This window comes from Symphalangus syndactylus, chromosome 14 (genome assembly GCF_028878055.3).
Source record: "Symphalangus syndactylus isolate Jambi chromosome 14, NHGRI_mSymSyn1-v2.1_pri, whole genome shotgun sequence".
Taxonomy (NCBI): Eukaryota; Metazoa; Chordata; class Mammalia; order Primates; family Hylobatidae; genus Symphalangus; species Symphalangus syndactylus.
This window is the reverse complement of record NC_072436.2, coordinates 37,916,185-38,026,834: the sequence shown is the minus strand read 5'-3', so window position 1 is coordinate 38,026,834 and position 110,650 is coordinate 37,916,185. Positions and strand designations below refer to the sequence as shown.

Genomic DNA, 110,650 nt, shown 5'->3' with positions numbered 1-110,650 from the left:
CCAGTCAGGCACATGGGCAAGGAGCTGGAGCCAGAGGATGTGCAGAGGGGTGGCCTTGAGGATGCTCTCTGTGGGGACAGGGAGCAAGAAGACTGGGCAGAAAAGGAGAGCTATACCCACAAGCACAGCCGCAGTACGAGCCCACCAGCAGACAGGTGCAGAAAGGTCGACACTGACCCACCAAATAAACTTTTCCTCCTGTGGGAGGCTGAGCAAAGGGCTTAGTGCGAGGCACTAGAAGTGGACGGAGGAGGCTCAGTGGAAGTTCCCTCCATGCTATGGGCACGGGCAGAAGGTAGGGGAAGGAGAGGAGTCCCTTCAACACTACTTTATGCCAAACTGTCAGGGGTTGAATTGCACTCCCCCAAAATTTATAGGTTGAAAGTCCTAGCCCCCAGTATCTTGGAATGTGACCTCATTTGGAAATAAGGTCATTGCAAATGTAATTAATTACGATGTCATACCGAAGTAGGATGGGCCCCTAATCTACTATGTCTGGCGTCCTTATAAAAGGGGGAAATTTGGACACAGAGACATGCATATGGGGAGTGTCCATGTGAAGACCAGAGCTATGCTGTTGCAAATCAAGGAACTGTTCGAAGCTGAGAAAGAGTCCTGGACCAGATCCTTCCCTAACTCCTTCAGAGGGGGCATGGCCCTGCCGTCACCTTGATCTTAGGTTAACGGCCTCCAGAAGTGTGAGATAATACATTTCTGTTGTTTACGCCTCCCAGTTTGTGGTACAATGGCAGTCCTAGCAAACTAATAACAGTACTCATACCCCTCAGAGCTGCCATTTCCACCTTCATTAGACCTTTCAGCACCCAGAACTGTATGCAGACTGCAGTAAGCCTTGATGAATGACTGAATCGTTCACATTCCCCCTCTTCTCTTCCCACTTCCAGAGTTGAAACTATTACTTGTTACTTGGATTGTTTCCCAGGCCACCTGTAGCACCTCCCTGCCCCACTCTCACCTGCAAATCTCCAGCCCACAACAGCGTCCTCCTCCTTAAACAAGCCACCAACCATTATACATCCTACCTCACTGTCCAGCACATAACAGTTACACTCCTAAACCTGGCATCCAAGCCCCTATATCATGGGTCAGCAAACTTTTTCTGTAAAGATCCAGAGAATACATTTTCTCAGCTCTGCGGGCCATTTGGTCTCTGTCACAAATACTTAATTCTGTCATTGCAGTGCAAAAGCAGCCACAGCCAAATGGTGTGGCTGGGTTCCAACAGAACTCTATCAGCACTGAAATTTGAATTTCATATAACTTGTACACCATAAACTATTACTCTTCTTTTAATTTTTTGCACCATTTAAACATGTGGAAACCATTATTAGTTTGTACCTTGTGTAGAAACAGGTGGCAGCCAGATTTGGCCTGTGAATTGAAAGGATGCTGACTCCTGCAATCATAGCCTGTCCAACCGCTTTTAGTCTGTAATATACATTCTAATCAAACTAAACAACCTCCCATTCCCCTCACAATTCAAGCACCACCTGCTGTGAGATGTCTTCCCAAACTGCTCAGCTGAAAATACTCTCTCCCTCTCTCTGCCATTTTATCTGGACCAGTCTTTGCAAGGCAGCTCCTCCTGCCCCGCACTATTATTTTCTCCATATATTTGTTCTCCTTCTCTCACCTAAGTCTTCTTCTCAGCCTTGGGGAAAAAACAGATCCATTATTTGGAGAACTAAGGCAGACTGAAGGAAAGAGTTTCAGTCTTCCTTTGGAGAATGATATTACTTCAGTAAGAAGTCAGAGTCGGGAGTTACAGGGAGCAAGAAAACAACAGCACACTATGACATGCCATTCAAAAAAGTAAACTCCAGATGAACTAAAAAGGTAAATAAGCCAGGCGCAGTGGCTCACGCCTGTAATCCTAGCACTTTGGGGGGCCAAGGCAGGCGGATCACTTGAGGTCAGGAGTTTGAAACCAGCCTGACCAACATGGTGAAACCCTGTCTCTACTAAAAATACAAAAAATTAGCCAGGCATGATGGCGGGTGCCTGTAATCCCAGCTACTCGGGAGGCTGCGGCAGGAGAATTGTTTGAACCCAGGAGGTGGAGGTTGCAGTGAGCCAAGATGGCACCACTGCACTCCAGCCTAGAAGACAGAGCGAGATTCCATCTCAAAGAAAATAATAAAAATAAATAAATAAGCTAAATAAATATGAAATGTTAGAGATAGATATGACTGTAGATAGCTTCCAATTACAGAAGACTTTTTATACCAGATTTTTTATGCAAAAACCATCTAGGAAAAGATTAATAAATTTGACTACCTCAAAAATAAAAAGTTTTATATAAAAAAGGCACCATGAACACAGTTTCAAAAAAAGGTATGGCTTACATAACAAAGGTTAATAGGCAGAATATAAAAATATCCCCCAAATCAATAAGAAAATCCACAAGTCAATGGAAAGGTGGGTTGAGGACATTAATAGACATCTCACAATATAAAATATGTTTAGTCTTGTAGTAACGAGGGAGGAGGGATACAAGATGAGGTACCATTTAAAAAATCAAACTAGTAAAAAATTAAAAGGTTGCTAACACCTGGGGTTTATAAGGATGTGATGAGCTCTGCCTTTGGTGGTAAAGATATAAAGTGGTGGGCTGGGAGTGGTTGCTCACGCCTGTGATCCCAACACTTTGGGAGACTGAGGCAGGCGGATCACCTGAGGTCAGGAGTTCGAGACCAGCCTGGCCAAGAGACCAGCCTGGCCAATATGGTGAAACCCCATCTCTACTGAAAATACAAAAATTAGCCGGGCATGGTGGCGGGCACCTGTAATCCCAGCTACTCAGGAGGCTGAGGTAGGAGAATTGCTTGAACCTGGGAGGGTGAAGGTTGCAGGGAGCCAAGATCCCGCCATTGCACTCCAGCCTCAGCAACAGAGTGAGACTCTGTCTCAAAAAAATAAATAAAATAAAATAAAATAAAATAAAATAAAATAAAATAAATATATATATATATGTGGTGAACTCCATATGGAGCACCTTTGACAGCATCCATTAATATTTTCAATGTGAAGTCCCTAAAACCTAGCGAAGCCACTGTTGTGTCTCCTTTAAGGAGAGTTTACACACATGCGCAAGAAGCGTATAAAGGATGTAGTCGCCAAAAACTGGAAACAAATGCTCCTCAGTAAAAACAGGGTTCGATCAACTGTGGTACAGCCATACTCTGACATAACCTACAATAGAGTAAATGAATGAAGTAGATCTGTATGTACTGACATAGAAATATCTCTAAGACAAAGCACTTCTTTTAAAAAGTAAGTTTTAGAAATAATATTGACAGTATACTATCATTCAAATAAATGTTGTTAAAACATGAAACAAAATTATGTTTATACATCTATGTATGTGAACCTATAGAAAAAAAATCTAATGGTTGAATATCATTATCCAGAACACCAGATAATAGCCATTACCTCTGGGAACAGAACTGGTAGGAGGTCGAGAGCTTTTTGCATTATTTATATTGTTTGAATCTTCTGCAAAGAACTCATTTTGTGAAACTATTATTTTTAACGAGCAATACATTTTTTTAAAGGCAGATGACAAAGTAAAAATATTGGGCATGAAGACATGGTTCTAGTTAACTAATCTGTAATTGTGGACCTCAGCTTTCTCTCCTGTAAAATGGGTAAGACAATCCCTTCCCTCGTGGCTTTCATGAGGAGCCCATGAAATGATGCAAGCCAAATGCCATCCAAATAAAACATGTCATTATTTCCATTCTCAGATTCCTCAGGGGATGTCAGTTGGGTTTGATATTGAGATCGTTAGCAGAAACTGTGGTGCCCAGAGAAGTGAACCTCTGAGAGCAGATGCAGAGGCTCAAGGAGGAAAAGAGGTTTGCTCTGGCCCACCAAGCCGACAGAGAGTGGCACTGGGGTGCTTTGACTCTGGAGCCATGGGAGAAGAAAGTAGTGCAGACAAGGTCTTCTCAGCAAAGTTTCCAGGGATCTGACAAAATTGCCAGTCTCCCCGCTAAAGGGGTTCTTCCCCTGAGAACATCTATGAGTTTTTGAGGGGATTGTTTGTGCTTTTTCCTGAAAAGGAGAATTAATTTTACATGTTGAATTTAGATTTTGTACAGGTGCCCAGAGAACTTTGGGCCGGAAGCCTGCTTAAATAAATGGAATAAACAGCTGTTGATGGTATGGGCTATTTTTACCTTAACCCCTCCCGCACTTCGGGCCCCTCCATGCCTCCTCTCTGCCTGTCCTGTGGGCATCCCACTAGCAGAAAGTGCTGTTTCCCGGTGACAGACCATCGATTTCCAAAGAGCCGGTTTGGGTGTCTATCTTCACACAAAAGTAGCCTTTTTTTTTTTTTTTTTTTTTTTTAACTCACTGCCATTAGAGTAAGTACAGTGATTGGTGGGCAGGGGAAGAGGCGGGGTCCTGCCTAACTTAGTCCATGCTTTATCTTCAGAGCACTTTTTCTGTATACACTAGAGGCATGTTGACCATCCCATGATTTTGTAGCATGTCTTACTAGAAAAACATGGAGACGTGGGATTAAATGCATCTTCTCCACATAGCTTAGCCTCTTTCAGCCAAAGCAGGGCTGGGCAGTGTTAAGCCCTGAGGATACAGTGATCCCCAGGAGACTCACTGTCAGTGGGACCATAAACGCAACAGTGTCATCCACTGTGATGCAGGTAGGTACTAGCTCCAGCCCCTGCTGCAGACCAGGTAGGGGTGGTGCCTAGAAAAAACATCTCAGAGGCGGTAAGAAAGCATCCAAGGGTATTTGCTTCACAGGGAGATGTGTATAAATGGGGCTTGCCAGAAGAGGAGGCAGAGAAGGAACAGAATCTCTACCATGAGTATCCTTTGACTCTAGCAATGAGTTTGAATTTGATCCTGAAGACAGTAGAGAATCATTGAGGAGTTTTAAGCTCTAAGAGTAACATGATACTAAATGGTTTGTAAAAAAATTATTCTGGGCCGGGCGCGGTGGCTCATGCCTGTAATCCCAGCACTTTGGGAGGCCGAGGCGGGCGGATCATAAGGTCAGGAGATCGAGACCATCCTGGCTAACACGGTGAAACCCCGTCTCTACTAAAAATACAAGAAATTAGCCAGGTGCGGTGGCAAGTGCCTGTAGTCCCAGCTACTCGGGAGGCTGAGGCAGGAGAATGGCGTGAACCCAGGAGGCGGAGCTTGCAGTGAGCTGAGATAGCACCACTGCAGTCCGGCTTGGGTGAAAGAGCGAGACTCCATCTCAAAAAAAAAAAAAAAAAAAAATTATTCTGGCCACAGTGTCAAGGGCCAGTGAAAAGAACCAAAGCTGAACAGAGAGAGACAATTCAGAGGCTGTGGCAGTGGTCCAGGCAAGAGATGCTGGGGGCCTCAATCAAAGTGGTGCCCGTGAGGACGGAAAATAGCAAAAGGTTTAAGCATATTTAGGAATTAGAATTGATGGGCTCTAGTTATTAGAAGTGGGATATGCGTTAGCAAGATGTATCAGTCAAGATGTATCAGCAGGAACTAAGGCACGCTGTGAGAATTTAATGAAAGTGTTAGAGTAGGTAGCTAGGTAGGCACGAGCAGGGCAGGAGAGGGTCCCCCTACCAAGGAATGTCAGGCAATCATCAGGTGATGGTCAGGTAGTTGTTAAACTCTCTCTCTAAAATAATAGTTGGTCACAGCCAGTGCCAGGGAAAGGCAGTCTCCCAATAGATAGAAAATCCCTTAAGATGGTGGTCAGCAGCTTCCCAATAAGAGCTCAGGATGTGGGCAAGTGGGTTCAAACATGTGCATTAAGAGGCAAAATGGCGGAGCTTAACTGATACATGATCATCCTCTAGGAACCTTCAACTAGTGAGGAAAAAAATACCTCAGATGAGCATGTGCGCAACTCCAGTAAACACACTGCACATGCAGCCCCGCCCAAGCGCTGGCAGGCCACTGCGCATGCGGACAGCCTGCCCCAAAGAAAAATCAAGGGAGGAGAGACACAAAACCCCAGGAGCATGTTAACATATAAAACCCCAGATCAAAGGTCAAACAGGGCACTTGGATCTCTCAAGTCCCCCGCTTGGCCCTCTTCCAAGTGTACTTTACCTTTCGTTCCTGCTCTAAAACTTGCCTCAGTCTTTCACTCTGACTTATGCCCCTCAGACGAATGTTATCCTCTCGGGAGGCAAGAATCACACTGCTGTGGACCCATTCGGGTTTGCCGCTGGTAACAAAAGGACTACTTCCAAAGATGTGGTTAGAGTAAAGAGAACCCATTAGGTAGCTGAGGCACCCAGCCAGTAACTGCAGGAAGCCACCACCACCTGTAGACCTGAAGAGACAACGCAGGGGACAGCGTTACTGGAGCTCAGGGAGACCTAGAGCCGTAGGACGACCACCCAATGGGAGCTGAACCCTGCCTGGGCAGTTGTGGGGGGTGTCCTTCTGCATTCCAGTCTCCTGCTGGTGCTTCTTATTGGTTAAATGAGAAAGAAGTCAGCCTTTCTGACACAAAGCAGGGCAGAGAAGAGTGGAGAAGGCCTGTGGGAGAAATGGAGAAAAACCAGCACAATGGGAACTCCTTCAGTTGCAAGGGAAAGAAACCCACCCAAATGGGTTAGGCCAAAAATAAAAATGGGGCAGGGGGAACATGGTTCACTAGCTCATAGAACTAGAAAGGACAGAGGGATCCAAAGCTGAATAACAATTCAATATTTCTCCCTCAATACAAGCTGTGGTCTCCTGGGCCTCTCCACACAGCAGAGTGTATGATTGTCAGCACCTCCATGGTCACAAACTGAGAGCTTGCATTCTTAGAGAACAGCAAGGACTCCTCCTCCTCCAATTCAGAAGGGAAAGGGTTGCCCAACAAAGGTCCAATTGCCTGGCTTCAGTCACAAGCAGTATGGTTGGAGCCACCTAGTCCCAGATCCCGATTCAGCATACAGCTTGGCATTTGACATCGGCCTTCGCAGGAGTGTTTACACCAGGGAAATCAGCAAATGCTACAGATCAGGGCTCTTCTTCACATTGTTTTTAAATCCCTACTGGCACTCCATTGACTCATGGGCCATGACTGTGTGTCAGGAAATGCTGTGCTGTGACAAGTTCAGGCTCCATCCTGCACCATCCTGTCCTGAACTACCTCCTCAGAGCCTCCTGGTGCAGAGCAGTGTCCCTAGAGAAAGGGCTGGAAAGTGTCCACCAAGGCCAAATGTAAGTGTCACTGACGGACACAAACCACATATCTAGAATTCTATCTGCTGCTTCAAATTGTAGTCCCCTGCACTGTCCCAGCTCTTGGCCATTCCCCAGAAAGGTGCTGGGTCTGTAAAGGGATTCCACACCTGCCCAGCATAGGTGAGCAGAAGGGAAGCAGTGAGAAAGGGCTGTGATCTACAAAAGGAGAATTTTAAAACCCTGCCTTGGTGAACAGGGAAGAGAAAGAAGGCAAACTGGACATGGCCATCAAAGAGCTGTATGGAAAGGACTATTCATTCTCCAGGGGCCTGGACTGCAGGATTCAAGTCCCAGGTCTTCTGCCCAGAGGCTTGCAACTATAGATGCGTGGCTGGTCTGAGGACTCGATAGCAAGACTGCTGTGGTAAGCAGAGTGAAGTCCCCCAAAGAGTCCATGTCCTAATTCCCAGTCCTGTTTATGTGTTACGTTACATGGCAAAGGGGATTTTGCAGATGTGATTAAGGTAAGGACCTTGAGATAGGGAGATTATTCTGGAAGATCCTAGTGGATCCAATGGAATCACAAGGGTCCTTATCAGCAAAAGAGGAAGGCAGGAGGGGCAGAGGAGACGTGATGACAGAGGGGGAGTCAGAGTGATGTGATTGCTGGCTGGGGGCCATGCTAAGGAATGTGGGCATTTTAGAGGAAGACGCTTCCTCTCCTGGAGCCTTCAGAAGGAACACAGCCCTGCTGGCACCTTGGTGTTAGCCCCATGACACCCATTTTGGACTTCTGACCTCTAGAACTGAAAGATAATAAATCTGTGTTGTTTTAAGCTACAAAATGTGTGTGGTAATTTGTTCCAGCAGCCATGGGAAATAAACACAACTCCTAAAGACATCTGGGGAACTGTAGCATTGTGCTTGGACCAGGTTGTTCTCACACCGAACTTCGTGAGCTGGGGAGGCCAGGACTGGGAAATGAGGACTGAGTTTCTGCCAGAGTGAGCAAAACGGTACCGTGGCTTACAGCCGTGCTGCCTATTGTACTTCTCTAAAACAGAGGAGTCCTCCTGGCCCAGTTGAGACTGGGTTGTGAATGTAATTAATGCTGGGCCAGGAGGGGCAGGGAGCTTCTAGAAGGACTGTTTACTTTCATGTGCTGTATGTTATCCACAACTGTGCACGCCTTGGTCCAGAAGCCTGGACCTCCAACTGCCCTCAGAAATGTTATTCTTGGCCAGGTGCAGTGGCTCACACCTGTAATCCTAGCACTTTGGGAGGCTCAGGCAGGTGAATTGGTTGAGCTCAGGAGATTGAGACCAGCCTGGGAAACATGGTGAAACCTCGACTTTACAAAATAAATAAATAAATAAATAAATAAATAAATAAATAAATAAATTAGCCAGGGGTGGTAGTGCACACCTTGTGGTCCCAGCTGCTTGGGAGGCTGAGGTGGGAGAATCATTTGAACCTAGGAGGTTGAGGCTGCAATGAGCCATGATCGCTCCACTGCACTCCAGCCTAGGTGACAAAGGAAGACCCTCTCTCAAAAAAAAATAAGACGAAATGTTGCTATTCTCTCTGGTATGTGCCCCCAACTATATTTTTCCCTTTGGTATCCTTTAGAGAAGTACACTCTGTGACTCACCCAAGCAATGGCTATGTCTGCCCTTTAATACATGTATTTGTCAATACATTGATGGTGCAGTGGGCAGATGGCTTCATCTAAAGGGTAATCAGAGGTCTTAGACTTGCTTGGCATGGCCCTAGAGAATAGAGGTTTCATGACGCAGATTTCACCCCAGTTTAAGTGAAGGCTTCTTTAATGGTCTTTCCACTATCTATTTTGCTACTCCCATGTAGTGAAGCTCCTTTATAGATTGACAACACTGCAAATTAATGTGTTCTGAAGTTAGGCCATTACCATGGTTTAAATATTCCCACCATGGCCAATTTTAAGTTATCAGTGTGATGTTGATGAATGTAGAGTTGGGAAGAGATGTGCCCTGCCGGCTCTCGAGCTGATAAGAGCTAGTTCCATCACACCCCTGCTTGCCTCTACCCTTCACCTTCATCTTCTAACTGGGAGAAGGGACTCCCCAGGAGAAGCAAGGTTGGAATGCTCAAAGTATAATAATAGCTAATAATAGTCACTAAGCACATATGATGGGTTGGGTTCTCAGGGCTTTACTCTTTAAAAAGTCAGTCCTCACAGTAAACTTACGCTAGGTAGAAGTCAGGAAACTGAGGCATGGGTGAAATAACTAGTCCAAGGTCACACAAATAAGATTAGGAAAGCTGGGATAAAGATAAGCTTAGACGGTTTTTCTTAGTGTCCATGTTCTTAGAAATGACACTGAAGTATTTCTCTAAAATTGCACACTCTAATATGGTAGCCACTAGCCACAGTGGCTATGTATAAATTAGTTGAAATTAAATAACATTTAAAATTCTGTTTTTCAATCATACTGCAGTGCTCAATAGTCACAAGCTGCTAGTGGCTACTGTACTGTCTTGGACAACACAGATATAATACATTTCCATCGTCACAGAAAATTCCATTAGACAGTGCTGCTCTAAAAAGATTGTCAGAAAGAAAGAAGCCACACTTATTTGCTTGGAAACACAAAGTATTTAATAGGATTTGCTGACTGCTATAACATAAAAACTCAAAATACAGTTTCATGGTTCTTTTGCCCTGAAGTAAGCAAATTCATTCATTTGTTCATTCATTCATTCATTTATTCAACACACATTTACTGAGCACCTACCACGTTGCGGGACCTGTGCAAGGTTCTGGGGATAGGAAGATGAATAGAAGGACACAGCTCCTGCCCTCCAGGAGCTCACAGTCTGATGGAGGAGGTGACATTCTTGGGTGGTGTTCCAAGGAAGAACAGATCAGAGGAGAGGAGACAGGAAAGAGAAAAAGTTTCACTTTGGACATGATGAGTTTGCTGGGCCTGCAGAACATCCGAGAGGATGAGTGGGGCTGGAGATCAAATGCAAGATCGGGGAATACAGATTTGAGAATCATCAGCCTTAAGGTGGTCATTAAATGAAGGGCCTGCCTGAGTTCATGCAGACACTGTGTGCAGAATGAGATGAGAATGAATCAAGGACAAAACCAACTCCAGGAAATGTCAATATGTCAGGGGCAGGGAAAGAAAAAGGACCAGCGAAGGAACCTGAGAAACCAGACCAGAAGATCATCACAGGGAAGTAGGTCACCAAAATCAAGGGCTGGGAGTGATGATTGACATCGAAAGGCCAAATCACATAGGAACTAAAATGTACCCATTAGATTTGATCTTGGTAAGAGCCCTTTTAGTGAAGGAGTGGGAGTGGAAGTCAATCTGCAATGGATTCAAGAAGAAATGCAAAGTGAAGAAAGGCAGATGATAACTATACAACTAAAAAAAACTCAGTCATGAAGATTACGATCCAAGAGTTCTCAGCATTTTTACTGACTGCACTTGAGAAGGCCAGTGGGGTAAGAAATGTCAAGGATCCAGGATGGAGAAGCAATAATAGATGGAGCAAAGTCTGGGGGTCAAAGGAGGGGAAGGGATCCAGAGTACATTCCAAGGGGGAGAAGGACTCGCATTCCAATGGTCTGAGAGGGAAGGAGGAGCACAGACACAGAGCACAGTTTGTTAAAGATAACAAATATTAGAAAGATAGGATGGAAAAAAAGACTATGAATATGGGGAAATGACCAGTAGCTTAGCAGATGACAATGACAAAGAAGGGAAAAAGGTTTGGGGGAGACATTTTATATGAAGGTAAAAGAGTGATAATTTGAACTTGCCAGTTAGATCCCTGCGAGAAGGTAAGTGCCGTCCCTAAGCCTGTGGTGTGGGGGCTTGAAAGACTATCAGTCTTCTTGTAAAACCTTCCAGAAAGGAAAATCTTCAAACAAGACCTAAGTGTCAGATACAAGTATTTTGCAAAAATGTGGCCCATTTGCAGAGTTTTCAGCCACTGGGTAGTGCTCAGAGGGACACAGTGGGTTATCATGTTGTGAGGATGGAGAAGCTAACATTTAGGCAGAGATAACAAACATGGGACCTGGTGGGATCGATTTACTTCAAGATGTGGGGTACAGCTCTGAGATCAATGGTAGTCCTGGGTTGTGTAGAAGTCTTGGTGACACCCCAAACTGAAGGAATCTTTTCCAGGATCTCCCAAAACACTGGTGAGAAATTTGGGGTCTCAGAAGATAACAGGATAACAGGCTAATCTTGGGATTGGTTGATTCTCAAGACCCTCATTTCTTAGACGGAAATCACAACAGCCTTCCAGGAGATCGGGATAAATTGGCCACACCTCTGAAGAGGGTCTAACCCAGGTGTACAAGAATCCAGATTCAAATGTTCTTTCTGGTGAGAAAAGCAGAAGCCCCCAGGGCATGACAGAAAAGAAACTCAGCAAGGGAAGTAATAATTATTCAGTATCGAGAATGGAGCTTCATGGGGGCCCATGATAGAGTCTAAGCTAGTAAAGACCACCCAGGTACATATAACCAAATAAAGCCCCCTAGGGCCAATTCTGCGGGGCCCATGATCAACAGGTATGTGTGTTTCCAAGATTCTCTCTCAGCTTCACATTGAAAATATTTTTTAAATCCTACTAGGCAAATAGCCAGAAAAATATCAGACATTATCTAAAATCACAGGGAACCACAAGGCTTGATGATAAGGGTGACGGAGGAAGTTATTCCCTCTCTGTGTGTTCTAGAAATATTTCTAGAATTCTAGTTGGAACCCAGATTTTTTTTCCCCAGACTTTAAATTAAGACCTCGGGTAGTTTGGGCAAGGCCCCCAGCCAGCTCTTTCCACATATGCACCATTCTGAAGTGGTTTCAGGTCTCTGAGTAGAGCCTAAATGGCCCAAACACAGCCCCTTCTTCATAACTCCACACCAACCACACAGCATCACATATCCTGCTCAGCCAATCGTGTCTATTGCAGACCACAGGTGAGACCAGCAGCCCCGGAGACACCTGCACAGATGGGTGAGCAGCCACCTGAGACTCCAGGCACCTGCCACCCTCAACTCAGATGTCATACTCTCTGTGATACCCCCACTGCACACACACACATCACACACCAGACACATTCCCTCCTCTGCACCCTCCTCCATATAGTTTACAATTGCATTTATTATTAGCGTGCTTTAAATGTTTCTCTACATTTTGCTTCCCCACCCAACGACATTTGGAGCTCCTTTATTGGGTTCTAGGGCCTATCATCCAATAATATTTGTAGAAGGAGTTGGTCTGGGCTGGGATAGAGTTAACTTGAATTGAATAGACTTGAATTGAGCCAAAATGGCACTGGGAAACACAGGGCAGTGAATTCTCACAGCAACAAGGTTAAGCATTACCTCAACTTCCTCATTAGGGGTCTCCCCAGAGACCCACCACCTCCAGAGTCTCTCCCTATTTCCCCAGCCACATTGCCCCTCCTCCACTGGGCAGTCCTCACTGCTTCTTGTGGAACAGAGCTGGGGCTGGCTCATTGCTGGGCTCGGCCATGACCTGCATGGGCTGGTTGTTCAGGGCAGCCTCGCGCATCTTGTAATACATGAATTCGTTCTGGCGGAACATGCGTAACTCCATCTCCGTCTGCACCCGCATGGCCTGTAGGACACAGATACACCATAAACAGTGATAGCAAGCCCCTAGGACATGCTGGTCTCTGATATACCTTGGGGTAAATTACTTCCAGCCACGGAGATTCAACTCTACCCCCTCAGAACACACACACACACACACACACACACACACTCATTCATGGAGGACCTAATGTCCTGGCCGTGGGCCCACTTTGCCAGGGAGAGGGAGTCAGAACCCTGGGAGAGTAGCTGAATGAACTTTCTCAGAAAAGAATGTTTGTTCTCAGGAACTGCCCAGTGGGGACCTGGATTTGAACTCTGGCCCCTGCAGATACTAGTGTGGGACCTCAGGCAAGTGACATAATCGCTTCAGCCATCAGTTTTCTCACCCATTTTGTGGCTTCGTACCTTACAGTGGGTTGGGAAGATTACAGTGTGTGACACACAGAAGAGCCCTCATCCTCCCACATGTCCATTCAAGAAATATTTCTCAAGGGCCAGGCATTCAGAGACTGAGGAAACAGCCGTGAGTAAAATCAACAAAGGCTCTGCCTTGGACAGGCTCAGTACCCTAGACACAAAGCTAGTTACCCAGCTTTTCTGCCCCTTGCTTGGTCCTCCTGCCAATTTTGAGGGGGTGGTATATTATTTCCATTTTATAAATGAGGAAACCTGGGATCTGAATAGTAAAAGGACATCCATATCTGAGACCACATCAGTCCTAAATGTCATAGTCATCCTACATTTTTTAACACCAAAGTCTGTCCACTTTCCCTAGACTGTACTGTCTGAGGACAGCCCTATCACTCTCAAATAAACCAGCCTTTCAAAGCACCAAGGACACCAGCAGCACCATTTGCCAGGCACTAAGTGCATTTCACACATTAACTCATGAACACTCATCACAACCCTATCCTTTCCCCCTATTTTACTGATGAGGAGACTGAGTGCCATACATTCAAAATTTGCAAAATCACACAACCAGAAAGTGGTGAAGCTGGAACTCAACCTGGAGGTCTGATTCCAGAGCCTGTGATCCCTAACTCCACTCCATGTTACACAGAATACTTTCTAATATAAATGGCTGTGCGTGTGCACACACACAGACACACACACACACCATTGTTCACGCTTCCTCAGTCTAGGCTTGGGGTGTTATGATTCAACAGACGCAGGCTTCAAGTCTCAGCTTTGCCATTAACTTGCTATGTGACTATGGACAGATTACCCTCCTTCCCTGGGCCTCAGTTTCCTCATGTGCGAAGCAAGGTGATATGGTTTGGATATTTGTCCCTTCCAAATCTCACATCGAAATGTGATTCCCCAGTGTTGGAGGTGGGGCCTGGCGGACGTGCTTGAGTCATGGGAGCAGATCCCTCGTGAATTGCTTAGTCCCATCCACTTGGTAGGAGTGAGTTCTCACTCTGAGTTCACACCAGATCTGCTTGTTGAAAAAAGCCTGGCACCTCTGCCTCTCTCTCTTGCTCCCTCTCTCATCATGTGACACACTGGCTCCCTTTCCCTCCTGGCATGATTAGAAGCTTCCTGAGGCCCTCACTAGAAGCAGATGCCAGCACCACACTTCCTATACAGTCTGCAGAACCATGAACCAACATAAGCCTCTTTTCTTTATAAATTACCCAGTCTCAGGTATTCATTTATGATAACACAAACAGTCTAACACGCAAGGGTAGTGGGCTAAAGCGTTTCTGAGTTCCCTTCTGTCTAGCTGGGAGTATGTGGACTTTTCTAAAGCAGAGTCCACCTGAACTCACACTCTCATCCTCAGAAAGCTCAGGCCAGGAAGGGAACACCAGCCTCAAGATGCTACTTACCTCTAAGTCCTTAGTGATGGGGTGGGAGGGTCCGTGTGTTACCAGGAGAATGGCATAGGCTTTGCAGATCATCCCATGCCCCACCTCAATGTTACCAGCGTGCCAGTTGGTCAGCCCTGCCCGCATCACGGCCATGCCCAGTTGGGCATTGTTGGGGTGGTAGAGCTTCCTGCGGGAACATAGCAGATAATCATACATCATACCAATCACCCTTATATCTGCACTTAATTTAATAATGTATAAAATGCCCTCGTTGATTAAGCCCGTCTGTCCTCCCCTCAGCACTGCAAGGCTTCTGTAGCCACCAAGGGGGAACTGAGGCACAGAGATATGGAACAAGTTGCCAAAGATTCTACACAGTGAGGCTGTGACAGCTGAAACTCTGGCCTGGGCTGCCCAGCCAACTCCTTGTGAGAAAAAGGGGCAAGGATCATACTATCTGAGCTTGGGGACTCTAGCCAAGATGGCCAAATAGGAACAACTCCAGTCTACAGCTCCCAGCATCAGCGATGCGGAAGATGAATGATTTCTGCATTTTCAACTGAGGTACCAGGTTAATCTCACTGGGGATTGTCGGACAGTGGGTGCAGGACAGTGGGTGCAGCGCACCGAGCGTAAGCCGAAGCAGGGCAAGGCATCACCTCACCCGGGGAAGTGCAAGGGGTCAAGGAATTCCCTTTCCTAGCCAAGTAAAGGGGTGACAGACAGCACCTGGAAAATCGAGTCACTCCCACCCTAATACTGCACTTTTCCAACAGTCTTAGCAAACGGTACCCCAGGAGATTATATCCCGTGCCTGGCTCAGAGGATCCTACACCCACGGAGCCTCACTCATTGCTAGCCCAGCAGTCTGAGATCAAACTGCAAGGCGGCAGCGAGGCTGGGGGTGGGGCGCCCGCCATTGCTGAGGCTTGAGTAGGTAAACAAAGCCACCCGGAAGCTCGAACTGGGTGGAGCCCACCGCAGCTCAAGGAGGCCTGCCTGCCTCTGTAGATTCCATACTATCTGAGCTTGAGTACAGGAAGCTCACAGCACTCAGGAGTACCTCAGACGTCTCCCCGGAAAGTGGTAGGAAGGTCAAGGGAGAAAAAAATAATTTCAATGTCCTTTTTGAGACAGCATTGTATTTTCACCGGGTTGGCAGCCTTTTGCAGGGCTTCCTTAGCATGTTCTACAGTTTATCTACGTTTTGTTTATGACTAACATCCTCTCAAAGAAATGAACTTGTGTCAACTTATTTGGCCAGAAACACAAATTTGCATGACAACATAAACACAGAAAGCAAGAGAGGGTGTTGGCCGATGGAAGGCAAGAGAATTGAATTTTACAATTTTTAAGCAAAGATGATTGATGGCTCTTTTAAAAATAAATAAATAAATAAATAAAAGCTCCCAGAATTGCCTGTGTTGATTACAGGTTGGAGGGTGGGGTCCAATCACTTAAAATCAAGCTGGGGTTAGCCTGAAGGAAGTCAAAAGCAGAAGATGCCACCCAAGTGATAGATGTGCTGGAGAATTTGGGAAAGACCAGGGATGACAAATAGGTTTCATCTCAAGCACAAACTCTGATTGGTCATTACCATTGGAGCACCATGATAAAAAGACTCAGTCAAAAAGAGAACCATGATGGATTACTGACGCCTGCTGTGGGTATAGGAGGGAGAGGCACCAGTAAATGTGCCATCTATTTGCCATCCCTGGAATAGACACACTTCCAGGAGACTATCTGAGACCTACAATTGTCACCTACATATAGCCGTCCACCATCCTCCTGGCATAGAACGAGGCCTCCTCAAAGGCCTGGAGGTAGGAAAGGACCTCCGAAACAATGCTCAGCATCCGCAGCATGTAGATGTTGGTGTCAGCAAACACTGGCTCCTGCTTCTGCAGGCACTCCCGGCATAATTTCACAACCTAGAGTGAGACAGAGGCCCTGCCCATTACCATTGCACAAGAGCACATGCTTAATTCACATAAGCGACCATCATGATGATACCAGACAATCATTCTTTTTAAGATTGGGGCAATTGCTGACAGAGGTGGGAAAGCACAGGTTTGGGGTATTAATTGCAAAGTGGTCCTATTGGCTAAGGTGTAAGAATGGGAAGGGTAATGGTGTGAGACGTGGCAGATAGAGCACAGAGAGGAGTTTCCAAAATCAATAGGTAGCAGGAAGCTATGAAAGCTATACATACACACACACACAAACACACACATATATATGTACAGTCAGATCTGTATATGCACAAGTTCCACATCCATGGATTCAACCCACTGCAGGTCAAATATATATATATATATATATATTTTGAGACAAGAGTCTCACTCCATTGCCCAGGATGAAGTGCAGTGGCTCAATCTCAGCTCACTGCAACCTCCCCCTCTTAGCTTCAAGCTATTCTCCTGCCTCAGCCTCCTGAGTAGCTGGGATTACAGGTGCACACCACCAAGCCTGACTAATTTTTGTATTTTTAGTAGAGACGGGGTTTCACCATGTTGCCCAGGCTGGTCTCCAACTCCTGACCTCAGGCATTCCGCCCACCTCAGCCTCCCAAAGTGCTAGGATTACAGGCATGAGCCACCATACCTGGCCAAAAATATTTTGAAAGAAAGAATCATACAACAACAAAAAACAATACAAACAAATCAATACAGCATAACAACTATTTACATGGCATTTACATAGTATTAGGTGTTATAAGTAATCCAGAGATGCTTTAAAGTATATGGAAGGATGTGCATAGGTTGTATGCAAAAATACACTATTTTATACAAGCTACTTGAGCATCTGAAGATTTTGGTATCCGTGGCAGTCCTAGAACCAATTCTCTACAGATACTGATACGTGTGTGTGTGTGTGTGTGTGTGTGTGTGTGTGTGTATGCATACACACACATATACATATACAAATATATTTATATCTCTTATAACAATACACTGAGATGAGTACTACTAATAATCCCATTTTACCAGATGAGAAAACTGAAGCACAGAGAGGGTGAGTACTTTGCCAAAGTCACACAGATGGTGAGCAATGGATCAAGCACTGAAACCAAGCAGTTGAGCTGCAGCTTCACCACCATTCCTGTGATTCTCCACTCACTGTGCTTTGGAAACATCTGAAAGCTTTTTTAAAACACTGATGTTCCGGACGGGCGCGGTGGCTCACGCCTGTAATCTCAGCACTTTGGGAGGCCGAGGCGGGCGGATCACGAGGTCAGGAAATTGAGACCGTGGTGAAACCCCATCTCAACCCCATCTCTACTAAAAATACAAAAAAAAAAAAAAAAAATTAGCCGGGCACAGTGGCAGGTGCCTGTAGTCCCAGCTACTTGGGAGGCTGAGGCGGGAGAATGGCGTGAACCCGGGAGGCGGAGCTTGCAGTGAGCCGAGATCGCGCCACTGCACTCCAGCCTGGGCTACAGAGCGAGACTCCGTCTGAAAAAAAAAAAAAACACTGATGTTCAAGTCCTACCCCAGACCAATTGAAACCAAATATCTGGGAGAGAAACCCTGGATGTGTAGTTTGTATAAGCCCCTGGGTGGTCCTTAGGCTCAGTGAGTTTGAATAATTATGTCCTACTGAAGTGTACAAGATGGATGAGCAGAGAAGGAGGCTCCCAGGAAGCTGGGAAACATCCCCAGAAGGATGCAACCTTGGCCCTGGTGAGGAAAAAGATGGGCCTGACCGCAGTCATCCCGGAGTCAGGCTTTTCTGACTGACTGTTGTGTAGACATAGGCTTAGGCCCTACCCTACAAAGTCCAGTGGTCTCTAGATTTTAGGTGTTCGTTGTTCTCTCCTTCCTTTGCTGCTCTCATGGGAGAAATGCCATACAATTCCTTCCATTTGAAATCAGTGAGAACTAATTTTGCTCTGAGACTTTCCCAGAGTTCATGAGGCAACCTGAGGTGGTGGGGGCATAGCAGGGAGTGGAAAAATGATGGCTGGCAATCAATTCATCCAGAAAACAATCCTCTTAAACCCATGGGGGCAGCGTCCAGAGCCACACCTAGCCCTGCCAAGTCTGAATGGAGAAGGAGAAGAAACGAAGAGGAGAGAAGCCAGGGTAATGGAGCCAGTGGGGCCCTCCTGCTCACTCCAGCTCCCACCTCATGCCTCTGACATAGATTTTCCATGTTGTACAATAACATTTTCTTCGTGTGACTGTCTCCCCACCTGACAGAACTCCTTCCAGGCAAGGAGAGTGTCTTGTGTTGGCCACCCCAGTAAGGGCTTAGAAATGTGCAATAAATGAGTTAGTAAAGAAGGAGGAAGAGGAGAAGGGAAATAGAAATAGAAATGAATAGAAATTAATCTCCCAAATCAACATGCCCTAGTGGCATTAACATTCAAGTTGCTTAGCGAGCTTGGGGAACAAAAATACTAATTCATGGTCCCCGTTTTTCTGTTGCAGATTGAATGAGTCACGTCTTAGAGTGTGAGAATGGAAATCAGTATTTCCAACAAGCCGCCCAGGTTAATTCAATGCAAATACGCCACAGGCCAGTGTTTGGCAGTGGGTCTCACCTTTGGTTACACATTGAAATCACCTGAGAGCTTTAAAAATCTTAATATCAGGGTCCCATGCCCAGAGATTCTGGTGAAATTGTCCTGAGTGGGGGCCTGAGCATCAAAATTTTTCAAAGGTGATTCTAGTGTAGAGCCAGCTGAGAATCCCTGGTGCTTCAAGAGCCAAGGATGAATGCTCAGTTGGGAGAGAGTGAAAACTGTAGCTGGCACATGCATTCAATTATGGGAAAGCATGCAACTTACTCCCAGTATGTCCACTGCCATCTGCATTCCCCCACCTCTGATACCAGGTTTAGATATCACAGATCCCCCAGGGACAAGTGTCTGGCTGCATTTGCTCCCCTCAGACCCAGTCTCAGTGGGTTAATAAATAGTCACTGAGAGCACACCCCTAAGAGATGCTAAAGGTTTAGGGGTAAGAAGAGTCATGGTCTCAACCAAGGGACATCTTCTAGAAAAACAACCCGCTTGGTAGCCCCCACGCCCATTCTCACCCCATTTCCCTCCCTTACTAGAGAACATTTCCAGCCTCCTCTCTACCCCCATCCTCTATAACAAGTGAATTCTTACCTCATGATACAAACCCTCAGAACGAGCCTTGTCTATCTTTTCCAATGTATCCTTGGAGAATTGTATCATCTCCTTCACCACTTCCTGAGAGGGCTGGGAAAGAGAGACACATTGAGCTAGAGATGCCTTCATGAGGCAACCCATTCCACCTTTGAATAGTTGCCATCTTTGACATTCAATGTAGTGCAAGGTTAATGCCTTCCTCATTCTGAATGCCTCATTCCTGTAAATGCTACCTAAGATCCTGTAGCTATTCCAGTTCCCTCATCACATTTCTGACTTGTGTTTTCTATTAAGCCAAGTCCCAGACCCTTGCTGTCAGCCAGTCATCCCAGCCTGTGCAAATTCCTGGCCCTTTGAACCCCAGGGCAGAAACTGACATTGATCCCTATTGCGTTTTCTCTGGCATTTTGGATTCTATCACCCAAAATATTTGCTGCTCTCCCTCTTTGTTTCAAGTCAACCACATATTCCACAGATACACCCTTGCATTTTTGTTTTCATCCAAGTCATTGATTTAAATACCAGCCAGCACAGGGCTAAAGACAGAGCCCAGGGAATTGACCCAAAAATCATACTCCAATTTGTCTTCGAGTTCATTAAGGAGGGTCCTTGTGATTATAATTATTCAAACTCTTCCAAATGCCTTAGCATCCAGCCTGTATTTCCTTGTCTTGACCAAAAGGATATCAGGAGAATATCTGTCAGCTGTTCCTGTGAAATCTAGACTCATTAGGATTACTACATTTGCCTAAGCAAACTAGTGATCTTACCAAAACAAAACAAGGTTTTGATATTTGAGGCAACGAAGTGCCATAATTAAGAAGCCAGTTCCCACAGGGACATAATAATTTTGAAGAAAAAGAGCCAAATTTCTCAAAGTCCAAACAAGAAGTTTACATGCTATGCTTATTCCTATCAGAAGTCCTTTTCTGAAACATTTTTTTTGCTTAAGCAAATCTTTTATAACTTTTTTCCAAAATGAAAATAACTTGATTATTTATTCTGACTGTAAAATTGGCATATGCAAGTTGTGAAAATTAAAACAACATTAAAAAGTATGGTAAAAAAAAAAAAAGTAGAAATCCCTAGAACCCACCTAATGACTACAGTCAGTATCTGGGGGAACATTTTCCTATGTATGCATACAGAAATAATATTTAAAATACTTAATGACTGATACAGAAAAAGCACTGACCAATCAAAGCACAGACAGTGACCATCAACAATGGGTATGTCAGCCCAGCACGATGGTTCACGCCTGTAATCCCAGCACTTTGGGAGGCCCAGGCGGGCAGATCACCTGAGGTCAGGGGTTTGATACCAACCTGGACAACAGGGTGAAACCCCATCTCTACTAAAAATACAAAAATTAGCCCGGTATAGTGGCGCACATCTGTAGTCCTAGCTACTAGGGAGGCTGAGGCACAAGAATCACTTGAACCCGGGAGGCGGAGCTTGCAGTGAGCCGAGATCACACCACCGCACTACAGCCTGAGTGACAGAGTGAGACCCTGTGTCAAAAGAAAATTAAATTAAATTATTAGACTAAATTAAATTAAACAATGGGTATGTCTAAATGACTTTACCAGTAAGCACTGGCTGAATTTCAGTCCTATGTGTGCACACACATGCATATATGTGTGTATATGCCAATAGGATTGACTATTTTTTCTAACTGGAATTATACCACGTATCTGTCTATAGCATTTTTTCCCTCAGTATGTTGTAGACATTTTCCCATATCAATATAAAACTATCTGTATCATCATTTTAATAAATGTAAAGTTTTCCACTGTATGAAGCTAGGATAATTTACTTAACCAGTTCTCTGGTTGTCCAATTTTTTTCACTCTAAAGAGTTAGACTCAATAGCTTCCTTTTGATTTGGTTCACATTGTTTTGTGAAGTCACCCTCAGTGAACTACCAAAAAGTAACAACAGAATGGGCTTTTGTTCCAATGAAAATGTATCCCCCTCTGTAGATCATCTTCCCTCCTTCCCCCAGCTGTCCTGGACCAGTTCTGCCATGGGTTTTCATCTTGCAGTATGAGAGTCCTCTGGCCAGGACACCTTGCTTCAGGGTCAGGCTCTCCTAAGGAAAGAGGTACTATATTTGTTCTTCTGCCCACCTCACCCACTTTGGCTTTTGTATAACTCTTGGCTATTGCTATAATTTTGGCTATCCTTGTTTCCATATCCTTCTGTATCTGGGCCTCCCTGGAGTTAGTTATTCTATGTGTCTACCTGTATTTGTTCCATGGCCTGACTCTGACAATGGATGCACCCATCAGTGCGCTAGCTTCCGCTTGCAGATCTCACTCCTAGCTTAACCTTTGCCTTGACCTTTGATTTGGCTGAGATTTCTGGCTTTGGCTGCCCTCCTGCCTGCTACCAGCTGCTGCCTTATGCCCCGGAATGCTGTTCAGCCCTCTGTGAACTCAAATCATGTCTTTGTTCCAAAGAAGTTATTTCAGTGTGTGACTGCTTTCCTAACCCTATTGGAATTAAGCCCGTGTCTTGCCTGGTTGTGCAGAGTTCTGTGACTGGTGGACCAGAGGTGTATCATCGATCTGTCAAACCTACATTTCTAGTTACAGCCATAGCTTATTGCCCAAGTAATGACTCACAAAATCATGTATAGTTTATGACCCCTAGTATCTAATCTACTGTAAATTCTATTATCTTTAAATCTCAAAATTCTTAGTGAATCTTCTGGAGTAATCAGCAGCTTGTAGAATAGATTAAGAGAATACCAACTGGCTAAGTGTTCATCAAAGTCTTGCTCAATTTGATGATGTAAGGAGGAGTGTCACTTGAAGCTCTGGAAGTGAGTCAATTTTTTTTAAAGAGGCAACTTACAAGATTCCCCAAAACAACCTGGCAGAAAGGTTGTTAATTAATAAGTGCAACATGTGATAAATCTACTCTGAGAAAGGAAACGGGGCTGTTCCACTTGGCTCCACTCTTCAGAGAAAAGGCAGGAACATTCTGATTTGCAGACGGGATTTAAGGAACCCCCGCGGTGAAAGGCCGCTGTCACCAGGAGCATCAAATTCTACAGAAAACAAGGAGGAAGAGGGAGGGAGGAGCCAGAGGCGGAGGAGAAGGAGCAGGAGTTGGGGGATCTGAGGGGCTGGGGAAGGAGCCAGAGGAGAAGGGAGGAGCCATAGGAAAGGGGGAGGAGCCAGAGGATAAGGGAAGGGGCCAGAGGATAAGGGGAGGGGCCAGAGGACAAGGGGAGGAGCCAGATGAAAGGGGGAAGGGCCAGATGAACGGGGGAGGAGCCAGAGGAAAGGGGAGGAGCCAGAGGAAAAGGAGCCAAAGAGGAAGAAGAAGGGGTAAGAAGGATGTTGGTTCCCAAGCCTGGAAAAATTGGCACATTTCTATTTGATTTTTTTCTTTTCTTCTTTTTTTTTTTTTTTTTGAGAGGGAATCTCGCTCTGTCGCCCAGGCTGGAATGCAGTAGCACAATCTTAGCTCACTGCAACCTCCGCCTTCTGGGTTCAAGCGATTCTTCTGCCTCAGCCTCCCGAGTAGCTGGGATTACAGGCATGGGCCACCATGCCCAGCTAATTTCTTTATTTTTAGTAGAGATGGGGTTTCACCATATTGTCCAGGCTGGTATCGAACTCCTGACCTCATGATCTGCCTGCCTTGGCCTCCCAAAATTCTGGGATTACAGGCGTGAGCCACCACGCCCGGCCTGGCACATTCCTATTTGAAAACCATGGGTAAAGGCTGGAGAGAGAAAGGGAAAAACCTGCCAGGCACTGTAGCTCATGCCTGTAATCCCAGCACTTCAAGAGGCTGAGACGGGCGGATCACTTGAGGCCAGGAATTTGAGACCAGCCTGGGCAGCATGGTGAAACCCCATCTCTACAAATAATACAAAAATTAGCCAGCAGTGGTGGCATGCACCGTGGTCCCAGCTACTCAGGAGCCTAAGGCAGGAGAATCACTGGAGCCCAGAAAGTCGAGGCTGCAGTGAGCTGAGATCACACCACTGCACTCCAGCCTGGGTGACAGAGTGAAACCTCGTCTCAAAAATACAAAAAATAAAATAAATTTTAAAAAAGAATGATTCTAAAAGAAAACCTAAGCAGCCTAAACAAAGACAGTCCAGAGGCACAACTGAGGAAAAATGTCATAAATTTTGCTATTATTTTCCCATTTTAAAAATATTTGGTTTTTATTTCTACATAGGTTTACATACGCATATATTAAGGAGCTAGGAAAGATTTTGATGGCAATTGATGGTTTGAGGCTGGTGTACTGATGGAGGCTTATCAGGCTGGGGTACAGCATTATAGGGAAAAGAAAGGAAATGATTGTGATGACATTGTAGATAGTCCAGCTTGAGGAAATGGTTAATAAGTTAGTCCAACTCCCCATTTTACAGATGAGGAAACTGAGGCCCAGAAGGAAGAGACTTGGCCAAGCTCAGATGTTTAGAGTCATAGCCAGTACTAGTAAACAGGCCTCATAATTCATCTTCCAGTATTCTTCCTACTACATTATGATGGCCTTTTTTTAATACCTGAGGAAGCATTTGCTTTTAAAAAGATATACTCAATTTTTTTCTGCTCAGTTAGTATAGGTGAGTTATTTTTATTTTGAGTTGTTTTAATAGAGAAACTCAATTTGATATAAAATATAATAGAAAGCTTTTGCCTTGAATTCAGGTAGGTTCAAGCAGAAATCATCAATCTTTTATATCAAGAGAAATGCCAACTCTGCAATTCATACTGGAGATGTGTGTGTATTGTCACCAGCTGGTAACAGCATATCTAAAGTGAAGGGATGGGAACTGAAGGCCACACATAGCCTACTGAACTATTGAAACTGCCAGGTAAACATCAAAAAATCTAAGGAAATGATCACATGGTTGTTTTATTTTAGAATAGAGAAAAGAGGGTCTGGCCTCTTAATAAAAAAAAATAAATTAAGTAGTGCGGAAGCAAGTTATGAAACAAATACTCAGGGCCAGTCTCCAGGAGGGAAGGCTGACTGGCTCACAGATAAGACATGTTATCCGCAGGTTCTGAAAGGTCAGGGTGAGGGTGAGTGCAATAACAAATTCTTCTCTGTAGCGCCCATGATGCAGTGCTCAGTGCCTCTCACATACATCCAATATACACGTCCTAGAATACAGACCTTTGATTCTCTGAAAAGAGGTCGTTCCTACAGAAGACATTAATCCTTGGGCCCCAGCTGCTTTGTCTCTGCCTAGGAGGGGTGACTCTCAATCTCTTCACCCCAGGCATCGCTGGTCCTCCTACTTCTGCCTGTATGGAAACCGAGTATGCTTGCATGCACATGGGTGTGCATGTGTGTGTGTGTGTGCCTTTTAATGTTCATAAATGGTAGCACAGGACAGTGTTAGGGGTTAAATTGTATCCTCCCAAAATTCATATGTTGAAGTCTAGCCCCAGAAGTTACCTCAAAATGAGACCTTACTTGGCAATAGGGTCATTGCAGATGTAATTAGTTAAGGTGAGATCATACTGGAGTAGAGTGGGCTCCTAACCCAATATGACTGGTGTCCTTATAAAAGAGAATGTCATGTGAGACGCCTCCATGCCTGTGCTGATCCCCCTCAACCTCCCTCTGAGCACAGCTTCACTGGAGGAAATGGACAAGAGGAGTCAGTGCTTTCCTCGGTTTTAGCTTCTTGCTTACACTATTGCAGTAAGTGATTAAATACTTCACTCTCATTTCTGCTCTGTTGCTTTAACTGGCTACTCTGACACCTGGCGGCTCAGCTTTCTCTCCCAGCTCAGCTGGGTTCCTGACCTCCCCTCAGCAAGCCTTCCTCTGCTGCTCAACAGACTCACCATCAACTGGCAACAGCTACCCAGGAGTTCAGGATGTTGACCAATCTAAACCTAGCCCTGTCTCCACACTGCCCATCCCCATGGGACTAGGAATATCTTTTTGATAACTAGATGATAAATCTCTTTGCCCATCTGATCTGACCACCTTAAATTCTCAACATCACTCAACTCATAAAGGAGCAAGAGGAGGAACCAAAATCTCCAGTGTCTACTCCGTATGCCACTCCTTTTACACACATTATCTTCTTTAATCTTTATAACAACCTCTTGCAGTGGGGCCATCATTCCTATTTTACTGTTGAGAAAACTGGGTGACTTCCCCAAACTCAAACACCTGGCAAGTGGCAGTGCCAGGACCTAGCTGGGACCTACCCGCGGTGCTCTGCTCTCATGCCCTGCCTCCTTCCCAGGGTGACAGTTGCTCCCTAGGAAGCTCATGGGCAGGGCACACGGATTAGCTGTGAAACCACCTGTGACTGGCTCCTGGAGAAGACGGACACAAACACCCCAGCAGCAGGACTGTGTGTACCTTGGGATTGTCTTTCACCCCCAGGAAGAGGTCATCCTTCAGTTTTTTCTGGCAGTGTTCACATGTGCAGTCAAAGTAGTACTGCTTCTTCAGCTGCCTCTTGCGTTCTTCACTGACATTGAGGAAGTCGATGTAGGACACAGTCAGCTCCTCTCCTTCTGAGATCTTGCCCAAGGCCCGGAGCTCAATTCTGAAGCAGGGTGAAAGGAAAAGGTGAATCGAATCCAGGCCTACTGGAATGGGATCCGTGCTCTCCAAGGCTTCATGGAGCTGGGTCTCAAAGACAATGACTTTCACTGACACTCAGAAACTCCCATTGACCCCATAAAAGGAGAAATGTGACCTAAAGGATGATTTTCTGGATAATTCTACTCTATTCCTTCGAACAGTCTGATCCATTCCATTCAGTTGACTACTCTGGAATCAGCTCAAATAGACTCCTAGTAGAGAGCTGGGCTTGGTCATAAAACCAGACAGAATGTCCATGCCCGTAAGTCTCCCTTTACTTTTAGCTACTGATTGTCTGTAACAAAGGAAGGGAGAAATAATAAGGCAAAAACTCCAAACAAGAAGAAAACCTAAAAATACTTTCTGGTTAGTTTGGGGACTACTCCTCAGAAACATACACATTCGGTTACCCACAGCCTTGGCCCATTCTGTGTCTAACTTGAAGTCATCTCTTAACCTTCAGTCCAGTGGTTCAGGCCAAATTACCTAAGGAGACTTAGCCCACTGGAGATCACTGAAGGCAAATAAACAAAGGCTGGCACTGTTCGCTTACTGCGTTTTTCACTTTTGTGTTTATTGGGAGATGTGGCTTATTGGTTGAAGGTGGTTAGCAAGGGCAGATGGCATTTCAGTTCCCTTCCAGCCTAGACCTGACCCTCAATTACCTACAGCATTACCCACCTTACCTAATGTGATAGGGACTGAAGATGTTGAAGGTAAAAACCCACTGCAGAACTGACATCCAGCTGAGCCAAACAGGTGGAGGTCAGTCCGTGGACCTCTCAGCCATGCATCCTCCACCACAAGGCCAGACAGCTACAGAAAACAAATGGTGGGCCCTGCAAGCTGGGTCCTAAACCGTGCTCTTGTATCTCCCCAGAATCCTGGGACCTCCCTGCCTAGTAGGAAGCCATCATCCAGAGAGGAAGTGGCAGGATGCAGAGGGCTGGGAAGAGTGTCTGCACAGAGATCCGTGGTCATTTCTTTTACCTCCCAGAAAGGCTCAGCTGGACACCATGCAAAAGCAAGGGCAAGACTCCAGCACTTGAGGAGAGTCCCAGTCAAAGGCAGCCCCTTCCCTGTGGTCTGAGATGACAATCAAGGGAGCAACTGCTGAATGGTAGTGATGTTCATGTCCAGGCATCTGAGGTGAACATTTATGGATAAAAACTCTTCTCCCAAAATGAGATACACTGACATGCCTATTAATGTGATAATATGTATAAAAACAACTCCTGTGGAGCCTGCAAAACTGAAGTGCTGCTCACCATTTGTCCCTCCTTTCCTTTGTTCCTTATCCCAATTTTCGGCAGCAGTGGTTACTACAGTGATGAAAGGCCAGTAGGAGAGGGAGGCCGGGTGATTCTGCTCTCAGTTCTGCTTAGAATCCTAATATGTCTGAGCTGCAGGGATGCTCATTTCACAAATGAGGATAGTGACACAAGAGGGATAGGTCCCACAACACTTTGGGGACAGAGCCAGGATTAGAACTTCATACCATCATGAATGGTACTTCATACCATTCACGATTCTCCTCATCATAGTAGCCTTGCCTGGTTGCTTTCAGGCTGCTTCCCAGGTCTTCGATGCACGGGAATTAAGATGCATCAAAGCCCTTGATTTTGAGGACTCTACTAATGTCCTTAATAATTCTATGCGAGCAACTCCTGGGCCAGGATAGAGTGTGGATCTCCGGTGTTTAACTCTGTTGGGTAAGTAACCAATTCTGCCCCCATGAGTCCCTTTTACAGAGGCAGATCACTATAGTGACATATTCTAATTCAACAGTGAATCAGTGGCCAATTGGGCTGGAATTTCCAGTAGTTTTACTTCCCATCATGATTGTGCCAATTCTTGCACGCTCTCAGGGTGTCTCTGATTATTTCAATGGTATTAGAAATTTTTCAAAACCAAATTAACTTAATGTCACTTAAATATGAAAAGATGCATATATGTTTGCCTCATTTTACCTTACTTGAAACTAGAGATTGGCGGAGGGGAATGGAGACCAGCCTGAAATAAGCATTGCAAGGAAGCAGGAGATGAGGGTTTTAGCCCTGGCTCTCCCTCCAACCAGCTTCCTTGGACAAGCTTCATCCCCACCCTGGACCCCAGACCCCCCACTTCTACCTCCAACAATCTGCAATTCTATAGTTCAGCTAATCGAGCCACAGATAGGCAGCCTATTTAAGTATTTCTCACAGAGGTTAGGGACAGAGCCCAGAGCTACAGAGACTTAGAACTAGGAAGGTCCCTAGAGCACTCTCCTCTTGACCTTTCTCTACAGATGTGGAACCCAAGCCCAAGAGATGACGTGAATCATCCAAATTCATGTGCAGTGCACACCAACACAGACTCAAGTGCACCAACCACTTCTACCCCAGCATTCCCAAAGCCCAAACTCCCACACAGCATTTTGTTCTTAATCCAAAGACTATTTCAAGGGCTGTCAACCCCACCCTAAGGAAAAGACCCATCTGGGGCCATTTGGTTGTCATTAAGAAAAGTCCGAAGTAAAATTTAACCTGAACTACTAATTCATAGTTGGTCAGAAGCAGTAAGCAGAATACTAGGAATAAACACTTATTAAAAATATCAGTTATAGATGCTATTTTTTGGAGCCCAGTCTGGGTGAGAAGTTGGGGCTTATAAACAGACGGTCCTTTAGTAGGTCAGTCACAGTCCCCATTTCATGGTAAGCAGGGTTTAGGGAGACAAGATAGGCGTTTGCTAAGACGATGTGGACTACAAGGGTTCATGCTTCAAGGTTGGAAGAGCAGTGGAAGTGAGGCATGAAAGGGAGGAAGAAAGGAGGCAAAATAAAGCAAAGGCAAGGCAGGTGGTATGTGGGTAAGGAAAAAGTGGTTAATTTAAATGCATTAAAAAGATGAGACACTGGGATGCAGAAGGACATTATGGACAGATGGCAGCCAAGAAGTCTCGGGAATGGGTGGCCCCAGCAAACCAGGCAAGTGAGGGAGATGGGTCAGAGGAGCAGGGATGCTTGAAAGGACTGACCCACCTCATCTGGGTATGAAACATGGATTTCACTGCCTCATGACTGAAAGACAAAACAGACACCCATATGGAAATCATTATCATTGGCTGATCAGGTGTGATCTGGTGCAAGGGTGTACAGCATTCTGGGTCACGGTATCAAAGCTTTGGCCATCACAATAACCTTTATCCTAGCCCCTTCTGGCTGGACTCACTGGACAAGACATAGCCTGGTATAGTGGAAAGTGCACTGAATTTGGAACAAGACATTCTGGATTCAAAGGTACTCAGCCCTGACCTGAACAAGTTCCTTCCCTTCCCTGTGTTTCCGTGTTCCCTCCTGTAATGAGACTGTCATGAGACAATGCACTTAAAAGCAGAGTGCTGAAAAAACATGCACAATGTTGTTATTTTCATTCTATTAAGCATCCTGGATGAATAAACATTGCCTCTTTGGATGTCTGTCTTGGAAAGAGTTTGAAGTGCACATGGAGGCTGGTTAGGTCACATAGTATGTAAAAATTTTTGGGGTTCAAATTGGGCCCCTAACCCCATGTCTAGGGTTCTTTCCACTATGGCAGGTGGCTAGACAGGAAATGCAAAGTCACCTTCTCTTGCACAAAAGCCAAGAAGCCTGAATAAAATGTGGCTGCCAGAAATTAGTAGATGCAAGGAAGCCAGAGCAGACACGGAAGAAAGAGTTCCTAGGTTCCTGTGGCTGTTACACCCAATGACAAGAGGAGCCTTGGGTCACCACCACTTAGCAGAGGGCCATCTAGAAGGCCCAGGCCCATACATGGCTGAATTTGATCCTCTCTGCCAACCAGGTCAAGCTCAGTCAACAGCCCCTCTAGGGAGGATTCCATGAGATCCAGGCCAGTGACCCCAAAAGGCTTCAGAAAGGAAACACAAATGCTGAGAAAAGATTATCATCTGAGTCCAAAATAAACTTTCCAATCTTAAGTGACTTTCTCAATTGCTTAAGAGCCTGGTTTCAGAAATAGGAAGGAAAAGAGAAATCAGGGTACTTGGCATATTGAAGCTTAGACCCGATTCTCAGCTGAGAACCAGACACCATTGTCTGGCTTCTAGGAAGTTTTTGGGGGAAACTTGCTCATTGTTGATGGCTCAAAGTCAGCTTGTATCTGTCATAAAAGCTCATCTCTAAGAGCAAAAGCAATTAATATTGCTCAGGCCTCATTCCCCTATATCTCCCCATCCTGAGCCATGGACAACCAGGGGCTCATTCCAACTGCTGATTCTTCTCCATTTGTGCCCCACACCCAAATCCATCATGTGCCCTTATTTCCCCCCTCATCTGTGCTGTCTCAGAAAAGGGGGCTGATCTCTGAGGGTTGCGTCACCCAGGTGTCTTTGTGGTCTGGCTTCTGGTTGGGGTTTGGCGAATGGTAGGAGAGCAGAAGGTTGGGGGAATGAGGGGTTAGACTATCTAGTCCATTGACTTCCTCTTTTCTGAGCCATGGTGCCAGCTGGCTGGTTTCTCTAGACACAGTTGTAAGCCACAGCTGAGCTGTTGGGGGCCCTCTATCCCGGGTCCAGCTCTCACTAGCTGCAGAAACAGTGCTTCCTTCACCTGCCCTTCCAGGCCTAGAGGTGGTGATGGTTTCATGTGTTGCTAGTCCCTGGGCACCTCACCATTCTTCGTTAGTTTCTTTTTGTTGTTATATTGGTTTGTTTGGTTTGGTTTGGTTTTAGAGACAAGGTCTCACTTTATCACCCAAACTGGAGTGTAGTGGCATGATTATAGTTCACTGCAGCCTCAACCTCCTGAGGTCAAGTGATCCTCCTGCCTCATCCTCATGAGTAGCTGGGACTACAGGCACACATCACCATGCCCGGCTAATGTATTTATTTATTTTTTATAGATTCGGGGGTATCACTATGTTGTCCACGCTAATCTCGAACTCCTGACCTCAAGTGATCCGCCCCTCCTCGGCCTCCCAAAGAGCTGGGATTACAGGCACGAGCCACCAGGCCCTGCCCCTTGTTAGTATCTTAAACCCTGCCCACACTTCTGTAAATTGTCCCTTCATTCAATTCTATTTGGGTAAACCCCTTTGAGTGTGCCTCTTGATTCCTGCTGAGACCTTGACTAAATGACCTCTAGACAGATAATCCTAGGCTTCAAGTTTTAAAACAGTAGTTAAAGGTTTATCTAACACATCCAGGCAGCACCAAGAAACATACACACTCAGAAATGACCCAGGTTGAATTCTTTGATATCCTCCATGATGCCTTTCTCTCATTCACAATTATTCTGGAATGAGATTTCTATGTGCTATACGTTTAAAATCTATGCTAGTTCAGGTTTAGCAGGTTGACTTTGGCTTAAGTCAAGTGGAGAAAACACCATAGGTCTCCCCATCCCTTTCACACACACCCCCCAATAAAGACATACTCACTTGCCATTGTTAAATATGACAGTGCAGTTGGGCCAGCAGTCATGGTTCACCAGGCCCAGGTTGGGGAAGATGCCTACGCCCACGGCCTGCAGGCCTCTCTGATCACTGAGAGTAAAACCGTTGCAGTTAATCTACCCAGGGGAAAAGATGAAAGAGTCAGTCGACACAAACATGGACAGAACACCATCCTGGTTGTTGAAAGGAGTTTTTAAAAACAGAAGACCCAGTCTCACCCTGGAGATGCTTAGGAAGTCTGGACACAAAACAATTAGTCTCCTGTCCTCTGCGTGACTCCAAATGACGCACAAGATTAGGGCCATGGGACAGTCCCATATCTGCAAAAATGCAACCCTACCTTGCAAGTTTTTTGTGGCTGTATTCTAAAAGAGTCAAAGATGGAAATGTTTTCCTTTTTCTGTATCTGGGTCTTACATGAATATTCCTCAGTCTCTGTCTTGGTTTTTCTCTCTGTACCCTGCTTTGTGTGCACGCGGGCGTGTGTGTGTGTGCGTGTGTGTGAGCTCTTCCTTCCCCTCTTTCCTTTGCCTACTCAGTTTAAACTCCTGTAGCTGTTCATAAAAAAAAAATTGACATATCTTTTGATGATTTTATATCTGGTGAATAGTTTTATATTCCCTGCTCACAATTTTTAAATCTGATGACTGCCATATTTAACACTTATCTCTGAGATTCAAGGCAAGTCAAGTTGGTTACTACGGATGTGGCATCCAAGTGATTTTCTTTTCCTTAAAAATAAATTGTTCTTTACAGAAACAGACACCAAATATCTGCTCTCACAGTATGAAAAATGCATAAGAATAAATATAACCTAAAATACATTAGTAACTGCATGCAAATTTCTACTTCATCTATAAATACATCTATGAATACATGCTATACATAACAGAAACCCAGTAGACATTTATGTCCTCACATGGATATTTGTCATAGATATGGAGGAGTGTCACTTTCTCCACTTATTCTCATCAGACATTTAGTAAGTTCATGATGTTAAGCCTCTGAGTACCACTAACAAGCTGTACTACTTGGAGCAAACTTCTTTCTTCTCTGAGCCCTGGTTTTCCCATCTATAGGTTGAATAAATTGGACTCGATAAGCTCCAAGGATCTTTTCAGCTCTAACTTTTGGTAATTATATGACCTCTAGCCCTAGTACCCAGACCTATTAGGGATGCCCAAGATTGCACGACACACCAATTCACCCCAAGGCTATAGAACATAAGAGTTAAAAGTAAAAGCTTAGGCCAGGCGTGGTGGCTTGCGCCTGTAATCCCAGCACTTTGGAAGGCAGAGATGGGCAGATCACTTGAGCTCAGGAGTTCGAGATCAGCCTGGACAACATGGTGAAACCCTGCTTCTACAAAAAAATACAAAAATTAACCAGGCATAGTGGTGCGTGTCTGTGGTCCCAGCTACTTGGGAGGCGGGAGGATCACTTGAGCCTGGGAGATGGAGGTTGTAATGAGCCATGATTGCACCACTGCACTCCAGCCTGGGTGACAGAGTAAGACCCTCATCTCAAAAAAAAAAAAAAAAAAGGTAGAAGCTCTGGCTCCTGAAAATACAGACTGCTGGCCAGGCGCGGTGGCTCACGCCTGTAATCCCAGCACTTTGGGAGGCCGAGACGGGCGGATCACGAGGTCAGGAGATCGAGACCATCCTGGCTAACACAGTGAAACCCCGTCTCTATTAAAAAGTACAAAAAATTAGCCAGGCGTGGTGGCGGACACCTGTAGTCCCAGCTACACGGGAGGCTGAGGCAGGAGAATGGCGTGAACCCGGGAGGCGGAGCTTGCAGTGAGCCGAGATCGTGCCACTGCACTCCAGCCTAGGCGACAGAGCGAGACTCCGTCGCAAAAGAAAAAAAAAAAAAAAAAGAAAATATAGACTGCTTCTAGACTTCCCCTGGGCACAAGCTAACCATGTGGCTTTTGGAGGTCATGTAACCCCTCTGGGCCTAGGTTTTCTGTTCTGTAAAATAGAAATGCTGAAAGCATGGACCTTACCTTGTGTTGTAAAGATTGTGTGAAATAATACATGGGAAGCTGTGGTGGTCAATTTTGTGTGCCCACATGGCTGGTCAATGGTGCCCAGATATTTGATCAAATACTATAATGTATGCTTCTGTGAAGGTGTTTTTGGATGAGATTCACATTTAAATTGGTGGAGTTTGAGTAAAGCAGAGTGCCTGCTAGAATGTGGGTGGGCTTCATCTAATCAGTTGAAGACCTCAGTAGCATAAAGACTGATCTCCCCTGAGCAAGGAGTTCTGCCAGCAGAATGCCTCTGGACTTGAACTGCAACTCTCCCCTGATCTCCAGCCTGCTGGACTACCTTGCAGATTTTGGACTTACCAAGCCTCCACCATTGTGTGAGCCAAGTCCTTAGACTCAATCAAACTTTCTCCCTTCGCCCCCCAAGATGGTGAAGACTCGAGAGATGTCAGTGTGATATTTGTCCTCCTCCCTCCTCAGCCTGCTCACCTTCGCCACATTAAGGGCCTGGCCTACTAGATGGAACACATCCATCCCCACAGCCGGGACCTGAGCCTCCTCATCCACCGGCTCTCGCCCCCGCTTCCGGGACTCTTATGGCCTCACCTGGCTTTGTTGCTCCCACCCCAAAACCCTGACTCCCCTCTCTCTGGTTCACACCCCCCACTGCTCCAGGCTCCACATCAGTCCTGCCTGGCAGACCTGGAAAAAGGTTTCCAAAGTGACTGGTGGGCAGGAAGGGATAGTGATTGGGGGGGGTCTTTATTTTCAATGTGGAGAGGAAAAAATGTAAAAAGTGCAGATAAGTAAGAGGATAAATTACCATCCAAATCTACCATCCAGAGATGGATAAATAAGTAAAATTTGTATGTGGGATGCCAATTCAGAAAGAGCAGGAATGGCCTCATAGTAAACAAGGCCAGAAGACAGAGTCTAGGATGAGGGGTCTTCATTTCAAGCTCCTGTCCTCCTTCAGTCCTCTTGGCCTCTCCTCCCAATTCTGGCCTGGCAGTTTCTGGAAACTTCTTAGTTGTACCATCTCAGCTGTCACCATGGCCCCTCCTTTATAAGGAATTGTACTCTAGAATCTCTGGATTTTATTAGTTGAGTCATTTGGAGGCCTGTCCTTGGGCTCAGAAAAGGAAGGGGCAGTAGGTGTTTCTGCTACGTGTGGTAAATAGAAGGCGGTTTCTCCAGCGCCTCTGGCTGCCTGGGCTAGATGAGACCTTTATGGAAATAGAAATCAGGGTCCAGGGCGGACAGGGCTTCCGCCTCGTAGTTCACTTCTGAGAAGCCCCACCCTCCCCAAGGGGGAGGAGGGAAGGAAAGAGGAGACAGACAGGGAGGGTGGAGAAGGGACACAGGGGACCTACCACTCCGAAGATGTGCGAGATGTACTGCATGCTGAACTGCTGGCTCTGGGGCGGCCAGTACTGCAAGAATGTGTCCACGTCCACCCGCAACTCCTTCTGCTCCTCCTCCCCAAAGTGCTCCACGTGGTTCTGCAAGTCGTCCACGGACACCAGGCAGCCCTCCGTGAGCCCGGTGCCTTCTCTCTCCACCCGCCACATGATGCGCGCCGCCAGCCTGTGGGAAGGGCAGCATCAGGGGGCCACTACAGCTGCATTCATTCATTCAACACACATTTACTGGGTGTCTCGTGCATGCCAGGCACAATGTTGGGCCCAAGATACCGTTTTAAACTAGATGGATGGAATTTATTCTATCATGATGCTTCATATAGTGGGGGAGAGGTAAGTAAACAAGCACATTTTACAAGAAAGTGCTATACAGAAAAAATAACACAGGGTGACATGATAGAGAGTGACTGGGGTGGGGAAGCTAAGGTCTTCCAGGGAAGTGTCACAGAGGAGGCACATTTGAGCTGGAATTGGAAGGGGTGGAGGAGCTGGCTCTGTGACACTGGAGAAAGAGCACTTCAGGAGAGGGCAGTGAGTACAAAGGCCTTGAAGAAGGAATGAGCTTGGCATGATGGAGAAACAGCAGGAAGGCAGAGGTGGCTGGAGCACAGGGAGCAAGAAATGGAGACCAAATAAAGGTGAAGGTGTGGGCAGGAGCCAGGTCCCGTGGGATCTGGGGAAACAGAGAGGTGCGGCAGCCTGGGTCTCTCTTAACAGTGTGGCCTACTGGGATGAGCCCTGCATCAGGAGTCTAATGACCTGTTTCCAATTCTTACTGTGTGAGCCTGGGCAAGTCACTTGACCTCTCTGAATCTATCTGGTAGCTTGTAAAATAGGGAAAATATTCCCTGCTATGCTAACCTCCAGAGGTATTCAGAAGACAAAGTGAGGTAATAGGTGTCTGCATTATGTGTGAAGGTGTTGGTATTCTTAATGATTGGGGAGTGAGAAAGTGGAGAAGGCAATCTAGGCGGGGAAACAGTGTGAGTGGAGGCCCGAGGCAGCCACGGGCATGCCACGTGCAGGAAGCAGGGAGGGGCCTGGCCTGGCTGGAGCCGGGCTCTGGGGGAAGAGGAGGAGGCCAGGTGGGACAGGAGGAGACCTATAGAGACACAGGGACTTGAGTATGAAACAAAGGGGTGTACTTTACCCCGAAGGCCTCTTTGTTAACTATTAGGTGGACTGTGATGAAGCTTATGACCCAGGGACACTTTAGTGTTGCTGCCACCCACTGACTGCACACTTTTCAGGCACCTGGGGAGGGGATGGTGGTCCAGGAGAGATCCTGTCCCTGAGGAGAGACCTGCTGGGCAAAGCACAGGCCCTCTCCTCATTTTTTTTCAATTGAAATTTTAATCAAGATAATTGCAGATTCACAGGCAGTTGGAAAACAATACAAAGAGATCCCTTGTACATTTTGCCCAGTTTTCTCCAGTGGTAACATTTTGGAAAACTAGTACCACAGCCAGAATATTAACCCACCTCTATTATTCAGATTTCTTCCATTTTACTTACACTCATGAATGTGTATGTGTGTTTAATTATATACAATGCTATCACCTATGTGGCTTCATGTATCCACCTGCGCAGTGAAGATACTAAACGGTGCCATCACCTCAGGGTCCCTTCTTTCCCCTCACCTCTTTTTGAACCATTTTAACCATTTTTAAGTATACAGTTTGGTGGCATTAAGCACATTCACACTGCTGTGCAACCATCACCAACCATCTGTTTCCAGAACTTTTTTCATCTTCCCGATTTCTCCTGTTTGAGTCACTGAGTTATTTCTGGAGAAATGCGCTGCGTGGGACTCCAGGTGCCTGGAAACTGAGGTGTCTTCACAGGGAGCCCACGGCAGCACGGGGGAAAATACGACTCAGCACAGGGAAGATCTGCTGCCTCCAAATAATGAGGAAAGGGTCATGAAGCTCAGAGAATAGAGGTCAATGGGTGATAGATTTCAACTCAGTAACTATCATAGGAGGTGCCATTTACTTTAGGTCTTGAAGGATATGTAGGGTTTCAACAGATGGAGCTAAGGGGCATGGAGAGGTTGACTGAGCCATTTCATCCTGCAGGTTCTTAAAAATCATCAGGATATGACAATTCCATTCTGTACCTTAACTTCACACCCTATGCACACAGTGCAAATGCTCCCAGTCACCATCTCCATCTCCTTTGCTCTGCAGTGCTGGCTTCCTGAGCATCTCCCTGCAGCCCAGCACCAAGCCCCACCCCAGCGGAGCCTCCGGGATTGGGAATCTCTTGGGCTGGAGCTATAGGCCTTGAGATTTCTGATGATGGCCACCAGGAAAGGCCATTAGTTGCAAACTCAAATGCACTCTCTGGTGTAATGTGTATGACCACAGGGAGTAGTGGTGCTGCTGTGACTTAGAAAGCTCTGTATTTTTTCAGAGATGGCAGATACTACTCAGCTTTAGCCTATTTTGCCAGATCTTCAGTTTTTTGTTTTTGTTTTTGTTTTTTCAAGAGAAGTCAGAAATCCTGATTTTAAAATGTGAAATTTCCCAATTTTTAAACATTGGTGGACCAATTTAAAAATACTTGCCCCTTGGCCAGGAATGGTGGCTCATGGCTATAATCCCAGCACTTTGGGAAGCTGAGACAGGTGGATCGCTTGAGCTTAGGAGTTCAAGGCTACCCTGGGCAACATGATAAAACCCCGTCTCTAAAAATATACAAAAATTAACCAAATGTGGAGGTGTGTGCCTGTGGTCCCAGCTAGTTGAGAGGCTGAAGTGGGAGGATCACTTGAGCCTGGGAGGCCAAGGCTGCAATGAGCTATGATTAGGGCCCCTGCACTCCAACCTGGGCAACAGAGCAAGACCCTGTATCCAAAATACCTAAATAAACTAAACATTGGGGAGCCCTACAGAGGGAATCTGCAAGCCAGTTTTAGCCTGTGGCTGCAATTTGGAATCACTGCTGTCAACAGCCAGTTCTCCCTCTTAGACCTTAAGGAAGTGAAGAGAAGTGACCATATCCAGTCTTTGAGGCTCTTTCCTGACTTGCACTCAGCTTGGCTTCCTTAGATTTGGGAATGCTGTTACTGCCGCCATTCCAGCCTGACATTTGGAAATCCGAAGCACCACCATGCCCAGCTCTCACCTGATGTTCTCATTGGGCACCTTCCCGTATCTCTTGATGGCCGAACATTCATTCTTGTGGTTCAGCCAAGCATCCTTCTGGCAGGTGCGGTCGCAGTAATGGGCAAACTTGCACTGCCCACAGCGATGGAGCTTCTCCTGCCTCTTGAAGCAGGTATGGCACACAAAATTAACAAGGCTGGAAATGGAGAGAGAAGACACATGATTGAGAGCACAGTGGAAAGGGCACCATGCAGCCAGTGGGACACCTGTGTTCCAGTACTGGTTCAGCTGGCTGGTCCTTGTTTATCTAAACTTCAGATTTCCACCTTCCAAAACGAGGAGTTTGAGCTTCTAAGGCCCTTCCCAGCTATAACAATTTCTTTAGCAAATTTTTTTTTTTGAGGTGGAGTTTCACTCTTGTTGCCCATGCTGGAGTGCAATGGCATGATCTCAGCTCACTGCAACCTCGGCTCACTGCAACCTCTGCCTCCCAGGTTCAAGCGATTCTTCTGCCTCAGCCTCCTGAGTAGTTGGGATTACAGGCACGTGCCACCACACCCAGCTAATTTTTGTATTTTTAGTACAGACGGGGTTTCACCACGTTGGTCAGGCTGGTCCGAAACTCCTGACAAGTGATCCACCCGCCTCAGCCTCCCAAATTGCTGGGATTACAGGCGTGAGCCACCGCACCTGGCCTACCAAATATTTTTAAGTGACCCCCATGTGAAGAACACTCTTACCCTCTGCATATAAGCCCTTCAATTCAATTCAGGAAGGGTAAACTCATGACCTAAGTGTATTAGGCACTGGGAATACCACAAATTACTAGAGAAACAACTGAACATGCAGTGTGGTGAACACTATGACAGGGGAGCACAGGGGGGTCCTAGACACTTTGGAGAAGACACTTGAATTCCTTATGGACCCCTCACCCAAAGTCACAGGTCATTGGCACTGTGTTGGAGGGGGCATTTTGGTGACATGTCCTTCTCGTTGTTGAAACGTAGTGTCCCTTTCCCCAGTAGTGTCCCTTTCCCCAAAGAACAACAAATCATAATGATCTACGGTACGATGGGACAAGAGCATCACAGTATTGTATGCAAAAGAATATCTACACACTATGATATATGTCACAGTTTGTGCATTTTGCAACAGTAAGAATGACAAGGTTACTGATTTCACTGTCATTGACATATTCTCCCAGCTCAGAGTGAGGGTGGAAGTGATGAGGAGGAAAATGCGTGCCCATTCGATGGGTGAGGGAGAGAGGTGTGGGAAGATGAGGATCCCCACCCGGTACTTCCAGCCTTAGTGTTCCCATTAGAGAGCCCCCTGTACCCCATGTTAAACCCATCGTTCAAACAGAAAAGTGCATGGGCTCCATAGGAAATGTATTTCAGGACACAGCCTGACATCCAGAGTGACGGAAATCTGGTATGACGTACAGAATCTCTGGACCTCAACCTCATGCTCCCGCAACGTGGGGAAGAGAAATCCCCACCTCTGAAGCAAAGAAATAATGAAAACCAGTTCCGTGATGTGCAGGGGAGCGCTGAGCTTCCGGGAAGGAAGTGGATGGGTAAACTCAAGTAGGAGTCCACAGTCTAAACAGGGATCTCAAAAGTATAAGAACACAGGAGCTTTTAGAATCACAGAATTCCAGAGCCTGGAGGGAGAAGCTTCCACAGAACATTCAAGCACAGAAATCCTTTGTGTTTATCCCTGGCCATGAATATTCTAATTCCCACAGTGAAAAGGAGTTCACTGTTTCTGAGAACAGTCAGTTCATTGTTGGCCAGTCCTAATTGTTGCAAACTTCCTCCTTGTGTTAAGCTTGAATTTGCCTCCCCAGAAAACCTACTCCTGTACCCCAATTTGGCCTTCTGTGTCCTTGCCCAGTGGAACAAGCCTGGTCAGGTCAGTTCTTCAAGAATTTGAAGACCGCTGCCTTGCTTCCCATTCATTTCTCTCCTCCAAGTTAAATACTCCCAGATCTTTAAACAATTCTTTGTACATGTTTTCTAGAATTCTCACACCTTTCTGGTGGCCTCTGATACACCTACAGAAATCCCTGTAGCCAAAGGAGGGTGGGTTTAGCTGAGAAATCAAGCAACATGTGCTGGCCAGTGCCAGGGGGTCAGGCTCAAGGACCAGCCCAAAGGCCAGGCCTGACCCTTGAGCCTGATCCCTGGCACTGATCCCAGCATGGCATCTAGAAGGGGATAGACAGGTGCAGAGCCAGCTAAGGGCACCGCAGGGGCTACTGCTCTATGCTACATCCTGGGCTTCCTAAAGTCCAGGCAGTTTTCAGCCTCTGGCTGGCCAGCTCAACACACTGCTATGTCCCCATCCACTAGGAGGTGTACTGCTACTAATTTGTTAACAATCATAAAATACTCGAGGGCATGAAAGGTTAGTGCTTATTTCTAATATGCAGATTCAAGGTTATCCTCATAGTAACAGCTTCCTTACTCTTACACTTGCCTTCCCTTAAACTCTCCTAGTGAGCGAGGAGGAGTAGAATTACACTAGCATACTTAGAACTGCGCAGGATCTGCAGCCCGTCATAACTAGGCCACAGAGGGTGCACCCTCCCTGAGAAGGTCATATGTCATAAGTGCCCCAGCAGAATAGAGCACATGGGGCCCACATGGAACTCTGGCCACTTAGTGAACTCTCTAAACCCCTGGAGATGGAGAGCTATGAATTTCTTACATCTGCCTCAAGTCAGGATTGCATTTCCTGGCAGGAATTTGCAGTTCATTAGCAGGAACTGGACTGCTGAAAAATCCAAGTAAATTGGATTCCAAGAAGGCTCCAAATCTTGTCTCCTGGCCAAACACAGGTGAGAGCTTGGGTGTCAACACTTCACAATTATGGTGCCCAGAAAAGAGTATACTATTCAGATGTGGTGCCATGTACACTTGCCGGATCTCCACATTGTGCTTCCATTAGTTTCTTTAGTGAAAACCTCACATTAATTTAGGGTCAAATGGCCAGGTGCAGTGGCTCACACCTGTAATCCCAGAACTGTGGGAAGCCGAGGTGGGCAGATCACCTGAGGTCAGGAGTTTGAGAACAGCCTGGCCAACATGGTAAAACCCTGTCTCTACTAAAAATTCAGAAATTAGTTGGGCATGGTGGGACATGCCTGTAATCCCAGTTACTCAGGAGTCTGAAGCAGGAGAATTGCTTGAACCCAGGGACAGAGGTTGCAGTGAGCCAAGATCGTGCCACAGCAATCTAGCCTGGGTGACAGAGCGAGACTCTGTCTCAAAAAACAAAAAAAAGAAAAAGAAAAAAAAAAAAAGAAAAAATTAGGGTCAAATTACAAACATAGTCAGTAGAACATCCCAAGCTTTCTCAAAGGTGCTGCAGTCAAGACAGAGTTTCCACTCTGTTTGTCTACACAGCATTGCCTTTTCTAGACATCTTTATGGAGGTATGATTGACATACAACAAGTGTTAAAAAGGAACACTTTGATAAGTTCTCACATATGCACCTACCCACGGAACCATCATCACAATCAAGATAATGAACATATCCGTGCAGGGCGCGGTGGCTCACGCCTGTAATCCCAGCACTTTGGGAGGCCAAGGCAGGTGGATCATCTGAGGTCAGGAGTTTGAGACTAGCCTGGCCAACATGGCAAAACCCCGTCCCTACTAAAAATACAAAAATTATTTGGGTGTGGTGGCGGGCACCTGTAGTCCCAGCTACTCGGTAGGCTGAGGCAGGAGAATCGCTTGAACCAGGGAGGCAGAGTTTGCAATGAGCCAAGATTTTGCCACTGCACTCCAGCCTAGGCAACACAGCGAGACTCTATCTCAAAAAAAAAAAAAATTAAATAATGAATATATCCATCGGCCCAAAAGCTCCTTTGTGACACTGAATTTTTTAACTTGAAGTGGAGTCTTCACCTTCATCCCTAACTGATGGTTTTCAGTGTAGCATTCCAAAACGTCAAGGTCATTTTGAATTTTCTTCTGTCATCTTTTATATTGGTATGCTGACCTCTGAGTCATCCGCAAATTTCAGAGTATGTCTTAGGTTAGGAATGAGGAAGGAGGAGCAGATGTCCACCTCTGGGGCATCAGGGCTCAGACCAGGAATACAAACCCAAGGCAGGAAAGAAAGGGAGGAGAGCCAGGAGGTGGTCTGGAGAGGGAACAGTTAGACGCAAGCACAATCATGCTGTCTGTCCCTTGTAACCTGCCACTTGTAACTCCATGCCTGTCTGTTCCAAAGTCGTCCATCAGAGAGCAACCCCACAACAGAACTGCTCTCATATTTTACACCCAAATTGACATTTTAGAATAGCATAGTACAATATCCTCCATCTTTTTATTCATATACATATATTCACACATTCATATTTCATGTATACACTAATATGTTGCCTACCAAACAAAAACATTACACTTCACAATTCTCTGTTTTATTGTTTTAAGTTTCAAACACAAATGAAAATTCCAGGTGATCACCTAGGTAATCACCTAGGTGAACACTTAGAATGACAAATTTTGAGTCTTCATCTTTACAATCACTGCTTATTTCTAATCTACTTAAAAATGTGGGAATATGTGGTATCACAAGGATTGGAGACAGACTGTGGCCAACACAATCTGGAATAACTCTGAAGCTTAAGAATTTACTCTCACAACGAACACATGTAGTTGAGTCCACGTGGCTGACTGTATAAGCGAAGGTCCTCAGAATTAACTTCCAGGCAGAATACAATGTTTATTAAAAGATATGTAATTTTAAAATGTGCTAAAATGAGGTTTACCCAACAGCAGTTTTTCAGAACTTAGACCCTTACGGATTTTGGGGTGAAGAGAAGTGTTTTATCTTTGACGTTCTTTAGAATTGCTGGTACATGGTGATAACAAAAAACAGATTGACTTTTATCGTTTTTTGTTTTTTCTTTTGAGATGGAGCCTCACTCTGTAGCCCAGGCTGGAGTGCAATGACATGATCTCGGCTCACTGCAACCTCTGCCTCCTGGGTTCAAGAGATTCTCCTGCCTCAGCCTCCCTAGTAGCTGGGATTACAGGCACCCGCCACCACGCCTGGCTAATTTTTGTATTTTTTAGTAGAGAAGGGTTTTCACCATGTTGGTCAGGCTAGTCTGGAACTCCTGACTTCGTGATCTGCCCACCTCGGCCTCCCAAAGTGCTGGGATTATTGTTTTTAAATTCTGTGCAAAGACCCCTTACTCAATGACCTTATTGCAGACATCAGGGATGGACCCCTTGCACAACCCTGTCCTTACTTAGTCCACGCTGCTTGTGGGGCTTATTATGGCAAGTTTTCCTAGCCTGGTTCCAACAGAAAGAATATGTCTGGCCTGGCATTTGCCTCCAAGCTCCCATTAACTAACTTAATACACTTCTAATAGGGCATGATTATAGAATAATCTATCTGCTATTAACTGCAGCTATATTATGTTCCTAAGAATAAATTCCAGTGGCATGACCCTCATGTTCTCAAAGTCAGTAATAACCACTGTGACCAGGAGAAGGCTGGAGACAGAGCCTTAAGCTGCTGCAAAGCAGCCGTCACCCAAGATTGGGTGACAGGGAGAACATTACACTTATATAATCATTTTATCAGGCCTTGGATCAATTCATGTTATCTCATGAGATTCTTTGCTATCAAAGAATTCCTGTTATCTCATGAGATTCTTTGCTGTAATAAACTTTGAATACTTTTCATAAAAAGAAAATGTGATCAATGATTTCTTTTCCCATGGTGAACTTGGATGGGTTCCAAATGTGAACCACTAAATAGTTCCTCCAGCATCACAGATCTGTTTTATATCCCGTTCTGTAATTTTGCTAGGGCCTACAGCCAAGTTTTAGAAGCCGGTGAAACCCAGGAAGCATTGAGTTATTGTTCTTAAATTTAAGTTTCCTTTGGGATGAAGCTGACCTTCTCTCTGTGCCCTCGGCTGCTGGTAGGGCTTAGCTGCAAGGCTGGAGCTGGGGAGAAGGAGGATGCAGAGTCGGGCTTTTGGAACTTCAGTGTGCACACACATCACCAGCAATCTTGTTAAAACTCGGGTTCTGATTTAGTATGGGGGTGGGGGCTGGGAGTCTGCATTTCTAACAAGCTCCCAGGCAATACTGATGCTTCAACTTTGAGTAGCAAGAATGTCGAGAAGAGAGAAAATCCAAATCCTGCTCCTTCTGGTGGGATAAACTGAGATGTGTCAAGTAGACAGGAAAGGGAAATGTTTTGTTTTCTTTCAAATGTAGTCTGAAATTTTTTTTAAGCCTATCCCTCTGGTTCCCATCTCCCCTCATCGGCATGGGGTTGGGTATTATGGAAGGTCAAACCTAGAGTTGGTCAGAGCTGGGTTCTACTCCTGACTCCAATATCTACTGGCTGTGTGACCTTGAGCAAGTCCCCTAACTTCTCCAAGCTTTTGTTTCCTTATGTGAAAATGGGAATAGCAACACCTGGATCTTGCTATCTTTTAGACTACTGACCAATACTTTTGAATGAAATATACTTACTATTTTAAAAAATTCAAGCAAGATGAAAATTACAAAGAAGTTCTGAAATCTCACCACTCTCATAGTGATTTTAGAGTTAAAAGAAATCACATGTGTAAGGTGGTCAGCACAGAGCCTGGCACTGGATAAGTATTCAGTGGACATCAGCCTGGGCCACTCATCCTGCCTGTCACTCAGAGAGGGCTGGGCCAGGTTGATCGCCGAGCTCCTCTCACCCGCAGCACCAGCTCATTCCAGGCAGCTGCCAGAGAGGAAGACAGCCCAGCTACAGGAGAACATCGTATGGGGACAAGGGCACTCCCCTGACAGAAATGCCCATCCTGGCCGAGCATGGTGGCTCATGCCTGTAATCCCAGCACTTTGGGAGGCCAAGGCAGGTGGATCACAAGGTCAGGCGTTCGAGACCAGCCTGGCCAACATAGTGAAACCCCATCTCTACTAAAAATACAAAAAATTAGCCAGGTGTGGTGGCGGGCACCTGTAATCCCAGCTACTAGGGAGGCTGAGGCAGGAGAATCGCTTGAACCTGGGAGGCAGAGCTTGCAGTGAGCCGAGATCACGCCACTGCACTGTAGCCTGGGTGACAATGTGAGACTCTGTCTCAAAAAAATAAAAAAGAAATGCCCACCCCTCCCCTCCTCTGCCTTACTGCCCCCACTGCAGGAAAGTGTCCAAATAACATGAAGTCCTAAGGCCACTTTTTGGATTCCGAGAAAGAGCATTTGTCCCAGGCAGGCTTAGCTGGATGACCTTCATCAAGTCTCATTTCTCCCCAGTCTTATATTCCTATTCACACAAGAAGGTATCAACTCCCACTCACACAGCACTTTGCCATTTCAAAGAGATGCTTTTAGTGATTCGTTTTTTAAAAAATCTTCACAGCAACCCTTTAGACTGGCCGAGATCATTATCCTCACAGGGATATTATTCTCTTAAGGGTCCCTGATGCTGGACGCTGCTCCCAGCACAGAGGGTGGGCGGATGCAGCTACAAGGCCCACCTGCTTGGCCTGCAGCCTTGAATGTGCCCTACTCCAGCAGCTGGTCCCCTCTCACTCTGCTCTGCAGCCCTGCTGGACTCTGTGATCTGTCAGAGTGAAGAGGGCTGGAAGGGCAGCTGCTGCTCAGCTCCTTGTATGGAAATAGTTGCTCACGGACAGATAAATGCAAAGACAAGGTGCCTGCATGGTGGGCAAGCCCTCCAAAAACTCAAGAGAGGACTGGACCAACAGTTCAACAGTTCTGTCTTTCAGGGCTGCTTACAAACTCCTAGCCTGCCAGAAGGTCTCTCCTCAAAAATTAGAGGGAAGTGTCTTTTTTTTTTTTTTTTTTTTTTTTTTTGAGACAGGGTCTTTCTCTGTCCTCCAGTTTGGAATGCAATGGCGTAATCACGGCTCATTGTAGCCTCAAACTCGTGGGCTCAAGCGACCCTCCCACCTTAGCCTTCCAAGTAGCTGGGACTACAGGTGCATGCCACCACGTTCAGCTTGTTTTTATTTTTTTTGTAGAGATGGAGTCTCATTATGTTGCCCAGGCTGGTCTCAAACTCTTGAGCTCAAGCGATCTGCCTGCCTCAGCTTCCCAAAATGCTGGGATTACAGGTGTGAGCCTACTGTGCCCAGCCTGGGGGTAGGTGTCTTAAAGAACATCCCATCCCTCAAGTACCCAGATAACTTCACAATATTTTAAATTCTTTTTCTCATTCCTTCTTCTTTTCTTCTTTCCCTCTCTCTTTCCTTCCCTCCCTGCTTCTTTCTGCAAGTATGTATTGAGTATCTGTTATGTGCATTGAGCTAGGTAACAGAGGGCCTTAAAAGATAAAGGAAGGCAGAGCGCGGTGGCTCACGCCTGTAATCCCAGCACTTCTGGAGGCCAAGGCGGGCGGATCACGAGGTCAGAAGATCGAGAACATCCTGGACAACACGGTGAAACCTCATCTCTACTAAAAATACAAAAAAAAAAAAATTAGCCGGGCGTGGTGGCGGGTGCCTGTAGTCCCAGCTACTCGGGAGGCTGAGGCAGGAGAATGGCGTGAACCCAGCAGGCGGAGCTTGCAGTGAGCAGAAATCGCACCACTGCACTCCAGCCTGGGCGACAGTGTGAGACTCTGTCTCAAAAAAAAAAAGATAAAAGAAATACCGACTTTGCCTTCAAGCAGTCCCCAGGCTGGGATGGGACATAAACACATATAAACAAGGCAGGACCCACATTCCAAAAGCATGGTAACTTGCTGTAAGTTTCAAGGAAGAGAGACTACTTCAACTGAGGTAGGGGAGGCAATCTAGAAAGGCATCACCTGCGAGATGAGGAGGCATTGTTCTGACCTCAGAGGTGGGCTGAGTTTGTACTCAGAGAAGGTCAAGGTCTTCCAGAAAGAGGCACTGATATGAGGCAAATGTGTCGATGTGGGGGTGTACATATAGGAGACAGAGGTAGCTGTTGGATGAGATCATGAGATTCATGTTTGCACTGACTATTAAATACCTTGACATAAGAAGTCAGTGGGGGCCAGGGGTAGTGGCTGACACCTGTAATCCCAGAACCTTGGGAGGCTGGGGCAGGAGGATCACTTGAGCCCAGGAGTTTGAGACCAGCTTGGGCAAAATAGCGAGACCACTGTCTCTACAAAAAACAAAAATAAAAAGTAGCCAGCCATGGTGGCGGGCACCTGTAGTCCCAGCTACTCCAGAGGCTGAGGTGGGAGGATGACTTGGGCCCAGCAGGTAGAGGCTGCAGTGAGCCATGATTGTGCCATGACACTCCAGCCTGACCAACAGAGGGAGACCCTATCTCAAAAATAAATAAATAAATAAAAGAATTAAAAGGTACTGTTTTCTTGGATCAAGCCTGGAGATTGCCAATTTATTTTTAACATCCCTTTTTTTATTAAAACACCAACTCTCAAGATTTTCTCTTCCACAGCTCACACACCCTACGAAGACCTGTATACATTTACATGGCCTAGCTGAAGCACACCCCTCAATTCATGTTCAGAACACATCCTGGGATGCGAGTGGGTAAAGATAGCATCATTATGGGGACAACCTGCCATTTGATCTAATCCACCTTTAAAAGGCAATCATTCTCAGACTTCTGGATTTAAGAATTATTGAGCAATATTTAGCAATACAGCTCACAACAGGTTGTGTAACATGTCGACATGTCTTGCCTCTGCAGCTAAAAGTGCCAAATGAAAAGCAGAATTCTAAATCGACTATGGTTATTCTCAACATCCAATGCAAACATTTAAGGCTGTCACTTGAATACTTTAACACTTACTCATTTTCTGAACTAATTGTTCCGGAATTTCTCTAATCCTTTTATTAAATTATTTCCATTTATAGCATCATTTATCCCCCACTAACCAACCACCAGCTGTTATCAGATTAAAGGCCACATGTGTGTTTGCGTGTCTGCCAGGGCTAATCCTGCCATTCCCACAGGCTCACACAGAACTACACTGGCTAAACCCCACCAGCTCTGCTGCACCTAAGAAAGCTCATAACTGGTTCCATTTTCAAAAAAAGCCTGGTTGACAGTAATTTATTTACAAATACTCAACTGTATCTCATGTTCCCCACTATCTTTTTCCCTATACACACACTGTATATACATAATCTCCAGATCACTTTCAACTTTGTAACCAGAATAATTTAGAGACTGCTCAAGTTTTTATTTAAAGAGCTTAAAAAAAATCCACTAACTGTCCATGCTCCTTCTTAACATATTTTGTGATGAATTGGATCAATCTAGAAAATTCTTACTGGTTGGGATAGATTGAATAATAGCCCCCCAAAAATTGTCAATGTCCTAATCCCCAGAACTTGTAAATAGGTTACATTACATGGCAGAGGAACTTTGCATGTGTGATTAAGTTAAAGACCTTGAGACAAGGACAGTATCCCGAATTACCTAGGTGGGCCTAATGTAATTGCAAGTCTTTATAAGAGGAGGCAGGAGGTCAGAGGGGAACAAGATGTTACACTGCTGGCTTTAAAGATTCAGGAAGGGGGCCATGAGCCAAGGAATGTGGGCAGCCTCAAGAAGATGGAGATAGCAAAGAAACAGAAGTGTCAGCCTGTTTTAGACTTCTAACCTCCAGAACTATAAGATAATAAACTTGTGTTGTTTTCAGCCATTGAAGTTACAGTAGTTTGTGACAGCAGCAAAGGGAACTAAAGGCTGGGTGCCTAGGGGCTCACGCCTGTAATCCCAGCACTTTTGGAGGCTGAGGCAAGCAAATCTCTTGAGGTCAGTAGTTTGAGACCAGCCTGGGCAACATAGTGAAACCCCATCTTCTTTCCCTCTCTCTTTCTGTCTCTTTCCTTCCCTCCCTGATTCTTTCCACGAGTATTTATTGAGCATCTGTTATGTGCATTGAGCTAGGTAATAGAGGGGAGAACTAGACATAAAGGAGTAATAAACAAATGAGTTATGCATATACTTAAAAATTGAGGGCATCAAAAGAAAACAACAATTCAGAAAAGAACAAACGTTAAAAAACTTTCACTTCTCTAATAGTAAAAAATTCAAGTTAAAAAAATACTAAAATAAGTTTTAACAGATTAAGTTGACAAACATGAAAAAGTGAAATAGTTTTCTGTGTTGGCCAGTGTTGGGATGAGGAGACAACCCCTGTGCTGCTAGTAGAAAAATGTATGATCTCCTTTGGTGAGGTAATTTGGAAATCTATCTCAAAAGCCTTAAAAATGTCTTTTGAATTCAAAATTTGTACCTGTAGGAATTTGTCTTTAATACATAATCAGAGATATATGGGAAGATCTACTAGGAAAAAGAAGAGCATTACCTTGATATCCAAAACATAGCATCTACAAATTAGTTCAGACCTTGTAGAAAGCAGCCTGGAGAGTTCTCAAAAAACTAAAACTAGAATTACCATTCGACCCAGCAATCCCATTACTAAATATCTACCTGAAGGAAAATAAATTATTCTACCAAAAACATACCTGCACTCATTTGTTTATCACAGCACTATCCGCAGTAGCAAGGACATGGAAACAACCCAGGTGCCCATCAATGGTGGATTGTATAAAGAAAACCTGGTGCATATATACCCTGTAATACTACACAGCCATTAAAAAAGAACAAAATCATGTCCTTTGCAGCAATATGGGTGCAACTGGAGGCCATTCTCCTAAGCAAATTAATACAGAAACAGAAAACCAAATAACATGTTTTTATTTTGAAGTGGGAGATTAACATTGGGTACATATGGACACAAAAATGTGAACAATAAACACTGGAGATTCCAAAAGCGGAGAGGGAGGGAGAGGGGGAAGAACTGAAAAGCTACCTATAGGGTACCATGTTCACTACCTGGGCAAGCAGATAATTAGAAGCCCAAACCTCAGCATCACACAATATGCCCATGTAGCAAACCTGCACATGTACCCCCAAAATCTAAAACAAAAATAAAAACAAATATATGGCATCCAATTAAATTAATATACAAGTCAACAAAAAGAATACTATACAGCCATTAAAATGGTGTAGAAGGATATTAATGGTTTGAAAGTTGTTCACAACATATTATGAAGTAAATAAACAGGTTACAAAATAATCCAACTTTTTTGAGAGAAAAAGTATATACAACTTAATTACATTGAACCTGAAATTATTAAACGCACCATTTTTATTCACTACTAAGAAATCAAAAAAAAATCTGCCAATTAAACCATAATGAGCCATAGATTTTAGGACACACTATGATTTCAGAGAAGTTAAAATATGTATTCTGGAATTGATAAATACAGCATATTATGTATGTCCCATTTTCCCTCCATTCTGAAATAAACTTCTTTTCCCATATTTTAATATCCAGAATTTAGGGATATTTTGTGTCTTACAATCAAAGCATATATTTAATGCAGTGTTTCTGCCGGGCACAGTGGCTCACGCCTATAATCCTAGCACTTTGGGAGGCCAAGGCCGGCAGATCACTTGAGGCCGGGAGTTTGAGACCAGCCTGGGCAACAGGGTGAAACCCTGTCTCTACTAAAAATACAAAAATTAGCTGGGTGTGGTGGCGTACACCTGTAGTCCCAGCTACTCGGGAGGCTGAGGCAGGAGAATCACTTGAGCCCAGGTGGCAGAGGTTGCAGTGAGCCGAGATCTCACCACTACACTCCAGCCTGGGTGACAGAGCAAGATTTCATCTCAAAAAATAAAAATAATAACAATAATAACGTAGTATTTCTTCCAAGACCCCCACCCCACCTATAACTCATCAGAATCAAGAAAATATTTTATATGCATTGTATTTGCATCAGAAAACAAGGAGGATATACACCAGAATGTTAATAGCTGGGTTTTTTTTTTTCCAAATGATAAGATTGCAGAGAATTATTATTTTCTTCCTTAACAACAACAACAAAAACCAGCGTTGCGAATTCCCAGTTTGGCCCCATGCTATGTAGAAGCTAGGAGGATCACTTGGGCTAAGGTGCCACAGAGTTCCCACTCACTGTCCTCCTGAGAACTGGAAACTCTCAGAGTGGAGAGTCAAAGGGGCAGAGAGCAACTTTTACCCACTCATGCATCACCCCCGGTATCTCAACTACCATAAAATACTGTGTCCAAAAAAGGCAACTCCTTGGTAACAGTACTTCACTCCCTTCCAGCACCCAACCACAACACCTAAGGGGATGGCAAATAGACTTCATTTTTAAGTGCTAGTTCTCATTGATTGGTAGTAGCCCCCTGGAGGACCTGCTGGAAGGGATTCTGAGGCCAAGTTGGAGTTCAGGAGGAAGGTATGCCTGATTGATTAGTCATGCCTAGCACTTAATCCAAGTGCTACATAATAGCTAGGCCTGAAAGAATTTTCCCAGCTTTATTCTTGCTCTCTTACCTTCAAGAAGACTACCTGTTTTTCCAACCATCAAAGGTGAAGAGATCCTAACCAGACTAAGGACCATAATTTAAGGGCCTGGATTGTTACTGTTAATGCTAAACAAAGCCCATTCTAGCAAAGACAAAATTCAGGTTTACAAACCAGCATTTCACAGTATGGCATTATATTTTAAAGCCAAATAACACATATATTACTGGCCTAGTAATTACACTCCTGTGATACACACCTCATGTATTTGCTTTCCAAGAGATAGGATCAAAAATGTTCATAGCAACCATTCACAGGAGAATGGAAAAATAAATTTGGTACACAGACACACACAAAGTTTATTCACTTTATTAGTTTCACAAAACCACACAGATGAATAATAAACATTTCAGTGAAAGAAGCAAGTGGCATAAAACCACATATATTGTACCTTTGTTTAAAAGATCAAAAACAAAACATAACTAAATTATATATTGTTTAGAAATATGTGACTGTGATAAAACTATTACTTTTTTTTTTTTTTTTGAGAAATAATCTTGCTCTGTCACCCAGGCTAGAGTGCAGTGGCATGATCTTGGCTCATTGCAACCTCTGCCTCCTGGGTTTAAGCGATTCTCTCACCTCAGCCTTCCGAGTAGCTGGGATTACAAGCACCTGCCATCATGCCTGGCTAATTTTCGTATTTTTGTAGAGACAGAGTTTCACCACGTTGGCCAGGCTACTCTTGAACTCCTGACTTCAGGTGATCCGCCTGCCTAGGTCTCCCAAAGTGCTGGGATTACAGACATGAGCCACCACACCCGGCCAAAACTATTATTTAAAAGGCAGTAGAATATACAACACAAAACTTAGGATAATTACCTTTGGAGCAGGCATGCGACAGGATAGAGAAGATGTAACATATTGGAATATTCTAGTTAAGTTGGTTTGGTGTTGATTTATTGCTATGCTTTATATAATATATGTTAGAATATATACAATACAATATATAATATATATGTTAGAATATATAATACACACTGTTTGAAAGAATTAATTTTCATTTAATGCAGTGCTCAACTAAAAATAAAATCTTTCTCCACATTTGTGTGGAAGAGTAGGAAAGCCTGTCTTGCAGTAACATGGACTAGAACAAGCCAGTTTTGTACAGTGACTTTTGTGGGTGACTCAGTCCCACCTCTGCAAACAATTTTCTCATCTATGGTGGCTGAGCCTCACCAGGAGCCTAAAATGCGTAAAACTTTCCTTTAATGCCTCTTTTGGCTGTCTCTGGTATAACCAAAGAAAGCACAGCTCCCTCATCTGTGCAGTGACAAGTTTGGGTAAAGCATTTTTTGAAAAAAAACTATCTCTTTTAGATTTTTTTTCAATCATTTTAAAGGTCATTTATACCATTTATCCCACTTTTATTACTATTGTAAAAATAATATATGATTTTATGTAGCATGTATCTGCAATGTACATGAAGGTGTTTTTATAGTTGTTACTTCAAATGAATGACAAATTATTTATAATAACAAAAATGTGGAAACAATCCAAATGGCCAGTCATCAGCAGGTAATAGAAGAACATGTAGCCCTTAAGTACTATGTCTCTGAAGAGTGTATAATAGCACAGAAGATGTCAAAATTATTAAATGAAAAAGCATAATAGCTTGTATAATGAGTATATTACAGCCAAATGAAACCTATGTTTTAAAACAAACCGAAAATAGATACCCAACATGTTAAGAGTGGTTATCGTTGTGTGATATCTTATCTTTCTAAATTTTCTAAAATGACAATGCCTTGCTTTTATAATGGAGTGCAAGCCCATTCAACTTTCACCTTCTTGAAGTGGAACTGATTGGCTAGATTGACTTTGGGGAATTGGAAGCAGCAAATGGAGATGTTCTTCACAAGGCCAGGCAGTAACTCACGGGCAGCGCCAGGATTAGTGTTGACAGTCCCTGTGTTTCTGGGTTGTGTTTTCACTCTGAATCCAGCTGGCTCCCTAACTGTACTCACCCCTCCCCTGACACATACACACACACACACACACACACACACACATTAATGAAATAAAACAAGCTCCCCCTGAAAAAGTCACCTCAGCCCCTTATATTCCTCGAGTGGTGGTGAGCCATATGCCCCAGTTCACACCCTTTTCCCTGAAGGTCTTATTGGGCAGGAAGACAAGAGAATGTGAATACTAATCAAGTTATCTCTGAGAAGCAGTGCCCTTTCCCAGGGTGGTCAGTGCAGCCAGCCAACCGCAAAGCCTAGGTTATCAGACTCAAACCACATAGATGTCAAGCAGGTCATCCCAACCTTGATCTCAGAAAATATTGACAATTTAATGTAATCACCATGTAGGTTTGTTTAAAATGAAGATTTATTACAAATTTAAAAGCTTGGTAGTCTAGTGTGGCCAAGGTTGTGAAGAAGCGGGAATGTAAATTTAATACAGCCTGTTTGGAGAGCCTATAAAACTGAAAACATCACATCCTATGGCCCAGCAATTCCTCTTCTAGTCCTGTGCCCTAGAGAACAATCGAACATATGTACAGGTAGACACGATCAAGGATTTTCATTTTTTTCATGAAAAATTAAAAACTACCAATTGTCTCTCAATAGGGGAATGGATAAATAAAACGTCATATATTTATAGGATGAAATATTTAAAATTAAGATTGGTGAGTCATATGGCATATCAATCTATATGGATAGCTCTATAAAGGAAATAGATCTTTGGAATTTAAAAGAAGTATCTATAGATTTATAGTTCCTGCAAGGATAGACATCAAAAATGTGTTGTTTAGGGAAAAGAGTGAGTTCTAAAATGACATCTGAAGTATGACACCATTTCTGTAAAAAAAAACAAAACACACAAACTACAGCCATCCATTTTGATAAGGGCAGATATATGTATGTAATAGCACAGGAACATTCTAGAAGGAAATACATTGAAATAATAGCAGCGGTAATATCTGAGGAAAGACAGAGGGGACTGGAATTGGGTGATACTCTGATTTTTCAAGGGTAAGTGGATTCCTGGGTTATTCATAATTATAAATATACAAATAGTTTATAATTTTTTAGGTCTCAGCAATTACTTTACCTGGTAATATATTTATAATAAAAAGAAAGCTAAAAATACAGAGCTTTCTGTCAGAAAATATTTCCCACAGCACCACACCCACCTTTCCACTCCCAGCACACCCTCTCAGCCAAGTTGGCCAGTGTTGGGAGAAAGTGCCCCCAAAGCCTTTGCTCACATTCGCCACCCTTCTAGGAGCCACAGCAAATCACACTGGTAACGACCCCTTGCAGAAAAATTAGCGCTCAGAAGTGCCATTTTGTTCAAAAAAGAGCACATGAATTTTATCCCTTCCTCTGATGATTTTTGAGAGCAAAGTATTGTAGAGTTCAGCACCAGCCAAACCAACATGAGAGAAGGCAACTCCCCACATTTCATACCTGTCAAAAACCACTGCGGAATAAGCCCGCTCAGCAAAGATGATATCTGCAGCCCAGAACTCCTTGGTGGCCTTCAGACCCCTTCCTTTGCCCTCAGCAGTGAAGACCTCCACGTTCTCCATTCTCCCTATTGTCATCTCAGAGTCTGTCAGGCCAGCGCGGCAGATATTTAACACTGAGCCAAATCTCTTGTCATTGCTATTTCATCACCTTCAGCATCCCAAAGAGCAAGACTATAAATGGACAAGCCACCTCCCCTTCCCTACTCGCTCTCAGCCACTGGGCCCTCACCTCCCCCTCTGCTACTTTTCCTGGAGGTGGGGATGGGACAGGCAAGAGAACAAGTGAACTGGAAAGGGTTTCATTCATCACCCAGCAAAGCCGACAGAACAGAAAATGACCATGGGTTAATATGGTTCTGGAATAGGGCCTGAAAAGTTTTGAGAGGTTCCATTGCAAGCAGAAGCTATCTGTATGTGCTAAGTTCTGAACTGCAACAATCCTGTTCAGCTTTAGTTGGAGTAGGGAACATTTGGTCAGGAGGGTATTTTTAGCAGCCAGATGCCTCTGTCAATCAAAAGCAGACAGCTGGAATGGTCCAAGAGAAACAAGGTGATATTTGCTGCTCTGGGACCCTTCAGCTGTCAGGCTTGCACTTTCTCAAGTGAGATGGGCCCCTCACCCCACCCCTTTCAGTCTCTCTCCCAAGGGTGGACTGTTGGCAGGAAGCAGCAGAAGCTAAACTGAGGGCTGGGCCTGGTGGCTCACGCCTGTAATCCCCACCTTGGGAGGCCAAGGCACATGGATCACCTGAGGTCAGGAGTTCAAGACCAGCCTGACCAACATGGTGAAACCCCATCTCTACCAAAAATACAAAAATTAGCTGGCCGTGGTGGCGGGCACCTGTAATCCCAGCTACTGAGGAGGCTGAGGCAGGAGAATTGCTTGAACCTGGGAGGCAGAGGTTGCAGTGAGCTGAGATTGCGCCATTGCACTCCAGCCTGGGCTACAGAGTGGGACTTCGTCTCAATAAAAAATAAATAAATAAATAAATAAATAAGAAGAAGCAGCTAAACTGAGCCCTTGCCATATACATAACAGTACTATTTAGGCTCCAAGGGGGCATTTTTCCTCTCCAGTATCACCTGGGGCTCCTACAGCACCCCTACTCCACAGCATGGAATTCCCTGTTATTACCACTGCTGGTGATGCTGGTATGCTGGAGGCAGGCTGGATACAGACAAGGCAGGCTTTAAAAATAGCAACCCCCATCTCTATCTTTCTATCAAATTTCCTTTAACATGTGTCCGCTGCCAGGAAAATACCAACGTGCTCTGTCCTTCTTCTTACTCAGGAATGAGGACACTGGAAAGACAAATCTAAAATCCCCATTGAACTAAATGCCACTGTTCTTGGCTATCAGACAGCTTTTACTGAGGTTTAAAAGAAAGACTTACAGATCTGGAGCTCTGGCTTGACTTCCACGTAAGATTTTTAGTTCCTGGGATGCATCTATTTCCCGGGGCGGGGGGCGGGGGGGGCAGTGGGTGGGGGCATTTCCTGGATTTTTCTGAGTGTACGGTTTCTGAGTCAGATGAATCTGAGTTTGAATTCTAAGCCTGCTACTACCACTTGAGATGGAATCTGTGAAACAAGGGTGATAATTTCTACCTTACTGGATTGTGAGAGTTAGATAATATGTGTAAAGGACATAACACAGCACTTAGCACTTCATAAAGTACTCATTACGTGATAGCTATTTTATTTTATTTACTCTGTCACATTATCCTCCCTAAACTATCACGATGTACCAGAAATTTTAACATGTCTTCAACCAATTGAATCTCCCAAAACACCTTCGACTCTTGGAAGCATGTTGAAAGTTCATTGTCTGATCATATATCCTGATTTTTAGGTAAGAATACATAGCCATGACAGCAAGAGAATATCTCTGCAGCTTCTGATGTACCCTGAAGAGCAAAAGAACTTAAGACATGTAAAGTTCGGTGCCTCAAAAAATAAACACTGCATGCTCCCAAGGGGAAAAACAATTCTACAAAACAGAGAGTTATAAAAAGAGAAAGAGGCTGGGCACGGTGGCTCACGCCTGTAATCCCAGCACTTTGGGAGGCTGAGGCAGGTGGATCACAAGGTCATGAGATCGAGACCATCCTGGCTAACACGGTGAAACCCCGTCTCTACTAAAAATAAAAAAATTAGCTGGGTGTGGTGGCAGGTGCCTGTGGTCCCAGCTACTCGGGAGGCTGAGGCAGGAGAATTGCGTGAACCAGGGAGGCAGAGCTTGCAGTGAGCCAAGATCGTGCCACTGCACTCCAGCTTGGGCGACAGAGCAAGACTCCGTCTCAAAAAGAAAAAAAAAGAGAAAGAAGGCCGGGCACAGTGGTTCATGCCTGTAATCCCAGCACTTTGGGAGGCCGAGGTGGGTGAATCACTTGAGCCCAGGGGTTTGAGACTAGCCTGGGCAACATGGTGAAACCCTGTCTCTACCAAAAATACAAAAAATAAACCAGGCGTGGTGGCACGTGCCTGTAGTCTCATCTACTCAGGAGGCTGAGGTGGGAGGACCACTTGAGCTCATGAGGCAGAGGTTGCAGGGAGCCATGATCATGCCAGTGTACTCCAGCCTGGGTGACAGAGCAAGATCTTGTCTCACAAAAAAAAGAGGGAAGGGAAGGGAAGGGGAGGGGAGGGGAGGGGAGGGGAGGGGTGACACAGCAAGCTCTCGTCTCAGAAAAAAAGAGGGAAGGGGAGGGGAAGGGAAGGGAGGGGAAGGGAGGGGAGGGGAGGGGAGGGGGAGGGGAGGGGGAGGGGAAGGGGAAGGGATTTTCAGGAAAGGAGAGGAGAGGAGAAGAAATATTAAAAAGGTTTTTTTACTGTAATCCCAGCACTCTGAGAGGCCAAGGCGGGCAGATCACGAGAGCAGGAGATTGAAACCATCTTGCCTAACATGGTGAAACCACGTCTCTACTAAAAATACAAAAATTAGCTGGGCATAGTGGCACACCCCTGTAGTCCCAGCTACTTGGGAGGCTGAGGCAGGAGAATCACTTGAACCCAGGAGGCGGAGGTTGCAGTGAGCCGAGATCATGCCACTGCACTCCAGCCTGGGTGACAGAGTGAGACTCCATCTCAAAAAAAAAAAAAAAAAAAAAAGGTTTTTTCAATCCAGGGTGACTCCCAATGAATACCCTGTATCCACACTGCCTGGCAACTCAGGGTCTTGCAACAATTTGTCTGCCCTCAGGGGCCAGGGGCTCAGCCTGGCTCAGATGAGCTTGTTCCCCAGACTCAGCACTCTTGGAGCAGGTTCAGCCCAAGCCATGGTCAAGGAAGAAATTTACCAGCCCCAAGACCATACAGAGAGAGGAAGCCCAGGGCTTTAATTATACCTGTGGGCCTCAATCTTGTCAGAACAATGGTTATTATATTATTAAAGGGTGGTAGACAGAATAACAGGCCCCAGAGATGTGCAGATTCTAATGCTTAGACCTGTAAATATGTTACCTTATATGGCAAAAGGGACTTTGTGAATGTGATCAAGTTAAGGATCTTGAGATGAGAAGATTATCCTAGATTATCCTGGTAGGACCAATGTAATCATGAGGATCCTTACAGGAGGAAGGCAGGAGGGGCAGGGTCAGAGGAGATGCGACAATGCAACCAAGAGGGTCAGAGTCAGAGAGATGTTTGAAGGGGCTATGTTGCTGACTTTAAAGATGGAAGAAGCAGCCATGAGCCAAGAAACTGGAAAAGGCAAGGGAACAGATTCTCACCCTAGAACCTCCAGAGGGAACACAGCCCTGCGGACCTTGATTTCAGCCATGTAAAGTCCATTTCTGGCTTCTGACCACCAGAACTGTAAGATAATAAATTTATGTTCTTTAAAGTCACTAAATTTTATTTTGTCACAGGAGCGATAGTAAATATAGTAAATATTTACTATATTAGTCTCATTATAGTAAATATTATGTAACATGCCTTTTGTTAAAGTGAAATTAATACATAATATAATTTATTCGTTCTCATACCTAAAAAAAAAAAAAGACTAGTTTAACCTAACAAAGGTGAAAGAAAATCAAAGTTAATTTGTAGTAATATCTATTTATTGTAAATTAAATGTGTAAATGTGCTCACTATGCATATGCTTGGGTACAACTATATTAGAAGATGAGATAAAATGGCTAGATGTTTGTACCTCTAAGTGGAATCACTATGATAGTGAGAACAAAAATGCAGATTGATTTTGAGGACACAAATACCATATTGTTGCCTGTGACCATAATTTTCTGAAATGGTGAACGACTCTTAGGGGAGTTCTAAACAAAATAAAGTATGATCTTTCTTTGGTTAATGAGAAGTTGCATTGCTGGAAAATTCAGCGTATATTAAAACTTTACAAAAACTACTTTATGATTACTTACAAAATGGATTTCCAGACTCAGACAATCATAAACCGGCTTTTTGCCTACCTGAAAAGCACATACAGATATTTGAGGTTGTGCAGGGCGGGCAGAGAGTCTTCATTGTACCAGGCTGTCCCCTGCTTCTCAGAGGATCTAGCATCTCTGGCCAGGATTAAGGACACAGAGGATGTTGACAGTAGTTCCCAGACTGTTGGTGGGGAAGGGGGCATAAGGCCCTCGTATGTCACATATCAACATAAATCCTGTGTAAAAGTTTTTTGCCCATCTGCCTTTGCTACAGCCCTTCCCAGTTTGTTTTTTTCCCCCCACTGAGATCCAACCCTTTTTTGATGACTTTGGTGCTGCCAAGAATATGCCTGTAGCATCCCACAATCACTGTGACAAACAAAAGTTCTTCCCACATTTCTAAAATGCTTCCTATGTAGTAGATTTGCCTCCATTGAGAACTACTGGTCTTTGTCTTGAGAGAAAGCATATCTATAGTTTTGAAAAGACTTCTTATTGATACAGGAGATAGAAAAATTATTTAGGCCGGGCACAGTGGCTCACACCTGTAAACCCAGCACTTTGGGAGGCCGAGGTGGGTGGATCACTTGAAGTCAGGAGTTCAAGACCAGCCTGGCCAACATGGTAAAACTCCGTCTTTACTAAAAATACAAAGATTAGCCAGGCGTGGTGGTGCATGCTTGTAATCCCAGCTACTTGGGAAGCTGAGGCATGAGAATCACTTGAACCCGGGAGGCGGAGGTTGCAGTGAGCCGAGATCATGCCACTGCACTCCAGCCTGGGCAACACAGCAAGACCGTCTCAAAAAAAAAAAAAAATTATTTAGGCAGAGAGTGAGGGCAAAAGAGTGCTCAGCAGAACTTCCCTTCTAACAAAAAGCAGCCCTAGAAATCATTTCCTTCTAACAAAGAACAGCCTGGAAGACCGAACTGCAAACATAGACAAGGGAGCTGGAAGCTTGCACAGGGGATGCCGGCAGCTGCGCCAATAGAAAAGGGCTACCTGGGGGCCAGCCATGTCCAACAAGGGGCTCTACCTTCCCTTTTTTTTAGCATGTGTACAGTAAAAAAGAAATGGGCCACAAAGAGAAGCTCAGGCAGAGCTCACCTGCATAATAAAAGGTTGGGGTGGGGGCTGTCAGAGATTCGAGCCCTGTGCAGATAACACACCTGGTCCTAACCCATTTTTCACATCCTATGTAGATCAGACATCACCTCCCCACTAGCTTGTCTATAAAACCCTCTTCATTTCAGCGTGGATGAGCAACCCATTTTTCTGGGACCCCTCTCTGTAGCAGAGAGCTATTCTCTTTATTTTGCCTGTAGAATTTCTGCTCTTAACCTCACTCTTTGTGTGTCCGCATTCTTAATCTCCATGGCTGTGAGACAACAAACCTCAGATGTCACCCCAGACAATGAGGCTGCTTTGTTATTGCGCTACTGGAGATGATTGGGCAGAGAAGAAAAGATTCAGGAAGCAGGCCGGGCACGGTGGCTCTCATGCCTGTAATCCTAGCACTTTGGGAGGCCAAAGCAGGTGGATCACCGGAGGTCAGAAGTTCCAGACCAGCCTGGCCAACATGGCGAAACCCTGTCTCTACTAAAAACACAAAAATTAGCTAGGCATGGTGGTGGGCACCTATAATGCCAGCTACTATGGAGACTGAGGCAGGAGAATAGCTTGAACCCGGGGTAGGGGACAGAGGTTGCCGTGAGCCGAGATCACACCACTTCGCTCCAGCCTGGACAAAAGAGCGAAACTCCATCTTGGAGAAAAAAAAAAAAGATTCAGGAAACACATGACAGCTGTTGTTGATGTCTTACATCTTGAAACACAGAAAAAGTAGATTCATTCTACATCTCCTAAGAGATCAATCTAGGGGCCAGGATGGACATAACTGTGTGACCATGTGATATAGTGGTTAGGATTGTAGACTTGAGCTTCACAGACCTTCACAGTCATGTTTCTGTAGATGAGCCCTTTTCCACTCCAGGAAGATGGCAATTTATCCATTGTTAGTGATTTTAGTAAGCATCAGGCTCCTTCTTTTTTTGTATCTGAATAAAGAAGAGTAGTGAGAAAGGGAGAAGAATGAAATAGCTCAAGCCAAAGAGCTCCTGGTCCAGGAAAGAGGCTGAGCTGGGAAATTTCAGACAAGCGGATGACAAAAATTACCACTATGGAACAGGATGTCCAGGCCATCGCTCTGTCTCTATTTCAGCTGAACTCCCCCCTCCCCAACACACACATACACACACAAGCCAAGAACATTCCTATGGATACCCAGCACTCCCTCACCCTAAAGAATGTGAGAGGCAATTGATGCAAGATTTATGAAGCAAGGGTCATGCTGGGTCCCTAATCGCACAGCTCAAAGGTAGAAGAAAGGGACATGATGAGGCCAGGAGTGGAGGCTGTTTTGGGAGAGTTATCAGTGTATCATCAAAAGGCTAAGCATGGCTTCAAGTATCCTCTTAATGTAAGAAGGAGCTCTACTTGTTAAATTGCATCGTGGGTAGGATCTTTTCCCAGATGCCACTTTGCAGCCCCCAAATCTTTAACTGTAGTCTGTGTTTGTATTATTGCTCTGAGCCTTTGAGCTAATAACCTCAGAGGCCTTGAGAGAGTGAGTACATTTCCCCTGTATGTTGCAATTCAGGGAATATGTACAAATAAGTGTGAAAGAGTGTAGATAGCAGTCAAATCCATGTGGTTTGTGATATGTCTTTAATCATTGGGACAGCTTGTGTATCTGTATTAATACTGTAGCTGTTAATCTATCATACCTGGAAGAGCTCCAGTCATATCCTTAAAGACCCACTGGCTGAGCCACACGCCTGCAATGATCACCATCTAGTGACAGATCAAAGGAGCTGCAAGATTTTACATCTGAAGACTACTTTAGTTAAAGGACAGCCCTTATCCCTGGATTTGACCTCCTTTGTACCCAGAGCTAAGGTTCGATTAGACCAAGGTAAAGGTTCCTTTACCTCCAAACTAAGAATGGTTTGTACCTTCTTTATTGGTTGGAAAAAAAATCAAAGGACTATTTTGGCCAGGTGCCGTGGCTCATGCCTATAATAGCAACACTTCGGGAGGACAAAGCAAAAGGATAGCTTGAGCCCAGGAGTTTGAGACCAGCCTGGGCAGCATAGTGAGACCTCATCTCTATAAAAAATAAACAAAATTATCCAGGCATGTTGATGCACGACTGTGGTCTCAGCTACTCGGGAGGCTGATGTAGAAAGATCACTTGAGCCCCAGAGGTCAACGCTGCAGTGAGCCGAAATTGTGCCACTGCCCTCAGCCTGGGTGACAGAGTGAGATCCTACCTCAAAAAAAAAAAAAAAAAAAAAAGAAAGAAAACTATTTTGTGACACATGAAAATTACATGAAATTCAGATTTCAATGACCGTAAATAAAAATGTATTAGAAAACAGCTGCACTCATTTTTTTTGCATATTTTCTATGGCTCCTTTCACACTGCAACAGCAGAGTTGGATATTTGCAACAGAGAACATATGGCCCACAAAGCTGAAAATATTTACTATCTGACCTTTTATACCAAATGTGTGCCAACCCATGCTTAGATTAATAATAGCTTAATACCTGGCAATGTTAAATAGGCTCGGAGTTGGGGAGAAGCTCACTGCTTTCAAGTACATTCACTGACTGATTGATTCATTCATTTCATACACTGTGTGAGGGACCTGATCAAGGAAGAAGTTCTTGTGCACACCTACCACTCACATTCCAGGGTGACAGGAACAGGTGCCCTCCTTGATTATCCACGATATCCTGCATAATTACATCCTTGACAAAACTTCACACTCTCTAGTCCATGTGTTCTTACTAAAACTGCATGCTTGCTTCCCTCTTTCTCCCTCTGGCTCCAAGAAATCCTTAGTTGTGCAATCCTTTCCTCCCAAGAATTCCTAAATTCATTCATCCTGCATGCATTTAACAGCCCGTGTATCAGGCACTGTGCCCACTGCCCCAGATATAAAGATGCGTAAGGCTGGGCACGGTGGCTCACACCTGTAATCCTACCATTTTGAGATGCCAAGGCAGGAGGATCACTTTAGTCCAGGAGTTCGAGACCAGCCTTGTCCACTAGGTGAGAGCCCCGTCTCTACAAAAAATACAAAAATTAGCTGCATGTGGTGGAGCACACCTGTAGTCCCAGCTACTCAGGAGGCTGAGGTGGGGGGATGACTTGAGCCCAGGAGGAGGCTGCAGTTAGCCATGATCATACCCCTGCACTCCAGCCTGGGTGACAGAGCAAGACCCTCTCTCAAAAAATAAAGTAAAATAGGCGCGGTGCCTCACGTCTGTAATCCCAGGACTTTGGGAGGCCGAGGCGGGCGGATCACAAGGTCAGGAGATCGAGACGATCCTGGCCAACATGGTGAAACCCTGTCTCTACTAAAAATACAAAAATTAACTGGGCATGGTGGCACGTGCCTGTAATCCCAGCTACTCAGGAGGCTGAGGCAGGATAATCACTTGAACCAGGAAGTCAGAGGTTGCAGTGAGCCGAGATCACGCCACTGAACTCCAGCGTGGCAACAGAGAGACACTCTGTCTCAAAAAATAATAAAATAAAATGAAATAAAATAAAATAAAGATGTATAAAATGTAGGCCCTGTCTTTAAGACATTGACCTTTAAAGGGGATTATGGAAGAGCATAATCCCTCTCTTGGTGGTGAGAGATAGGAGGCTAAGGGGAAGGGTATCCAGGGCTCTGAGGAACCAGGGAAAGCTTCGGAGAAGAGACAGACAAGAGAAGTAGGGAGGGTGACCAGAACCTCAGAACCAGAGGAGATCACTTCAGACCCAAGGACATGGCAGCATGTGCAGAGACATGAAGGCCAAGAAACAGCGTGACAGGTGCAACAACTACAACTGGGACGCTATTGCGGGAGCTACAGACGCATAAGTAGTATACTTCTCTTTACCATTCTGGCACCAGACTACTGCGTTTTATGTCCCAGTGTTTCATATACATTTGAAAGCTATTCTAACAGCAACATCTCTTCGAATGTGTGACATCGTTCTTTGCTTACGTTACCACAAGTTTCACGGCACCCTTTGAGGTGGATATTGTGGCCATTTTGAAGATGAAAAAAATGGAGGTTCAGAGAAGTAAGAAATATGTCTGAGGCCTCCTTGTGAAAAACATCTCCAAAGTATAACACCTGGAGAAACTCTGATCCACGTGCACAAGGAGACTGCACAAGAACATTAAAGCAGCCCCAACTGGAGGAGCAAAAATAGGAAACAAACTCAGTGTCTATCGAAAACGTGTAGGAGAAAGGGTAAGTAGTGGTGCATTCATACAATGGAATATTATTGAACTGTGAAAGTGAATGAGGCCCTCACATATCGGCATGAGTTAATATAAAAAAGGGCATGTAAAAAACATTGCAGATGAATAAACAGTATGTATAATAACACGTAAAGTTTTAAACCATGCAATGCAATATTTCATGTTACTTAGGGGTACATACATATGTAGTAAAATTATAAAGAAATACATGGAAATGAAAAATGCTGAATTTAGAATAGTATTTATTTCTGAGGGAAAGAGGAATTCATGAGGAAGTGGAGAAGAGGGCATTCCAGAAAGAGGGAGAAGCGTATACAGTACTGTGAGCTGAGTTTTGCAATAGTGTGGTATTTATAGGAATCAGTATAGGTTTAATGTTGCTGAATCACAAGTAATAGCAGGGTGGGGAGGTAAGGGCAGTGGAAAGATAATGAGATCAGGGAGGTGCACAGAAACCTCACAGTACTCAGTTTGACCTTTTCCAACAGACACTGGGGAGCCAGTAATGACTTTTAGATAGAACCCTTTGGCAGCAATACGGAGAGTAGACTGGAGCAGTTGAAGTCAGAGGGAGATCTTAGCACGTTTCTAGCAAGAGATGATGAGAATCTGAAATAAGGCAACGGCAATGTGACAGGAAAGTAGAGAATACCCAGAATAAACTCTTCCACAGTATACCAGGAGACGTGCCCATCAACAGGAAAATCAGTGGAGTCATGTCCAGCAGTGAAATGAACAAATTACAGCTGTCTTCAACAGCTTAGAAGAAATTCAAAATATTAAGTGAAACAAACAAGTCCCAGCATACTGCATAAAGGTGTAAATCTTATCAAGTTTAAAAACAATCTAAATGTGTTTTAGCCATGCCTATGTGTGACAATAGAGAAAGGAAATGATGAATACAAACCAGGTTAGTGATTTCTTTGGGAAACAGAGGATGAGATAATAAGATATATACATACATATATATTTGTGTGTATAATGTATATTATAGATGTACATACTGAAAGAGCAACAGGGAGAGAGAGAAAAAGGTCATTTATGGACCAGTGATGACAACGTATGATGACGAAGGATGGTGCTTAATCTACTCTGTGTATTTAGGGTATAATAAAGGAAAAAAAGATTATAACTGAGGCTTTATTGTAAAGATCATAAAATGTTTTGTTTTACTTATTTTCCTTTCCTTTGTCCTTTTCTTCCTCCATGCATGCTTGCTTGCACGTAGTCATTTCAGTAGAGGGTAGTCACTAGTAATTGATTAACTTCATATCCTAACCCCAGAGTGCAGGCAAGATTGATGAACTTGTTTTTCTTTTAAAGAACAATGGACCTGGCACGGTGGCTTACGTCTGTAATCCCAGCACTTTGGGAGGCCGAAGATAGTGGATCACTTGAGCCCAGAAGTTCAACATAGTGGTACATCCCCACCCCCTGCCCAATCTCTATAAAAAGTGAACAAAAATCACCTGGGCATGTGTGCATGCCTGCGGTCCCAGCTACTTGGGAGGCTGAGGTGAGAGGATCGCTTGAGCCTGGGAGGTCGAGGCTGCAGTGAGTGGTGATCGCACCACTGCACTCCAGCCTGGGCGACAACGCGAGACCCTATCACAAATAAAACAACCATGACCCTTAGGTCCCGCAGACCTCCTTGATGGTCCAGACGGGGCATCATCTAATGGGGCATATGAGACCTAGAGTCCCAGGGAGGAAACAGCTTTGATCATGGGGGATCACACCCTCTGTATTCTTACCTTACTCATAAAAGCCCCCCAGTTACGTTCAAAGGCATGTCAGTATTTGAGAGACTTCTTCTCCCCCGCTCTCTCGCTTTGGCCAAATGGAATAAACCTTCCCCGGCTCCTAAGCACTGAATGTGTCGGTGTTTGGCTTACTGCGCATTTGTTACACGAACCTATATTTGGGGATAGATAAGGCAACAGATCATGTATTTTTGAGATACTTTGAGGGTGGAACTGTAAATTTCCAGTTTTTTTTTTTTAACTCAGTTGGCTTTATATTCATTCTCCCAAGGCGAGCGACCCCACGAACTTTTCCTTGCCCCCAAAAGGAGGGCAGACGGACAGGATCAAAACCAGTCGCGCCAGCAAGACGTTAGAGCCTCGCCGGGAACTGCCAGGCCAAGTGGGCGAAGCAAGCAGCAAGGCGGGGCTCAAGGGGCTTCCTGGGCGCTGGACTCGCCGCGCAAGCGCAGTAGCGCGCCTCGCCGCCATGGCGTCTGCGCTGTCCAGTCATAAGCCGGTAGTGGCGGCGACTTCCCCTCAGGAAGCCGGGTCTCCGCCTCCTCCTCCCATCCCGCCTGCTCGGCGGCGGAGGCGGCGGCGGCGGCAGCGGTTGTTCCTGCCTCTCCGCCACCTCCACCGCGGCTTATCCCCTGGCTGGTGGCGTTGGCGGGGCGGGGGACAGTAGTTGTAGACGCCCGCCCCTGCCTCAGAGAAGGTGAGTTCCCGCCCCGGCGGCGGGGGCGGCCCGGTCTTCAGCCCCTCAACTCCCGCACTCCAGGACAGGCCTCGCGCGCCCAGCCCGCTGGGCGCGCCCCGAGTGTGCGAAATGGCCGACCAGGGCGTGGCCCGAGTCCCGCGCACCCCTCACCGGCCGCCGCCCCCGGAAAGAGGCGCCAGGGCTTCCGAGTGGAGTGCGGAGGGAAGGGGCGCTCGGCTTGCGGAGGAAGCCGAGGTCGGAGTGGGAAACTAGGGGCGACCAAGAAGAAATCTAGACCCGGAGCGTCAGGGAAAGGGAAGTGGGGTTGATGAGGAAACTCGAAAATTGAGGGGACAGGGATAAATAGAAAAAAGCCCAAACGTGGAAGAGAGTAAGCTTCCGTTTGGTGAAGTTCAGCATCCTGGAAAGTAGAGACTTTGACGTAGGACGCTTAGGGAGAGGTGGATTTAGGAATCGGGGAAAGCAGGAAGTAGCGGGGCTCTTGGGGGAAGAGAAGAGGGGATGAGGTTTGGGGGGGATCACTTTGGAGTTCACTAGGCTTTTAAGGATATGGCCCTGTAAGACAAGCTTCTAAGATTTGTAGGCCTGTCTTGATAGTGATCTGGGGGTTTATGTGTATGTGCTTTTAATCCTCTAGTTTAGAGACAGAGGTCTCGCTGTGCCTAGGCTGGAGTGCAGTGGCGCGATCATAGCTCGCTGCAGCCTCCAACTCCTGGGCTCGAGCGATCTTTCTGCCCCAGCCTCCGGAGTAGCTGGGACTACGGGGCGCGAGCTACCGCGCCCACCTGAGTTTTAATATGTACCTACCAATGTCAGAGATACACGAAGCTGGACATTAAAGCGTTGAAAAAGGATTTTATTCCGCAACTACTGACAGAGGGGAAAGGCTGAGCTCCATTCCTATTTTCACCGAGATGACTGCGAGTTTTAAAAGGAGATAAGGAAGGAGGGAGTGGGAAGAGAGGGCTCAAGTAGAGTCAGGGAGGTGAAAAATTACAAAGGGCTGGTCATTGTGTAAACGCAAGTAGGCCAGCTGTGTCTCCTATCTGGGAATTATCTAAGATAAAATACTATCCTCCCACAGAGACTGGGAGTCAGGCCCAGTCCTTCCTGGTTACATTTCAGAGCGATGGCTTCCACGTCCTTGAGAAAGACACTCCTGAGTTGTAAGAGGTACAAACATCTCAAAGGAACAGAGGAGGATTCGTAGTTGTGAGCCCTTTTTAGTAAATGCCTTTTAAAAGGGAAGTCAGGGAGCTGTTATTAGGTGTTGGCTAGAACAAACAGTAAAATTTTTTTGACAGCCTGGCTTTTCCAACAGGAACTCAAAAGAGGGCTGGATTGCCCTCATGGACGTGGGCTTAGGCTTCTAGAGGCCATGTTAAATTTTGGTCAACTCTCCAAGGATGGGGAGAGTTTTTGCAGTTCTCCAACGCATTGCCCCTAACACAAAAGGCTATTTCTTATCCCTCTTAATCTAAGAGACGTTTGAGTTCTTACTATAATAGTTCTATATGTCTGCAAACAGCCTGCTGGTTGCAAACCATGAGATAAAGCTTAAAGCAGTTTTGGGAATGATTTTAGTTGATAGTGCTTGATCCCACTGCAGAAGACCTAAGTAAAACATTCAGCCATGTTCAGTATCAAATTTTTTAGTATTTGCTGTGTTGCCTTATGTTGCTTTTTGTCTTCAGAGTGAAAGATGATGGGAGCCAGAATATTGTAGAATAATTTAGATTCCTTTTTCCAGGAAAGACACCTGTAAATATAACCCTATAAAAATACTGATTTCTTCTTTATCCTTTTTCATGATGAGATATTGTATTTTGTGTGTTATCCCATAATATTTTACACAATTGACTTTGTCTATTGACTTTGGAGAACTGGCAGAGGAGTAAAATACTGCAAATTTCTTAAAACATTTTTGTAAGCACTTTTTCTGTTCACTAAAAATGGGGATTAGTCATTGCAAACAAATGATGAGACTATTAAGTTCTCTTAGCGAAGGCAGTTTTGGAAGTCTAGATTTAGTGTCTTCAGTCAGCCTGGATTATTTTGCTTTTATAACACATTTCCTGCCTCTCACTAATAAATAAGCCTGAGCAGTTTAAAGACTACAATTCAGTTTGGCTCACATGGCCACACCACAGGAAGGTTTAGAAACAGCTTCTTGTGGAAAAAGCTTTTTGCCAGACTCAGCATGTGTTTTTGTTTTTGATTTTGCAATGACTTTAAATATGTGCAAAAGACTTTAAAAGATGTCAGTTCACACAGTACTAGCAGTAACCTTTCTATTCCACTTCAGGGTGGTAAAATGAGAATTCTGGAATAGGAGTCTGACTAGTTATAGGTTCTAGAGCTAGTTTCTCCTACAGCTAAATGACCCTGAGTAAGTCCCACACTTTCTGGATTTGAGTTTGGTCATCTGTCGGTGGGGGAATTGGACTAGCCCAGTGACTCTCATCTAGGGATGATCGTACCCCGGAGAAGACCTCTGATAATGCGGAGACAGTTAGGTTGTCATCATTGAGCAGAGAGGGAGAAGAGCCAATCATAATTCCAAGAGACACAATCCTGAATTTTGAAATCCTGAAAGATGAAAATCCCTAAAGTCTAAAATCCCCAAAATCACAGTCACGAAAGACCAAAATATTGAAAATAATAAATCTGAGAAAAGTACTTTTTTTAGTTCTTTAAAATATGTTTGTTTACATTTTTAAAGGGGGATTTATTTAAGAAAAACATGACAGAACACTTCATAGGTCATTTCACGCAATGAAAGGCAATAGTAACATTTTGCAGACACAAGTATACTGACAGTCACAAGATGCATATAACAGTTATGAGCAGATGAACTGTATTCATAAAGAAGTAGGTCAAAAAGGGAAATGTATAAAAGCATGTCACAATGGTTGGTAGTCGTGTGCACCTAGCTTTATAACTGGTCATCTGAAATACTGTGACAAGTCTTTTGATGAGATAGATCAAAAACTGTAATGGGTCACTCAAACTCTTCGCTTATGCAGTTGCCCAAAGGGCTGAAACCTCAAGAAATTTTTATCTTTCACAAATATGCAAAAGACATTTCTTATCTCTTCATTTATTGAGGAAGTTTCAACGTTTTTAGGTACATGCACAGTGCTTACACACAAAGTCAGTGTTTTAATGTACTTTCATGAAGTCAAATTTGCAAAAAATGCATAAGATAAATTAGAACTCTCAAAGTCTCTGCAGTTTACACTTCCAGTATTGGACATGATGCAAAGATGAAATACATTGCAAAGATGAAATACATTGCAAAGATGAAATACGTAGCATGGTGAATTTTTTTTTTTAAAAAAGTCTGACAGTTTAAGATAGTGAAAAGAAAATAATTTGGCAAATGAGAAAATGTATTACAGGAATAGATTATGGGCAGTTGCACAGAGATAGTCCATGAAAGCTGCCCTAACATGCAATTATCCTGCAATTGGGATTTTGGCCTTTTGGGATTTCAACATTTGGGATTATCTTCTAAACCCACGAGGAACATGGTGAGCAAGTGCACGTGCTACCAGCATCTACTTGGCATAGGCCAGAGATGCCACAGATAAGCTAAAATACACAAGGCAGTTCCCACATTCACACAACAATGGGTTGTCCTACTCATAATGCCAGAAGTGTCAAGGTTGAAGAACCCTGCACCAACCAAACTCAGTTCTTTTACAGCTTTAAAATTGTGAACTGATTTAACACATCTGTGTTGGTATTCTTTCCATGGCTTGACATGGCTGGGTACTAAAATTGTAATTCATAAAGCATATGAAACTTTGACCTATAATGGCTAACATTCAAAAAGTAATCTCAGATGACATTCAGAGTAATCTCTGTTAAGGTTGAGACTATTCACTAGAATTTCAAAAACAGAATGTAATTGTTACCTAAAAAATTACCTATTGTCACTTTACTTCCGGTAAATATCCTTCGTTAAAATTTCAGTTACTGCCACTTGACAATTGGCAAATATTTGATATGTCACACTATCTAAAACATAGCTAGGACTCAATATATTTTTACTTTAGATATTTATAAGAGTTAAATAATTGCCAAGATGGGAAAAAGTTTGCTTGCACTTAGCTAGCAAGACTTTGTTAGCAGATTCCTCCAAAGGTATCAAAGAATTGTCATGTTTCCAGTTATTAAAATTCTACTCTCACTTTCAAAATTATGATAGGACCATTAAAACTGATTTGAAGAGCATCTGCTAATCCATTTTCACTTGTACCTATAGCACCGTTATGAGGAACTCCTCTGTGTTGGTCTTGGTAAAGAGCAAATATCAGTAAGGATTAAAAATTGGCAAAGGTTGGGGCATGGTGGTTTATGCCTGTGATCCCAACACTTTGAGAGGTCAAGGCCAGAGGATTGCTTGAGCCCAGGAGTTTGAAATCAGCTTGGGCAAAATAGTGAGACCCTGTCTACAAAAAAAAAAAAAAAAGTAAAAATTAGCCAGGCATGGCCCCACATGCTTGTAGTCCCAGCTACTTGGGAGGCTGAGGTAGGAGGACTGCTTGAGCCCAGGAGGTCGAGGCTGCAGTGAGCTGTGATCACACCTCTACACTTCTGCCTGGGTGACAGAGCAAGACCCTGTCTCAAAAAAAAAAAAAGCAAGGAAGATATAAAAGGCATAAAGTTACAAATAGGAAATGGAAAAATTAATCACAAAAACCCAAAGAAACACTATGTTTCCATAGTTAAAAGAAATATACATACTTAGAATTTATTATTGTGGTGTCCAGATTTTCCAGGACTTTGTAATTTGTTTGGTGAAGTTTCTCAGATACTTCTGACAGTTAAAAAAAGTTTCACTAAATAATGATATTCTTGAGTAATCATAGTAAAAACAAAACTACAACAAAAATTCTTGGTTATCTACCTGTTTTTATTTTTTGTTTATTTATTTTTTGAGACGGAGTCTCTGTCATCCAGGCTAGAGTGCAGTGGTGGTACAATCTCAGCTCACTGCAACCTCTCCCTCTCTGGTTCAAGTGATTCTCTTGCCTCAGCCTCCCAAGTAGCTGGGATTACAGGCATGCATCACCATGCCCAGCTAATTTTTGTGTTTATTAGTAGAGACAGGGTTTCACTGTGTTGGCTGGGCTGGTTTTGGACTCCTGACCTCAAGTGATCCGCCTACCTCAGCCTCCCAAAGTGCTGGGATTACAGGTGTGAACCACCACACCAAGCTCTACCTGTTTTTAAGGAAAAAAAAAAAAAAAAATTGGTTTTGGAGTGAAGGACATTTCTGGCTACTTATTGAGTAATTAACTCATTTACATAGTAATTGCCTAAAAATATTTTCCTTTGTTTCCGTGATATTAAGCGGAGGCTCAAGTTAAACGACATAAAGAAAATCTAGCTAATAACCCTTCTTAAGTTAATTCAGAAAACATTTTTGAGTTCCTGTTACATGCCAGATACTATACCTGGTACTAACGGTATACAGATGAATTAGGCCAGCCCTTTTAAAGGGCTCAATAGTAATATTTATTAATGAAATTAGGGAGAAAAATAAAGAGCAGGTGGAGAAAATGCAGTTTTAAATATGAGTTCGACTCCTGAGATATCAGGAGTAGTTCATTGTTTTGCATAAATATGTGCTCTGCACATGACATGTTTGTTACAGGCACACCAGAGCACATTATGTTAATATAAATCTGAAGTTGGCAGCCTGGAAGAATGATTAGAGAGTGTGTCTGGAGAAACATTAATGATTATTTGTTAGTTTCAGACTTGCTGCCTTTATTAGGTGTCAGTAAGTGAAAATATTAACTAAGCATGTTAAAATGACTAAGAATTGCCCCTACTATATTCACCACATATGTTAGGACATAAGTGTTCATCTCACTTTTTGTTTGTTTTTGTTTTTCTTTTGAGACAGGGTCTCACTCCGATTGCCCAGGCTGGAGTGCAGAGGCACAATTTCAGCTCACTGCAGCCTCAACTTCCCCAGGCTCAGGTGATTCTCCCACCTCAGCCTCCTAAGTAGGTGGGACTACTGGCACATGCCACCATGCCCAGCTAGTTTTTTTTTGTATTTTTAGTAGAGACGGGGTTTCACCACGTTGCCTAGGCTGGTCTGGAACTCTGGACTCAAACGATCCACCTACTTCAGCTTCCCAAGGACATGATCATTGATACGCTTCCCCCTTCTTACAAACCCATTCACATTAACTAACCCATTAGAAGGAATGGTGCATGTTTGATGTTCTTTGATGTAGGATATCTGCCTTGGATCCAAGTAAAACTAACTTCACAAGCATGATCCCTGAGCTAGCTAGCCATAGAGTACTTACGATTATTGGCATTTAAAGACTTACTTTAAATAAGATAAATTTGATACTAAACATGTACTCCCAATTAATGATTTTGTTACTTCATTTGTATTTTGCCATTGGGAATATGCCATAATAAACCCTTAGTTATTTTTGTAATTGTTGTATTAATGTAAAGTAGCTAGAACATGGCAAACTGTAGATCAGACACTAGTCTTATTTCCTGAAAAAGCAAGATTAACAACTAGCATTATATTATAGCAAAGAGTATTCATGCTGTTGACAGGTATTGGGCTGCATTGTTACCCCAATTACGTTCTCTGAAAACACTTTAAATAGGATTTGACCTCTGGGGAAAAAAGGAATCAAACAACATGTTTTGGCAAAGATAACAGAATCAGTTGCCTAGTCTCCCAAAATTTAGTGCTGTGCTCTGCCTAGTCTTTACTAAGATTAAAATAGTATTGGATTACAGAACTCCCTAAGAGCAGGCATAAAACAAGGATGTCCATTCTCACCACTTCTATTCATTATTGTACTAGAGCGCCTAGCCAGTACATTCAGGCAAGAAAAATAAAAGGTTTACAGATTGGCAAGAAATAATACTGTCTTTATTTGCAGAGTATATGATCATCTATGTAAAAAGCCCCATAGAATCTAGGAAAAGGCAACTAGAATAGTGAGTTCAGCAGGGGAGTAAAATACAGGTTCCATATATATAATCAATAGTATTTCTAAATGCTAACAAAAAGCTATTAGAAACATTTAAAAAAATACTATTTACTGTTATATCAAAAAACAAAACTGCATTCATAGGCCTTCTCATAAAACATAAGATACTTTTAGATAACTTTAATAAAATACATTGAGGCCAGGCCCAATACACCTGTAATCCCAGCACTTTGGGAGGCCAAGGCAGGTGGATCACTTGAGGTCAGGAGTTAGAGACCAGCTTGACCAACATGGTGAAACCCTGTCTCTACTAAAAATACAAAATTAGCCAGCCATGGTAGCGCACGCCTGTAATCCCAGCTACTCGGGAGGCTGAGGCAGGAGAACTGCTTGAACCCAGGAGGTGGAGGTTGCAGTAAGCCGAGATCCCACCACTGCACCCCCAGCCTGCGCAACAAGAGTGAAACTCCATCTCAAAAAAAAAGTAAAATACACTGAAAATGACATAACATTGCTGACAGAAAAAAAGGTGCAAATAATGGAGAGATACAAAATGTCTCCTAATATATGTTAGTGAGTTAGATTGAAAAGTATAGGACCATGTCAGTAATTTGGTGTATTTATTAGAGAGGAAGAAGAAGTAAGCTACTGACACCTAAAATATAACCAAATTAGCATCCTAATTTTGCTCATAAAATTTTTTCCTCAAAGATTAAAGATATTTAGTAACCATTTAAAAACCTATTATGCTGGCCAGACATGGTGGCTCATGCCTGTAATCCCAGCACTTTGGGAGGCCGAGGCAGCAGATCACTTGAGCTCATGAGTTTGATACCAGCCTGGGCAACATGGTGAAACCCTGGTTCTACTAAAAATACAAACAATTAACCAGGCGTGGTGGTGTGTGCCTGTAGTCCCAGCTACTCGGGAGGCTGAGGTGGGAGAATCACTTGAGCCTGGGAGGCGGAGGCTGCAGTGAGCTGAGATCACGCCACCGCACTCTAGCCTGGGAGACAGTGAGACCCTGTCTCAAAAAAATACAAACCTATTATGCTGTTATGATTAAATGCCATATCACAACAGGTCATGCTGTGAGGCATGAACATTTTTATTACATTTTTTATTCAAATTCAGTTGATTTATTCATCAAACATGAGATATCTGAAAAACATTTCATATGGTGCAAGAGTTAAATTAGGCAGCGCACAGTGGCTCATGCCTATAATCCCAGCACTTGGGAGGCCGAGGCAGGAGGATCGCTTGAGCCCAGGAGTTTGAGACCAGCCTAGGCAACATAGCAAGGCCCTGTTCTTTAAATAAATAAATAAATAATTCAGCATCAAGTTGCGTTTTGTGAGAAAGATGTTTAAAAATTAAATTCAAGTTTTGCTGTTTCTAAAAGGTAGATTGCTAATAGATAAATCCTAGATGCAAGAAGAGAGTAGATTCTTTGTAGCATGCCATAGGTATTTTCTTGCCCTTATCCTGCTTAAAGTTTTCACCAGTAATATGAATGAAGTCGTAGACTGAATGCATATAGAAAGTATGTATGGGAGCCATAGCAAATACCAAGATTAAGATCGTTTGAATTTTAAAAAATTCTCAGGTGGCTGCGGTGGCTCACAACTGTAATCTCAGCACTTGGGGAGACCAAGGGAGGAGGATCGCTTGAGGCCAGGAGATCAAGACCAGCCTGGGCAACATAATGAGATTCCCATTTCTACAAAATATTATTTAAAATTAGCTGGGCATGCTAGCACATGCGTATAGTCCTAGCTATTCTGGTGGCTGAGGCAAGAGGATCACTTGAGCCCGGGAGTTAAGGCTGTAGCGAGCTATGATCATGCCTCTGCACTCCAGCCTCAGGGACTCTGCTTTTTTAAAGAAAGAGAGAGGTGGGGTGGGGGTGGGGAGTGAAAGAAAAGAAACAAAGAGAAACCTCATTTAGGAATAGTGGTCTAGGCCGGGTGCAGTGGCTCACGCCTGTAATCCCAGGACTTTGGGATTCCAAGGGGGGTGGATCACGAGGTCAGGAGATCGAGACCATCCTGGCTAACACAGTGAAACACCGTCTCTACTAAAAATACAAAAAATTAGCCGGGCGGGCTAATAGCGGGCGCCTGTAGTCCCAGCTACTCAGGAGGCTGAGTCAGGAGAATGGCGTGAACCTGGGAGGCGGAGCTTGCAGTGAGCCGAGATTGTGCCACTGCACTCCAGCCTGGGGGACAGAGTGAGATGACGTCTGGAAAAAAAAAAAGGATAATGGTCTAAACCCGTAACAAGATGTAGTATTAATTCCTGCATTTAGAAAAATAATTCAGTCAACATCCATTTCACATGGGAGAAGATAGCCAATATCGGAGGAGAGAGATGCTACCTCCAGGATTTTAACAATTGTAAAGGTCATTAGAAACCAATAATATGATGACTACTTAAAAAATAACTAATGCTAAAATAAAATGGTAAGGATGAAAGTGATGTCCAGGTTAGAAGAAGAGATAATTTCACTTTACTCCACAACAATCACAGTCTATGTTCTTCAAACTATATAATGCTGCAACCTTTGTAATGAGTAAATATATAGTAATCACTATGCAAGTGAAAGAGAGGTGATGTCAAAATTTTCTGAGGAAAGATTTCTACAAATGCCTAGATTTCACTACCGAGCTTTCTTTCCTCTAGTAGTTCCTGTTACCCATCACATGTACTGAAGTTTGATACATATACAATTAGTTCAGGGGCCCAACTGTTTTAATTTGTAAGGAATTTCAAGGTACATAAAACATCTGCAAGTTGTTTAAACCCAACTTCACATAGAGGTATTAAACACATAGAAGAATGGAACAGGAAAGGAGAGATGTGAAAGATACTATACATTTGATAGAATCTGGGTTTGTTCCAAAATCAAATTCACTGCTTTTTGAACGCTTAATGCTTATTCATTCCACTCCCTACTTGCCTCCTTCTGGGGTATAACAACAACAGCAACAACTCTTCTTCCTCTTCCTTACTTTCTCTGTCAAAGATAACTTTACCCAGGATCAAGGCTTTAGAATTGTCTCTGCCCCCACTCTCCCGTCTATCTGCTCTTCCCAGCTATCACAAATTCCTTTGATTCCACCTTTAGAATATCTCTCATATTCTTCCCTTCCTTTCTGTTGGCTCTGCTACTTTTTTGGTGCAACCCAATAATCTCTTGCCTGCAACAGCTTCCTAACAATATCCCCATTTTGAGTCTCTTTTTCTTCCCCTACTGACTGCAGAATTAAATTCAAATGTCCAAATAAGGCATATTATGACTTAGCATCATTCCACCTTTAGCACTGTCTTTCACTACCTTTACGCATGTCTTGTTTTATCTAAAGCAGAAATGCCTTTTCTAATGCCCTTCTGTCCTCCAGAATACCCTTTGTTTCCTCAGTTTTTTTCTCTTAAATTTTACCCATCTCCTTAAGGGTCTATTCAGAATCTATTCTTCTCCACAAACACGTCACCAAGAACACATTATACCTTCTTACGTCTTACAGCACTTTACACATTTTTGTCTTGCATCATAGTTCTTTGCATATCATTTTTTACAAAATTATGAATTCCTCAATATTAACAATTGTCTTGTTCACTTATTCCCAATGTGTGGAACAGCTGTGTGTAATGTAAGGGAAAGGGTTGAGATAAACCAAGGTTTAATATCTGCCTTTACCAAATAGCACATGTGGCAACATATTTTAATTTCTTTAAATCCCAATATCCTAATCTTCATGAGAAATTCTTGCAAAAGTAAAAAACTGAAATAATAATCTATTGTTTGGCATACAGTAGGCATTCGATAAGGTTCATCTCTTTTTTCCTATCCTTTCGCACAGTACTCACCAGAGTACCTTGAAGACAAAGTAAGTAGTGATAAAGTTTAATAAAGTCCAAAAGCATGAAGAACTTGAACTAAACAATGTTATAGGAATTGAAACATGAAAGAATAGCTTTGAAAATATTATAAAGCTAGAACAGACATGACTCAGGAGGAAAATGGCTGAGATTTTGAGCTTGAGAATATTTTGCTATTTAACATAAAAAATGAGAGCTTAGTTGGCAAAGGAGTTAAAGGTAACCCCAAGTTTCTTACCTCAGCTTACAACATTGCCTTTTAGAAATGCCTGGTTGGTATTAAGGGTTGAACCAGGAAGGAAATTATTGTTCTATTTTAAGATATCTTGAGCTTCTAAATAACTAGTCCTCAGTAAACTTTCCATGTATACTGCTTTGTCACCAAAAGACAGTATTTACCTGTTCTTATTAAAGATTTATTTTTGTAGAGATGGATGTCTCAATATGTTGCCCAGGCTGGTCTCAAACTCCTGGCCTCAAGCAATCCTCCCAGCTCAGCCTCCCAAAGTGTTGGTACCACAGGCACGAAGCACTACGCCAGACCAAGATTTTTAATGGAAAAGTCATCATCACATCACCATGTCAGTTTTTGCACATTAATTCTGAGTCAAGAGAAGTTCTGAAAACCTCTGTATTAACCTTTTTACCTTGCTGACCTTAGAGTCAAATGTAATTAAGTCCTTTATTTTAAAACAACTAAAAAATAATTGAGATATATAATATATATATATTTTTTGAGACAGTCTCACTTTGTCACCCAGGCTGGAATGCAGTGGTGCAATCTTGGCTCACTGCAACTTCCACCTCCTGGGTTCAAGAGATTCTCGTACTTCAGCCTCCCGAATAGCTGGGATTACAGCATGTGCCAACATGTCTGGCTAATTTTTTGTATTTTTAGTAGAGACAGGGTTTTGCCATGTTGGCCAGGCTGGTCTCAAACTCCTGGGCTCAAGTGATCCACCTGCCTCTGTCTCCCAAAGTGCTGGGATTACAGGCATGAGCCATCACACCCAGCCTGAGATATATTTTTAATACTTTTCAAGTCCTTTCTAAAATGTTTCTGATTTATAATTATCTTGAGCACATAATATTTTTAAGCAAATCTTTTTAATCCATACACTGGCATTAGTATTAAGATTAGTTTGAAGATACCCAGTATAACTTAAATATTTATGGAGTTTTTAAAAGTACAAAGTCATGTATGTTTTTTGCAAAAATTAATATAGAGATGTACAAAGAGCAATGTGTTAAATGTTTGCCCCTACTCATTTTCTGACCCAATTTCCCATTTCCCAAACCCCATTAAGTTTAGCATATATCTTTTCAGATTTTTTTCTGTGGATACTGAGCTAACACACAAGATCAGACTGTCAAATCAGACTCATCAGGTTTACTAATTATTTCAAGGATACAGGCAGTCAAGAGACTCAACTGAAGCAGAGTGTCTAATACATGAAAGATGGCTCCTCAGACCATGTAATATGGTTAGGCTTTGTGTCCCCACCCAAATCTCATAATGAATTGTAATCCCCATAATCCCCACATGTCAAGGAGAGACCAGGTGGAGGTAATTGAATCGGGGGCAGTTTCCCCCATGTTGTTCTTATGATAGTGAGTTCTCCCAAGATCTGATAGTTTTATAAGGGGCTTTTCCCACTTCACTCAGCACTTCTCCTTCCTACCACCTTGAAAGGAAAGTGCCTTGCTTCCCCTTCACCTTCCACCATGACTAAGTTTCCTAAGGCCTCCCCAGCCGTGCAAAACTGTTGAGTCAATTAAACCTTTTTCCTTTATAAATTACCCGGTCTTTGGTATGTCTTTGTAACAGTGTAAGAACAGACCAATACACCATGTTTTCCCCTTTGGACGTGTATCTCTGGCCCAGAATAAATAGTTAAGGTTTCTAAGTAAGATTCACAAGATCACCTCACACAGTGGGAATGTTTAAATTGTGACTCATCTCCATGTTATACCCTAGAGAATTGTATAGCTTATGTGGCATTCTTCAGAGAGAGATGTGTTATAGATTCTGGGTTTATTTACTACAGGTAATCTTTAGCCAGGGACATCTTGCTGAGAGCATTTTAGTGGTAAGATCTCTTCCTCCCAGCAAATATCATTAGGCTCTTTACTTGAGGTCTGGATGTCACCATCCTTCTCTTTTTCCCTCTTCTCCAGGAAAGGAAGTGAATGGATTGGAGGCCAAATGCATGAATTCCTTCCTTACAGTAAAGACATATGTATATATTTAAGTTGGGGTTGTATATGTTGGGTTGTTTATACTAAAATTGGATTTTATGATTGAACAATTGATTGAGTTCTACATATTGTTTTTCCCGTTAATATATCATGGGCATTTCTCTATGACATTACATATGATTCTAACTCATCCATTTAAACTGCTATGTAGAAAGTACAATTTTGATGCTATATGATTGGCACCCTATGTATAAACTGGCAAACTTCTATAAAATAAATTTTAACTGTTAGGAACTTTAGATTGAAGTATAGACCCCAAATGTAAATGTAGTAATTTTGGCATAGATTATTCATTAAGTGAGAAACACTTTCAGCAAAAGTTGTAGAAGCTAATATGTGAATATGACTGTAGCTTTGAAGGGCTTGTCTGAGCTCTATTTAGTGAAATTTGTGTGGTTGTATTTGTACTAGCCGTGGAAGAAGGTTGCCTACCACAGGTTAAGATAGTTTGTGGGCTGGGCTCAGTGGCTCATGCCTGTAATCCCAGAACTTTGGGAGGCCAAGGCGGGTGGCTCACCTGAGTGCAGGAGTTCGAGACCAGCCTGAGCAACATGGCGAAACCCCATCTCTACAAAAAATACAAAAATTAGCTGTGCACAGTGGCATGCACCTGTACTCCCAGCTACTCAGGAAGCTGAGGCTGGAGAATCACGTTCTGGCCTGGGTGACAGAGCCAGACCCTGTTTCAAAAAAAAAAAAAAAAGATGGTTTGTGGTTCCCCCATGTGATTCTCAGATGACATTGGTGATGTATCTAGAATCATTAGCTATCTTAAAATCGACTGCATTTCTTGAGATTATTAGCTTTAAAACATAAAATGCCAAGACTGGATTTCTTAGCCCAGGCTTTCAATACTGGTGCCCCAGTAACTTTACCTTCAGAATGGTATTTTGTAGACTAAAAAATATGTTAGTATATTAAATATTACAGTCTTACTATTTTCATATTAAAATTTTTATTCTAATGAGCAAAAATTTATTACTCTAGCCTTGCAAGCACTCAGAAAATTAAGATTTGAGATGGTATATTAAATATAGTAGTTGAAGATTAAAAATATTACCTTAACTATTTAATATAATCTTCTGTCTTACCTTCTTTTATTGATAGATACCACATTGAATGAACAAAGACTGAACTTTGTTTACAGATACCTTTTATAAAAGATGTCTGTGGAGTAGTGTTACAGTTCAAATAACAAAGGATTTTGCATTATGAGGTAGGTTGAAAATAGAAGGAATATGTCCTAATGTCACTTTTTAAATGTAGTGGGTAAACTTCATATATGTCATCTTATTTAATCCGTACAAGAAAAGTATTGTCCTTTTGATGACTGACTCAGAGAAGGGAAATAACTTCCTGACTTACATTTGGGGAAGTAGGATTTAAACTCAGATCTTTCTAATTCTGAAGCTCGTTTTCTTTTCCTCTCTCCATTCTGTCTTCTACCTTATCCAGAAAGCCACTGTATCAGTTCTTGTGGTAAATATAAGGAAGATATGAAGCTTGAGCAGGAAAATATTAATATAAGTCAAGAGATATTGTAGATCCCCAGAGTCTTCCTTTACAGTAATCAAATTAATCAAAGGTTACAAAACAATATGCGGCAGTCTTACCCTTGACTTTGCCAAGTTTTCAAGGCACAGGATTATAGAATGCTAGCATTGGAAGGTAAAATGTCTAATGATCGTACTTCCTTAGTTTATAGATGAAGAAACTGAGATCCGGAGTAGTGATTATTTTTAGATAGTCATGGGCGTGACTAAGCCAATAAATGAGATCTGATTCCCTATCCAGTGTTACTTCCTTTTATATGGTATAGCTCCTCACTTGTATCATCTTTGCTGTATAATAGTATCTTGGAGAAAGAATAGTCTTTTGTATACTACATTACAATAGTCTTTTCCCATTCTGCTCTTCTCACGCTCTGAGACCTGGATGAGCTACTGGATCTCTTTAATCTGTGGTATCTGGGATACCAAAAGTAGTAGATACATTTACTTAAATGAAACATAAGGCCTGCTGTGCTTTTTTAGAGAACTTATCTAGTTTTCCCCGTTGATAACCATGTCAGAAACTGCATTTTATTTCATATGTGGTGGTTGAGATTAAAGTACCATAATTACAGTCATGTCTTAGCCTTGGATTGAGAGAACTTGGATTCAAGCCTTGACTCCACCATTAATTGCTGAGCAAATCACTTTGACCTCTGTAAGTATGTTTATTCAACCTGAAAAATGGAAGTGGCAATCTCTGTCTTGTCCTAATTCTTAATCTACTGTATTCTAGTCTAGTATATTTTGGGCTCAGTCTTCAGAGCCCAGAGGTCAAAGAAATAGTCAAAGGGCTCTGTGATAACTTGAGTTTCATTGAAATTTTAAAAATAACTTTCATGGGATTATAAAGTAATATTCAATGTAGAAAATACGGAAAATATACATCATTCATAATTGTGTTCTGCAAATGTTAGTGTCCTTTTCCCTACATTTACATTTTAGTTACTCTTACATGGTTGGCTTTAAATATATTCAGAGATTATTTTCTGTTATGGCTTGAACCCATAACAGTTTACTCCTTGTCTCATTTAAAAGTGTGGAGTTAGGCAGTACAAGGCTGTTAGGACAGTTCCATGATCATCAGAGAGGATCCAGACATTTTCTTTTTATTCTAAGGCCCTGACTTACTTCCTCATGTTCTCTGATGACTGTTTCATTTCTAACCATGGCATCCTCATTTCAGCAGCAGAAGGGAGGATCCCTCCTAGAATCCTACACAACACTTCAGCTTTCTTCTTATTGACCAGAATTTATTCACATGGCTACATCTTGCTTTAAGAATGGCCAGAAAATGTAGTCTAAAAGACTAAAAGCTAGACACATTTCCTAAGGTTTGTTAATAAGGAAGAAGAAAAAAATATATTGGAAGGCAACTGGTAGTCTCTGTCACAAACAGAAACATAAAACTTTATGTTAGCAGTAATTCTAATCATAGGATTATCTACTGAAGCTGATACTTTGATTTGAAAGCAAGTGAAACTCTATTCGTAAACTTTTAGTTCAGACCAAATGTATTAAAACTCATAAGTGCTGTTGTTCAATTTATAGTTCTTTGGGGTATATACCTAGGGTAGAATAAATTTGGAGTAATTTCTTCTTAAATAAACAAATGTTATTTATTATTCCAGGGTAAAAAAAAAATGCTCAAAAAGTTAAGGCTTTACAAGCGCAGAGAGACAAATACAATATGATCTCACTTATACATGGAATCTAAAACCTTAAGGAAGTAGAGAGTAGAATGGTGGTTACCAGAGGCTGAGTGGTAGGGTGAGGGAGTGGGGACAGAGAAAGGAAAGACATTTGCCAACAGGTACAAAGTTACAGGTAGATAGGAGGAATAAGTTCTGGTGTTCTATTGCACAAGAAGGTGACTATAGTTCATGTATATTCAAAATGTATTTATTATTTCAATATTTTTTAAAGTAGCTGTAAAAGATTATTTTAAGTGTTCACATTGCAAAGAAATGATCAACATTTGAAGTAATGGCTATGCTAATTCACCAAATTTGATTATTCCACACTATATACATGTACTGAACTATCACACTGTATTTCATAAATATATACAATTATTACTTGTCAGTTAAAAATAAAACTATATAAAATATATTGTTATAAAAATAAAGTATGTTTAAACATTTTTAAAAGTTAGGCTTTATTTTCAGATTTATAAGAAGCAAATTAATAAAATGAAGGTGAATTTTGTGAATTTTCAGATGATTGGTCTATGTTGATGTGATTATAAACTTTGAATTATTTAATCTTTGTAACAAGATTGTGTTTGGTTTCAGATGAATGAGAGTGGAGAATTGGACAAAAATTGATTTTTAATTTCCGAATTAAAATCCCGGTTTTTAGCTCACCAGTTATTCTATAGTCTCACTATTTGAAAGTTCATGCTGAAAAACTGAGTGAATATGATCAGATTTCTCCACCAAATTCACAGCCTGATAAGGGTAAGTAAGGTTCCATTCACCTCTTTATTCATCTCTGTGCCATCTGTGGTCCTTTGGAACTGGCTTCTTTCACATAGCATAATGTCTTCAAGCTTCATTCATGTTGCACCATATATCAGTACTTCATTCCTTTTTACTGCTGAATAATCTTATATGAATATACCATATTTTGTTTATCCATTTATCAGTTGATGGGCATTGGGTTGGTTATTTCTACTTTTTAGTTGTAATGAATAGTGCTGCTGTGAACATTTGTTTACAACTTCTTGCATGGACATAGGTTTTCATTCTTTTGGCTATATATGGGTGGAATTGCTAAGTGGAATTGATGAGACTGCTGTTAAGTTATTTTCCAAAGTAGGTGCACCATTTTACCTTCCCACAAACAATGAATGAAGTTTCCAATTTTTCCACATTCTTGCTAACACTTACTAGTATCTTTTTTTGACTATAGCCCTCCTAGTAGATGTAAAGTAAAATCTTTTTATTAACCAAAAAATTTCAAACATACTCAAAAACAGAGAAAATTGTATAATGAACCCTCATGTATCCATCATCCAGTTTCAACAATTATCAACATCTTTTAAATCTTATTAGTGACTTTTTTTTGAGATGGAGTCTCTCTTTGTCACCCAGGCTGGAGTGCAATGGCGTGATCTCGGCTCACTGCAACCTCCACCTCCCGGGTTCAAGCAATTCTCCTGCCTCAGGCTCCCGAGTAGCTGGGACTACAGGCATGTGTCACCACACCCGGCTAATTTTTTGTATTTTTAGTAGAGACGGGGGTTTCACCATGTTGGCCAGGCTGGTTTCGAACTCCTGACCTCAGGTGATCTGCCTGCCTCAGCCTCCCAAAGTGCTGGGATTACAGGCCTGAGCCACTGCGCCCAGCCATTAGTGACTTTTTAGAAACAGCATTATTGAGGTATAGTTAGCATATAATAAACTGTATGTATTTAAGGTATACAATTTGGTAAGTTTTGGCAGATGTATATAGCCATGAAATGATCACCACAATCAAGATAATGGACATATCCATTACCCCCCAAAAAATGCCCCTTTAGAATCTTTTCCTCCCACCTCTCCCCAAGCAACCACTGTTACTATAGTTTCCATTTTCTAGAGTTTTATATAAATGGAATCATATCGTATGTACTCTTTTGTCAGTCTTCTATTACTTTTTATTTATTTATTTTTAGAAATGGGTTCTTGCCGTGTTGGCCAGGTTGATCTTGAACTTCTGAGCTCAAGCAGTTCTGCCACTCCAGCCTCCCAAAGTGCTGGGATTACAGGCATAAGCCACTATGCCTAGTGTATCACTATTTTAAATAGTAAAAAAGAATTATAATTACTTTCATTATTTTGAGATTTACTCATGTCATGTGTATCAATATAGTTTATTCCTTTTTATCACTGATAGTATTTCATTGTATCATTATACCACTGTTTGATTTAATCCATTCACCTGTTGATTGACGTTTGAGTTTCTTTTCTTTCTGGGGCTATCACAAATAAAACTATATGAACATTCACGTGCAGGTCTTTGTATAGACACACAGTCATGTGTCCGTTAACAACCGGGATACATTCTGAGAAATGTGTCATGATTTTCTCATTGTGCAAACATCATAGAGTGATGGTATAACTTACTACACACCTAGGCTATATGATATAGCCTATTGCTCCTAGGCTACAGATCTGTACAGCATGTTACTATACTGAGTACTGTAGACAGTTGTAACACAACAGTAAGTGTTTGTGTATCTAAACCTATCTAAACAAAAAGAAACAGTAAAAATATGGTATGAAAGATAAAAAAAAAAATAGTACACCTGTATGGGGCATTTACCATGAATGGAGGAGCTTGCAGGACTGCAAGTTGCTCTGAGTCAGTGAGTGGTGAGTTAATGGGAAGGCCTAAGATACTACTGTACACTGCTGTAGACTATAAATACTGTAAACTTAGGCTACATTAAATTAATTAATTAATTTATTTATTTTGAGACAGAGTCTCGCTCTGTCACCCAGGCTACGGTGCAGTGGCGCGATCTCGGCTCATTGCACCCTCCGCCTCCCAGGTTCAAGCAATTCTCCTGCCTCAGACTCCCTAGTAGCTGGGATTACAGGTGCCCACACCACACCCAGCTAATTTTTGTATTATTACTAGAGATGGGGTTTCACCATGTTGGCCAGGCTGGTCTCCAACTCCTGACCTCAGGTGATCCGCCTACTTCAGCCTCCCAAAATGCTGGGATTACAGGCATGAGGCAGCACACCCAGCCCATTAAATTTATTTTTAAAATATTTTTATTGTTTTAGTAATAAATTAACCCTAGCTTACTGTAATTTTTTCACTTTATAAACTTTTAAATTTTTTTAACTTTTTGACTATTTTGTAATCACACTTAGGTTAAAACACATTGTCCAGCTGCACAAAAATATTTTATTTCTTTATATCTTTATCCTAGCCTTTTCCTATTTTATTCTTAACTTTTTTATTTTTTATTTTTATTTTTTATTTTTTTGAGATGGAGTCTCACTCTGTTGCCCAGGCTGGAGTGCAGTAGCACGATCTCGGCTCACTGCAACCTCCGCCTCCTAGGTTCAGGCGATTCTCCAGCCTCAGCCTCCCAAGCAGCTGGGATTACAGGCATGCGCCACCATGCCCAGCTAATTTTTGTATTTTTAGTAGGGTCGGGGTTTCACGATATTGGCCAGGCTGGTCTCGAACTCCTGACCTCAAGTGATCCACCCACCTGGCCTCCCAAAGTTCTGGGATTACAGGCATGGGCCACCACACCTGGCCTTACTTTTTTTTTTTTTTTTCACTTGTTAAACTTTTTTATGAAAAGCTAAGACACAAACACACACATTAGCCTAAGCCTACACAGGTGTTAGGATCATCATCACTGTCTTCTACCTCCACATCTTGTCCCACTGGCGGGTCTTCAGGGGCAGTAACATGCATGGAGCTGTCATCACCTATGGTGCCATCTTCTGGAATACCTTCTGAAGGACCTACCTGAGGCTGTTTTACAGTTAACTTTTTTTTAATAAGGAGAAAGAATATACTCTAAAATAATTTAAAATATAGTAAATAAACCATAAACTAGTATACAGTTATCAAATCTTATGTACTGTACATAATATATGCTGTACTTTTATATGGCAGTATAGTAGATTTGTTTATACCAGCATCACTACAAACACATGAATAATGAATTGTGCATTATTCACATCACTATGAATTTTTCAGCTCCACTATAATTTTATGGGACCACCATCATATATTCAGTCCATTGTTGACCAAAAGATTATTATGCAGTGCATGACTGTTTCTCCTTCTCCTTTAAGTAAATACCTAGAAGTAGAATAACTGCATCATATGGTAAATATATGTTTAACTTCTTAAGAAACTGCCAAACTGTTTTTCAAGTGGTTGTACCATTTTACATTTCTATCAACAATGTTTCAGAGTTCCAGATCCTTATCAGCGCTGGTATTGTCAATCTTTTTCATTTTAGTCATTCTAGTAAGTGCATAGTGGTGTCTCACTGTGGTTTTAATTCACATTTACTTGCTGATCAGTGCTTTTAAACATCTTTTCATGTGCTTATTGGCCATTTGCATATATTCTTTTCTGAAGTATAGGTTAAAATAGTTTGCCCATATTTAAGCAAGTATTTGTTACATTATTTTTTATTATTTTTCTAGTCAGAATTTTTATACTATTTAAGTTGAACAAGAACTATATTTTCTAACTTGCCAAATTAGGCTTCATTTAGGTTTTCTTTTTAACCTCAAATTTCCAAATTTGAAAAACTGGCTGATCATTAGTCTCAAAAAATTAGGAGGGAGTATATCCCATGTAGAACTGAACATTTCTTCCTTTTAGCAGAAACAAGCCTTGTTTCTGAGAGCTGAAGAAATGTTCAGTTCTACATAGGATATACACCCTCCTAATTTTTTGAGATAAACTGTATCACCAAAAATATATAGGGCAGGTGGGACACAGTGGCTCACACCTGTAATCCCAGCACTTCGGGAGGCCGAGGCAGGCAGATCACCTGAGGTCAGGAGTTGGAGACCAGCCTGGCCAACATGGTGAAACCCCGTCTCTACTAAAAATACAAAAATTAGCCAGGCGTGGTGGTGCGCACCTGTAGTCCCAGCTACTCGGGAGGCTGAGGCAGGAGAATCACTTGAACCCCGGAGGCAGAGGTTGCAGTGAGACGAGATCGTGCCATTGAACTCCAGCCTGGGTGATAGGGCAAGACTCCGTCTCAAAAAGAAAAAAAAAAAAAAATATATATATATATATATATATAAAATATTATAATTTCATAGTAAGTACATTTTCTGCTATATTTGTATTTATTCAGGATTTGAGGTGAGGAAAAGAATCAGGAACAGTCTTGCCCTTCCCCCCAAAAAAGAATCAAGCAAGCAAAAACATCTACTGTAAGAGTCTTCTGAAACTTTTCTCCAAATCAGTCCTATCCCCTTTCAGTTTTCACCTGTTTCTTCCCTTATTCCTCTCACCAGTATTTTAAGAGAGAACAAACCAGAAGACATTCTAGAATGCTTTTTTCACTAATCAGAAGTAGTGGAATAAAATCCAAGCCTACACAGAAGATACAGAACTCTGTTCCTTCATCTTCCCTCATACCTGATACCTAAAAGTAGTTTTCATCTTATAACTGAATTTCTAATTTTCAGCATTCCCAATCAATTTTATAAACATCCTTTTATTGTTAAGTCTTACAGTACTCTCGTCAGGTGAGTATGTTTATTTTATCTTGAGTAAACTGAAGATTTTAAAAATCAAATTCTATATCTGTGGTTCTTTTACTTCTCTTAGAAACTAATATATAGGAAACCAATTCATGAGAACTTCAGAAATTATTTGAACATTAGTATCAAGCCACCCACCGTGGTTGTGTGGTTCCTATCCACACATCCCTGCTTATCTCACATTTTAGCCCTATGACAGCAACATGTGTATCAGTTCCTTTCTGCCCTCTTCGTCTCACTTCTGAGAAGGGTAAAGTTACTGGTACGTGACCTGGGAGGTATCTGACCATCCTGATGCTACCCTTTGGCATATAATGTCAAGATACTCAACTTTTATGCTGAAATAGGTTGTAATTTGTTTGAGCTGCTTTGTTTTTCAAAGCTCTTTTCAAGAGCAAAGGAGGCCAGGTGCAGTGGCTCATGCCTGTAATCCTGTCACTTTGGGAGGCTGAGATGGATGGATCACTTGAGGCCAGGAGTTTGGGACCAGCCTGGTCAACATGGTGAAACCCCGTCTCTACTAAAAATACAAAAATTAGCTGGGCGTGGTGGCACACACCTGTAATCCCAGCTGCTCGGGAGGCTGAGGCAGGAGAATCACTTGAACCCAGGAGACGGAGGTTGCAGTGACCCAAGAGCACCCCCACTGCACTCTAGTCTGGGCAACAGAGCGAGACTCCATCTCGAGAAAAAAAATGCAAATGCTCAGGACAAGATAATCTGGTAAGAATTTTCTCCCTTCTTTGCAGAAAATCCCATTTTGTCAACCTAATGAAGCATTCAAAGAAGACATATGACTCTTTTCAAGATGAACTTGAAGATTATATTAAAGTACAGAAAGCCAGAGGCTTAGAGCCAAAGACTTGTTTCAGAAAGATGAGAGGGGACTATTTGGAAACCTGTGGGTACAAAGGAGAGGTTAATTCCAGACCCACGTATAGAATGTTTGACCAGAGACTCCCATCTGAAACCATCCAGACCTACCCAAGATCATGCAATATTTCACAAACAGTGGAAAATCGGTTGCCTCAGTCATTACCAGCCCATGACAGCAGATTGAGACTAGACTCTCTGAGCTACTGTCAGTTCACCAGGGACTGTTTCTCAGAAAAACCAGTACCCCTGAACTTCAATCAACAAGAATATATTTGTGGCTCACATGGTGTAGAATCTAGAGTTTACAAGCACTTCTCCTCAGGTAACAGTACCAGTACTCATCAAGCCAGTCACAAACAGATACAGCAGAAGAGGAAAAGGCACCCAGAGGAAGACAGAGAAAAATCAGAGGAGGAGCGGTCTAAGCATAAGAGAAAAAAAATCTGTGAGGAAATTGATTTAGACAAACACAAGAGCATCCAAAGAAAGAAAACAGAGGTGGAAATAGAAACTGTGCATGTCAGTACAGAAAAGCTTAAGAATCGAAAGGAGAAAAAAAGCCAAGGTGTAATCTCTAAGAAAGAGGAACGGAAGCGTACAAAAAAGAAAAAGGAACAAGGCCAAGAAAGGACAGAGGAGGAAATGCTTTGGGATCAGTCTATTCTTGGATTTTGAAGCTTTCAAAGTTGGTTCTCCCAAAGTTAAATTGAAAAAATAGGTGAGAGCTTGGTTTTATGATGTCCACGTTCATACCACTTTTCTTATGTGAATAGGTTCTTTAACTTCTAACAAAGGCCTAGTGAACAGAAAGTGTTTAGCATGCTTGCTCTCCAACACAGAAATTACTTTTCCTCATTTTCTAAAAGCATTATTACATTTTTTTGACATATAGTGTAATTTCCTTTAATGAAAGTGACTCTGCTTTTATTCATCAAATTGGTTTGATGGTGGAATTATTTTCTTTTGGGAGGTTATTTATTTTGAATTGGAGGATTAATGACCTTTGCACAATCTGTTTCTTGATTGGGTTTGGTATAGTTTTGAGTTGGGTATTTTATGTTCATTGGTTTTTCTCTATGAAGCAATTTTTTTCTCCTTTATTAGATCTAACTTGCAGTGTATTTTCTAGGCTGGAAAGTGGAAAATGAAATACATTATAATCTTAGGTTACATAATGTTTCTAAAGTTTAAAAGAATCTTGATACAAAATCAGTTTATATTCTGAAAATATTTATAATAAAGTATTCTAATTTCTACATGTTGTTGTGTGTCAATCTGTTCCTATTTAACAATGATTTTTCTCTTGGGAGGAGGAGAGAATAACTTGGCAGTTCATACTTAAGAGGCAAGATCTTTTGGGTAGGTCACACTTTAAAGTTGTAAAAATTCCTTATCTATTATACCTTGCTTACTCACATTTGAACCTGGTTTTTAAGGTAGAAATCTATGGCTGACTGTTACAGGACCCCACCACTTAACCAAAGTTAGCCTTTGGGTCATGGGTTTCCTCACTATAGTCCCTTCACTGGTCGCCAGAATGATGTTATAGGAAAGGGGTCCGAATCTAGACCCCAAGAGAGGGTTCTTGGATCTCACGCAAGAAAGAATTCAAGGCAAGTCCATAGAATAAAGTGAAAGCAAGTTTATTGGGAAAGTAAAGGAATAGAAGAATGGCTACTCCACAATGGCTACTCCTCTGGGCTGCTGGTTGCCCATTTTTATGGTTATTTCTTGATGATATGCATCCCCCTTTTAGGCCATATAGGGTAACTTCCTGAGGTTGCCATGGCATTTGTAAACTGTCATGGCGCTTGTGGGAGTGTAGCAGTGAGGACGACCAGTGGTCACTCTCGGTGGCCATCTTGGTTTTGACGGGTTTTGTCCGGCTTCTTTTCTGCAAACTGTTTTATCAGCAAGATTTTTATGATCTGTATTTCGTGCTGACCTCTTATCTCATCCTGTGGCTTACAGTGCCTTAACCATCTGGGAATACAGCTACAGCCCAATAGGTTTCAGCCTCATTTTACCCAGCTCCTATTCAAGACGGAGTTGCTCTGGTTCATGTGCCTCTGACATGCCCACAGTTTTTTTCAAATAGTTAGTTAAAACTGAAGAGAGAAGAGTTTATCAGAAATAAAATGCCATTAAATTATTCTGTCCTAATCAGTGTTTTCATTCTAATAATCCCCTTTTTTGTGATATGCATCTCAAGTATTTAAGCATCACTATTTTGTTGTAGAAAGACTGATGGCCTGAGAATCTGAATCACAGGAGTCTAGTCTCAGCTATACCATGAAGTTGTTATGTGACTTTGGGGAAGTCAATTACTTCATCTTCCTCATTATCAAATATGACTAGAAAGACTGGTGTCTAAAACTGCCTTGGATAACAAGAAGACTCTGTGAAATGAAAATTCCCAAGCCCCACTTAAAAAAAGAAAAAAAAATTATCTTTGTGTTCTACAATGTTGTGCTTACATGTCTATTATAATATTAACATTAAAATTGTTTTTAAAATTATTTTTACCATGGTAGGGAGATGGAAATTCACAAACAAAAGTTATCTTCTCTTCCCATTTTGTATTCTAAAATACAACTTTTAGTCTGAAAAGATAAACACTGGATAAAATCATTATTACTTCAGCTTTTATTAGCATGCCTATACTCTAACTCTTCCCATCTGTGATTTTTTTAACCATCTGTGATTTTTTTAACCATCTGTGATTTTTAATTGTGTGTGTCACCTTGACTGGGCTAAAGGATGTCTGAGTAGCTGGTAAACATTGTTTCTGGGTGTGTCTGTGAAGGTGTTTCCAGAAGAGATTAATAACATTTGAATTGGTGAATTAGTAAAGCAGATGGCCTTCCCATTGTGATCATCCGATCTGTTGAGGCCCCAAACACAACAAAAAGGAGGAAGAAAGGCAAATTTGCCTACTCTTTTTTTGCTGAGACATCCATCTTCTTTCCTTGGACATTGGTGCTCCTGGTTCTCAGGGCTTCACATTGAGCTAGAACTTACACCATCAGCCCCACCCTAACCCCCAAGTTCCCAGGCCTTCACACTCTGAATTAAACCACAGGCTCTCCTAGTTATCCAGCTTACAGATGGCAGATTGTGGGTCTTCTCAGCCTCCATAATCATTTCACATGAGCCAGTTCCCATACTAAATCTCAAACACACAGGCCAGGCACGGTGGCTCATGCCTGTAATCCCAGCACTTTGGGAGGCCACCAGAGGTCAGGAGTTTGAGACCAGCCTGGCCAACATGGCGAAACCTTGTCTCTACTAAAAATACAAAATTAGCCAGGTGTGGTGGCACGTGCCTGTAATCCCAGCTACTCGGGAGGCTGAGGCAGGAGAGTCGCTTGAACCCGGGAGGCGGAGGTTGCAGTGAGCTAAGATCATGCCATTACATTCCAGCCTGGGAAAAAAGAGTGAAACTCCATCTCAAAAAAAAAAAAAAAAAAAAAAAAATCATCTTAGATTGTGGCCTAGAAGGGGAAGAGGGAGGTGACCATTAGAACCCAACATGGAATTGTTATAGGAGTTATTAAGAAATTATTTTAGGCAGCTAGAGAGGAAAAGGGGGTCCTTGGGAAGTTTTTGTTTCTTTTAAAGCAGCTCCAGAAACGTTTATCTAGCAGGAAAGCCCCTGCTCTTAGAGCTGGGCTGGCAAGCTTTGCTATGCAAATCCCGGCCATTAGAAACTGGGTCCACCCAAACATGGCGATTCCCTCAGTCTTCTCCCGTGCCCCAACACATCCCCATGTGTGTAGAATGGCATGGCACCCTGCATTTGCATGTTAAAAGGCTAGGATGGGAGGGTCAGTTTTTTCACGGACTACGTGAATGACATACCTGTCAAACCAATCCCCTGGGCCCTATGGAAACCAGACACCGCCTCCTCCAGCATCTCAATATAAGCAGCCACTTTTCCGTGGCACACTGGTTTTTCTCTTTGTTTGAATCCCCCCCTCCCTTTATCTCTGTACAGGGGAGCTGTTTTCTTCTTCTTTTCTTCTTTACAGCCTATTAAACTTTTTGCTTCTTAAAACCAATCCATGTGTGTCCATGTCAATCCTGTCAGCACGAGACCAAGGACCCTGGTGTTCCTCCAGTCATCGGAGCTGTATCAGAATCACCAAGAACAGAAAAATTAGACTATTCCCGTTCCTTGATTACTTAATCCTATCAATAAGGAAATAAACCTAGTGATATATTTGCCTATAGGTAAGGAATATAACTTTTTTTTAAGATTTGGACAAAATGATAATACAGGCTAAAAAACTATATGATTAGGTAGATTTATAATTGACTGTGTGACTAGTCTCAAAGTGACTGAGTAGATCCCCAAATCAACTGTTCTTCCATGGCACTGACAGAATAAGATGATTTTGTGCAGTGATTTTACTCCCTCTGTTTTTAACATGTCTGGTCTACTGGTCAAAAGAAAACTGAAGTAGAGCACAAGTAGGCTGTGAATTATCAGTCCTAAAAGATTCCTTCTCTGAAAACCCCAAGATAGTACAGTCTTTATTGACAGGTATTACAAACAAGGTCAGCGGAATTATCAGCATTTTTAGAGTTGACAAAATTCTTTTTCACAGGTTATTTTGAGTCTAATGCTTGGGGGAAGTTCAAAACTACCACTGACCCTTAAACAACATGGCCTTGAATTGCACAGGTCCACTTATACACAGATTTTCTTCTGCCTCTGCCACACTTAAGACAGCAAGACCAGGCCGGGCGTGGTGGCTCACGCTTGTAATCCCAGCACTTTGGGAGGCCGAGGCGGGCGGATCACGAGGTCAGGAGATCGAGACCACGGTGAAACCCCGTCTCTGCTAAAAATACAAAAAAATTAGCCGGGCGCGGTGGCGGGCGCCTGTAGTCCCAGCTACTAGGAGAGGCTGAGGCAGGAGAATGGCGTGAACCCGGGAGGCGGAGCTTGCAGTGAGCCGAGATTGCGCCACTGTACTCCAGCCTGGGCGACAGAGCGAGACTCCGTCTCAAAAAAAAAAAAAAAAAAAAAAAAAAAAAAAAAAAAAAAGACAGCAAGACCAAGGCCAGGCATATGGCTCACGCCTGTAATCTCAGCACTTCAGGAGTTCGAGGCGGACGGATCACCTGAGGTCGGGAGTTCAAGACCACCCTGACCAACATGGAGAAACCCTGTCTCTACTAAAAATACAAAATTAGCCAGGCATGGTGGCGCATGTAATCCCAGCTACTCGGGAGGCTGAGGCAAGAGATTCGCTTGAACCCAGGAGATGGAGGTTGCAGTGAGCTGAGATCACACCATTGCACTCCAGTCTAGGCAACTAGTGCGAAACTCCATCTCAAAAAAAAAGACAGCAAGATCAACCCCTCCTCTTCTCCTCCTGAGCCTACTCAACTAATGTTGAGGATGAAGATTTTTATGATGATCCACTTCTACTTAATAGTAAATCTGTGGTCTCTTCCTTACGATTTTTAGTAACATTTTGTTCTCTAGCTTAGTGTATTGTAAGAATATAGCATGTACTAGATGTAACATGCAAAATAGGTGTTAATCAACTGTTTATGATATGGTAAGTCTTCCAGTCAACAGCAGGCCATTAGTAGAGTTTTGGGAGAGTCAAAAGTTATACTCGGATTTTCTACTGCACAGGGTTCACAGCCTCTAACCCCCACGTTGTTCAGGAGCCAACTACCTAAGAATATTCAGTAAGATACCAAAGTACTGTGATTTCTTCCAAATGGTTTCAAAATAGATGCCACAGTTCAGTAGTTAGCAGCACACAACTGAACTACACTGAGTAGAGCAGGCAGATCCTTTTTCCAGTTTTTAAATTAAAACCACAAAAATTGAGCAAGGGCATACTACAAGTACGTGATAATGACAGTCTTGAGGAAGCAACTATGACTTGCATGATAGTTTTTAAACATTTAGGACAGCCAGGTATGATGGTTCACACCTGTGATAAAATAAAAACTTCAGCCAAATTAAATTTAAAGGAGTTTAATTGAGCAACAAACAGTTCAAGAATCGGGCAGCCTTTCCAGCCAGAGTAGGCTCGGACACTCCAGTGCAGTCATGCGGTGGAAGGTTTATGGACAGAAAATGGAAGTGAGGTACAGAAACAGCTGGGTTTGGCTACAGCTTGGCATTTGCCTTATCTGAACGTGGTATGAACAGTTGGCTACATTTGATTGGCCAAAACTCAGTGATTGGCACAAGTGTAGTCTGTTTACACCTCCACTTGTCACAATATACAGACAAACCTTTAGGCCAAACTTAAATATATAAGGAGGCAGCTTTAGGCTAAACTTGATTTCAATATCTGTATTCCAACACTTTGGGAGGCCGAGGCGGGAGGATCACTTGAGCCTAGAAGTTAGAGATCAGCCCAAGCAACATAGTGAGACCTTGTCTCTGTGAAAATAAATTAGCCAGGCATGGTGGCATGTACCTGTAGTCCCAGCTACTCAGGAGACTGAGGCCAGAGGATCATTTGAGCCCAGGAGTTCAAGGTTGTAGTGAGCTACAAGAGCACCACTGCACTCCCTCCTGGGCAACAGAGCAAGACCCTATCTCAAAAAGAAAAAAATCATGACATAAGCAATTATGCGGAAATAAGGTCATACCTGTCAAAGTAATCAACTGAAAGCAGTTGCCTCTGAGATGCAGGAAAGGGGGAAAATGGAGATAAGGGAACTACTTTTCTTTAAAAAAAAAAAAGACATAAAACTAACACTTCTGGCCAGGCGAAGTGGCTCACGCCTGTAATCCCAGCACTTTGGGAGGCCAAAGCGGGTGGATCACCTGAGGTCAGGGGTTCGAGACCAGCCTGACTAACATGGTGAAACCCTGTCTCTACTAAAAATACAAAAATTAGCTGGGCATGGTGGCGGGTGCCTGTAATCCCAGCTACAAGGGAGGCTGAGGCAGGAGAATTGTTTGAACCAGGGAGACAGAGGATGCAGTGAGCCGAGATTGCACCATTCCACTCCAGCCTGGGTGACAGAGCAAGACTGTCTCAAAAAAAAAAAAAAAAAAAAAAAAAACTAACACTTCATTACCTCTGAATGGAGTGGCATTAAAAAATGTTTTAATAAATAAATAAAAATGATTTAATACTTCAAACTATGGGCACACAAAACCTTGATAAAAATAACAAATTTAGAAATCTATTATTAATAGGACAGCATGCTGGGAAACTTTAAATGAGTTTTTTTAAGTATTTTTTAAATAATCTCAAATTTATAGAAGTCTTGGAATTAAAGTACAAAGAACTTTTGTTTTGCTAAAATGATCTGCAAGTTCCTGACCTGACTCCTTATAACCCCTGCATACTGTGTGTCTTCTATAAACAAGGACTGAATCCAATAAAACTGTAATATAGCTAGCAAAATCAGGAAATCAACATTAATATATTTCTACCATCCAACCAACAGACCTATTCAAGTTTTGCCAAGTCAGGATCCAGTTCAGAATCACCACTGCACTTATTTCTCACATCTCTTTCATCTTCAGTCTGGAACAGTTCTTCAGTCTTTCCTTAACTTTCATGACCTTTACACTTCTATTACAAGCCAATTATTTTGTAGAATTTTCCTTAATTTGAATTTGTTGCTTTAGGATTAGATTCCAATTATGTATTATTGGCAGGAGCATCATAAAAGTGATGCTGTGTTCTTCTTGCTAGACTATCAGGAGGCACACGATTGCAATTTGTCCTATTACTGATGATGTTCATTTTGGTTACTTGATTAAGGTGGCACCTGCCAGATTTTTCCACTGTGAAGTGACTTCCTTTTGTAACTAATGAATATTTTGTAAAGAGCTGCTTCGAAATTACGTAAATATCTGTTGATTTGAAAATACAACAAAATTATACTATGAATTGAATAATACATCTAAATTAATTTGCATTTTATCAATGGTGACAACCAGATCCACATACTTTTGCAAAACAGTTGCAGGTGTGTGTGTGCAACAGGTTGTTGACTTAGGCAGTGTGTGGAATGTTCTGGATTCCTAGACCCCAGGCAGTAGCTCCAAGACAGTTTTGAACTTTCAAGTAAGACAAACTTAGTTTTGATTTCCAGTTGTACACTTAGAAGCTATGGATGGTAGATTCTTTGTTGGGGAAAATGGCAGCAATTCTCACTCCCTGTGTCCACCTTTGGTTGTCCCCTTCCATACCGGCTGGCCATGCCCTTGTGACCTGTTTTGGCCAATGGGAGAATAGCAAATATGACATAAGTGAGACATGGAAAGTTCTTGTGTTGCTGCCCTTATGCTGCTTTTGAAACTTAACCCCTATGTTCAAGCTCTCCTGGATAATGAGACTTGTGGTCGCATCCCCATCACCCAGCTGACGATGAGCTCCTCCTGTCCCTAAAATATGAGGCCCCTTGGCCATCCAGCCCCCATCCAGTTGTTGAGAAACAAGTATTACCTGTTTGAAATCATAAACAGTTGGGTGGCTTATGATGCAGCAAAAACTAACTTACATACAACATGACCTCATGTGAGTTTCTTAATTTCTCTAAGTCTCAGCTTTCTCATCTATAGGATGGTGATAAGGCAATCACCCTTGCTATTTTGAGGATTAAATGAGAAAATATATGGGAAGTGCTTGGCATAGCATAAGTACTCAACACATATGGTAATTTTTTAAAAACCCTCTATATTAGTCCCTTTTAATTAAAATTTTAATTAAAACAAAAGAAAAACAAAACAAAAACCTCTGCTGGCTGGACTAGGGGCAGCCCTCAGGCTAGATGCACTGATTTAATACTTTTAATAGTGGCAGGAGGCAGACAAACCCCTAGGCAGATAGCGGCATGTCCCCAATGAAACCCAACTTTGAAACCAAAGGCAGTTTAAAGCCTGAAAGCTAAGCTACAAGTCTTGGATAAATCCATGGACCGAACTGAGAACCTCTCTTCCTGTTGGTGCATTTTCCTCTGACTGATCCCCACCCTTCACTTACTTTACATATATCTACCCTTCCCTAATTGGTTTTCTACACTGTCATGCCACCTTTGAATGGTGCCTTTGTTTTAGCCTTTTTTGCATACTCGTAAACCAATCAGCATGCAGTCCCAATTCTGAGCCCATAAAAGCCCCAGACCCAGCCACACTGGGAGAGAGACCACCCGACTTCAGGTCAGGGACCACCCTCGCATCCCCTCTCTGCTGAGAACTGTTTCATTGCTTCATAAAACTCTTCTCTGCCCTTTTCACCCTTCCATTGTCAGCAAAGGGTACAAAGAAGGCAGTAACACCATAGCCCTCCACACATCCCCCACCTTCTGTGCCCAGTGGCAGCCCCTTGCCATGAGAAGCAGTGCAGGGCCAGGCCAGCCAGGGGGCCTCCAGCAGAAGCAGGCAACAGGACTGACAAGAGTTGTTAACACACCCCCAGTTCGTTGTTAACATGCCCCTGTTTGTCAGGCAGCTGACGGTGGGACTAAAAGAGCTGTTAGCATGGCTGTAACACCCCCTCTGGGGCTTCAGAGTCGAGCGCTTTCCTGTTTGGGTGCCACCAAGTTCCCTTCGTCTGGATGCCAGAGTTCACCCCGGGAGTTGCTTCTGACTGATCCAGCTGCAGGCCCCAAAGGGAGCCCGCTCCTGTGCCAGCACTTGGAGTGGCTGGCAAGATGAGGCACTTACTTGATCACACACCCCCTCCTACTGGGGCTGAGCATGCAGTCTCTGTGGCTGCAGGATCCCCACCAGAGTGCAAGCCCAAGTGGGCAGAGCACCTCCTACCTGGGGCAGAGCTAGGCATGGGCAGGGGCATCGCCGGCCAGAAGTCTGCAGTTGGAAAAGTGTCCCAGAAAAATCCTGTGTCACTTTGGAAGCAGTCTTCCTATCCTAGAATGCCAGAGGGCAAGCATCTGAAAGATCTGGAAGAATGAGGCAGCGAAGGCCAAGATGTGAAAGTGCACTGCCCCTGTCAGAGGCGATCAAACCAGAGTGATTTCATCTTGAATAGGGGCTGGGTAAAATAAGGCTGAGACCTGCGAGGCTGCATTCCCACTAGCTTAGGCATTCTAAGTCAGCATGAGATAGAAAGTCCACACAAGATATAGGTCACAAAGACCTTGCTGATAAAACAGGATGCAGTAAAGGAGCCGGCCAAAACCAAGATGGTGACGAAAGTGACCTCTGGTCATCCTCACTGCTCATCATATGCTAATTATAATGCATTTCCATGCTAAATGACACTCCTGCCAGTGCCAAGACAGTCTACAAATGCCGTGGCAACATCAGGAAGTTACCCTATAGGGTCTAAAAAGGGTAGGAACTCTCAGTTGCAGGAATTGCCTTTCCCAGAAAACTCATGAATAATCCACTCTTTGTTTAGCAGATGATCAAGAAATAACTAAGTATAGTCAGTCGAGCAGCTCATGCCGCTGCTCTGCCTATGGAGTAACCATTCTTTTATTCCTTTACTTTCTTAATAAGCTTGCTTTCACTTTATGGACTTGCCCGAAATTCCTTCTTGCAGGAGGTTCAAGAACACTCTCTTGGGGTCTGGATAGGGACCCTTTTCCAGTAACATCCCCATCACAGCCCTAATTATTAGGCGACCCTCTAGGCTGTTCCCTGCCCTCCCCAGACTGTCTCCCTTAAACATGCTGGATGCAGGGGTGCATCAGTGACTCCGCTGGTGCCTCCAGGAACATAAGTATGGACCTCTGTGGACAAGAAACAACCCAAAGAAAAGACGAACCCTCACAGGCAGGATGGATATCCACTTATATGTATGTCGGTGTGCTGGGGTCGGGAGGCTTCTAATAACAATGTTACCGCTGCTTCACACGTAAGAAAGCTGAGGCTCAGAGAGATTAAGGAACTTGTCCAGGGCCGTACCGGAGTCCAGGCCCGTGTGCTGTTATGGTCTGCGGTTTGAACTCCAACCGTTTAAGGAGCTGGGATAGAACTGGGGAGGGAGTGTGGTGGGTGGAAACAGCGGGCAGATAGATGGTGGCTGGACTCCAAGGGGCCTAGGGTCTGCCAGAGGGACAACAGGTGAGGAAAACAGGCCTTGGGGTGGATGAGCAAATCCTCAGAGGAGGATGGGCACAGACCTGGAGGGCCGTGAAAGGTGACAGGGTTATTACAGTCTTGGTCGCATAAGAAAGGGGGTAACTAGCGGTTTCTCAGCTGAAAAAGAGGAGGTGGGCTGGAGGTTCCCCCCTCCAACCGCGCGGAGCACGCAGCCGCTCAGCAGGCTGCCACACAGGGTCCCCCACCTCCGCAGCTGCGGGGCCTGAACTCGCCAGTAGGAGGTTCCTCCTGCATGCGCGGCTTCACCCACCCTCCAGGGCTCCCGTTGCATTTCACTCCCCGCCTAAGGTCGCCCGCCGGTGAGGGAGGAGGAGGAAGAACCGCAGCTCCCGAGGACAGAATTCGCTTCAAGGCACCTTGACCGGCGCCCACCCCCACCCTGGCTGCGGCCTGCCGCCCTGGTCCCCATCGCGCTGTACTGTCTTCCCTTCCAACACCGAGGGCGCTGCAAGGCCGCCCTGTCCCTGCCACTCATTCTTATTAGTGACTCCTCCCCCATGCTTTCCTCAGGTGCGTTCCGACCGCTCTGCCCGAACGAAACAGTTTCGTCCCACACTCTTACGGCCACTTCACCCCAAATTCCCTTACGTCTGGGCAAATCTTGTCCTTTACCCGGCATTGGGGTCGCTCCAGAGCTTTCAAACCAGCTTCCCCAAGGCGCTGTGCAGGGCCGGGCCCCTTGGTGGCCACGCCTCCCGGGCGCAGGGCGGGTGGGACATGCAAATGAATGGCCCTCACGACCAAGGAAAAGGGGCGACAAAGATCGAAAGTCACTAAAAGTCAAGAAGCAGACAAAATGTCTCAAAGAGGCTATGTTTTCAAATAATATTTACATCAGAAAGCAGGTGAGATGTTTACCGGTGAGGTTTCTCACCGTGATCTTAAGGTGAATGTAAGAAGGGGAACCTGGGCAGGGCTGTACTATTAACGTAACTTTTCGGTATGTTTAGTCATATGTAAAGTGTATTGCTTTTTCTTATTAGTTTAACATCTTATATATTTTTTCGTTTCAGAGTGGTGTGTTAATACATGTTTGCGAAAATAGGGTGGGAGCAGGTCGGGCGCGGTGGTTCACGCTTGTAATCCCAGTACTTTGGGAGGCCGAAGCGGGTGGATCGTGGGGTCAGGAGATCGAAATCATGGTGAAACCCCGTCTCTACTAAAAAGACAAAAAATTAGCCGGGCGTGGTGGCGGGCTCCTGTAGTCCCAGCTACTCGGAAAGGCTGAGGCAGGAGAATGGCGTGAACCCGGGAGGCGGAGCTTGCAGTGAGCCGAGATTGCGCCACTGCACTCCAGCCTGGGACACAGAGCGAGACTCCACCTCAAAAAAAAAAAAAAAATAGAGTGGGAGCTTCCTCCTACCGTTCTACTCCTCGACTTGATATTGCAGTTATCTCTAGAAATGGTGCACTTGACCGCCGTCAGTAACATAAAACAGACTTATTGAATCGTCACAATTTTGCGGTTGTAGCTAATTTCATAACAATATGGCTAAAGAGAAGGAAACAGACATGTTAGCAACTTACTGCTATTTTGATTAAATTTTCTAAGGTAAGGTGGCTGACGCACGCAATCCCAGCTTTTTCTGAAAGAAGATTGCTTGAGCTCAGGAGTTCAAGATCAGCCTGAGCAAATAACGGGGAGACTCAGTCTTTTCAGATAACGCGATCCTGGCTCATTCACTGCATTCTTGGACTCCTGGGTTCATCCACATCAGCCTCTCGAGTAGCAGGCACGCACCACAACAATGGGCTAGTGTGTATTTTTTTGTTTTCATATGTATATATGGTTTCGGCTTTTGTTTTTGTTTTGTAGAGAGGGGTGTTTCCCCCGCGTTACCCAGACTGGTCTCAAACTCCTGGGATCTGGGCTCTGGGATCAAGCGATCCTCACCCCCAACCCCAAAGTGCTGGGATTACAGGTATGAGCCACTGCACTTGGCACTCTACGGAAAAAAAAAAAAAAAAAAAACCTTTTAATTAGCTGGGCGTGGTGGCTCATGCCTGTAGTCCCAGCTACCTAAGAAGCTGAGGTGGGAGGATCGCATGAACCCAGGAGGTCAAGGAGCCGTGATTGTGCTACTGCACTCCAGCCTGGATGACAGAGCAAGACCCTGTCTCAAAAAATAACAAATAAAGATAAAAAGGAGGCCGGGCGTGGTGGCTCATGCCTGTAATCCCAGCACTTTGGGAGGCCGAGTCGGGTGGATCGCCTGAGGTCAGGCGTTTGAGACCAGCCTGGCCAACATGGTGAAACCCTGTCTCTACTAAAAATACAAAAATTAGCTGGGCGTGATGGTGGGGGCCTGTAATCCCAGCAAAAAAGAATCGCTTGAACCTGGGAGGTGGAGGTTGCAGTGATCCAAGATCCTGCGACTGCACTCCAGCCTGGGCAACAGAACGACTCTGTCTCAATAAAAAAATAAAATACCAGCCTGGTCAACATGGTGAAATCCCATCTCTACTAAAAATACAAAAATTAGCCGGGCATAGTGGCGGGTGCCTGTAATCCCAGCTACTCGGGAGGCTGAGGCAGGAGAATTGCTTGAACCTGGGAGGTGGAGGTTGCAGTGAGCTGAAATTGAGCCACTGCACTCCAGCCTGGGCGAAAGAGAGACCTTGTCTCAAAAAAATAAAATAAAAATAAAATAAATAAGGAAAGGCCAGGTGCGGTGGCTCACGCCTGTAATGCCAGCACTTTGGGAGGCAGAGATGGGCAGATACCCTGAGGTCAAGAATTCGAGACCAGCCTGGCCAACATGTTGAAACCCAGTCTCTACTGAAAATACAATTAGCTGGGGCGTGGTGGTGCACGCCTGTAATCCCAGTTATACCGGAGGCTGAGGCGGGAGAAACACTTGAGCCCTGGAGGCAGAGGTTGCAGTGAGCAGACATCCACCACTGCACTCCAGCCAGGGCGCCAAAGGGAGACTCCGCCTCAAAAAATAAAAGTAAAAAATAGATAAATAAATAAAAGGGGAAAAGGCAGGTTTCATATTAAAACGGAGAGCATGAGGGACAGAGCCATATTGGAGTCATCAGTTATCTGGAGCAGCATTGTTCTGGTTGTGACCGCATTGTTGGACCCGCACACCTAGTGGATGAAGCAAGATTACACTATCTTCTGCTCCTAAAACCCACTTATTATTTTGTTCTCAGGAAGTGGATGTGTCAGATATTACATAATAAGCACAGATACTACCCTTGATCTTGGGTAGAAACAATAAATTGCATTTTTGATTACAAATCTTTAGTCTTTCTGTAGGTAAAATAAAATTTCATTTGCAAAACGTATTTACTCCTAAGAGCTTGAGGACACAGCCATTGATTGGTAAAGGTGTGGTGTTTTTGAGTCTTCTACTGTTGGTGGAGGTGGGTTTATATCATCCTTGGGTACGTTATGACAAGATTAAAGGAAGATGGGGAAATGAGTTGCTCATTGAGGAAAGAACAGTCAGGGAAATCTAACTTCATAGTTCTTTTTCAAAATAAAAGTTGCATAGCAGCCTCACCTCATCTGTTATAAACCAGGACAGGACAGGCATGGTGGCTCAAGCCTGTAATCCTAGCATTTTGGGAGGCTGAGGTGGACAGATCACTTGAGCCCAGGAGTTCGAAACCAGCCTGGACAACATGGCAAAACCCTGTCTCTAGAAAGAAATACAAAACCTTAGCCAGGTATGGTGGTGTACGCCTGTAGTCCCAGCTACTTGGGAGGCTGAGGTAGGAGGATCACTTGAGCCTAGGGAGGTTGAGGCTGCAGTGAGCCATTATAGCTCCACTGAACTCCAGCCTGGGTGACAGAGGCAGACCTTGTCTCAAAAATAAATAAATAAAAAATAAAACCAGGACAAGGTAGTTTTGTACCCTGGTACCCCCAAAAGACATGTTGAAATGGGATGTATGCAGTACTTGTTCCCCTTTGTGGGCTAAGCAAGCATGGGCTTTACTTGGTTATTGGAACTTTTGGCCCTCCAGGGTGAAACCGTAGACACAGGAGCAGCTTAGGGACAAGAGAGAGCCATGGAAATAATGGATAAAGTAAGCAAGAAAGTGATCTCTTTAGCATATAAATGCTCCACACCACGGTTTATTTCAGGGCTGGAAGAGCCTTAAGGAGTCTGGGTGGGGCAGCGCTTGTCTATCACAGCAACAAAAATATCCCTTTCTGATAAATTTCAGCATCTACAGCCCTTGGCAACGCCATCATTAAGTGATTCCTGGCCCAGCCCAGTGGCTCAGTCCTGTAATGCCAGCACTTTGGGAGGCAGAAGCGGGTGGATCACCTGAGGTCAGGAGTTCAAGGCCAGCCTGGCCAACATGGTAAAATCATGTCTCTACTGAAAATACAAAAATTAGTGCAGCATAGTGGTGCATGCCTGTAGTCCCAGCTACTCGAGAGGCTGAGGCAGGAGAATCACTTGAACCCTGGAGGCAGAGGTTGCAGTGAGCCGAGATTGCACCACTGCACTCCAGCCTGGGCTACAGAGTGAGACTCCATTTCAAAAAAAGAAAAAAAAAAGAAAGAAAGAAAAGAAGTGAGCCCTTTCCTGCTTACACTTCAGCTTTTCTGATAATAACTAGCATCTGCCTTCTGTATATTAGATATCTTCCAAGTCTCTAGAGCTTATAAAACAGCAAGAGCAGAAATCCCACACACTGTAGGGAGGTAGAATGGAAGGAGGGCAGGCATTGGCCTTGGAATCAGAAGATGGGCTTGAGTGGCTAAGGGCAGGTCACTTAACCTCTTTAAACTTTACTTTTCATCTTAAAATGGAATTTAAAAAAAAAACCGCTTCCTTCCTTCCTTCCTCTCTCTCTCTCTTTCTTTCTTTCTTTCTTTCCCTCTCTGGCGCAGGCTACAATCTACTCGGCTTGCTGCTGCCCGCGCCGCCGACTGCCTGGGTCTGCCGACGCACGCCACCGCTGCCTGCCTTTTCTCCTTCGGATGCAGGCACGCGTTCCCCATCTTGGCCACGCTGCTCGCCAGCTCCTGACGCCGAGTGCTCTGCCCGCCTCAGCCTCCGGAGGTGCTGGGACTACAGACTGAGTCTCGCTCACCCAGTGCTCGGTGTTGCCCGGGCTGGAGTGCGGTGGCGTGGTCTGGCCTCGCGGCAGCCTCTACCCCCCGGCCGCCTGCCTTGGCCTGCCAGGGTGCTGGGATTGCAGCCCCTGCCCGGCCGCCGCCCCATCTGGAAGGTGGGGAGCGCCTCTGCCCGGCCACCCCGTCTGGGAGGTGAGGAGCACCTCTGCCTGGCCGCCCCGTCTGGGAAGTGAGGAGCGCCTCTGCCCGGCCGCCCCGTCTGGGAAGTGAGGAGCGCCTCTGCCTGGCCACCCACCGTCTGGGAAGTGAGGAGCGCCTCTGCCCGGCCACCCACCGACTGGGAAGTGAGGAGCGCTTCTGCCCGGCCGCCCCGTCTGGGAAGTGAGGGGCGCCTCTGCCCGGCCACCCACCGTCTGGGAAGTGAGGAGCGCCTCTGCCCGGCCACTCACCATCTGGGAAGTGAGGAGCGCCTCTGCCCGGCCACCCACCGTCTGGGAAGTGAGGGGCGCCTCTGCCCGGCTGCCCCATCTGGGAAGTGAGGAGTGCCTCTGCCTGGCCACCCATCGTCTGGGAGGTGAGGAGCGCCTCTGCCTGGCCTCCCATCGTCTGGGAAGTGAGGAGCGCCTCTGCCCGGCCTCCCATCGTCTGGGAGGAAGTGAGGAGCGCCTCTGCCCGGCCGCCCCGTCCGGGAGGAAGTGAGGAGCGCCTCTGCCCAGCCGCCCCGTCTGGGAAGTGAGGAGCGCCTCTGCCCGGCCACCCATCGTCTGGGAAGTGAGGAGCGCCTCTGCCCGGCCTCCCATCGTCTGGGAGGTGAGGAGCGCCTCTGCCCGGCCGCCCCGTCCGGGAGGAAGTGAGGAGCGCCTCTGCCCGGCCGCCCCGTCCGGGAGGAAGTGAGGAGCGCCTCTGCCCGGCCGCCCCGTCCGGGAGGAAGTGAGGAGCGCCTCTCCCCGGCCACCCACCGTCTGGGAAGTGAGGGGCGCCTCTGCCCGGCCACCCACCGTCTGGGAAGTGAGGGGTGCCTCTGCCCGGCCGCCCCGTCTGGGAAGTGAGGAGCGCCTCTGCCCGGCCTCCCATCGTCTGGGAAGTGAGGAGCGCCTCTGCCCGGCCACCCATCGTCTGGGAAGTGAGGAGCGCCTCTGCCCAGCCACCCCGTCTGGGAAGTGAGGAGCGCCTCTGCCCGGCCGCCCCGTCTGGGAAGTGAGGAGCGCCTCTGCCCGGCCTCCCATCGTCTGGGAGGTGAGGAGCGCCTCTGCCCGGCCGCCCCGTCCGGGAGGAAGTGAGGAGCGCCTCTGCCCGGCCGCCCCGTCCGGGAAGAAGTGAGGAGCGCCTCTGCCCGGCCGCCCCGTCCGGGAAGAAGTGAGGAGCGCCTCTGCCCGGCCGCCCCGTCCGGGAAGAAGTGAGGAGCGCCTCTGCCCGGCCGCCCCGTCCGGGAAGAAGTGAGGAGCGCCTCTGCCCGGCCGCCCCGTCCGGGAAGAAGTGAGGAGCGCCTCTGCCCGGCCGCCCCGTCCGGGAAGAAGTGAGGAGCGCCTCTGCCCGGCCGCCCCGTCCGGGAAGAAGTGAGGAGCGCCTCTGCCCGGCCGCCCCGTCCGGGAAGAAGTGAGGAGCGCCTCTGCCCGGCCGCCCCGTCCGGGAAGAAGTGAGGAGCGCCTCTGCCCGGGCGCCCCGTCCGGGAAGAAGTGAGGAGCGCCTCTGCCTGGCCGCCCCATCCGGGAAGAAGTGAGGAGCGCCTCTGCCCGGCCACCCATCGTCTGGGAAGTGAGGAGCGCCTCTGCCCGGCCTCCCATCGTCTGGGAAGTGAGGAGCGCCTCTGCCCGGCCTCCCATCGTCTGGGAGGAAGTGAGGAGCGCCTCTGCCCGGCCGCCCCGTCCGGGAGGAAGTGAGGAGCGCCTCTGCCCGGCCGCCCCGTCTGGGAAGTGAGGAGCACCTCTGCCCGGCCACCCACCGTCTGGGAAGTGAGGGGTGCCTCTGCCCGGCCGCCCCGTCTGGGAAGTGAGGAGCGCCTCTGCCCGGCCTCCCATCGTCTGGGAAGTGAGGAGCGCCTCTGCCCGGCCACCCATCGTCTGGGAAGTGAGGAGCGCCTCTGCCCAGCCACCCCGTCTGGGAAGTGAGGAGCGCCTCTGCCCGGCCGCCCCGTCTGGGAAGTGAGGAGCGCCTCTGCCCGGCCTCCCATCGTCTGGGAGGTGAGGAGCGCCTCTGCCCGGCCGCCCCGTCCGGGAGGAAGTGAGGAGCGCCTCTGCCCGGCCGCCCCGTCCGGGAGGAAGTGAGGAGCGCCTCTGCCCGGCCGCCCCGTCCGGGAGGAAGTGAGGAGCGCCTCTGCCCGGCCGCCCCGTCCGAGAGGAAGTGAGGAGCGCCTCTGCCCGGCCGCCCCGTCCGGGAGGAAGTGAGGAGCGCCTCTGCCCGGCCGCCCCGTCCGGGAAGAAGTGAGGAGCGCCTCTGCCCGGCCGCCCCGTCCGGGAAGAAGTGAGGAGCGCCTCTGCCCGGCCGCCCCGTCCGGGAAGAAGTGAGGAGCGCCTCTGCCCGGCCGCCCCGTCCGGGAAGAAGTGAGGAGCGCCTCTGCCCGGCCGCCCCGTCCGGGAAGAAGTGAGGAGCGCCTCTGCCCGGCCGCCCCGTCCGGGAAGAAGTGAGGAGCGCCTCTGCCCGGCCGCCCCGTCCGGGAAGAAGTGAGGAGCGCCTCTGCCCGGCCGCCCCGTCCGGGAAGAAGTGAGGAGCGCCTCTGCCCGGCCGCCCTGTCCGGGAAGAAGTGAGGAGCGCCTCTGCCCGGGCGCCCCGTCCGGGAAGAAGTGAGGAGCGCCTCTGCCTGGCCGCCCCATCCGGGAAGAAGTGAGGAGCGCCTCTGCCCGGCCACCCATCGTCTGGGAAGTGAGGAGCGCCTCTGCCCGGCCTCCCATCGTCTGGGAAGTGAGGAGCGCCTCTGCCCGGCCTCCCATCGTCTGGGAGGAAGTGAGGAGCGCCTCTGCCCGGCCGCCCCGTCCGGGAGGAAGTGAGGAGCGCCTCTGCCCGGCCGCCCCGTCTGGGAAGTGAGGAGCACCTCTGCCCGGCCACCCATCGTCTGGGAAGTGAGGAGCGCCTCTGCCCGGCCTCCCATCGTCTGGGAGGTGAGGAGCGCCTCTGCCCGGCCGCCCCGTCCGGGAGGAAGTGAGGAGCGCCTCTGCCCGGCCGCCCCGTCCGGGAGGAAGTGAGGAGCGCCTCTGCCCGGCCGCCCCGTCCGGGAGGAAGTGAGGAGCGCCTCTGCCCGGCCGCCCCGTCCGGGAGGAAGTGAGGAGCGCCTCTGCCCGGCCGCCCCGTCCGGGAGGAAGTGAGGAGCGCCTCTGCCCGGCCGCCCCGTCCGGGAAGAAGTGAGGAGCGCCTCTGCCCGGCCACCCACCGTCTGGGAAGTGAGGGGCGCCTCTGCCCGGCCACCCACCGTCTGGGAAGTGAGGAGCGCCTCTGCCCGGCCGCCCCGTCTGGGAAGTGAGGAGCGCCTCTGCCCGGCCTCCCATCGTCTGGGAAGTGAGGAGCGCCTCTGCCCGGCCACCCATCGTCTGGGAAGTGAGGAGCGCCTCTGCCCAGCCACCCCGTCTGGGAAGTGAGGAGCGCCTCTGCCCGGCCGCCCCGTCTGGGAAGTGAGGAGCGCCTCTGCCCGGACACCCATCGTCTGGGAAGTGAGGAGCGCCTCTGCCCGGCCTCCCATCGTCTGGGAGGTGAGGAGCGCCTCTGCCCGGCCGCCCCGTCCGGGAGGAAGTGAGGAGCGCCTCTGCCCGGCCGCCCCGTCCGGGAAGAAGTGAGGAGCGCCTCTGCCCGGCCGCCCCGTCCGGGAAGAAGTGAGGAGCGCCTCTGCCCGGCCGCCCCGTCCGGGAAGAAGTGAGGAGCGCCTCTGCCCGGCCGCCCCGTCCGGGAAGAAGTGAGGAGCGCCTCTGCCCGGCCGCCCCGTCCGGGAAGAAGTGAGGAGCGCCTCTGCCCGGCCGCCCCATCCGGGAAGAAGTGAGGAGCGCCTCTGCCCAGCCACCCATCGTCTGGGAAGTGAGGAGCGCCTCTGCCCGGCCACCCATCGTCTGGGAAGTGAGGAGTGCCTCTGCCCGGCCGCCCCGTCTGGGAAGTGAGGAGCGCCTCTGCCCGGCCACCCACCGTCTGGGAAGGGAGGAGCGCCTCTGCCCGGCCACCCACCGTCTGGGAAGGGAGGAGCGCCTCTGCCCGGCCACCCACCGTCTGGGAAGTGAGGAGCGCCTCTGCCCGGCCACCCATCGTCTGGGAAGTGAGGAGCGCCTCTGCCCGGCCACCCCGTCTGAGAAGTGAGGAGCACCTCTGCCCGGCCACCCATCGTCTGGGAAGTGAGGAGCGCCTCTGCCCGGCCACCCATCGTCTGGGAAGTGGGGA

At 44.7% G+C, this 110,650-nt stretch overlaps 2 protein-coding genes across 5 annotated transcripts; one reads left to right on the top strand and one right to left on the bottom strand.

The window, feature by feature from the left end:
- Positions 1–9,769: 9,769 nt before the first annotated feature.
- SMYD1 (SET and MYND domain containing 1) lies at positions 9,770–55,437 on the bottom strand. Of its 2 annotated transcripts, XM_055242479.2 has the most exons (10): positions 55,133–55,437; positions 38,311–38,487; positions 35,134–35,347; positions 31,747–31,877; positions 29,349–29,387; positions 26,099–26,288; positions 19,733–19,825; positions 16,381–16,544; positions 14,632–14,800; positions 9,770–12,821 (listed from the first exon to the last, which is right to left on the bottom strand). In XM_055242479.2, the coding sequence occupies exons 1-10, from the start codon at positions 55,267–55,269 to the stop codon at positions 12,663–12,665; spliced, it is 1,473 nt and encodes a 490-aa protein (XP_055098454.1). In that variant the 5' UTR covers positions 55,270–55,437; the 3' UTR covers positions 9,770–12,662. The 2 variants fall into 2 exon arrangements, with proteins under 2 accessions (XP_055098454.1, XP_055098455.1); XM_055242480.2 differs by lacking the exon at positions 29,349–29,387.
- Positions 55,438–67,129: 11,692 nt separating this feature from the next.
- On the top strand, positions 67,130–91,438 carry LOC129461924 (lysine-rich coiled-coil protein 1). 3 transcript variants are annotated; one of them, XM_055241399.2, is made up of 4 exons: positions 67,130–67,373; positions 81,611–81,719; positions 84,348–84,512; positions 90,056–91,438. In XM_055241399.2, exon 4 carries the CDS (start codon positions 90,078–90,080, stop codon positions 90,855–90,857), a length of 780 nt encoding a protein of 259 aa, XP_055097374.1. In that variant the 5' UTR covers positions 67,130–67,373; positions 81,611–81,719; positions 84,348–84,512; positions 90,056–90,077; the 3' UTR covers positions 90,858–91,438. The 3 variants fall into 3 exon arrangements, with proteins under 3 accessions (XP_055097374.1, XP_055097375.1, XP_063473675.1); XM_055241400.2 differs by having other exon boundaries at positions 67,207–67,373; positions 84,415–84,512; XM_063617605.1 differs by lacking the exon at positions 67,130–67,373 and adding an exon at positions 80,453–80,472.
- Positions 91,439–110,650: the final 19,212 nt, after the last annotated feature.

Excerpts from the sequence above, each read along its gene's own strand:
- SMYD1 (XM_055242479.2), bottom strand. The coding sequence starts at position 55,269 with ATGACAATAGGGAGAATGGAGAACGTGGAGGTCTTCACTGCTGAGGGC. Across the intron at positions 38,488-55,132 it reads TCCGCAGTGGTTTTTGACAG|CCTTGTTAATTTTGTGTGCC; the intron begins GTATGAAATGTG and ends CTCCATTTCCAG. Across the intron at positions 35,348-38,310 it reads GTGCCCAATGAGAACATCAG|GCTGGCGGCGCGCATCATGT; the intron begins GTGAGAGCTGGG and ends CCCTTCCCACAG.
- LOC129461924 (XM_055241399.2), top strand. The coding sequence starts at position 90,078 with ATGAAGCATTCAAAGAAGACATATGACTCTTTTCAAGATGAACTTGAA.